The 144,179-nt window shown below is 43.8% G+C and overlaps 2 protein-coding genes and 1 long non-coding RNA gene across 9 annotated transcripts; all 3 read left to right on the forward strand.

Moving 5' to 3' along the window:
• Positions 1–23,548: 23,548 nt before the first annotated feature.
• Positions 23,549–83,109, forward strand: PSMD14 (proteasome 26S subunit, non-ATPase 14). Of its 6 annotated transcripts, none has more exons than XM_083714121.1 (13): positions 23,608–23,924; positions 24,147–24,258; positions 28,574–28,656; positions 31,118–31,171; positions 48,021–48,092; positions 48,722–48,841; positions 51,490–51,560; positions 52,468–52,618; positions 71,073–71,180; positions 73,979–74,053; positions 76,410–76,535; positions 77,301–77,363; positions 81,397–83,109. In XM_083714121.1, the coding sequence occupies exons 4-13, from the start codon at positions 31,124–31,126 to the stop codon at positions 81,493–81,495; spliced, it is 933 nt and encodes a 310-aa protein (XP_083570247.1). In that variant the 5' UTR covers positions 23,608–23,924; positions 24,147–24,258; positions 28,574–28,656; positions 31,118–31,123; the 3' UTR covers positions 81,496–83,109. The 6 variants fall into 6 exon arrangements, with proteins under 6 accessions (XP_083570249.1, XP_083570250.1, XP_083570248.1 ...); XM_083714120.1 differs by having other exon boundaries at positions 24,147–24,242; XM_083714123.1 differs by lacking the exon at positions 24,147–24,258 and having other exon boundaries at positions 23,549–23,924.
• A 7,346-nt stretch (positions 83,110–90,455) lies between these two features.
• Positions 90,456–108,063, forward strand: TBR1 (T-box brain transcription factor 1). 2 transcript variants are annotated; one of them, XM_083706840.1, is made up of 7 exons: positions 91,364–91,730; positions 93,004–93,158; positions 93,640–93,761; positions 94,437–94,595; positions 95,809–95,870; positions 98,993–99,073; positions 101,177–108,061. In XM_083706840.1, exons 1-7 carry the CDS (start codon positions 91,405–91,407, stop codon positions 102,141–102,143), a joined length of 1,872 nt encoding a protein of 623 aa, XP_083562966.1. In that variant the 5' UTR covers positions 91,364–91,404; the 3' UTR covers positions 102,144–108,061. The 2 variants fall into 2 exon arrangements, with proteins under 2 accessions (XP_083562965.1, XP_083562966.1); XM_083706839.1 differs by lacking the exon at positions 98,993–99,073 and having other exon boundaries at positions 90,456–91,730; positions 101,177–108,063.
• Positions 99,081–100,881, forward strand: LOC310833492. The gene is made up of 3 exons (XR_014558706.1): positions 99,081–99,389; positions 99,460–99,603; positions 99,649–100,881. It is a non-coding gene; the product is annotated as an uncharacterized lncRNA (long non-coding RNA).
• Positions 108,064–144,179: the final 36,116 nt, after the last annotated feature.

Raw genomic sequence — 144,179 nt, forward strand, 5'->3', positions numbered from 1 at the left:
GGTTATCTTTCCCAAAACCTGGGATCCTAGCCAAACTTTAATTTCTCAAAAATGAGAAAAGGCCATTGCATACTCCTAGGTGTGTAACCTGATATTGGTAGCGCCTGGGGAGGGGGGGGTGTCATCTTATTCAGCCTGCAATCACCATTTTGGAACTGAGTCCACAAGCTGACTCCATCATACAACTTCCTAATTAATGTGCCTTGGGGGGAAAACCAACCCCTTGTTTCCTTGCCCCCCCTTTTTTAACATCTTAGCTATTGAAGAGTTCTGGTGAACTCCAATGTTTTTGTGACATTGTTATTACTCCCAATGAAGGTACTTCCCAACAGTAGATTTTCGAGTGTTTCTTCCCTTTATAGAGCCCAGAAATAGCAGACTCATCAATATCCCTAGTGATCACATGCTTCTCGAGACTGTACCACAAAGCTACTGGCACACTAGAATGCAGCATGAAATGCTCAAGAGCTTCCTGATAAAGGGACACATCTTGAATGAAGCCATTAAGCCCTTTAGGGGCACACTGGACATAAAGACCGTGAACCATTTTCACAGCGGGCTTATTTTTTTTGTTGCCCTATTGCTCCAAAAAGGGTAAAAACATGGGCTTAGCCTAAATTACAGGAACTCTATGATACGATAATTATGTGATATAGAGGATGTTGATATATGCAAAGCTGTCTGCAGGCAGCTTGAAAATTGAATACTGCATCCTCAATAAAACGCCGTATTTCTGAATCATTTGCACTGGATTACTTACAGGCGAGTGCTTTCAAGATCTTGCCCTCTCAACACTCAGATTGTGTGTAACTTGCCTGTTTTCATTGCTTCCCCTCCCACCCTCTTTGCGGCATAACTTAGTATTATTATTTATGACATGTTCAATGGTTTCTGCAGACTGCACAAGTGTAACTGCCGTTATAAGGTAGAACATATTGCCTCTTCGTAATACATTATTCTATGTACAAACCCTTACAAAGACAGCTTGTGAGCGTTTCACAAATTATAATAATGGAACCACCTACATGTATAGCAGTGCTGACAGTTCTGGATCATCTTATTTTCACCTGCGGTAAGTTCACACTCAGCCGGAAAACTAAATTATACAATGAACAGCTCTGCTACAGGAATATGCATGGTTTTATCTTCCACTAACGTTCTGAGAATATATAGATACGCATGCAGCTTCGTACAAACATTGAATTGCAACGGTTTTGTCAGATGCCTTTAATCCAGATGAATTTCAAGGCTCATATAATAAATGCAACAGAAGCAAGCATGTTAGCATGAAGCAGCAAAGCAATCAAGAGGGCTTTGAACAACTTGAACGACTAACAAGCTTAGTGTGAACCTTTGTAGGCAATCACTTGTTTTCCATCACACACGAATGGCTCAGCCTAAATATGTTATTGTGTTGTTTAGTCGTTTAGTCGTGTCCGACTCTTCGTGACCCCATGGACCAGAGAACGCCAGGCACCTCTGTCCTCCACTGCCTCCCGCAGTTTGGTCAAACTCATGCTGGTAACCTCGAAAACACTATCCAACCATCTCGTCCTCTGCCGTCCCCTTCTCCTTGTGCCCTCCATCTTTCCCAACATCAGGGTCTTCTCCAGGGAGTCTTCTCTTCTCATGAGGTGGCCAAAGTACTGGAGCCTCAGCTTCACAATCTGTCCTTCCAGTGAGCACTCAGGGTTGATTTCCTTCAGTATGGAGAGGTTTGATCTTCTTGCAGTCCATGGGACTCTCAAGAGTCTCCTCCAGCACCATAATTCAAAAGCATCAATTCTTCGACGATCAGCCTTCTTTATGGTCCAGCTCTCACTTCCATACATCACTACTGGGAAAACCATAGCTTTAACTATATGAACCTTTGTTGGCAAGGTGATGTCTCTACTTCTCAAGATGCTGTCTAGGCCTGTCATTGCCCTTCTCCCAAGAAGCAGGCGTCTTTTAATTTCGTGGCTGCTGACACCATCTGCAGTGATCATTGAGCCCAAGAAAGTAAAATCTCTCACTACCTCCATTTCTTCCCCTTCTATTTGCCAGGAGGTGATGGGACCAGTGGCCATGATCTTCGTTTTTTTGATGTTGAGCTTCAGACCATGTTTTGCGCTCTCTTCTTTCACCCTCATTAAAAGGTTCTTTAATTCCTCCTCACTTTCTGCCATCAAGGTTGTGTCATCTGCATATCTGAGGTTGTTGATATTTCTTCCGGCAATCTTAATTCCGGCTAGGGATTCATCCAGCCCAGCCTTTCGCATGATGAATTCTGCATATAAGTTAAATAAGCAGGGAGACAAAATACAGCCTTGTCGTACTCCTTTCCCAATTTTGAACCAATCAATTGTTCCATATCCAGTTCTAACTGTAGCTTCTTGTCCCACATAGAGATTTCTCAGGAGACAGATGAGGTGATCTGGCACTCCCATTTCTTTAAGAACTTGCCATAGTTTGCCGTGGTCGACACAGTCAAAGGCTTTTGCATAGTCAATGAAGCAGAAGTAGATGTCTTTCTGGAACTCTCTAGCTTTCTCCATAATCCAGCGCATGTTTGCAATTTGGTCTCTGGTTCCTCTGCCTCTTCTAAATCCAGCTTGCACTTCTGTGAGTTCTCGGTCCATATACTGCTTGAGCCTTCCTTATAGAATTTTAAGCATAACCTTGCTAGCGTGTGAAATGAGTGCAATTGTGCGGTAGTTGGAGCATTCTTTGGCACTGCCCTTCTTAGGGATTGGGATGTAGACTGATCTTCTCCAATCTTCTGGCCACTGCTGAGTTTTCCAAACTTGCTGGCATATTGAGTGTAGCACCTTAACAGCATCATCTTTTAAAATTTTAAATAGTTCAGCTGGAATACCATCACTTCCACTGGCCTTGTTATTTGCGGTGCTTTCTAAGGCCCATTTGACTTCATTCTCCAGGATGTCTGGCTCAAGGTCAGCAACCACACTACCTGGGGTATACGAGACATCCATTTCTTTCTGGTATAATTCCTCTGTGTATTCTTGCCACCTCTTCTTGATGTCTTCTGCTTCTGTTAGGTCCTTTCCACTTTTGTCCTTTATTATGGAAATCTTTGTACGAAATGTTCCTTTCATATCTCCAATTTTCTTGAACAGATCTCTGGTTCTTCCCATTCTATTGCTTTCCTCTATTTCTTACATTGCTTGTTTAAGAAGGTCTTCTTGTCTCTCCTTGCTATTCTTTGGAAATCTGCATTCAATTTCCTGTATCTTTCACCATCTCCGTCGCATTTTGCTTGCCTTCTCTCCCCCGCTATTTGTAAGGCCTCATTGGACAGCCACTTTGCTTTCTTGCATTTCCTTTTCATTGGGATGGTTTTCGTTGCTGCCTCCTGTATAATATTACAAGCCTCCATCCATAGTTCTTCAGGCATTCTGTCCACCAAATCTAAATCCTTAAACCTGTTCCTCACTTCCACTGTGTATTCATAAGGGATTTGACTTAGATTGTATCTTACCGGCCCAGTGGTTTTTCCTACTTTCTTCAGTTTAAGCTTGAATTTTGCTATAAGAAGCTGATGATCTGAGCCACAGTCAGCTCCAGGTCTTGTTTTTGCTGACTGTATAGAGCTTCTCCATCTTTGGCTGTGGAGAATATAATCAATCTGATTTCGATGCTGCCCATCTGGTGATGTCCATGTGTAGAGTCGTCTCTTGTGTTGTTGGAAAAGCGTGTTTGTGATGACCAGCTTGTTCTCTTGACAGAACTCTATTAGCCTTTGCCCTGCTTCGTTTTGATCTCCAAGGCCAAACTTGCCAGTTGTTCCTTTTATCTCGTGACTCCCTACTTTAGCATTCCAATCCCCTATAATGAGAAGAACATCCTTCTTTGGTGTCACTTCTATAAGGTCTTGTAAGTCTTCATAGAATTGGTCAATTTCAGTTTCTTCAGCACAAGTAGTTGGTGCATAAACTTGGATTACTGTGATGTTAAAAGGTCTGCCTTGGATTCGTATCGAGATCATTCTATCATTTTTGAGATTGCATCCCAGTACAGCTTTCGCCACTCTTTTGTTGACTATGAGGGCCACTCCATTTCTTTTACGGGTTTCTTGCCCACAGTAGTAGATATGATGGTCATCCGAACTGAATTCACCCATTCCCGTCCATTTTAGTTCACTGATGCCCAGGATGTCAATATTTATTCTTGCCATCTCATTTTTGACCACCTCCAACTTACCCAGGTTCATGGTTTTTACATTCCAGGTTCCTATGCAATATTTTTCTTTACAGCATTGGACTTTCCTTTCGCTTCCAGGCATATCCGCAACTGAGCGTCCTTTCGGCTTTGGCCCAGCCGCTTCATCAGCTCTGGATCTACTTGTCATTGGTCAAGGGAGCAAGGAGACGGGTCCTGGAGAAGGCCTATCCTCCAACATTTCTCCGATGAAAATAAGGACATCCCATTCCATAATGATAATTTTACTATTTATACCCCACACATCTTACTGAGTTGCTCCAGCACTCTGGGCAGCTTCCAACATATATAAAAACATTCAACATTATAAAAATGTGCTGTTTGTAAGGAAGACATACTGGGTGGCTAAAAGAATGGTTTACATCTAGCGAAGATTTTAAGTGGATTTTAAGAAAAAACGAAGTGGGGACAACAGGAGGAAATGGACATATGTTTGCAACGGGAGCGAGAAACCTGTGGTTTTTTTTTAATGTATTAAATTCTAATAATTTGGTTTAATTTGTAACAATTCGGAAAATCAATAAAAAATAGCAACAACAACAAAAAACACATTAATTTTTTTTAAAAAAAACCCTTCCCTATACAGGATTGCCTTCAAGCAGCTCACATTTCTCCAATGAAAATAGGGACATCCTAAGGAAAAGCAGGACATTTCAGGATCACTGGGACGGCTTCTCTAAATCAAGGACATCTCTGGAAAATAGGGACACTTGGAGGGCCTGTGGGGGGGGTTGAGTGGGTTATCAGGGAAATATTGTATTCCTGTGTTACCAGATGCCAATAGAGAGGCCTCTCCAACTTTTAAACTGCCTCTGGTGCCTCCTCCTACCAGTGAGCCTTCTCCCTCAGAGGAGGTGCCTGATGCCAAGATGGATGCCAAGCAGCCATTGACTCCCCCAGAACCGGCATGAGCAGACTTCTCAGACCCAATCCACTCATAGAGGGCCAAATAGCTTGCCGAGTCCCAGGACTCCAAGTACCTTGTTTGTTTGTTTAGAGGCCCATAACTAAAGTGAGAGAGCCGCACTTGACCCTGATTAAAATAGGTTAGAAAATAAGAGAGAGTGTGGTATGGTTCCCCTTCCATCACATACAAAGCCCAACAAGACAACAACAAGAATCCACCAACAGCATATGAATCAATATGGCTAACCTGATTTGAAAACACCCACCCCACTCACACACGAAAACAAAGTTCAACACAGCCAATCACAAACAAGCAACCACACCCTAGGCCAACCACAAATTCTCTCACCACCAAAGGAACACAAGTGAATAACAAAGAGAACCTGCACAAACGATGCTGACACAAAAACCCATGCATATATTAAGCAAAATAGAAATATTGCCTCCTGACCCCACCCCCACCCACCATGGCCCCTCCCCCTCTTCCCCCCTGTTTTCTTCCTAATGTAACCCTAATGTCTCAGCAACTGGAAATGACCTATGGAAATGTAACTTGAAAAAAGAGACATTTTGCATACCTTTGTAAAACAAGAAAACTTTAATAAAATATTTTTAAAAATAAATAAGACAGAGTGGTAAATTGCATAAATATTGCCTTGCTGGATCAGATTTAGAATGTTTTTGTCTTCCTTTCAAGATCAATGAGCAAAACGCCTCACAGAAAAAGTGTCAAAGCCACAACCATTCCATTTGTCTCCAACATTGCAATAATATTCAGTGATGAATTAACTTAATCCTTTGTCGTGGCTAATATTTATTTAGCTGCTACTTTTTATCCCAGCTTTCCTCCACAGAGTTCAGGGCAGCATTCATGCCCCATCATCGTTTTGTCCTTGCAACAACCCTGTGCGGAAGGTTAGACGGAGAACTTTGAGGCTCTCAGCCCAAGGTCAGTCAGCAAGCTTCACAGCAGAGCAAGGGGGTTAATTCTGGCCTCTCTGGTCTGCAGCAGCAGCAGCAGAACTGTTACTCTTGATAAATCTGTCATCTGAGAGTTGGTAGCAACAGTGCTACCTGACAAAAGAAACTCTGGTGAAGCACTGAACAACTTGTGACCCACAAATCTGAACTCAGTCCAGCCTGGCCATGTACAGGGCTTGCCAAACACATGTTTATAGGCAGAGCAAGTGAGGAGAACTATATCAAGCCCCTGGTGGGCCACCCTACGTCTCTGGTGACCTGTTTTCAGCTTGGTGGAACACATATAGGAGTAGATAAATTCACGGGGGGAGAAGGCTGTCAGTGGCCAGCACCTAACAGTCACGACAGCTATGTAATCTGTAAGCCTCTGAATAACAGATTCTGGAGAACACAAGTGTGGAGTGTGCTGTTGTGCTCATGTTTTCTCACAGGCATCTGGTTGGCCACCGTAGGGATATAAAACTGGATGAGATGGGTATTTGTCCTGATCCAGCTGGGTTTTCCTTGGGTACATGTAATCTTACACAAGGTCTAACTATTTGTTCATCTAGCTCAGGGGTCAGCAAACTTTTTCAGCAGGGGGCTGGTCCACTGTCCCTCAGACCTTGTGGGGGGCTGGATTATATTTTTTGGGGGGAAATGAACGAATTCCTATGCCCCACGAATAACCCTGAGATGTATTTTAAATAAAAGCACACATTCTACTCATGTAAAAACACCAGGCAGGCCCCACAAATAACCCAGAGATGCATTTTAAATAAAAGGACACATTCTACTCATGTAAAAACATGCTGATTCCCAGGCCGTCTGCAGGCTGGATTTAGAAGGCAATTGGGCTGGATCCGGCCCCCGGGCCTTAGTTTGCCTACCCATGATCTAGCTGCCAGTTAATTTCTGTACCCAATTCAAGGTAGTATGTTGGTATTTGCAGCCCTGAACTACTTAGGCCCGAATATCTGAGAGACCACCTCCTTCCCTACAGACCCTCCCAGGTGTTAAGATCAGCAGAAGATGCCCTCTTGGTAGTTCCCTGACCTTTGGCACCTGAGATGTGTGTTTTCAGGACCTAATTTATTCTTGCGAAAGAAATATGTTTTCAGTTCTGAATTTAAAGTTGTTGCAAGCTGCCCTGAGACCTACTGGTGAAGAGGAGTAATAAATCTAACTGATGCTCAGGGTCTTGGGTAGAAAAGGGACTTTCTTTCCCATCTGACCCTTTTAACTTGAGAATCAGCAAAGACTGAATCTGAGGGAGCCTTCTGAATGCCAGTCATGGGCTCTCTCTCTCACCGTGCTCTTGTCCCTCTCCTATGGAAACACATCCCCTTAGAAGAACAAAAGCGTACAATTGCTATTATTCCAGCAAAACAAAACAAGCGGCGAGCCCTATTCCGTTTGCAAAAGTAATATCACTTGGGTCACTCAGATATGAGCAGTCTTATCTAATTTGAAAGTGGCGGTGGAAATATTCACGGTAGGCATACTCCTGAGTGGAACAAAGAAAGTGTGAAGCAAAATAAACAAAATATTCATAGGGAAAAAGGAAATCGTGGGGCAGAGTTGAAATAAGTGATAAATTCAAATGGAAAGGTCTAAACATTGTTTTGCACGGCGCCTAGGCAAAAAGTCTAGGCAAATATTGCCAGCAAACGGTACCCAAGATTTCCACAATAATGAAAGGAATGTGCCTATCAGAGAGAGAAGCACCCTTCCTTCTCACCTTCTCATCCTCCCACTGGCTTCTTTCCCAGACCTCAATATGGGGAGGCCTAATTCACAGATGCTACCACCACCCACCTGGGTGGCCCCCAGGAGGAAGTTGTGGCCCATGGTACGCCATTTGTGCGCAGTGGCTCCCCATGCAGTTTCAATGCAGTTTCATCGCACCACCATAAATCAGGGCATCGTGGAAAGTGCCGTGAACACATAGGGAGCCACTTCACACAAAACAGAGCAGGCTCGTTGTGCATGTGTGTGTTTTAGGTGGCCATGCCTATGGGTGGCTGGATGTGTGAATCGGTTTAGATATGTATGGCAGCAATGGGGAAAGGCAGCAGAAATACATATGGCATCTTTGAATCATAAGAACATTTGAACAGCTTGGTTGGATTAAACAAAGCCCCATTTCATCTGGAATCCTGTTCCCATAGTGGCCAACCAAACGCTATGGGGATGACCATCACTGCAGTCTATATAGAGAAAAATTAATAGTTCAGCTATGCACTATGTGCTGCGATGAAACCATTCTTTTTGTCTGTCCTGCATGTTCTAATGTTCAGGTTCGTCGAACAGCCTCAGACTATAGAAAAACTTCTCTTTAAATACTTTCTCCATACTATGCATCCCTCTCCAACTCGTCTTCACCTTTCTTCTAATATGAAGACATAATCTTTCTCCATGGAAATGTTGCTCCAACTTCAGGATCATTTTGATCACTCTTTTCTAACTCCACCCCCCCCCCCGAGTTTCATGACCAGTGGAGTAGAGTGGGAGGAGGGCCACAGGGGTGGTAGCCCCCTGCCACAAAATTGTTGGGGCACAAAATTTCAACACCTGGTGCTGTCTCAATACAGCTGCTGGCTTGAGTCGCTGGGCTCCATTGAAAATGGCTTCTCCATGCGAACTGCGAAGTGACCTCTCCAGACAATGGTGCAACTCTTCTCTTCTTATCTCTATGATCTCCTTGGTGCTGTAGACACTGTTAGGCAGTTGAATGCTCATGCCTACACCGTCCATTTCCCTATTGGGAACATCTACCCCTTCATTGGGCTGAGATGGAAGAAAGAGATAGAACTAGGGATCATCAAGATTATGGGGTGATAGATGTAACTCTCTCACCTGGCCTGGTGGCACAGCATATAAACTATCTTAGAGTCTTCTGCCAAGCTCACAATTTGAGAGGTCTGCCAATAGCAATTTACTAAACAACTTTTAAGACCAGCATCTTGAGCATCCATATGTACTTCAAGGAACAAGTTTCTGTCATAATTCAAGGTGCTGGTTTTAACCTCTAAAACTCTACCTGCTTTGAGGCCTGAGTAACCGAAGGGCCACTTCCTCCCATTCAAACCTGCACAGATACTATCACCCTAATAGACCCTTTCCCAAGTGTCCCATATCTCCACCTGTCTTCTGCTCCTATGTCTTTCACTGACTTGCCTTGTGACCAGCTCATCTTGCAAATGGATTCCCTTCCAGTTTATCAACAGCACCAAATTGTCTGGGATTATTTTGAAGGCTCTAGCTGTGATATTTATTCACAGGCTGCTTTTTGAGGGAAGCTTCATCTTAAAGCTTAGTACTGCATGAAGCATTAGTTTTCAGGCAATTAATGGTCTTGTATTAAAATGACACAGATGGTCTGCTTAACAATCATTTGCATACTGTTACTTATTTTATGCTCCAACCAATGAAAAAAAATTATTCTATCAATGACTGCAAAATCAGTATCTGAAGCTGATCATAGGACCTTTTACAATTACCCTTTAATTTTATCTAGTTTTGGAGTAACAGTAACTCTTTTAACCTATCTCAGAGAGGTAGCCCCATTTGCCTCTTCCAGTGTCTTTAAAGTCTAACAAATTTATTGTGGCATAAGAAAAATACTTAAGCTGCAATAAGTGCTAGATTTCCAAAATATTTCCTATTGGGTTTTTATGCTGTGGCATAATAGGTTTGCTGCAATGAAATTCCTAAGCTTTGTCTATGTGACACATGACAAATTTGAAATGCTATTCTTTACAGGCAGGCAAAAAGACTCATATGCTATGTCAAAAATAGGCAACCAAGCCTTGTAAAAAATGGGGAATGGTATCGTTAGGAATAGCTGTTATTGCATGAAGCAGTAATGTCAAGCTAGCATGTATGCAATGAACTTGCCAATGGGGTTCACATTCCTAATGTTCATCACTAGACAACAGCATCAAGAGATGACTTGTATGTGTGAAGCACAAACAGAACTTTAACTCAAAATCTCCGTACTTTCCAATGGTGACATCCACATGCTCAGGCAAGAGTCACCAAGTACCAAATAATCAACTGATGTCAAATCAAATAATGCCTATGTGAGCTGACTCTGAAAAATAACTAATACGTCATTCAATAATTGGCAAACATGTACAAGAATGCAGCATTCTTGAGTATAATAAGTGGTAGCTAGCATGTCAAAACTGTCTTCTATTCCATTGAGAAGATCACATGGTATAAGATCCCTGAAGACCCTCTGAAGATCTTATTAAATAATTTGCATAGAGCAGTTGAAGAGATTAATTTGAATATGGTAAGTAATTTACTATTTACAGCTTACTATAGTTTATTATGGGGGGTAGCCTTTTTCCTTTCACATAAGGTTAATAATAATAATAATAAATTATTTATACCCCACCCATCTGGCTGGGTTTCCCCAGCCACTCAGGGCAACTCCCAACAGAATATTAAAAACACAATAAAACATCAAACATTAAAAATTTCCCTAAACAGGGCTGCCTTCAGGTGTCTTCTGAAAGTCAGATAGTTGTTTATTTCCTTGACATCTGATGGGAGGGCATTCCACAGGGCATACTGAGAAGGCCCTCTGCCTGGTTCATAGAATTTAGGACACCCTAATATATAAACACATATATTATATACAAATATGGGGCTAATTTCAAATGAAACACATGCTTATTTATGGATGAACACAGTTTGTATTGTTTTGGAATGATAACTTCTCGGATGAGATCAAATTATATACATTCCGCATACCCAGCCAAACTGTTTAGGACTTTAAAAGTAATCACCAGCATTTTGAATTATAGTAGTAGTGCACATCTTCTCTGTACCATCTGGAAAACTTTGCAAAAGTTCAAAGTGCCATTTCCTCACCCTTGAGAATGGCAGATGGCATGTAACACCAGGATATAAACTTTTGGTGTGATCATCTGCATATCGTGGTTGTAAACAATAGAAAAATTATTCCCAGAGAAAGTTGTCTGCTGTTCTTAATAGAGACAAGACGTATTTTAAGATGAGTATTGGATTTATTGTGGGATGGGTACTACTCATGCGTGCCATTTCTGGCAGCATCCACATAATGCCATTGGCATGAAAAGGTCACCCCATATTTACCCCCATTTCGGCATTCTGTGGGGAAGTGGTGGCCACCCAAAAAAAGGTGTGGTGTTGAGGTTTTACAGTGCCCCACATGAACTTGGTGCAGACCTCAGAACATGCTCTTCCATGCACATTGCATAAGCACATGGCTGATGCGCAGGGGACCCCAACAGACAAATTAGTGTGGGAAGCAGGTAGAAACATACTAGCCAGCTTTTCAAGGCAATGTTCAACAATCAAATACTGAAGTAATGCATCATTGGGTTTCAAATATAGGCTGCAAACATTTGGAGAATATTACATATGCATTTGGGCCACATCTGGAAAATATTTGATCCCAAAAATTCACCCCCCCAAAAAAAAAGATTTATGGGGAGCAAATGTGATTCAGCCTGTGACACTTTGAAAATCCCAATTATTTTTGAAAAAATAAACCTCAGGATTGAAAACTACAGAGCATAGCCCATTCCTCTCAAGATAACTGAAGAGCACAGTTTTACTTCAGTCCCCAGTATATCCCAACTCAAAGAGCTGCAACTGGCTTCCTACCCTATTCTTGCTATGTTAGTCCATATGTACCCTAATAAGAGACTGGGAAAGATTCAAAGGTATACTGCCAGTGTGAAGTGTAAGTATGAAGAATCAACAATTGAATTTAGTTTTCACCAGTCTTGTGGGGAGAGCATGATATAAGAAGTCTGAATAGTACATGTTGTTGCTCACTGTTACTCTCTTCCTTCCAGTGCCATATGCAAGCATCGCTTTGATTTGATTGTCATTTATAACTTCCATCTAATTAGTCTATCTGCCTTCTCACAATTCAGACTCACGTCACCAAGCTTTATTTTGTAGCTGCAACATTTCTTGTGTTTCAGAAGTGTGTTTTGGAAACACGCACCAGTGACGCCCTTGCATGGACCAAATTGTTCTTAGAACATTTGAGCATCTCTTCCCAGTCATTCTCAGTTCTATATTAGTAGATAACAAACAATAAATGGAAGCATCCTTGCATATGACAGTGTGAAGGATTTCAACCTTCCCAATTCCAATTCCATTTTCTCCAGTGTTCTACAAACTTCGCCTTCAGTCAGATAGATGCAGAAGGCTTGATTTGATTCATCTTTACGAAGCTTGATTCACTTCTCACATCATATAAAATGTGATACACATGAATATTGTCCTGGTTTTCATTTCCTGTCACCAATGGGGAAGAGAGAGGGGAAATCAACTGCAGAGAGGTATTGTTGGTCTTGTAGGCCATACCTCTTCCTTCAGTCATGGTCATTTAGAAACAACCCCACCCCAAATTATGCCTTGCCCCTTCGCAATTTTCTTTAAAGAAAAATAAAAGTACTTCTGTGCATGTACGGATCACCTCTCTTACTACTGAACAAACTGAAGACTTTCCCCACGCACACACAATTAAGGTGAAATACAGTAGTACCTTGGGTTAAGAACTTAATTCTTTCTGGAGGTCTGTTCTTAATCTGAAACTATTCTTAACCTGAAGCACCACTTTAGCTAATGGGGCCTCCCGCTGCTGCTACGCCGCTGCTGTGTGATTTCTGTTCTCATCCTGAAGCAAAGTTCTTAACCTGAGGTACTATTTCTGGGTTAGCGGAGTCTGTAACCTGAAGCGTGTGTAACCTGAGGTACTACTGTAATTCTTTCAGGGGCACACAATGGGAACATAAAAGCAAAAGGAGATCCCTGTTGGATCAGCCCAATGGTCCATTCAGAAGTATATTGTATCCAGCAGTGGAGGTAGAACATAGCCATCGTGGTTAGAAGCCACTGATTCCTCGTTTTTGAAACACCATCCACACAACCCTGAGAACAGCCTGAAAAATCCTCTGGAACTTTCAGACCTTCTGGCATACGATGTTTCTCCCATACCACTTGCTGGGTCAATATGATGTAGTCATTAAAGTGTTGACACCTCAATGTTTTGTAACCAGTCTACTTGTGTGATTAACCAAGCATGTGGAAAGTGCTCAAGCCACATAGTTTCCCCACCCCCCACCCCCCAGCTTAACAAACTCTTGTTTGTAGAAATCCAATCAGGCAGGAAAAAACCAGGAGATTTTTCAAGCCCCTTCAGGACTCTGCCATATATGGCTTGTGACCTACCTTTGACTTGGTGAGTGACAAAGGGCTGTTCATACACTCCCTCCCAAAAGCATGGATGGGGAAGCAAGGCTGTACCTACTGCCCCCATCTCTGATGTGGCACACCATTGACCCCACTTCCAACCTCCATGCATTCTGTGCTATGTCAAAAAGCGATGGCTATGTACATATGGCTTAGTATGCGTATAGACTCTCCAGGTCAGTGGGAACCACAGTGGATTTGGGTTCCTACTTGTGTAGTCTATACACATATACAGCCCTAGGTTGTGCAAGCCTATTGTAATTAGTCTACTTCACTATATTGGAGTGCACATATATTATAACCACAGAATCGTGTTGGGATATTTTTTATAACCATCTGAATACATGGATGTCTATGTTTATGGATGTTACTACCATCCCTGTGTTTGATTTGTGAAGATTTATTATACAGGTGGCAACCATTTTGTGCGCTTCCAATTGATGCTGACACACAGGTCCTTTTGAACCCTGAAGAGGGCAGAATGGGGTGTAATGGGAGTGAGGTGTAATGGGGTGGAGCAGGGGGAGTGAGCTTATGCGCACTCTGCCAATGCACATGGGGGCCAGGGACAAAAACCCCATGCAAAATGGTTGCCACCTATAATCACATGACAAGGCTGAGAAGCTATTCAAAACCCCTTTTTTTTTAAATGACATTTTGTTTTTGACAAGAGTCACAAAGGGTGTTTTTAGCCACGAGACTTAGCGCATTTCCAGATGACCTGTTTATTGAGCATTGATCCTGATTTCCTTACGGGGGATTAGATGGCATTGGCTATTTAGTGAGCATTTACTCTGATTTGTTTGAGGACATTGCACCAAAGCAAGGGTTATCCCACATTTCCCAGTGCATTTCATCATTCACCTTCCTGACTGCAAAAAGTCCAGAGGTTTTGTTGTGCAACACTTCCCAGTCAGCTATAATTGCGCAAGCTGCCTTTGCCAGTGCATTATTGAACCCCACCCCAAAATAGTGACAGTCTGGAAGCACCCTCAAAGTGGGTTTTGCTTCCAATGTTCTGCCGCAATGGAATGTCACAAGTGTTGGAAGGACATTAGTCAGTATGCTGTTAAACTTGACAAACCTTTGTGCAGAGACAGAATCGCTGGGTGTTTGCAAACCTCAGGAAATAATGCATGTATCGCGTTCACCGTTATTATTGAGAAACCAACAAGTACCATGAGACTTCAGCCTAGAAGACATGCTTAGCCTCATCAGTGAAACTTCCCTTGGTCCTTCCCCCATTAACACTTCATGGGCCTTTCTGTTTTTAGAGACATAAGTCAGATACAAAAAATAATTATGTGGCACCTTTACAATGAAAACTAACCAAGAATTGCAGAAATGGGGTAGATGTATTTTAGACACTTCCAGATTGTAGCTTATTATGCGGAGCAATCAAGAACCTCACCTCCCCATGGTCTCATCCAGCATGTCAAATATGTGTCATGCCGGATGCGACCATAGTAGAATGAGGCCCCTCGTAATAAATGATGATTTGGAAGTGTTTAACAACATATGGTCTCTTTTCCTTGACATATATGATTAAGAATATATATATTTAACATCAAAATATAAAATACCATCTGTCAGAAGTAACAACTTGGATATTGGTTTTACATATGCAATTAATTCACTGTACATCCTAATGTAAATATTTCTCTTGTTTCCTCTCTTTTCTTGTTCTGAATAGATATTTATATTATGATATTACGATATTCGTATAGTTCATGAGAAAACAATACGATGACTTGATATATCATTAAGAATAACAGCGAAAGTCTGTTGTCACTTTATATTCTAAAATGCCAGTACGGTATCTACAGGTTTAGCAAAGCTAAATTCAAATCAGCATCAGGGGAGATGTAGCATTTTTGCTTCCAAGGACCCCACCACTGGTGCGTTTTTTTGAGGTGTATTCTGCAACATGTCACTGATGTGGTACTTGTGTATTAGTGGTGGTTTAGACTGAACCATCCACACACCATTCCCCTTTACTACTTATTCAGTGAAGCTCTCCCAATGTAATCCCATTATTGTCATTTGGAGAGGTGCTTGTGCCATAGTTGTCAACCTTCCCTTTTTTTGCGGGAAATTCCCTTATTCCAGTGCCGTTTCCTGCTGCTTCCAGTTACTATCCCGGATTGTTAGATATCCCATAGACTGTCCCCGGGACAGGTGAGGCTGCTGATCCCTTATTTTCGAGGCTGCTGATCCCTTATTTTCGAGGCTGCTGATCCCTTATTTTCAATTCTGAAAGTTGACAGCTGTGGCTTGTGCACCACAGCACAGGAAAAGTGTGACAACACACCCACCCTCCCCAAAACATTTGTGGCATAAAAAGTAACAGAATTTCAGCAAGAGGTTACAGAGCATACACGGACTGGAAATGAAGCAGGGGCTGTCAATCCTGAAAATTCTGCAGGCATAAACGGTATTGAAAGTTGAATTATGAATCACTGCCATGGCACCATAATCAATGGCATGGGAGAGGGGCCACACAGGTGGTTGCACCCTGCGGACAAAATTGTAAGGGGTGCAAAATTTCAACACCTGGTGCTGCCTCAATACAGGTGCGTGCTTCCATCACTGGGCTGTGTTGAAAATGGTTTCTCCATGTGAACCAGGAAGTGACCTCTCCAGACAGTGGAGCAACTCTTCTTTTCTTATCTCTGTGGCTGCAATGTTCTGGGTCACATGGATGTCGTTAGGCCGTTGAATGTGCATGCATACTCTATCTGTTTCCCTCCCTCCCACCAGCTCCCTATGTGCAGCCCGGGGCACTGACAACCCATGCTACACCACTGAACACACGGAACACAAACTGTAATGAATGCCCAGTAGAAAGAGATTTTGGAGAGGCCCATGTTGGGTTTGATTACTCATAAAAGCAGCAGTAGACGTGTGCTCATGGACTGCAGCTGCCTGTGACTCCAAAAGGCTATTTCAGAGGGTAAGGTGCTTGCTGTAGTGTAGGGTTGAAGATGATAAAGATTTATTTGGCATCATGCTCTTGTTTGCTGTTTACCTGTGACTGCAAAAACTGAGGCTTTCAAGCATGTTGCAGGTCACAGCACACATGGCTTTGTAAGTCATAGTTAAATCTGATTTAGGTTATGCCAAATTTTCTAATGTTCTCCTCCCTCTCGTGGCAAGCATGCAGCAATCCTGTTTTGTAGAGATGAGTGATCACCGAATCACAGCGCATTCACTATGCCGTTCAGTTAAAGTCTGGGTGCCACAGTTAAATATATCTCCAGAATGTACACGTTATGAGATACAGCGGAGTCTGTTAATATGTGTTAAAATTTCATGCAAGTTCTGTAAAATCCTGCAGGGCAGAGACAGTGCATTTTAATGGTTATTTCTTCAGGAATGTAATACTCATTTGAGACTCAAAGGTACCTCTGCCATGTGCATACCTGCTGTTAACTCTTTGTTTATGAGAGCAAATTGACATCAGAAAATACCGAATGCCAAAACAGAGGCTGAAAAACACCCTGAATACGTATTTGATTTATCCGCACAGCTTCTTTTAGTTCTGGATTAATCTGTGCAACTTCTCTTTGTGTTGGATTCTTATACCTCTGAAAAGCCCTAGAAAACAGAAACCAAGCATCTTGGATGTGCAAAATTCTGGTCAGAACCCCGTCATATTATGAGCTTTTATCTTAATTCCTGCCACTGTTTTCACAATGTGATTATCTTTATTTTATTAACCTGTTCATGTAAAAAGAACTGAGTGATATATACTACCTTTCTAAGCATCTGTGCACTACTAAGGGTGGCTCACAACATTTTAAAATCATAGTATTGTATAAAACAAGGCACTCAATAAAAAGACCAAAAAAATACAATAGAGGAATTGCATTTTTAATTGAATTTATTGTTTTGATTGCAAAGTGTTTGTAAACTGCCCTGAATAGTGTACATAGAAACAATATGAAATACCAGAGGTCCTTAATTCATTCTTTTTTATCTGGGAGAAGCAAACCCTTTTTGCGTAACGAGTAAATCCCAAGCAGATTTGCTGTTTTCAGGTGATTTGGGGGATACTGCATACTACAGAGGATTCTTAATTCCACTTCCACTGTTCCAATTGAAGTCACAACTGTGTTATTGTTTATATGGATACTTACACTGAAATGAAATGGAGATGAGTTGAGAAGACCTAATTATCTAGGGCTTCCCCCTCACTTCCAGCTCACTTTGGCCTCTGATTAAATCTGTGAACATGTAAACAAATTAGAGATGGAAGCTAGTTAAGGTGTTGATAACTTGGGAAAATGGATCGCATAAACAAATTCTATATTTTGGGCTCAGCTCTGAAGATGGTGGTGGGGAGGAAGATGCCTACTGACTACATAAAATCCCTGAAGCGATATTGTAAAGTAAGCATCATGGAAAAATATTCAGATAGTACTGTATATTGAGTTCTCTGTAAAAATTGATTCAAGATAGAAATAAGGTAAATTTCTAAAGGCATATTGAATAATGGTTGATAAAAAGATTTTTAATATTATGTCATACTGGGTTATAAATCTAAAAAAATATATGTCAAAGGGCTGGTTATGATACAGTTGCATTAAAAGGGCAGTAGCTTTAAGAATTAAAGATGAGACAGTCAAAATGCAAACTTAAAATGTGAAATTATTTTATTTACTCAGAAATTATTTGTCATGAGGAAGAAGAAAAAATACTGTAGTGTGAAACAAGCACAAAATGAGGTGTGGAGGTAGAATAGAATTTTGCAAAGTCCAAGGACATTGGTTTTATTTTGACTGTTGGGCATCCATAGATGCTTATCAGACCCAACTCTAAGCCCTTTAAAGTCCAGTCCAGTTTATAGTACACTAATCCTGATTTTGGATAGTGCTGTCACCACCTAGAGGCTGCGGTATAGTGTGGTGACATCTCTACCACCTGCCAAAACCTGGAGGTCTGAAATCCAGGTACATGAGGTACACTAGTCATGCAAAGCATTCAAGGATTGCTGAAGTTTCACCAGTCCATCCCTTTTCCCTGCTGGCAAAAGGAAGTAAAATCAAGTACTAAGGAAAAAAAACCAGGAGTGGAGTACATGGTAATATGTTAATTTGTTTTGTGTGGTTTTTTTAAAGGATTTTTTGTCCTTCCTTCATTGAAATAGCCCCCACTACCTTACCATCCCTAAGCAAAGACGGACATTTCCAGCCTTAGAGGCACTGCTTTGTCTCTTAATTTCTCAAATGCTTTCTTTATCTGGGCACATCCACAGCATATTTAAAACACATGGCTCCCCCCCCCCCCAAAAAATCTGGAAATTGTGCAAATTCTGGAAACCCCTTACAGATGTTGATTTTCTCCCCTGATATTTATTCCTATTTTGTATTTAGTATATCTTGTGTAAACTGCTTAGAGATTGTATAGTATTAAGCAGCATATAAATTGTATGTTTTCATAAACAAACCAACACATAAATAGGGACCTCAACAGGGTCTCTGTCCTACTATGTCCTGATAAATATTATCAGCTCACATTAAAGCTTAAAGGATTAGTTTGAACCTAATCTAGACCTGGGGTTCACCTTCCACATTATCTTGGAATTTGTTTATTTCATTTTCCCTCCATTTCATTTTGCTGTGACAGTTGTTAATGTAGTTATTTGAACACTGCAACGTAAAGTATGAACTTTTGCCAGGATGAAATAATTCTATTGCCCTAGTCTTACCTGAGACTTAGTCCCATTCTACACATACGGGATTGCTCTGTAGATTTGGTTGCCTGAAGGGGGAAGGGATGCAGTGTTTTCCTAAAAGCTTGTTTTACTTCATGTTGTGAGAAATGCGTTCTTGACGGTGCAAGCAAAGAAGCAGGAAAGATGGCCTGAACATTCATGTCCAGGGAAGCACACAAACCCATTTATGTGCTTAGAACTGCTTGGGCAGTTGAATTGAATAAGAAATCTCTTGTTTGAGTCCAGATTATTGCACCTGCAAGGAACTGTTGCATCAAAATGATTACCTCGTGAAACGCTGGAATCCTGTAATAGCATTGCGTGAGTTACAAATTGTCTCTTCAATAAAGGGAAATATTGGCTCGGTTCCCAGTCAATCCAATCCATATATAATGGACACAAAGCAGGCTATTTTGTAATGAAAGGCAAGCAACTCAATCCACCTTGTTATGAGTGGCATAAACTGAGGTCACACATTCAAGATTATTTAATTCTGTTCCTCCCATCCGCCACATGCTTAATAAACTTTCTGCACATTTCGCAGTTACATAAGAAATGAAAAATGCTATAAAAGGCTTGGGGGATCAGTTCTGGAAAGAGGGAAAAGGAAGGTTCTACTTGTTGATAGGCAAAAATATTTAAATCATTAATACTATGATGGTAGGCAGTTCCATTTCATTAAGTCTGAAAAGTCCTTATGACACTAGCAAAACTTGGGTACAAACTTGCTTTTTCCGACACTAAGACTTTCTTGTTTGCATCACAGCTGCTTTTATATTTCCTAAATTAAGTTCTTGAATGATCACATTCACCAAAATGTGTTCCTTGTGAAGCAACCTCCATCCAAAGACACCTTCACTGACAGTATGTTGATTTCCGTACAGTAACACTTTCCTTACAAGTGCCGCATTTCTGGGTAGGAAATGCATTAAACCCAGGTTTAAATCACTACATGTGACCAATGCATATGTGTTGCAGATGCATATGCATATGCCTGGAAAATGCAAGTGGCTTTGATGTTTGGACAAGCTTCACTTTTTTTTTTAACCCTACAAAGTTTATTATGTGGAGTAAAAGGTCACATGAAATGACCTGAGTAATGCTGTATCCTTAAGAGACCACTGTGTTTCTGCTGACCTTTGTGGAGTTTGCTGTTGTAAACATATGCATCCTGTCTGTATGTGTGATTTCAGCAGGATTTGCTCCTGGATAAATTGTTTTTAGGATACCGTCCATAACCTGCAGTGCAGGGATGGGGAACCTGCGGCCCTCCAGATGTTGTTGGACTCCAACTTCCAACAGTCCCAGCCAGTATGGTCAGATCAGGTGTGATGGGAGAGCTAGAAGTTTGCCATCCCTACTGTAAATAGATCAAAACTGTGCTGTAGTAGTTAAGCATATCAGACTTGGGAAGCTTATTTTGGACTTGATACTGCTCCGATTTGTGCAGGGTCCACACAATGCTCTCATCAAAATGCTGGTATATATCCCCTCCCTCCAACCTATTAAAGAAAAAGCATATCTGATTTTCTGTTGAAAAGGAGAATATGGCCCAGCTTTTCGGTGATGGTATCGTGTGGCACAAAACTTGCATGCATGAGCAACACCCAGCCAGTGCTGGATTTGCGGTATGTATAGGCTAAGTAGGCTGAAGCCTAAGGCCTCTAAATATAGGGGGCCTTGCCAGCCCGCCCTCTCCCCAGTGCTGCAGTCTCCCCTCTCCCCAAATTGCAAACCCATGCAAGGGCAGGGCAACTCAGGCCCAGCAACTATGAGACTAAGGGCTAGCCAGTGGGGCCCAATTTGAAGCAGTGGGGCGCAGCTTGGTTTTTTTCACAGCCAATTCACAGTTCACAGCCAAAGTCTGCAAACTCTTATAGATATAAATAAAATCCATATAGATTGCCCTGGTGCAGGGGCCCCCTTAGGAGCTCAGCCTTTGCACTGTTGTCCGAATAGCCCCTGCTGTGCAGATAATGGAGAAAGCTCATAAACTGTATCCCTTCTGGCATCCTGGCCAACTCTATTATGCTGGTGTAAACCCTGGTGAAGCAGAAGCACAGAATAGCAGGAAATAAAATTTGCTCATACATCAGCGACTGATAAAGACTTGTCAACCAGTTCTTCCAAAGTCTTTCTAAATTATAAAGCTCCAAAATACAGGCCAAAAGAGAGCAGGTCTAGGGAGAGCGAGGCATACAATGGGCACCACCAGTGAAAAGGCCCTGCTCCATGTAACTCCTACTCTGTCATTTGATAGAGTGCCCACTTGTCCTCCTTCTTGACATGGAATGCTCTCTATTGGAGTCTCCAGGTCCAGTACAAAGATCATAAGAAGGAAGAGCAGGGACCTTGAAGTTCCCAACAGGTGGCAAGCAAGCAAGCAAGCTCACAGGTCACCTTTGTCACAGTCAAGATGCCTATGTCCTGGCCAGGCCTGCACCCAATCTTGTTTTTGTACAATCTTGTTTGTCCTCAGTAACCAAAATTATATTATCAACTGTCAGAGCCACCCGTGGTCCCAGCTCACAAGAGACCAAAGTCCAGTCCAAGTTATATACAAAAGGTTTTATTGAAGAACATTGTTGGCATTACATCCAAGCTCCGTGGCTCCGGATCTGTTACTCTTAGATCGTAGAAGTCCCCTCTGAATCCGTCCCGCCTCTGCACCAGTTTAAGAGGCTTGTACTGCTCCACCTTTTCCTCTCCTTCCTTTTCCGCAGGGTCTTCCTGCCCCCCTGTGTTCCCTCCCTCCGGGACTCCCCAGAGGCTGAGTCCTCTGACGCCTGCTCCCCCCTCCTTCACGCTTTGGGACCAGGCTCCTCCCCAGGACTCTCCTCACTTCCGCGCGCCTCCACATTTGAACTTGGCGCGCGTACGTTGCCTCTGACCTTCCTTTCGACAGTTACGCTGCTCTCGGTGCTACTCTCCACCCCTCCCGGCAGGACGTCTTGCTCTGAACTCTTTCCCCCCTTTGTTTCCTGTTCTGCTCTTTCTGACACACTGGTAACTCCACCCCTTTCACTCCGTTCCGACAGAGGAGCCGGTCCCGATCTCCAACTCCCACTGGGGGTTCCCCCTCCGCTCTCCTGCTTCTGACTGCTTCCCCCTCTATCGCCCCTCGGCCTGGCCAGGGGGGCTCCCTTTTGGGAATCCTCCGAATCGCTTGACGGACTCTGAGACAACCTCGGGTCGTTGTCGTCCTCCTCCTCATCACCCTGGGACCCTTCCCCCTCGCTCTCTGTCTCTGAAACCCTGACATCAACATATACAAGCAGAAAAGTTGTTTTCCTTCATTTGCAAGGAAGTGTACAAAACAAAGTAGCACTAATAAAGAAAAGTTCCAGGGTGGCAACAGAAAGCAAACTAAAAATGCTTTTGCAGTTCATCAAAACTACCCAGCAATATCAAGTTATAAGAAAACTGGTGCTATTAACAGTAATCCTTCTAGTTGGTTAATTGGTTCGGCAACTTCCATACACATGACGTGTGATGTTAATTATTTCCCCCAAGAGTTAATGATAACTAATCACAGGCAGCTACAGGAGAGCTATGAGATTCAGGTGAGGGTCAGATACCTTGTTAATCCCAGCAGGTATATAAGAGGACGACCCGGCCTGCCCAGGCCTATTTGCTCTCTCTCAGCCTAAGACACTGCCATGACAATAAAATTGGGTGTGGTGGTGAGAGGGGCCATAGACAAGCGGTGAAGCTTATACTTTTATGCAGAAGATCCCAGGTTCAATCTAATGGAAGAACTGCGAGACATCTCTGGAAAACTGCTGCCAGTTGGTGTTGACAATACTAATGGTCTGACAATTGAAGCACATTGCTTTCCCCCAAGGAATCCTGGGAACTGTAGTTTCCTTTAGGCACCAGGCAAAAACATTCCTCTTTAAGGAAGCCTTTGATTGACAGAAATCCGATGCCCTATTAAAATGTGTTGGGGGCATTATTGGGTTTCTTTTATGGTATGTATTTTGTGTTTTTATATTATTTTATCTTGTGAACTGCCCTGTGACCTGCGGGTATAGGGAAGTATGCAAATTAAATAAATGAATGAATGCAGTGCTTTTTTTCTAAAAAAATGTTTAGGGGTACTCTCATTTTGACTCAAGAAAATCAGCATTTTATTGTTCAAATCAGCAAAAATAAATAAAGTAAATGGACAGAAGTACAAAGATTCACAAAATGTTTAGGGGTATGCATCCCCCCAGAAAAAAGCACTGAGATGAATGAATGAATGATTAAATAAATAAATAAATAAATAAAACCCCTCACAGAGCTTAAGAAACTACAGTTGCCAGGATTATCTGGAGAGAAGAGCCATGTGCGCTGAATGTGCGGATAGATGGATAAAGGCGGGAGTGAGTCTCAAAACAACAGCAACCATGAAACAGGCACGCGCTTGGTATCGTGGCCAATCAGGATCCCGCGCGTACCAACACACGGTCAAACGCGTTTACGTCGTACGCCGTAGGCGGGTTTTTTGGGGGGCACGTAGGAAACAACATTGCTGAGGCCACGAAGCTCCGGGCAACCCGGGAGGCGGGGCGTAGCCGGAGAAGCAGCAGAAGCGGCGAAAGGGAGTCAGCGTAGGCGGGACGTCCCGTCGCCATGGCTCCGAGTTCGGTCGTGCTATTGGTCGCCGCCGTGGAACGGAAGCCGAAGACGGGCGTCGCCCTTTGGCCTCCGGAAGTGTTCGGGGGAAGGCTGTCTGAGAGTGCAAGGCGTGAGGGGGAAGGCCTGGGATGGTGCGCCGGCTTTGAATGAATCGGGCTGATTCATCGCGGCCCGGCTGAGCGGAAGGCGGCGACGAGCGCGGCTGTCGGCGAGACGGAAGGGCTCGAGCGGCCAGGTAGGCCTCAGGCCCGCGCGTGTGAGGGCGGCCTGTGACGCGGGAGTAGCCGGCGTGGTTGCCCTCCGGGCTTCGTTGGGTTCGCGAACCCCCCTGCCAGGATGACCCGATAGCTGAGGGTGATAGGTGAGGGGCGGCGCCATGGGAGTTGTAGGCAAGCCAAGAGGCAAGGGGCGCTGGCTACTTCGTCAAGTTTACTTCGCTTTTTATCTTGATCTCCAGGATCTAAAACAACCAGAGGCGGCTGCGAAAGACGCAGTTCAGAAACAAGGAGCGGTGTGCTTCTCTGACCCATCGGGACTCGGGTTTCTAATTTCGGTGGGGGAGATATACTGTATGTTGTTGTTAATGATTGTTTAAAAACTGAGTCATGAGCCTTTTGCTGGCCTTATGCAGGCCTCCTCGAATACACACACAGACAGACGTTGTTATTATTATTGTTTAAAAGCTGGTTCAGGAGCCTTTGCTGGTCTGATGCAGGCCTCTCCAAATATATACAGTGGTACCTCGGGTTACATACGCTTCAGGTTACAGATTCCGCCAACCCAGAAATAGTACCTCGGGTTAAGAACTTTGCTTCAGGATGAGAACAGAAATCATGTGGTGGCGGCGCAGTGGCAGCAGGAGGCCCCATTAGCTAAAGTGGTGCTTCAGGTTAAGAACAGTTTCAGGTTAAGAATGGACCTCCGGAACGGATTAAGTACGTAACCAGAGGTACCACTGTATGTGTGTGTATAATTAATATTTATTGATTGTGGCCTGCATTAGAAAATATATATTTGGGATGGCCTACACACACACACACATATATACATATGCATATACATATGTATATATGTATACACGCACATGAATACATACACACACACCCCTCCTGCCCACCGTTGGTTTAGCAGCATCATGAGGGTCATGTTTTCCCGAGCCCTGCTTATACAAATCCTCCATCGCTGACTTACTCTGTTTGAAAGTGTAGGGCTTCGTTATACCATCATAATCTCTGACTACCGTCTTTTTCTTTCTTTATCTTGATCTATAAGCTGTTGCCAAGTGAAGGACGGAAGGAAAGGTCATCAAACTTTTGATTTTTCTCTGCCACGGATAGTATTAGGAAAAAAGGGGTTAAAACCTTGAGGTGAGGTGAAAAAGTTCAGTCTGCAATTTTGTACTCAGTTAAACTGTTAACTTAGAGGGCTGTCGGTCTCCCGAGTTCAAAATGCTGCTTTGAACTTTTGGAGTGTTTCCATAATTTCAGGTCCTTTTCAAAAACATGTGCGATGTGTGAAATTGTAGAAACAGGTGAAGTTTTACTGAGGGTGCTGTTAAAAAGCACCTGAACTGAGGATGCAGTCCAGTGATCTCTTGCTGCCTCTGATAAGAACTCTGAACCCAATAACTGCCTGTGGTGGTAGTAGTCCCATGTTTTAAAAGAAAAAACTAGCTATTTTTAACTGCTCCACCACTGTAGCTGTGAAGTTGTGTACCAAAGCTTTTGGTTGCTAGATCTTACTGTCTGTTTTTTATTGACAAGAAAGCATAGTAGTTTATACATTTTGTAAGGGCTTTATAATATGTGTAATCTCTCTTGATTCTCCTGTTTAGATATGTTTGTGTGAGACCCTATGTCTTTTTAATGCAAGTTATTCCTTTACACTAGAGGCCTATACAGTTGTTCACACTTCAAGATGAGCCAGTCATTGCAATAATTTTGTATTGTCCTTATGATATGTTTTATTGTGGTTTCCCATCTGCAGAGTAATAAAATTCATGTAGTAGCTTAGTGATTGTTAGCCAGTGTTACATTCTTTGACTTTACTATAGTATACTATAGTATATTAACTACAACAAACTACTTTTTTGTTTTTGTTTGCATTTTTAATTATAAAATGTTCATGCTTAGCATCTTCTGTGAAAAAATAAGGGACATACAGAAGAAATAAGATGGAAAAAGCAAGACAAAAATTTAACAACAAAATTAGCCCAAACTAGCTAATTGCCTTATGTGCAGCATTGGATCTTGTAATCAACAATTTTGTTTTTACAAGTAACTCAGTTATGCTGCATATTTATCAAGGAGCTAGTCCTTTCATATGATCCAGAATTGATACAGATGAATTCTAATCTGAGTTGGTTTCATGCTGCAGTATTTGGAAATGTCTTGGCAGTTCATGTCAGGAAAAAGCTCAAGATGCCTTTTCTTGTCTAGCAATTGAGTTCAAATCAAGAGAAATCTGAGTACCAGGTGGGAGGCCCCCTGTCTCTTTCTGTTGTACATAATTGATAGCTTTCTCTTGTCATCCCAGAATGTCTGGGTAGAGAATGCTCATATACACATGTGGTAGGTGTTGAAGTTAATTGAAAAATGGGTTTGTGGCTCTTGTCCTATTAAAGAATGTATAACTAGCTATTAATAGTATGTTTGACAAAACCAATAGTAGAATGTTTACATTGTTTTCTTGGCAACGCTTCCCCCAAGCTTAAAATTCTAAGTAGCATTTTTGCATTGGAATAGTTATTAAAACAATACTGCATTATGCATAAATACTTGCAAATACAAATATTTATGATAATTGGAGATCCTGTTGCATTTGTGCAGAACTCCTGGTGTACTTGTTCATTAACTATTATTTTTTGGCACCTCAACAGCATCCATCTGCAAAAAACTTGCCCATATGAAAATGTGAAAAATGCTTTTTCAGCTTTCATGAAATGTTTAACTACTGTAAATGGCTAATAAAGGCTTGCATCCAACATTTTCTTGGGACTGGTGCAGACTTACAATTAACTTGGATTTAGGGATTGATCTGAAAAGCCTGCAAATCTTCCCCTCTACCTTTCACCTTACATCTGGTAAACACCGCTTGGAAATGTTACCATTTTATTCAAGTTATTTATATACCACTTAATCGTTAATAAAATAAAATGGGTTCTGCATTGTGTGACTGTCGCCAACCAAGATTAAAATGAGCTATGGGGTGCTCCTAAACATGCTTTGAGGACAATAATGAAACTAGTTTTTTGAAGTGGATTTAGGAGCTTCCTTAAGGGTTGGCAGCACTTGTATGTAACACTGGATCTGTGTGGAGGGCAGAAGGAGAAAGTTTACTATTCCTTCAATCAGCTCAATTTTCACCTCTGGAGCCTCAATTTTAAAATAGTAATGTGGCAATCTCAAAGTCCATTATATAATTGTTGATATGTTTTAACAATGGCTACTCTGTGTTGCTAAATAGGCAGTTTTAATTTGCTGGGTTGAATCAAATTGGTATTTAGCACCTATAAATGTGATAATAAGAGATAAGGTTACATGATTCAAGTGGACAATAGGAAGAGTTTTCATGGATAATAGAGCAGTTAGCTTGTGCTTGGAGAGTTACTCCTGGATGTATTAGCTAATTCTGGTGTTTTTTTTTATTAGCTTAAAAATATTTTCGCACACAGCTCCTCATTAAACTGATGTGCATATCAAGAAATCTTGAAAAAAAGAGACATTACACATACTTTTGTAAACCAAGAAATCTTTAATAAAAATATGTTTAAAAAAATTAAAAATAAAGCTGAGTATATTGGAACATCATTTGTTGTTCTAAATACAATATGCATCTTTCTCTTAGCATTGCAAAATTACAATTTCAAAGGTAGTTCTTTAATCATAAAACCCCTTCGTACTGAATGCCCACAAAATTGTCACCACCCGTGCTTTAAAAATAAACACTACAGTTGCCCGGGGTTTGAAATTAGCCAAGTGCCAGGTGCATTTTGCGACCAGGGATTAGCAGATTGTGAGCACTTTTAAGAAGCCTTGGTGCTGTGTGTGGCGACTGAGACACAGGAAAATTGCTGCCAGCGACCACTGAGGGTGCAGGAGAAATGCCTCCCCACCCTGCACACAAGTTAGATCGCTGCTGCTTGTGCAGCGAAGTGTCGGTCACCTCACCCGGTTGGCGCTGACAGCTGCTGCCATTGTGCTGCTATTGTGCTGCTTTACCTCTTCCTGCCCCCCAAGTGAGATCACTGGCTGACCTTCCCTTTGCCTCTCCCGTGTGTGTGTGTGTGTGTGTGAAAAATATGCCAGTATTTGTAAATATTAATTAATTCAAATAACATGGTTTTGGCCACACTTGCAGGGGCTGAGCCCCATTTATGTTTGTGTTGTCCAATTAAGGATTGCTTTTTAAAATATGAATAAGAATGTGTCACTGATGTGAACTGTGTATTAGTTTATGTGTTTCAAACAAATAAATAGAAAGTGTAACTGAATTGAAAAAAAATGTGGCTAGACATTCTGGTGTGGGGCCCATAACCTAGGTTTCAGGAGCCATGTGGCAAATGGCTTTTCTGTCCTAGTTTCTGACACTACAGTGGTACCTCTGGTTACGTACTTAATTAGTTCCGGAGGTCCGTTCTTAACCTGAAACTGCTCTTAACCTGAAGCACCATTTTAGCTAATGGGGCCTCCCGCACCACCGCCACACGATTTCTGTTCTCATCCTGAAGCAAAGTTCTTAACCCGAGGTACTATTTCTGGGTTAGCGACGTATGTAACCTGAAGCGTATGTAACCCAAGGTACCACTGTATATTTATGAGCACTGAATACTTAAAGCAGTGCAAATGCTCCTTACTCTAAATAATTGTTGTTCCTTCTGTTTAGGTTGGAATAAAGCTTTACCTACACTAGAATTTGGACAGCCAACTGAGATCAGGAAGAGAGCTGTTTAAAGGAACAGAAAACCGGTGAGTACAAGGTAAACATAGAATAGATCCAGTTATTCCTTTAGATCAGGCATGGCCAAACTTGGCCCTCTAAATGTTTTGGGACTACAGCTCCCATCATCCCTAGCTAACAGGACCAGTGGTCAGGGATGGTGGGAATTGTAGTCCCGAAACATCTGGAGGGCCCAGTTTGGCCATGCCTGCTTTAGATGTTTGGCTGTGTGTTATTTAAATTGTTTAAGAACATAATTCTGTTATCTAGAGCAGCAGTGAGATACTTCTGGCCCACGGGTATAATTAAGCCATTTTAGCGAAGCCATACCCACCTGTCTACACCTAATCTAGGAAAGGTATGGAGTGGGTAAACTTGCATCAGGGCCAAAAGAGGGTTTGCGGTCACCATCAATCACCTGCGCCCACCACTTTGCAAGTATCAATATCAATATTTCAGAGAACATTTGTCTTCATTAGAAAGCTAGTTCCATGCTGCACCTATGGTTTATGAGACTTTGAAAACCAGGGGTCTTTTATTGCTAGTTCTTTTCTCACTAAGACTTTTGAACAAAATTATTAAATCTTAGAAACTTTTCTCGTCATAAAAGTTTAGTTAAATGAGTTAAATGTTGGATGTAATATTGAAGTTTGTTGGCTTGCTCCAAAGCTTCCATCGTGGAGCTTTTGTGTCAGTATAGTCAATCTGGAGCTACAGTGGTGGTGGTGGAGAGCTTCATTCATGTGCAGATGGTGATGTTTAGAGCTGCCCTGATACTGAAGTTTTTGAAAGGCCACATTTGCATATGTGGGAGCTTTATCTACATGTTGGAGCTCACATGTGCATAAAGAACCCCTTGACTGTAATTATCTACTCATTCAGAAATTAATAGGAACTAGACTGAAAAGTAGCTTAACACTTTGGGCAAATTGCATATTACATTCTTACCAACTATATAGACACCTGAATAAGAGAAAAAGAGACGTAGCAATCAGTAGATGAAGTATTGAAGGATCCCTTTCTCTTAAATCCCATCACAGTCTTAGGTCAGATCTAGAGATGTTCTTAGTGCAGCCTCCCTTTCTCCCCCACCCCACCCCACCCCACCCCACCCCACCCCACCCCATGCTGTTAGCTAGGCCTGCTTGAAGTTATATGCCAAGGTAGGGAACTAGATTGGAGCAAGACCGTCCACCTGTCAAACTTGAAAGAAGTTGCTGTACTCCTCAGTCAGCTGATTATTAGTTAGAGCAAACCTCCTTTGAATGTGTGCTCCTAGTGCACCTTCTAAGAGGCTCCCTTTAACTTGTCACCAGCTGATTGTCAGTTAGAGGGAGCCCCTTTGACACCTTTCTTTCCAAATCTCTAACCTCAGCTCACTGAAGCACTAACATTCATCAATTTAAGTGCTGGACAAAGCAATTTGCAAAATCTCTTATTCAAGCGGCTGTTCAGCAGACATCATATATGATGTCAGGTGTAGGGCAGGTGGGTGTGGGTTGACTTGAGCTGTCTCGCGGACCAAATAGGGAAGCCTAGTGGGCCAAATTAGGCCTGCACGCCAGAGGTTACCAACCCCTGTTGCGTGCCTTCTGCCCTGGAAGCCTTTACCACTCATCTTAGGAATGTGGACTCTGTTGATAGTGGTGAGAGAGAAACGTTCTGGCTCTAGAGCCTGTTGAGCCTTGGCTCAGGAAGTTTAGCTATTCTGAGCACTTTAATGCATGTTTGCTTGTGTTTTAAGATACTCAAGATTTCAGAACCTGGTAATGACATGTTGTACCTGGAGGTGTGTTAGGACTAGATAAATATAAGAAATAGTAGAATGCTGATGGTTTAATCTCTTTCCGCGTTTAACAAGATTGGAAATGTACAGAACTATAGCCCTTAGTATTTTAACTAAAGGCATTTAATGTTTACAGCATTCTTTTGGTGTAATGAGTTCATTAAGAAAAGCTTTTGATGCTAATTCAGAAATCTATAATTTGTTCAGCGTCTTTCACATGTAGTTTTGATGCTAACTGACAAGCTGCAAGTTAATTAGCACAGAACTTACTAATGAGGATGTTAAAAAATTTCACTTTTGAATTATTTTTATATTGATGCGTTCTGGACAAATTGAAGGGAATTCTATTATACTGGGGATGAGTTTTGTTTACTTTGCTATGCAGATGCTTTTTCAGGTAAGTGGGGTGAGGAGAGTGTCAGTGATTTTTGCAAATGCTATATATATAAAAAAACAAGAAATGCTTGTCTTTTTCAAATCCAGGGATAACCCAAAACCAATGCAGTTAAAGTAAGGTTGTTAATTAGCATGGAAGACAGCTTCTTGAATTAATATGTGGTGTTAATTAACAGGAAGTCTGATGTTGTGTTGTAATTACTACCAATATTTTTGACATACTGAGTGACTGAAGGTGAATTATATGGAGAACAATTTAGTAAACAGATCAGAATCTAGGTATGCTTTCTTTTTGTTTCTTTTCTTTAGAAAACATGGATAGACTTCTACGTCTTGGAGGAGGTATGCCTGGTCTGGGACAGGTTAGTATACAGTATGTTAATTACTTAAAAAAAAGTTTTAATTACAGTTCCTAAAGTCTTACTTTTAATCATCAAAACAAAAAGCCCAATATGATCAAACTTCCACAGACAGTTGAAATACGGTAAGTGCAAAGAAGGTGCAATGTTGCATGATTTTGAGTGAACATTGCTGTATATGAATTATTGAAGGGTGTGTATGTTTCTTGCAGCAAAAGCAGCAACAGTGTGTCAACATGAAAGCATGTTTATTGTGGCTTGAACTTTCTTACACAAAAGCCTGCTTTGTCTGATACATCAGTGTAAATTATTGCACTGTCTTAACTTTCCAAACATAATTTGTCTGTGTTCAATGTGTGAATTTGTAGGATATTTTTGTTAGTCATGTGGGATCATATGTTCAGAGATGATGAATTGGCAAAATCTGATCCAGCAGGCAGTGGAAAACACAAACAAGTTGCAAATAAAACCTTCCTGGCTTAGTGATGATAGTTCAGTTTTCATTCATATGATGCAATGTAAACGTGAACAGACCTAGTTTACACAGACCTCATGGTTATCACCATAGCCATAGTACAAATTAAAAACATTGAAAACTAACTGCTGTGTGTAAGGAAATAGATCTGTAATACTGCAACTTCATGCTTGTTTTTGGATATAGGAAGATGATTATTTTAAAGAACAGCTCCTCCAAGAAAGCCTCCAACACCTTCCACCCAATGTAATCTTTATTCTCTTTCACAACAAAATGCCATACCTTAAAATGTCCTGAGGTGTTTTTTGGCAATGATTTCCATGTTTGTTTCTTTCACTGCTGCCTACTGGCACATTGATGACCTAGTCTGTAGCAGTTTATTTTCAAGCCTATCTTAATTTAAAGTAAGCTTGAAAGTCCATCACTTTAGAATTCCCAACAGATGTGCATTTAGGCATAATCTATAATAATTTCTCCTTGGAGAGAAACGGAGAAGGTTAGAGGCTTTGTAATTATTGTAATGGTCCTTCTCTCATCAAATCGGGGAAAAGAACACGTTTAAACTTAATTCCTGTGGCTCAGTTTATTATAAAATTGCACTTCCATTTTTAGTTCTGTTTTGTAATGCAATTTCATGATGAAAAAGGCAAATAAGCAAAACTGTTGTTAGCATTAGTTCTCCATTAGAGGGAGAGATAATGATAGCAGAATACCTCTGTTTGCAAAACTATGCATGATATTTTCATGTGATGCTTGAGAGTGGGGTGTCTTGGCTTGAGGTCAGTCTGAACTCTCCAGGTAGGCATGTAAATGGAGAGGAGTGATAAATGAGAATGCATTCAAGGTAGGAAAATAACTGTGGTATAGGACCTCCACAGGTTTAAAAGCCCTTCTAACCACTGTGGCCCTTTGACTTGCGGAAGGGCTTTGAAACCTGTGGAGGTCCTCACTAACAAAAGCGTAAAGGTAAAGTTACCCCTGACCATTAGGTCCAGTCGCAGATGACTCTGGGGTTGCGCGCTCATCTCGCATTGGGAATATTATTTCTGTTAATTGCATTGTAAGTGTGTAGCAGATATAAAAAGGGCAAGTTCATTAGGAAATGAATGGAAAATAAAATTGCTGATACCATAATGGTGTTGTACAAATCTATGGTGAGACCACATTTTGAATGCTGTCTACAGTTCTGGTTACATCAGCTCACAAAGGACATTGTGGAGTTGGTGAAAGGTTACAACATTTGGTACTGTTCAGTTTTGAGAAAAGTTGGAATAAGAGGTAACATGATTGACGTTTATAAGATTATGAATGGCATGGATAAAGCTGATATAGAAAAGTTATTCTCTTTGGACAGCTGTTCTGTTCCATATGATTCCTCAATTCTCTGGAGCATTTTTTTTTTGGGGTGGGGTGTTCACATTGAAATGGGAGCTGTGTTCGGTGTCTGATGTTGGCTATCAATACTATAGCAATGATTCTTCTGACAAGTTGAGAGACAAATGTTGCAATTAGTGATTACTTCATAAAACTGAGAGCAGTGGTTCCCAACTGGTGGTGCATGGACCCCAGGCAGTCCATGTAACCCACACAGGCGGTCCGTGGCACCATTCACACAACAAAAACTACCTTAGAGATATCAAAATTTCCAAAGGTAGGGACTCCATGCCTTGGCTATTGAAAAACTGAGTCCGCCATAGATAGCTAATTGGGAATCAGTGGCTTAGAGCAGAACTTTCCAAACTCTTGATGTCAGTGGCACTTTTTAGGCATGCATCATTTAGCGACACAGTAATTCAGTTTTACTAGTAAACAAGGTTTAACCCCTTTCCAAACCTGGGAGGAGTGAGGTGAGTGTTCGCGCAACACATCTACATACTGCAACAGACACACTAATGCAGTGCTTTTCAACCAGTGTACTGTGGCACCCTGGGGTGCCTTGAATGATGGTCGGGGTGCTGCAGGCAACACTGGCCTCTGTCACTCTTCCATCCCACCTCTGATGCCCTCTTGCCTCTCTGCCTCCTAAAAGCTTGCCCAGCTATTTGTTGCAGCAGCCCTGGCTACAAGCTTTTGGGGCTGGCCAGGGGCTGCTTCCCAGGCCTCTGTGAGGAAATGTAAGGAGGCACCTCTCTTTGGGGCGGGGGGAGCCCAGACCAGTTGCGACTGTTAAGAGGACTCCCAAGGAGAGGGGAGAAGAGGGGAGCTGAGGAACACTCCACAGGGGTGTGTTCAAAAAGGCCTGAAGGGCTGCTGGCTCTGCAGGCAAGGGGTGGCATAACTGGGCTCCACGCGGGTGCCGCAGAACAAGCTGTGGACTCAAACATTGAAAACCTCTGCACTAAAGTGTTGCAACGCACAGTTTGGAAAGCTTGGCTTAGAGGATTGGATGTAAGTAGAGATAAACCTTGGACTTGCATACTCTCCTCAAATCATAGCTTCTTTTCAAACTAAGATCACCAACAACTGGTCTTTGGGTAGTAGTCTGAATGTGGCCATTATCTGTCTCCTTAGGGAAAGAAGGGCCTTTTCACCTCTGAAAGCAGGAGGGGGGACAACCTTTTTCAGGCAAGGGCCTCATTCTCTTTTGGCAAATGCTCCAGTGATCACACACCAGGGGAGGGTGGGGCCAGAAGCAACAGTGGATGGGGCAATTACTGTAAATTTTACATTAAGGCCCTAAGCTAGTTTCTGCACTCATCCTCGGTCCAGGGAAGCAACAAACACCAGAGTTCAATAGCACAGTCCAGCCAGGCAAAAGCACGAAGCTGCAAAATAGAGCGTGTAGGTAATGTGGCTGAGGGGAGTCGGGAGGCTTGGAGAGCCACATTCCATCCCCAGTCCTGATATTGCCTATTTTTACTTTAAAGTAATTCAGACTGCCTCTGATGAACCTATTAAGGAGATACCTTGAGTGTATAGGGGAGGTACAATAGAATAAATAAGCGTTGGAGCAGATCTCCCCTTAAATAGCTTCTTCCTTTGAAAGTGTAATAAATGCAACATTTTCTGCCTTGGATATTTTTCTTTTAACAGTCGCATGCAGAAGATCATCATCATTTTGTTTGGCCAGGCCTTTGGCAGGGAATTGGTGCATTTAGGCGCTGTCATTGTTATAATGGTCATTTTAATTATTGGGTGTTTACTTATCAGTTTCATAAAATTTATATACTGCTTGATTGTAAAAACCAAAAAACCTCATGCAGTATCACTGGATCTTACATTAGCTGCTCTGAGCACTATTTGGTAGGAAGAGTAGGATATAAATTTAATGAATAAAATTTTCCCTGCTTTACAAAAGGTGGAATTGTGGCTGAGAACCTGGGCCTGGCTCATAGCCATTCTTTCCAGTGAGCAGTATGGGGACTGCTCAAATAAGACTGATGGCTTTTATAATGAAAGATTTGTGTTGTCAACAGCCATGTTTGCTCATGTCTTTTGTGTACAGGGCAGATAAGGAGGGATTTCCCCACTGGGTTGCAGCAGGAGTGGGCATGATTTAGGCTTGGCCAGCCTACTTTGTTTTTTTCTAGAACCCCAAGATCTACTAACAGGAGCCATGCACAATAGACGCACAATGAGGATTTAAAAAATGATTCTGCTTCTGAGTGCATTCAGAGCCTAGTAATGTGTTTTCAGTACCTGTAGTGAATTGAGCTGAATTCCTGTCACACCAAAATGCACCCCTGATCTGCTTTCTTAATATCAGCAACCTAATTTAGATGGAAAAAGACTTTTTTGTTTTGTTTTTGCTGCTGTTCCAACAATTTGGAGCCAGAGCCCCTTGCTGTTCTATTGCTAACCACCTAGACATCTACCAGTAAATGCCTATATTCCTTTTGCCTACACCTGGGCTATAGGGGGTAACTGTACAATTACCTTGTGTTGACTAAGGATTTGGAATTTACTGATATAATTTATTAATGTAAATTAAACATTTCTTCTCACTGCATTTCCTTTTCTGAATTCTGAAATGTCATTTCTAGTGCACAATAGCACTGACAGCTGGTGACATGATGATGCGGGTGGGTGGGTAAATAACCCAGAGTAACACTGTATACAGCCCTCAAAAAGAGTAACTGCAACGCCAGCTAAGTCTGTCCTTGAATGCAGAACATAGCATCTTGCCATATTTGCTTATTGCAATTTTGGCTAGATGCTTTTAAGTGGTGTCTTCTGGGAATACATGTAAAGGTGGACCACTTCTTTTAGAATGGAGGGGGGGAGGGGTGACCTGTCTCTTAGCCGCGTTAGCACTTCAACTGGAAATAAAGAAGCAAGAATTGCAAATAGCTATTTTGTTTGAATAATGGGCTTGCCAATTAGGCATCAAGTGCTTCCATCTGTGAAATTGTTGATCAGATGGGTTAGCTGGGACACTTCCAGATTAGGGCATTGTACATGGCACTTGAAAACTGTCACTTTGAAAGAGGTTTCAAGTGCTGCACTGCTTGATTCTGTAGAAACTCTTTCCTTTTTTTTTTTAAAAAAAGAACTCATTGATAAAACCTGTAGCACCTAAGAGACCTGCCACTGATCTAAAAATCCTTTTGTACATGCTGATCTAATGTATGGAGAAGTTGAACTCACAGGCACTGTTTCCTTTTGTGTGTTTTACAATGACAGATGAACGATCTGTTGAAAAATCTGAAGGCAAGCATTCTTCTAACTTGTCTTGAACCATAAATGCGTTAGGTCTTTCTTACACTTCAGGAACTTGCATCCTGGCATTGTGGTTACCAGGCATATATTGTTAAAAGTTTCTTTTTAATGTTCTATTGTTTGATTTTAAAAAAAAAATGGGTTTCAGGAGTGTTGTTAATTTCCTGTTAAGCTCTGCTGCTAGTGTAGCAGAAGAGTACGGCAGAAGTGATGTTAATAATCTGAATGGGTATGGACGTTTTCGGTCATCCATACCCATTCAGATATGGCTTGCAATCCTATGCTAATTCTAATTTAATTTAATGTGGCATATTCCTCAGTCAGTGGGACTGACTCTTGAGTCAATGTGTGCATGGTCAGGTTCTAAAGCATTAATGAAAAGCCCAGAGGAGAGGTGTGCAGAAGTATGTTGGCCCACCTCTTTCCTCAAGTAACCTCTTAAAAAAGCCAAGATATATGAGGAAGGACATAAAGAAAAACTTTAAGCAGTATCTGTTCTCATGCTGGGAACTCTGCATTCCTGAACTGGACTCGGGAAACCTTGGGATCAGGAGATTACTATTGTCTCCTTTTCTAACAGGCTATCATCAAGAACACTGGGTACCTTACCTCAATCATTGAATCAGTTCAGGATTCTGAAAAAATAAATGCCTGTAAGCAGCCTATTGTATTGATACCCCTTTAGTGGGAAAGGGCAGGAAATCAAGTTGTTTACATTTCCTAAACCCCAAAAATTTGCAGAGGATTTCAACCTTTTGGAAGATTGAGGAAGGCACGAAAGTGTGTTCTTGGCTCCTAACCTGCCTGCTTCTTGCTATGTTTTGAGCTAAGCCAGCAGATCCTATGCATGCAAAGCCTTCCTCACACAGAGGGAGGAAGGGGTGAATATGCATCTCCCCTTCAGCTTGAGACACAGCAGGATGTGGAATGAGTCCCTCCCACCCACTCCTATGGTAAAATGGCTTCTGTGTGTTCTCGGTGAAATAGCTGAGCTCAATGTCATGGTAGGTCGGGGGCAGCACTGGCTTTGTCCCCTGCAGTGGAAATCACAAAGCTTCCATAAATATTGAAAATATCCAAGCAAGGAAAGTATACAAGTATCGGGTTAAGACAAGGATTCAGATACACATGACCTCCAGTAGACTTTTGAAAGCACAGGCAGCATTTTTCATACATTTTGTTGAGTTCCCCGTATCAAGCTGTATGCATTCTCCCATTCGTAAAGTTTTACTTTTTTGCAGGTTTATATTAATTGTCCATTCTCATGGGATATTTTAACTAAGATTTTAAGCTTTATAACATCCAGTTTTGTAGAATGTACACATGAACAGCATTCCAGGATCTCTTGACTTAATCATATGTTTTTTAGAGTAACAGAGAATCTCATATATACGTGTATACGTAATTTTGACAAAATTGCTTCTAATGGACTGGAGAAGATTTTTTTTTTTTTAGAACATTCTAGTATTTCTAGAATAACACATTGATTCTATATACTCTTCTTTGTTTCCTTTTCCTGTAAATTTTAATAGTGCTTACTGAGCATATGTTTTCAGTCAGCTTCAGTGCTCCTTACGGTCTCCTTATAAATGTTTCAGAAAGTAAATTCCCTTCATATGACTGTCCACCAGTAATCTCTACAGATGGCATCTAAACATTTTTCTCATGAAAAAGCAAATGGACTTAAGTTCTTTCCTCTGAGCCAAATAGTGGGACTAGTCATTTTAAGTGTGTTGCATAGTGTGGAATGGCATTTTGATGCTTGAAAACTCTTGGAGAATTGCCCTTTTTAGATTTCTTTGGTACATTGTCTGCTGCTTATCACTGGGGTGTGTTGGCTTCCTCTAGTTCGCTAATGTATATATCCTTAGCTCTGAAGGACAACAAAAGTGGACATTTCTAGCAAGATGCTGTTCATCTCATTTCAGAAAACATTTTTGTAAAGCATTAATTGAAAAGAGTGTCTGAGCACATCTTACTGCTATGTTCTGTGTGTAGGTAATAATTACAGGATTTTTTTGGACAATACTATTTTTTTGTGGTAGGTAGAGGTTCTTTGTCCTTTAGCTCACCCTTCCACCAAGAAGTTAGTGTGATGTGCACTCCATCGTCTCCTTGCAACAATGCAGTCAAGAGAGTTTGGGCACCAAGATAGCAACTGGCCCAACCTCATCCACTAAGCCTCATGTCTGAGCAGGAATCTGAACTAAACCTAGTCTCACACACTGGCTGCATATGGTATTGCTTAGATGTGTGTACTGTACTTTGAACACCTCCTATTCCAATCCAGCATGGTCTTTAAGATCAACCATTGAAGCCCATCTGATGGTCCCTGTCCAGCACAGGGTCAGCAGTGCAAGGACCCATAGTAGGGCTTTATCAGTGGTGGCGCCAAAAGATTGGAATGTTCTTCCCACTGAGATGTGTTTCACCTCACCATTACACTCTTTTAGGAGGAATGTAAAGATATACCTTTTTGCCAGGCTTTTGGAGGTGAAGTGTAACTTGTTTGAGGGTAGTTTGGTATTGCACCCGTTGCTGTTTCATGATTTTCTCATTTTAGTTTATGCTGTGTCTACTTTGTATTGATGTTTTAATTGGCTTTAGAAATATGTAGAGGTGTGTTTTAATATGCTGCACGTTGCCCTGTGACCATATGGTGATGGTGGTATAGAAATATCTAAATACGTGAACACCCAAATTTTCCCTGCCTTGCAAATATAAAACATGAGCAGAGATAAAACCATAGGAGTGTACAGATGATTTTAACAACTATTGATGGGATTAAACACAAATTTTACCTTGGGATTTTAGCATTATTAATGCTTTAAAAACCCTTTAAACTTATTTATATTTTTTTAATGAATAAGTTCCATGAATAATAAAATATAAATTATACACAATATAGAGGGGTTGTTCTTTAGAGGCGAGTGGTTTAACACACACTCTCAATTGTCTGTAGGTGTAACAGCTGAAAATCTGCACTCCAAGAGTTAAGTCAGCATGAAAGAATTCATTTCCACTTTAATGACCTAGCCTTGCTGGGTTAGGACGATGGGGAACATGCTTCTGACTTGCACTCCTATTGCCAATTAACACCTCCTATAACAGGTTGTCTCAGCTAGTCATTGAAGCAGAGGCAGTAGAAATAGTTTACATGCATCTTGTTTTTCACACTAGTTGTTTAATACTCACAAAATTAAGTATTAAAAGGTTCCCTTTTTTACTTTGCTGGGTAAGAATAAACATGACAGTGTTGGATAGTTGTACATTTGCTTGTGTCTGTTTTGTTGTGTTTATTTTTAAGGGGTTTTAATTGTGAAAATAAAGGTTGGAGTTGGTTCCGATCTCACCCTCTCTCATATAAGAATTTAGTTTAGCTGCGGAGAGCTCATTTGTACTGATTTCAGCATCAATTGGATTTTTTATTATTCTCCCATTTTTAAAAATGTTTATGGGCTTTTAAAAAAAGAATTTTTAAAAGTACTCTGGAGTAAGACAATACTCAGAGTGAAGTATCAATTTTTTCTCTCCAGGTTGATGGTGTTCATTTTTGTAGCTTTGTCAGTTGTTTAATCTTGCATCTCTTGTATTTAAGAGAAGAAATGCATGATGCAAGTGAAGGGCAGTGTTCTAAAGTGACTCATGATTAATCAGCAGGTATTCTAATAACATAATAAAACTGGCTAAATAATTGATACCAGTTCACACTAAGAGAAAGGTGGAGTAATATACCTAAAAGTGTTAACAAATTTGCTAAAAGGCCTGAGTAGGTAACACTCTGAGGCGTTAGTTTTATGCTGTTATAATGGCAAATGCCTTTTTTTAACACTTAGTCAACAAGGGCTGCCCAAGGAAAAGTCACAGTTTTTATAACTGGATCATATCTGAATGCTCCTGAAGAAAAGTAGTGTCTCATGTTAACCCCATTTGATTGATTTGTGAGCTGATTATGTTATCTTTGCTCGTTTGGGCTTTTGGAGGCATTTTATGTTGCTAAATGTTGATAAAAGAAATGAATTTTAATAGTGTGAGTCTACCTTAAATCCTCCATTCTCTAATAAGCGAGGGCTTAAAAGAAATGATTGATACGGCTTACGACTGATATGATTGCCCTGCAGGCAGGTCAGTTCACTGACTAACACTTGGTAGACAGTTTAGTCAGGAAGAAGCATCTGTTTCTCCTCTTAAAAGTATAATCGGGATTGATTTTCCCCTTTTGCTTTGTATGCATTGGGTACAAAAGAACTTTAATGTTGGGTTTTTTTAAAAAAAATAAAGTTCTTTTTTTAATGGCTTATTTTAGTTAAAAGTAAAGGACCAAATTAAAGGCTTGCTTCAGTTTCAGTCCTTGGTGGTGGTGTTAGCACATTGAATCTCAGGGGAATTTGATGCATCTGGTATATCGGAGAAAAGTATATTTACTTTTTGTCACCTTTGTAGATTACTGGTTGGAATGGGAAATGACTGGCAGATGAGGGTTGATGTGTAATCTAACAATTCAGTGTTCAGGCTGCATGCACCTTCATTAACATTGCTGGAAGGTAAAAAGGGGGGCAGCATGAGTCCCCCTGACAGTTTGGGGTTTATAGATATCTTTTGTTAACATATTAACAAGCTTACAGATATGCACAGTAGCGTGCAAAGGAATTGGTTATGGTATGGATTTAAGAAGGTTCAGTGTTCCTTGCAACTTTCAGAGGGCATTCTGTAGACACCATTCTTCAGTATAAATTAAATAATCAGCTTCTATGTTTAGCTTCTTCCCCCTTTTTTGAAGGAAGTTTGCTGCGTTACTGCTTTTCTTCATGAGGCTGAACATTTTAAGACTAGCTGTCATTGGGAGAAGTTTTTCTTTAAATTCATCTGATTTTAAAATACTGGTTTAAATACTTGTCCAGATTTCTGGCATTTTGTATCAGAACAAAACCACAACCAACTATGTCTTTGCTATAGGTTTTCAGGCTACAGTGGTACCTTGGTTTGCATATGTCTTGGTTTGCATAAGTTTTGGAATTACAAACACGTCAAACCTGGAAGTGTGTCCTGGTTTGCAACCTTTTCTTGGACTACAACCCTTTTTTATTATTATGAACTAATTTTTTTTGGAGGCCCCACTAGCGCGCCTTGGGTTACAACCTGTTTTGGTTTACAAACAGACCTCCGGAACAGATTATGGTTGTAAACCAAGGTACCACTGTCTTTAGTACAGGCATGTCCAAAGTCTGTTTTGGGGGCCTAATCTGGCCCGCCACTTGGTTTAATCTGGCCCCTGTGGCAATTTATTTTCTGGGTTAAAATCATAAATAAACCTTGACAATTGCAATCCTAAAAAAAGGTCAACAACTGGTCGGTATTGGGCAGCCTTTTAAAGAAGTCTGCAGCAGCTACAGTGGTACCTTGGTTTAAGAACAGTTTAGTTTCTGAACAACCTGGATTAAGAATGCTACAAACCCGGAAGTAGGGGTTTTGGTTTGTGAACTTTGCCTTGGAAGCAGAACATGTTGAGTGTGTTCCATTTGTAAATTGAGCCCCCCCCCACTGCTATGGGAAAGCACGCCTTGGTTTAAGGACGCTTTGGTTTAAGAACAGACTTCCGGAACGGATTAAGTTCGTAAACCAAGGTACCACTGTACTAGCCTGCAGTGTCCTGTCAGAAGAGGACCAGAAACTTTGTCTCTTCTGCAGCCACCCACTGCACTTCCCTGCTCAGCAATTCCTTGCATCTCTGGCTATAAAGCTTGTCCTTAAATACAAGACTGCACTTGGGATTGCAATCATATAGTGGTACCTTGGGTTACAGACGCTTAGGGTTACAAACTCCACTAACCAGGAAGTGGTTGCTCCAGAACTTTGCCCCAGGATAAGAACAGAAATTGCATTCCAGCGGCAGCGGGAGGCCCCATTAGCGAAAGGTTAAGAACCGTTTCAGGTTAAGAGCATACCTCTGGAACGAATTAAGTTCTTAACCCGAGGTACCACTGTACAGTTGAATGTGTTTTGTTTTGTTTTTAAAGTAAATGTGAAAATGTATCCACATTGGCAACATTTAAGGGTAGCCACACTAAGCAAACTTAAGAAGTATAATTGATATATAATAGTTCTCTATCACTTAGAATATTTGAGAGTAGGGTGTATTGAGTCTGTATTTTGACTGAGTACATTGCACTTTTGCTATGTAAAGTACCTTAGGGATATTATCTTTAGCAGTTCTAACACAGTAGAGGCGGGGTAGTGTGTTCATGCATAGTGACAACTTGTGGCTAAATTAAGGGACGTTGTGAACACCACTGAGGGCAAAGCAGCAATGTGTGAAGGCCTAGAGTGTAGAAAGTGTCGTTCCACTTCAGGTAAAAATATGAAATACTTGAACAACTCACATTCTAGTATTAGCTGACTGCAGCAATAGTGTTGGGCATAAACAAGCATTATAGTTGAATTTTTTAAAAGTAGCACTCTTAACTGAGTTGCTATAAACGTTAATAGTAATATGTAGTATAAGTATCAATTGAGAGATTGATTAAATCAGAATATTTAGCAGATATTCTGAGCTTTTTCAAGAGGCTATAGAAATAGCTATTGCAGTTTTACCCCAGAAAGGTTTGGGATTATCTAATAGACATTGGTGGCTCAAAGTCATGGACAATGGTATGGGGTGATAGAGGTCTCTGTAGGCCAGGGGCGCACATCCTGCTGCCCTGCAGGTGTTTCTGGACTACAACTCCCATCAACAGTCCAACAACATCTGGAGGGCCGCAGGTTGTGCACCCCTGCTATAGGCCATTGGCAAGAAGTTACAATTCCCTTTCCTTGCTTCTGTGCTACTGCCCCCTAGATCTCATACTACAAATAGTTTCTGTCCTTGCGGAAAATGTTCTACCAAATCCTGTTATACTCCTTTGCCCCTTTTTCAGTTTCCAGACACATACATCTTTTGCTCAAGTTACTTAATCCAAATTATCTTCAGCATGTTGGTTTTCCACACTATTCCAGCTGATGATAACAGGTTGTATGTATCTAGTTAAGTCATCTGGTTAGTGCCATGACTTCTGCCTAGGGACTTGGCCTTCCTCTTTCTGTACCCCACCCCAATCTGTTGTGGAGCAGATTTGGAGGGGCACAAGGCCAGTTGTGACACAAAGACACAAAGACTTTGTTGGATGCAACCCAGTGGTGGTAAGCACTAGTCATAAATTAAAAGTTGCCAATCCTTGCCTTCAAGTTCCCAGTCTAATAGATATGATAACAAAAGGAACAAATTCTCTCAATCCCCCTTGGACTGCAGAGCTAAAGGGCAGTGTATGCTGGCCTCTGCTATAGGTTGGGGACCAAAGGTCTCTGGGAGGCTGCACTCCCATCCCATCAGCCAGAGGAGGAGGAGCTTTGCTTCCCAGGACACTGCTGGAAAGAATACTGAGCTCCAGGTGCTGTGGGGCTGCAGAAGCATGGGGGAAAGGTCCCATTCATTAGCCAAAGAGCCGCCAATTGCTGTTCAAGCAAGAACACCATCAAGGTCTGGCCAGAAATGGATAACAATGCTTTCTCACAGTTGCTGATTCATGCTGGCCTTAAAGAACTGGTGACCTCCTCTACCTTTTCACTCCATTCCCCTTTCCATGTGTGACTTTGTCTTTTTAGCTAATAAGGATTTTTTGCTGCACATTTTGGTTATGAAATTTATTATATCTTTCATTGTTACCTGATAATTTAAAGCCAGTCCGAAACAATATATACAGGAAATTAAAATACAGTGGTGCCTCGCAAGACGAAATTAATTCGTTCCGCAAGTTTTTTCGTCTTGCGAGTTTTTCGTCTTGCGAAGCACGGTTTCCCATAGGAATGCATTAAAAATCAATTAATGCGTTCCTATGGAAACCGCCTTCAGACCAGGTCCGGGACAGTCTGTCCCCCGATCTCTTCTGAAGGCTGGGGGGGGGGACAAGGGCTTTTCTTCCCACCCCCAGCATTTTAAAAAACCCCGGGACAGCATTTTAAAATGCTGGCGGGCGGCAGCGAAGGCTTCGCTGCCGCCCGCCAGCATTTAAAAATCGCCCCGGGACAGCGGAGGACTTCTCCGCTGTCCCGGGGCGATTTAAAAGCCCCCGGGAAGGCAGGCAGGGGGGACAGACTTTTGCCCCCCGCCAGCCTTCAGAAGAGGTCCTGGACCTCTTCTGAAGGCGGGCGGGGGGCGAAAGTCTTTGCTCCCCTCCGCCTGCCTTCAAAAGCCGTCCGCTCTTAAAAGCCCCCGGGAAGGCAGGCAGGGGGGACAAAGACCTTTGTCCAGGACCTCTTCTGAAGGCTGGCGGGGGGCAAAAGTCTTTGCTTCCCCGTGCCTGCCTTCCCGGGAGAGCGGACAGCTTTTGAAGGCAGGCGGAGGGGAGCAAAGACTTTCCGCTCTCCCGGGAAGGCAGGCACGGGGGGGAGCAAAGACTTTTGCCCCCCGCCCACCTTCAGAAGAGGTCCTGGACCTCTTCTGAAGGCGGTCGGGGGGCGAAAGTCTTTGCTCCCCCCCGCCTGCCTTCAAAAGCCGTCCAGGTCAGCGGAGAAACACGCTGCTTTTCTCCGCTCTCCCGGGAAGGCAGGCAGGGGGGAGCAAAGACTTTCACTCCCCGCCCGCCTTCAGAAGAGGTCCTGGACCTCTTCTGAAGGCCGGCGGGGGAGCAAAAGTCTTTGCTCCCCCCGCCTGCCTTCAAAAGCTGTCCAGGATAGCGGGAAGCGCTTCCCTGCTATCCCGGACTGCTTTTAAAATGCTGGCGGTGGGGAGCAAAGCCTTTCGGCCCCCGCCGGCCTTCCTGGACCTCTTCTGAAGGCCGGAGGGGGGGGGAAAGGCTTTGCTCCCCACCGCCAGCATTTAAAAGAGGTCCCCGGAGATTTCCCTATGGGCTTTCTTCTTGCGAAGCAAGCCCATAGGGAAATTCGTCTTGCGAAGTGCCTCAAAAAACGGAAAAGCCTTTCGTCTTGCGGGTTTTTCGTCTTGCGAGGCATTCGTCTTGCGGGGCACCACTGTAAAATAAAATTGCATAAATCTCTGTTACCTTATAGGGGAAACGAAAAGCAAGTGAACCATTAACCTATAGACATTTTAGTAACGCAAAAAGAGAGAGAGTGAAAAACCACGACCTTTTTGATACACACCCTATGAAATAAATTTTCTCCATTTTTTCTCCCTACTTATTCCTTAAATAATAAGTCAGTTTTGCCATTGACTGCATATGTGGAAAACCTTTTCATAGCCATTTGGTTGCAGATGGAATGGATGGCTGCCTTCACGTTGGCATATATATAATCATAGTGGCAGTTTATCATATATGATATTAATTCTTTGTTGCAGTCTTACTGGACCCTTCACATAGTTTAGCAAGAACAAAAGTGGTTGGCAAGGAACTTTGTACCCAAAGATTTTGATTATTTGAATACTTACCTTTTCCCAAACTTTTTTTTGCCAGTTCCCACTTCCACCACACATGATAAAAAAGTCTCCCAATTATATTCCACATTTCAGACATTTCAGTGAATAGTTTGTATTGATTTTTTAAAATTCTGACAGGTGTTGTATGCCACCTATGGTACCCATCCATTTCCCCCGCAATTTTCTCTTACCTTCATATTCAGTGGAAATTTATGTCCAGCTTGTAAGCTTGACAGCCGCCCTCGATTGATGTGAGCTGCTATGGAAGAAAATACTGTCTGAAGTGGGATTGAAATGTAGCAAATAAGTAGGAATGGGAAGGGAGAGGAAAGCAAGCATTGGAGCAGCTTCTCATTCACTGCTGGATGGGTGGGACCAAGTTGCCAGGATGCTATTCCTGGGAGGCAGGGGTTGCAGTCTTCTAGTGGCTGTTGGTTCCCTGGTCAGTGGTGGAGTTCAGGATATGCCTCCCCTAAGTCTCTGCAGTCCCAAAGAATTCTGATGATTATTTTCATAGTGCCTTTCAGGAAGCATCTATTAATGCAGAGTTGCGCAGCCCATTGACATCAGCTCAGAGTTACTGTTGTAAGTTGCAGCTCATACCGTGATGTTATTTGCAGGGACTTCGGGCTGGTCCTTGTCCATTAAGGCCCCACTTCATTGGAATTCCCTTCCCAAAGAAGTAAATACTCATTTTTGCTGTCATTGGAAGGCATGTAAAAAGCCTTTTCCTGTTTACACCAACTTCTCCCCCTGCCCCACCAAAAAATTCCCCATTAATGTACAGTACTGCTACACTTTTTGTTTTATTTCCTCTTTTTATGGATTTTTTGCTGCTTCAAATATAATTAAAAGAAGCGAGACAGCACTATAAAATAAAAATATAACTGATTTTCTTCATCATCCTTGATAATCAATATGTACAAGCTATTCTCTGTGGAGTTTATTCTAGGCTTACCAGTCACGTTTAGAAAAAGATTTGGTACCACTGTCATCATTCACAGGAAACACCTTGCTTCCCAGGAAGGGCATTTTTTCCCCTCTCAGATGCTAGTTGGCATTCTCCACTTGAGCAATACACAGCACTGGCCTCGGCCATCATTCACACCTTGGACAATTGTGCTAATTTTTTATTAGCTACTCATGAAGCAAAGAGCACAGTATTTTGTTCACAGCTTTTCCACCTAGGGATTGGAGGTCCATTTTTCTCTCACTGCACCAGTGGATCTGCAAAGTGCTCCCATAGCCTTTTTCTTCAGGTCCTCTTTAGCTGAAAACTGACAAAGCAAAGGGAAAGCAAAGGAAATTGTGTTTGTGTTGGTGCCAGTTAATCATGCTAGCCCAGCAGCATTTATATTCACACCACTGTAAGAAAGATGCAGCTAATTGGTGAATTGGAGATATATATATATATATATATCTGAGGAGACTTCCTGCAAGATTTAATTCACTAATAGAACTTCATTGGAGTCCAAGCCTGTATCATTGATAAGATTTTCACTAAGCACACTATTTTTTATTTTTAAATGCTGAGTAGATAGATGATCAAAGAAACACAATTGCCTTTCCTTAGACTAAATCACTAGTTTATATAGGGAAGTGCTCTTTATCAACTTTGGCCAGGATCCAGAAACGTGTGTGTGTGTGTGTGTGTGTGTGTGTACATGCTAATCCAGTAAGAATACTTAGCATTTGTATGATGCTTTAAAGCAGCCTTCAACCTTGGGTCCCCAAATGTTTGTGGACTGCAACTCCCATCATCCCTGGCGATTGTCTAAGCTGTCTTGGGGAGGTTGTACTCCCAACAGCATATGGGAACCAAAGTTTCCAAAGGCTACTTTAACGTGTTGAGAACATTTCACAATATTGTGCTGTATTCCATTCAACAACCCCGTAAGATTGGTCAGTTTTATCCTCATAGCTCAGATGCTGGGCTGAGACCAAGAGAGTGGCATGCCAAGGGCTACATACTGAGTTTGCGACAGTGGCAAGGTGGGAAGTATAGACTTCTGATTCATAGCTCGATGCATTAACAACAAAGGAGGGTGGTTTGTTAGGTTTTCTTCCTCCATCTTGTAGCCTGTGGCCCTTCAGGTGCTTCCCCTGCTATTCAGCTGAATCTTTTAGGGAGACCAGTTGGAGACTGATGGGCAGAAGAGGGAGATGGAAGATACTATAGAATCGGGCTCTAGATTCCTTTTGTCTTGTACGTCAAATGCTGTAATGGATAGAACAGAATGTGTGCATGCGTTGCCTTTCTAGAATCGAACCTTTTATACCTTTTGGTGATGTGTTTCTTCTTTACCTAGGGACCTCCTACTGACGCTCCTGCAGTTGACACTGCTGAACAGGTTTACATCTCTTCCCTTGCGCTTTTGAAGGTAAGTATTTGTGTTTTGTTGGATGATATTTCACAAAGCCCTGCATATATCTGTCTCCACTATGAACAAGTGAGACACTTCTGTAATCCTTGAATGTCAACAAAATAATAATAATAATAATGATGATGATGATGATGATGATGTTGTTGTTGTTGTTTTCTATTCTTGGGCAATATTTATTTATTTATTATTATTATTTAGTCAATCTATATCCTGCCTGCCCTTCATCTGAACATCGTAGCATAAGTTGTAATGTTACTATTTTTTAACATTTTCATACCTTGACTTCTCAAATCCAAACAAGGTGTCTTACTGTCCCATTGTCTTTTGAATTCAAACTATTGAATTTCTGTCTGTTATTGTGGCATGTGCCCTTGGGGAAGGGGGTATTTTAAGTGGTTTGCATAGCATGGAGATGTTTCAGCGGTTTCAAGAAAATAAGACCTTATAATTAAATAAAGCCAATTATAGTACTAAAGGAGTGGATATGAATATGTAATAACTTCATACCTTTGGTGTTACATGGATATTTCAAGTGCATTTTATTACATTACAGAGCAGGGGCTGGGGAATAAGAGTCAAATGTATCCCTTGAATAGACTTTCAGTAGAATTTGTTCTTCTTTCCAGATGCTGAAGCATGGTCGAGCTGGTGTTCCCATGGAAGTTATGGGGCTGATGCTTGGAGAATTTGTTGATGACTATACTGTCAGAGTGATTGATGTGTTTGCTATGCCACAGTCAGGAACGGTAAGTGCCCTTCAGTGAGTGAATGTGTTATGTCCAGTTGTACCCCAAGATCCTTTCCTTACCTACATGTATGATGGTTGTGAAAAGAATACTGATGGTTGTAGTATGTCTATCTGGGCTGCAAGAAATATAGTGGTCTGTAAGGACTGGACAATGTCAGTTATTAGCTTTACATACCTGGGTTCCTCAGTGGTATAGTGCTCACAGTTTCATAGCTCGATCTGTTCAATTGCAGAAAGTATCAAGCTTTATTGTTTACAGCACAGAAAGTGGGATTTAAAATATATTGTGCTTTAATCATAGTAGTACTTCTGAACCTATTTATCAGATTCATTTTGAGTGTGGCTCAGCTTATGTTTCAGATATTTCTATTACATTTAGGGGTTGCTCTGTAACTTGGTACTAATGGAACTTGAGTCTGTAGCTCATAGTTGTTCGAAGGCACAGACTACTGTGTGCTGGTTTACAAGTTACAAGGATGTGCTCCCAAATTCTATGGGATGCTGCTCCCATCTTACCTGTATATATGGCTTGTGAATTTATAAGCTACCCTTGAGCATTAAGGTTTCCAGGATTTTCAAGAAATAATAATAAACTATATAAACTTGGAGATAGTAGAATCACAAAAGCAGCAGGAAAAAGCCAAATGAGAAACCACATAAGAAGAGGCATCAACATAAAATCATGTTGTCAATATTTTTAAATTCCTGGAATTTTAAAAAAAGATTTTAACACAGAAATTACAACACCATTAGTATCTTGTGAGCTTCTCTGGGAAGAGCATACCAAACATAACTTCTCCAGTCATTTTTATGGGGCCACAGTTCACATGGGGGGCTCTCATGATAACTACAAGGTTCAGGAAGGTTCATATGGTAGAAGGTGGCCAGGTTCATAGCCATTTAGGGCTTTATAGGTTATGAATCGTGTCCAGAAACAGTGTGGCTGTTTTTAAGTACTACCCAAAACAACCCTAATTGGTAACCTGGTAGATGTGTTTTGTACTAAAATATGTTTCTGATAAGTCTTCAAAGGCAGTACATTGCACTAGTAGAATGTTAGCAAGGCATGGATAACTATGGCTAAACAATCTATTCAGGATTGCATCTGCTGCCACCAGCATCTCCAGTGCCTTACCTGTATCCAGTGAAAAGGAGACCTATAGCTGGGTGGCAGATGCTCAGAAGTACAAGGGATCCTACTGAGCAGTAGTCTCCCATCCAAGGAATTGTCCATCCAGGGAGGAGTGGAACTGCTGAAGTACACTGCTCCAATTCCCAAATCATTCAGCATATCTAGTACAATTCCATGCTTAATGTTACTGAAAGCTGCTACTGTTGAGATGTTCAAGTAACCAAGGCAGTTTCTGTGCCTTAAATCAGCTGTCATGGATCTGGATAATTTTCACCTAAGAGTCACTGAAGTTCTACAAGAACCACCCATTCAAACACTTTGCCCAGGAATCGGATATTGGTGAGCAGCCACTAGTTATAGTTCTTGGTATCTGAGGACGTTTTCTGTTGTGGCTGCCTCTCAAGTACTGTGTCTCCTTCAAGGTGGCCAGGACTACTACTTATTGCGAAGACGTATGATTATGAGAGAGCATAATCGAGCAACCAGGTGGTCAACCACACGCCCCCACCAAACAACTTCTTGTGGCCCAAAGGTGGAACCAACTAAAACGTGTCCCACAGAATCAATAGAACAATTTGTACACCTCTGTTGTCCAAGTCAAAGTGGATGTGAGCAGCTATGTCCTCTTAAGTGCTTCGCTAATAAGTCACCATGGGCTACTGAGGGTTCCCTCAGATTGCCCTTATTTCATAAATCATTTGGGGAAAGTTCCATTGAATGAAACTGCAAGATGGTGAAGAATCATAGTGTTGGAAGGGACCCCAAGAGTCATCTGGCCAACCCCCTGCAGTGATGGAATCTTCTTGCCCAATGGACTTGGACCCACAACCCTGAAATTGAGAGTCTCATGCTCTACCAACTGAGCTATTTTTTCCTACTGATGTATGCACTACTGGCTGATGGAGGATGTTTTGTCACCAGCAGTAAATCTGAAACCAAGCAGCAGACATGAATACTCAGGAGGACAAAGAAAATGAGTATTGACTTCTGAATATTGACAGTGGGCTTGCCCAGAAGCCTTTTGTAAACAGAGACTACAAAATGAACACTAAGAGATGTACAAATTGTTCTTGGGTTTAATAAAAATATGCAAATAGTTAACGTTTTATACATTTGAACAACTAAATCATCACATTAAAATTAGGTTTGCTAGCAAGTACAATGCAGAAGCTGTTCATTTTGGATATAGGAGGACTAAAGTTAAATTTCTGCTTGTATATGAAGTTCACAGGGTGGCCTTGTACAAATTGTTCATAGTTTACATTCAGTTCACAGGGATGTTATGAGGTTGACACTGCTCTGAGCTCCTAGAGAAGAACGGGGAGATTAGCTATGATATGTCCTATAAAATTCTTAGAATTCTTCAAAGGTGACTTCTAAAATACCATGTAACCTTTATATACAGGAGCAGATTGTTACTATCCTAAACCATTTGTGTGTGTGCAAGAAAAGTCTTTTCATAAATATCTGTAAACTAGATTATTTTTATGCTGTTAATCTTTCTCCAAATCCAGGGGGTCAGCGTAGAGGCGGTTGATCCTGTGTTTCAAGCCAAAATGTTGGATATGCTAAAGCAGACTGGAAGGTAAAGAATTTCTCGATTTGTTTTAAAAAAAGGAATAAATCATGCATGTCCTCGTTTCCTCTTGGCTCATTTACTAGTACTGCAGCAGAAGCAATTGGTTTAGTCTTGTACAACTAATACAACATGTTACGAAAGCCTAATCATGGGCTTGCTATCTTGTGAGAATACACACAGTAAGATTGCACCCAACTCTGCTTTTGGTTGGAACTATTGCATACATTGAATTAATATTCAGCTGACAGCTTCCACTCATACAAAATACACTGTTACCACCCCAACTCTGATTTTTCAGCTATGGTGGTCTGTACACCACAGTAAAGGTTACCTGATAAAAAGGCATCCAAATATTTAAACAAATTTTGTTACTTCACTTGGGGTCTCTCAACAGTTGTCATCTGCTTGCTCAAATTCTTATACTGCAGCAGAAACTTCAAAATTACTGTTAACAAAAGATTCAACAGCTGAGCAGAACAGTGCAAATTGCTTTTTGACTGAGTTCCTAGTTCTACTGCTGGTTTAATTGATATTTAATCTTTTCCCACCGCTTTTTCCTGTCGTCCATGTCTGAAATGGACATTCTGCTGTGAAAAGCCAACTTTTGGTGGCAGTGAGTTCGCAAAGGTATTTGCTGAAGTGCTGAAAGGGTAAAAACTGCATTGGGAGATGTGGTAGGAGGGTGAAAAAGTGAGAGCCTGATGCTACCAATGCTAATATACAATCCCTTAATTGATTGCACTTCTTTGTCACATTTTAACGTTTTCACCACAATCTAGTGAGCAGTGATTTAAATGTTTCTAATGGTACCTTTTCACATCTCAGGGTTTCATTTCCTACTGAAAACATCCATATTTTATTGCAGCTTTTCATATTTTGTGATGATAATCTCCAAATGCCTTCTTTGTTACAGACCTGAAATGGTTGTTGGCTGGTATCACAGTCACCCTGGCTTTGGCTGCTGGTTGTCTGGTGTAGATATCAATACTCAGCAGAGTTTTGAAGCCCTGTCCGAAAGAGCTGTAGCTGTAGTGGTGGATCCCATTCAAAGTGTGAAAGGAAAGGTATGTAATAGTTTCTGCTGCATACAGAAGTATGGATGCGACAATGTTAATAATATCTCATTAATGAGAATCCAGAATGCCTCTATGGGATTTTAAGTTTAAAATCCCATAGAGGCATTCTGGATTCGCATTAATGAGATATTATTAACATTGTCACATCCATACTTCTGTAGATGGAAATAGCTCAACTTGGTCCTGTAATTGCTGTCTCTTTTTTTCTTTCCCTCTTTGCTCTTGAAGAACGCTTCTGTGCTTACTTACGTCGTTTATGAATCGCTTCCCATAAAAGATTTGACAATAAAGACATACATAAATACAATTTCAATCCAACACAGATGAAAAACTGGGATAAAAAATATCCACTTAAAAGCATTTTGGAATAGAAGTTTTCAGAAGGGAAGGTAGAGACAATGCGTTTCTGATATGTAAGGAGAGGGCATTCTAAAGGGTAGGTAAAGGTAAAGGGACCCCTGACCATTAGGTCCAGTCGTGACCAACTCTGGGGTTGCGGCGTTCATCTCGCTCTGTAGGCTGAGGGAGACGGCATTTGTCTGCAGACAGCTTCCGGGTCATGTGGCCAGCATGACTAAGCCGCTTTTGGCGAACTAGAGCAGCACATGGAAATGCCGTTTACCTTCCCACCGGAGTGGTACCTATTTATCTACTTGCACTTTGACATGCTTTCAAACTGCTAGGTTGGCAGGAGCAGGGACCAAAACAACGGGAGTTCACCCCGTCACGGGGATTCGAGCCGCCTACCTTCTGACCAGCAAGTCCTAGGCTCTGGTACCATCACACTGAATTGTCCAATTCCTACATTGTGCAGAGCAGACCTTCTGATAAGATGGCATCTGAAGGAGGCCCTTTCCTGCAGAGTACAGTGATCAGTTTGGTATATAAGGGGTGAGGCAATCTTCTAGGTATCCTATCTTGAGCTGAATAAGGCTTTCAGCACCAGTGCCAGCACCTTGAACCTATCCCGGTAGCTAATTGACAGCCAGCGCAAGCTTTTTAGCAGCTGCGGAACATGGTGGTTAGATTCTGAACCCAGTGAGCAGTCGAGTTGCTGCATTTTGTTGATAGGTAACATCTCTTTTTTAAAAACGACACCCTAAGGCTATAATCTTAAATTAGAAATTTATATGAAATATATGAAGTGAAATCAGAAAGCGGGTCCCATTGAAACTGCACAGTTTTTCTGAGTAAATGTGTTTAGAGTCAGATTAGCAGCTTGCCTGTGATGTAAGCATTTGCGGTTTGCTATTATAGCTCGGACTTTATTTAAGGGTTTTTCTGAGTAACAATTGCTTACGTACATTTGTAAGCAGCCTTGCTCTTTTAAATTGAGGCAGAGCTTAATTTTAAAAAAGAAATAAATGAGTTCAAAGCCTGGCGACATAAATAATCTGCCCTATTAGATTGAGCTGGATTCGATCTTTCATGGATAGAAATAACACTCTTGCTTTATAGAGCAGGAACACAACACTTTGTGTGTTCCAAACGTTTCGGAATAAAAACTTTCCCCAAAGACTTTGCAGCCATTCACGTTTTAGGGTAAGTTTGCAGATGAATGATTATGTGAAATCATTATGAAAAGAGATTAACTTGCAAAGCATATTGGGTTATAGTTTGTCCTTTGTTGAAATCTCTTTTGTTCTTGTTTGGTTCTTTCTTTTTTTATTTCTTTCTAGCCCCATATGCCATTTTCCTATTTCCTGCCTCATGACAGCAGGGAGCAGCTCTATTATCACCTTCACAGAGCTGTCTGCAAATGTGAGAGGCAATTCGATTTTGCTCAGCCACAGGGAGAGTGGATTAGAAAAACTTCAGAACATACAGAAATTGGCTAGTTGGTTACTGCTTTAAAATACTGCTGAGGTGTTTTGTTTGAGCATGCTTTTCTATTGTATTGCAGAATAGTCATTAAATTAATAGTATGTATGGCATTTATACAGTTTTATAAATATTTTAAGTATTTAAGTCTTGTGTTAATGGTTTGGGGATGGTAATGCAGGTGAGCAGCTAATATTGCTGCTGTAGTTGTGATGAGATGTCAACTTGCATGCGTATTATAACAACATAATAATTGTTGTTTGTTGTTAACTTTCATTTTGAAAAGCCAAGAATGTTGGTACAAGTGTGTTGATTTAACAAAACAAAAAGGAATTAAAAAAAAAAATAAGACTCAAGCAAGTATCTGAAATGCAGGATATTGTTCAGGCATATCTAGAGCTGAAATACTTTCAGAGATTCTGAGAAGGAGCACTTTGTGCATTGTTTTTGGTGCTAGTCTTCAGTTTGCCTTCAAGATCTCTCATTTGATACAAAGTATTGTACCATTGTTTTGCATTGTTTCAGAATATCTCTAGCTTCCGTTATTATTTTTGCCCATTTAGTATCGCTTTCTGTAGTAAGCATTGATAACATGTATAAAAAGTTACTTAGTCTGGTTCACCACATGTTTAATCGGCAACTTTGGAATGAATAGAAGAGGAAGTAGAGTTTCTTAATTCTAATAAATACCTACATAGCCCTTGGACATGATAGGTCTGTTAATGAAACTTTCCAGTTCTGAAGCTTTCCTGGCTGCTGCTAGGCATTATGAAGCCTCTAAACTGTATCCACAGCCATTTCCTTTCTTCCGCTAAATATTTCACTTGTATCTATCTCTGCTTAGACCTGTAAGCCGCATCTCATCTTGCATTTGTTGTGGGATGGGATTGAGATATAGGGGCCTGCAATGAATCAAGCACAGAGCATGATGTTGGAATAAGCTCTTGTACTCCTCCATACCACTTACTGGAAATTTTGGGAGGGTAGAATGGTGTTGCCTGACAGGGCTTCCTCAACCCTTCAAGAGGCCTGGATTCTTTGGAAGATGGGGGAATTGATTCACAGGTATTCTCACTGCCAAATCTCATAGGGAATTGCCTTAATATATTGCAGCAATTAGGAGAGAGGACTATCTCAAGTCTTCCTAGTTGCTAAGGCATGCATGAAAAAAAGAAAGTGGGATTAGTGCTCTACTCTTCCCGCACTCTGCTCCCCTTATTTTGATGAGCTAAACTTGTAACTGATCAAACGTGTGTCCAGATAAATGACCTGCTGTGCACTAGTAGATCATTTAAAAATAGGAAGAACCAGATCTGGCCATGAAATGAGACTTGTTAAAACCTCCAACATAACAGGCCAAAATCAGTTAGGGAAAATTAACTTAGTTGATTTCACCACATAAAATGGTTATCTGAGGTGGAATTAATATGTTTGTGAAGGGGCCATAGCTCGGTGGTAGAACATCTGCTTTGCATGTAGAAGGTGCCAGATTCAATCCCTGACATCTCCAGGTGGGGCTGGGAAAGATTCTATCTGAAACCTTGGAGAGCCACTGCTGGTCAAGGTAGACAGTGCTGAGTGACCTGGACCAGTGGCCTGACTCTGTTTAAGGCAGCTACTTCTTATCTGCTTATCCACTCTGATGTAAGGAAGAGATTGATGGAGATGAAGCTTCATTTTATCTCTCTGTAGAAACTATTGTATTCATCCCAGGCCATAGCGAATCCACCTCCTAAGCAGTAGCTAATAGATGTAATTTGTTGGAAGCAAGCAATCTGCCAAAGAATAACTGCACCTACCTATGATGTAACACGGTGACAAAATGACACAATGAGTGTAAAACCCCATACGGGGGTGCTTGCCACAAGTTCAGGTGCCCCATTAACCTCAGTCTGCCATATCATTTTCTGTATGTTCTCTTTTCCACCCCAGCAGCTACTCTCACTTTAGAATCTGTGGTTCCTTTGTTCTTGGTTTGTTGTGAATTATTATAAAGAGAGAAAATTGGATACATTTGAAAGTGCTTGTGCATGGCGAGGTATAGTAAGTAAAATTGCAACATTCCTTTTGCAAATTGATGCTGGCTCCCCTCCCCTTGTTTTTCGTAGGGTACTTTGGAGAGGTGAGCACCATGAGGCCAGTTTCCCCCCCTGAGCATCTTATTTGCTTAAACCTCACATATATTTTTCCACACAATATGAGGCATCACATCTTTACTGTTCTTTTATTTTAATGTTGGTTTCTTCCTGCAGTTTTTATCTTCAGCTTGCTTTGTTCATTTGTGAGACTTTTTTATTTAAAAAAAGATACTGTATTAGGTGTCCTATTTCATCAAAGAACCCAAAGCGATCAATTTTTAAATCATTTTTTTAATGTGCACATTAAACAACAACAACAAAAACTGAAACCCCAATGAAATATTGAGATTGAACATCCCCACTCTTCCTTTCAATCACCAAACGTACACTAGTAGTAAAAACCCCAGCTTGAGCATGTTAGCTCACTGATAGAAAGTGCAGTGCTTTCATTCAGGACCGGTGGCACATGGTCTCATCAGGCTGCCCCACTTACCCAACCTAGCAGGTGCATTCTGCGCTAGCTGCTGTCTCCAGACCATCCACAAGTGCATTACAGTAGTCCAAGCAGAAGGTCACCAGAATGTGGACAGTTGAGTCCAGACTATTCTAGTCCAGGAACTGCTGTAGCTGGCGAACCAGCCTAAGCTAGGCATAAGCACTCCTAGCCCCAGAAGCCGCTTGAGACTCAAGTGATAGATTAGAATTTAGGAGTACTCCTAGGCTTTGGATATGTTTTTTTCAGGGGGAGTGAAACCCCACCCCAGAAGAGATCATCCACCTAATTCCCCGGCACAGGAACCTCCCACCCACACTGACCCTGCCTTACTAGGATTCAGCTTTAGGTTTACTCACCCCCATCCAGCTTTCAGACACCGGTCCAACACTTGCATAGCCATTCCTGATTCAGATGCAGTGGAGAGAGAGAGAGCTGTATGCCATCATCATTACTGAATAGCAAGAGAAGGAATAGACCCTCGCAAAAGACCACAGCTCAGAAGCCACAGAGCCAAGCAACAGTCTGCCAGTACTACTTTCTAATAAGGGCCCTACGAATAGGAGCAGAACCATCCTAATACAGCATCTCCAGTACCCCCCCAAGTAATACTAGAAGGTCAGTGGTGTCAAAAGCTGCTGAGAAGTCAAGGAGAATTAACAGTTGCCCTGCCCTGCCTCTCTCTATAGAGATGAGTCAGGTCAACCAAGGCTGCTTTGGTTATAAAACTTGGCCTGAAACATGCAGTGGCATTGTGATCACCTGGATGGTAGATTTCTGCCTCACACAGGGACTTGTAACTGCCCAAGTCATCCTTGCAGGTTCCCTTGGCCAGAGTGTGTGCTTACAAGTGACCATGTAAATAGTGGTTATCTGTTGTGCTCAGAGTGCAACCACCTGTATGCAAAGGGGTTGGATCACTTGTAGACAGCAAATAATAATAATAATAATAATAATAATAATAATAATAATAATAATAATAATAATAATACCCCGCCCAACTGGCTGGGTTTCCCCACCCACTGGGCAGCTCCCAACAGAATATTAAACAGAATAAAACATCAAACATTAAAAACTTCCCTAAACAGGGCTGCCTTCAGATGTCTTCTAAAAGTCAGATAGTTGTTTATTTACTTGACATCTGATGGGAGAGCGTTCCACAGGGTGGACGCCGCCACCGAGAAGGCCCTCTGCCTGGTTCCCTGTAACTTTGCTTCTCGCAGTGAGGGAACCACCAGAAGGCCCTCGGGGATGGACCTCAGTGTCTGGGCTGAACGATGGGGGTGGGAGGCGCTCCTTAGGTATACTGGACGGAGGCCGTTTACGATTTACAATTACAATATCTTTATTGTCATTGTCCCTTGCGGAACAAAGGGTTTTAAGGTCAGCACCAACACTTTGAATTGTGGTTAAAAGCATACTGGGAGCCGATGTAGGTCTTTCAGGACCAGTGTTATATGGTCTCGGTGGCCACTCCCCGTCACCAGTCTAGCTGCTGCATTCTGCATTGGTTGCAGTTTCCGGGTCACCTTCAAAGGTAGCCCCACGTAGAGTGCATTGCAGTAGTCCAAGCGAGAGATAACTAGAGCATGCACCACTCTGGCAAGACAGTCTGCGGGCAGGTAGGGTCTCAGCCTGCGTACCAGATGGAGCTGGTAGACAGCTGCCCTGGACACAGAAGGGATTGATCCACTTGTAGATAGCTTCAACCTTCACTCCGAAACACCTCACCATCTATTACTCAGTGAACCTTTCTATCCACAACTGGCTCATCCCATTCATAACCCAAATGCAATCCAGACTCACCCTGGTCTACCTTTACCTTCTATTGTTAAGGGGGTCTTTATCACATGGCAGGGGTCCAGACTCCCCTGTAACACCCCCAAGTGCCTCCCCTTCAGAATTACCCCACTAGACTGGCCCATTCCTTCCTTTATTTGTCCCAACCCAGATAGCAGTTGCTGGGAACTAGGATCAGGTGGTTCCCCCCCGACAGACTTTTCTTTTTATTTCAAGCAGTCCAGGCAGCAATGGCTGCTTTGGGGGAGCAGAGATGGGTGTCGCTTGCAGCTGCCTCTCATTTGATCCCCACATGCTCCCTGCTGTCCCCTCCTCCTGCATCTTCAGAAAGTTGGCCCCATATACATGATGCTGATACTGCACTTTGGGCCTTGATCCACTTAGCTATAGAGGTAATTGTACAAGACATAGAGAGGGGTAAGGGAAAGACTTAATAGGTTGGCAACATACAGAGAAACATTCTTGCGCTGTCGTAGGAAATGACACCTCCTTTTTTTCATCCAAGTGCCGACTCATGGGCGAACCATGATTGAAAGCTGAATATGGGTGAGCCCTCCGAATCAAAATCCTGAGCTGAAGAACTAACAATGGCTGGCAAATCTTGTACTCTGTGGGAGGTTTGGACTCCCACCATAAATAGTTCCCTCCTCCGGTTGGTTGTCATGGAGTGATTTTGGTTCTGCATCTACTGCGAGCGCTGGCCAGGTATTCTTACAATGAGTTCCATCTGTTGAAAGGGCTGTGTCCTTGTGAGCTAGATAGGACCCGGCCACTGCAATCCATTCTGCCTTCAGTTTGTACAGATGGGGCAGCCCACCTCTTGCTTGGCAAGGCGACTAGTTGCAATTTATGTCACTGCTACAAACTTTGCATTGGTTCCCTAAATGTTGCCATAGCAAAAGTCAGAGGGCAGATTCTAGTTTCAGAAAGCCATGAGCAATGTGCTGTAGAAGCAAGAGCCCTTCCCCACAATTCCCGCCCTCCTCCCTGGCATCAACCTTAGAGTGCCTTCAAAATTCTGCCATCTTTGTGCCAAGTTCCAGTTGCAAAGGATGCGCAGGTAAATGATCTTGTTTGCTGTTCCCTGGTTATGGAACTGACTGTCCCCTGGAGACTTCCTGTAATCCAGTGGCTGAGGATCTTCCAGAAGTAGCTAAGGTTGTCTTTTGATGGCTACAGTTCAGTCAGAGGGGTAAGCATTATCAGCTTCACTGTTATTTCTTGTAGCAGAACATAATTTATAGCAGTGTTTGCCACAGTGCAGTAAGTTGTTCCTGTCTGGAGGCAGGGAAGAAGCAATAGTGGGTTTAGGAAAGTAGCCTTTCCAGGGGGCCTGTGCCAAGGCTTGAAGCACAGAGCTATGGTGCTGCAGACAGTTTTGCCTGAAAGCAGCCATCGTGGGTTGCCACTGTGCACTCTGAACCATTCAACTAGTGCTGCCCCCTCTTTTATTTTTGCGTTTTGTGCTCCCCCCCCCCCGCTTCCTCTTTCCCACTGTTCCCTGCTAGTGGTTTCTGATCTTTTCAGTGCACTGTACCTGACCCTATAGTTCTTTCCTTTTGCTCTCAAATGATGCCGCAGGGCTATCTTTCCCCTATCTCACAGTACATTTGCTAATACTTTTAAATCCTGCTTTCCTGTCATATTTTGTGCTTTTTCAGGTTCTAGTTTTTAAAAGAGTGTTTGTTTGTTTGTTTGTTTGTTTGTTTGTTTAAAATTGTGTCTGCTATATTGTAGCATGCAATAAGTTTCTTCATGATGTAATTTGTTTTGGTGAGATTGTAGATTCATCCACAGTGCTTTCCTGTATGTAAATTGCTTCACAGCTTAGGAGTGTTTACATGCAGAGTGTTAATCTATACACTGAATAGTGCCCTTTCTTAAGCATTTTATTCTTACCTGTCTTCTGTCTAACTGGCTTATTTGGACAAATACGGAGAGCTTAGTGAATTGGTTGAGAGAAATGCCAACAAAATCAAGAAAACTTAATGTTGATTTCTCTGGCCTTTCTGCATTACTGTGGGCTGTGTGACTGACACATTCAGATCTTCTGTAATGCAAGAAGATGACTTTGGCACAGATCTTTGGCTGCTTCTAAATGCAACTTCAGTTCTGTCAAGTTGACAACTTGGATCTGAAGCCTAACTCATAAGCTCTCTTTTCAGTCATATCACAAATCCTCAACTCTAGTACTGACTCCAGTGTCTCGCTTTTCCCCACCTTCCATTATATTTCAGAGTGTTTTTAAGGAAGGAGTACAAAGCTTGCCAAAGACATTAGTCTTTGTAATATCAGCATGCTAGACTACCATCTTTGAGCAGTTATATAGATTGTATGCTTAAGGCACATTTCTGACATACATTAAAGCTAATTTCAGTAATTTCTGACATACATTAAAGCTAATTTCAGTAATACGTCTGAACATTTTTTTCTCTTAACCTCACAAATCTTAAACACATGAGTAGGTAAAGGTAAAATTAGCCCTTGGAAACACTTCCAGAAATGAGCAGTTGCTCTCACCAGATTGAGTGGTTTTAATGCCACTCTATTCTGCCATGGTCAGTCCACACTTGGAGAACTGTGTCCAGTTCTGGGTGCCAGAGTTTAAGAAGGATGTTGACAAACTGGGACATGTGCTGCAGAGGAGGGCAACAAAGATGATCAAGGGATTGGAAGCAAAGCCTTATGAGGAATGGTTGAAGGATCTGGGTATGTTGAGCCTGGAAGAGAGGAGACAGGAGATATGATAGCCATCTTCAAATATCATAAGGGCTGCCACATGGAAGATGGAACAAGCTTATTTTCTCTGGCTTAGGAGAGTAGGACCCAAACCAATGGATTCTGACTAAACATCAGGAAGAACTTTCTGACAGTAAGATCTGTTTGGCAGTGGAATGGACTCCCTTGGGAGGTTGTGGACTGTCCTTCCTTGGAGGTTTTTAAGCAGAGGTTGGATGCCCATCTGTCATGGATGCTTTAGTTGAGATTCCTGTATTGCAGGGATTTGGACTGGATGACCCTCTAGGTCCCTTTCAGCTCTACAATTCTATGATTCTATGGCATAGAAGCTGATACAGGTTGTGATGCTAGTTCACCTTGCACATGAAACAATGTATATTTTTTTGTGTGTGTGTGTGTGTATTGTGAAATACACATGCACAAGTGACGTAACCTAAATGTTAGCTTTGACGAGATATTCTCAGCTAGATTACTGTTTCTCCCAGAACTCCATTCAGGTGATCCATGGAAAGGTTTTGGAGCCGTCAAGAATTTCTGACTCCAGCTCTGAACTTGATAGATTCTCTCCCCTGCCCCACAGATGATGGATAATCAAGACTGTTTTGATTAGGGCTAGATTATCGAACAGGCTAACAAGGCCCTAGCGTGGACCTAAGATTTTCATAATATGGTGTTGGTGCAGCCTATTAATTTTTCCCTTTGAAAAATCAGTTAAAGTGGCCTTTCTCAGCATCCTGGCTTAGGGCCTGTGGTTTTCATAATATGGCATTGGTATTGATACTGATACTGACACTGAAGAGATAAGCTCATTTTATTAAGTGGTCAGCAGAGACCCTAGCAATTTTAAAGTCGTCCATAGAGGGGGGAAATTAGAACTGCTGGCTTACGCCTTGTTAGAAAGTGCCAACTTCACAAACCTTGTTTATGATAATAAACCTCAGACATGTACCAATTTGCACAATTTACAGAACTACATCTAACAAGTGGCTTAATTCAAGTGATCAAACCATAGTTTGGAGGATCACGAATAAGCCATGGATTCACACATAGGCTCCTCACCCCATCCCATATGACGTGTGGCTTTTCCCCCCTGCTTAGTACAGTCCATATTTCTCCATGTTCTGAATAAGCAAAGTTTGGGAATCAGTTTCAGAAATCTCTTGGCGTGTTTCTGATTCTCCTTTTGGAAGGCAAGCACTTATCAGTTAGCTAATTCAGACATTGTGACAAACTTTGGTTGGTGCTAAGTAGGTAATGGGGGAAACCATATGTGAGTAGACTGGGAAAAGGGGAAGGGAAGTCTTGTGTGATTAGGAGGGGAATGAGGAAGTGCATGCAACTGGGGCTCATTTATGTTCCTCCAAACAGTGATTCCATGGTTTGGTCGATCATCTTTGTAGTCTCAATGTGGGTTTCCTAAACTGACCATTAGTAGCAAATTGCATTCCAGTACCAGTTTTATCTTCTGTCCTGTTAACTTTTAACGTATGTATAATGCACATCTAAGAATTTTTAAAGGTTTTTTTATTTCATCTTTTAGTATGTGAAGATGAGATGTGTGTTTGTCTTCTAGGAGCTGAAAAAGAAATATCTTACTTAACAAATGCAATTTTTGTATGCTGAATAGTTTTCTTTAATGCAGTGGTACTCAATTAGTGCTGTGCTTTAGATAAGACGGTAGTGCTAGCTTGCTTAAATTCGAAGGGTTATTTCAGTTTATTTCCCTGCCCTAAACCAAAAAGTTCCAAGTAGACTTTTTGTTTAAAAGTATTAATTTTTAAATGCCTTTTACCATGGTGGATGTAGAATAATCCATCTATCTTCATTAAGGCAAATAGCCTAGAAACTTGCGGTTTTTCTGTTTGTGGCTTAGAGATGCATGCCTTTGCTTGTCAAGATAAATGTATTATTCTGTAGCTGTCTCCCCTCCCAGTATGGGTATTCAGGTTGCATAGTAGACCTGACCCAAAGCAAACAAATTCTCCAAGGATAAAGAAATAAAATGTGCATACTCCTAGGAATCTCTTTTCCAGAGCTAAAATTGACATTTTTATAAATAATTTCCATGTAGCAGACCTCAAACTCACAATCACAGCAATTCAGTGATATGCATTTGGCATGAGTCAGTTTCTGTTCTTAGTGCTTTTCATTGGAAATGGCATAAAAAGTAAGATTTCTCTGAATTTTTTATGCTGTGGGCTTACAGGGGACCAAAGATGTTCTTCAGTTGTGGTTGTCTGAGTGTGCATGGCAGCATAAATAACGAAGTGGTCATAAACCTCAGCTGCGCTTCAAGGGTCATGTGTTCCATTTAATTTTTAAAGAATTTAGAAACCAACTAAGCAGTTGATAACAGGTCAGTTGCAGGTGATAAAAGAGATTTTAGATGGGACATTACTTCTTCTGCACCTAGCATAGCTACATTATATCCTTTGCAAAGAATTTCTTATGCATTATTATGTTTCTTCATAAAACTATGGCATGAACAATAGCTAGATGACTGAATTGCAACACAATACATTTTTGAAAGAGCTTTTGTATGTCGTGGGGTTTAGTGGGGGCTTGTTTGGTTTTTTGCTGGAAATATATGCCAGAAATAGCTTCTTTTCTGAATAACTGAACTGAATTAACTGATTTTAATCACCTTAGATGTTAAATCTGTATTTGTAGCATGCCCTCCCCCTGAAATGTTGTTACCTCTGATTGTGTATAGACATTTTTAAAAGTTTTTTTTATTTTTTAAAAAATACCTTCAAGTATATAAACACTTGTAAAAGCTATAATTCCACTGGAAGGTCTTGGATTCTTAAAAACACAACAATATATTAGAAAATAGATTTTAAAAAGTAGTAAAAATATTCCCTTTACTGGTCTATAATTAATCATATTGAAAGAACTTATTAGGATAATAGCTTGTTAAATGGATTATTTCATGATTTGGATAAAATGTGTATAGATGGAAATTCAGTTGAATGCTAGATTTTGACAAAACAAGCAGTATCATGGACCTTTGATGAGAGGACAGCCGTTGATACAAATATGGAATGTAGCTGTTTTTCATACAATTTTAAAACCAACACAGATGTATACATAGGTACAGTTTTTAATTTGTATTGGCAGCTTCAAAATATTTAGTATCTATTTCTAAACATTGCAATTACTAAACATGGTACTGAATTCCATGCATCCCACAAACTAATTATATTTGCAAGGTCAGAATGAATACACATATTCAGAAAAAATATAAGGTTATATAAATGTGTCTTCTACTTGGCTGTTATATCACAGTTTGTTGATCTGGAGTATAATGTGTACAATTCACAAATTTGTCTGATAACAGAAAGTGGTGTGTGATTGTGTTTATTTTACTAACCAGTATATTCACAGCAATCACTTCCAAATATCTCTCCAGTAAAGATGTGTTAATTACAAAACAGACAAGGTCTTCTATTATATTAAAGCTACTAACAAGAAGACAGCAGGAATCACACATGTAAATAGCATCATCAACCCCTATTTTAGTCCTCTGTTTTGATCTGTGAGTTGCGCATAGACCAAAGGTGCTATTAAAGACTCACTGTATGAAATAGGCAGCATTATATGAACAAAATTTATTCAACAAGAAAACAGACCTTTAACATGAATTTAACAAGCCTGAGAAATTATAAACTATCATATGCTGCAGATTCATGCAGTGATAATAAACAAAAAAAAGGAAAGGAAGAGGTTTCCTTAAGCTAGCCAAACCGCTAATGGTTTTGTTATAAGCTGTCTACTGTTGAAGTGACCTCTGCAAAGTCTCAAGGCACTTGCACTAGGCAGGATTAAATCGTCCAGTTGGTGAAAAGAATTGCTATATAGGACAACATGTAATAACAAAAAGCCACCTTGATCTGTATACTTTTTTTTTCCACTTTGCTGTTACACAGAGCTCTTTATTCCCCCTTCTTAGGGAGAGGTAATTGTCATGTAAGCCTTTAGGCTGCATTTTAATGCAATTATGCATTGTCACGGTCAGAAGAAATTTAGAGGTCTAAAGAACTCTCAAGTCCTTGCAAAAACGGAAGCGATATATCAATTTATTTCCTCTTGAATTGACCCTTGTGATATTGGCGTTCCAACTACTGTGTCCACAAAGTTTCCGCTGCTAAATTTAAGGTGACTGCACTGCTGTCACCGCATCACAATGAAATTCAAAGTACACAAACCTAAAGAAGGCTTGAGCTACTGCATATATCGCAAGTGCTCACCAGGGCTTTATCCCTGAATCTTACTGTAGCATAATTAACACCTCCTTCATCCACTGCTCATTAGTGCACTGGACATTAATGAGCCTATTTATTTTGATACGATTATCTAAAGAAGGGACTCGTTTGTTCTTGCTGCGCAAAAAAGCAATTATAAGATTGCATAGAAATCAAAATGTAGGGTATGTTGCTGCATTTATGCTTTTTTATTGCATCCCAGATCTAATTTTAGGTTGCAGGTTGTTGAGCATGTTAGTTTTCCTTAAGACAGTTGCTATAGTGATCACAGTGAATTCCTTTAATCTTGGTGTAGTTAAAATATTCTTTTTCTCATTGGTTGTAATGATGCTGTTAAGTAGAAGCAAAATGTCACTCAAGTCATATTTTTGTCCAGTAGTTTATTAGAAATGACTTTCTTAATTCCAAATCAGATGCCCTTATGCAATTGCTGTGCCTAGGCATAAAAGCCAGTACAGTGGTACCTCAGGTTAAGAACTTAATTCGTTCCGGAGGTCCTTTCTTAACCTGAAACTGTTCATAACCTGAGGCATGCTTTCGCTAATGGGGCCTCCTGCTGCCGCTGCGCCGCTGGCGTGCGATTTCTGTTCTTATCCTGGGGAAAGTTCTTAACCTGGAGCAACTGCTTCCTGCTTAGCAGAGTTTGTAACCCGAAGCATCTGTAACCCAGGGTACCACTGTATAATTTTCTCCAGGGACATATATCTGAGCACTGATCAACAGCACAGTCAAATAGGCAGACCACTGGTGATTATCAGAGACATAGAATTGCCTCTGTTCGAGGAGCAGCATGGAAATTGATTTGAAACAAAGCTATTGGATGAATGTCTAGGGTTCCCAAAGCGTTTGTGCTTGTATAGTTCCACCACAAACCAGTAGATGGCTAAAGGCATTTCCATAAACGTTGCCCAAATATGACCTTGTAAAACTGGGCCGCTGTAATTATAACACAGTTGTAAAACCTGATGCTTGGCCATTGATTCAGCATCGTTTGCAGCAAGCGATTTTGAAAAGTGCATATGGAGCTCAAATACAAGTAGAAGCAATTTTGTTAGAAAACGCCATTGCAGTCTTGGATGGCTTCCATGTTTTCTAGTGGAGCAGTCAGAATCCATTCTAGGAGTGTGTTAGTACTCTAAAATATGAAGCACCTTTTGAATCTGATACACTGCCAAGTAATTGTATCTTTATCCTCAGTGTAAATTCTTTATTTGTGTTGTTTCCTATCAAGTAAGCCTCTAGAGGACTGCAGTGTAGAATATTTAGTTATGTTTTTACTTACTTTTTATTTATACTCCCTTTTTTGCTGTGGTTGGGCATTTGCAGGTGTTCATAAATTAAAACATCTGGTTCAAATGCTGCTTCAAGAGTTTGGAAAACTGATAAGAAACCAACGTTACATAAAAAATACGAGATTTATAACTGAAATTTAAAAGCTGGCGCCGATCTCTAAAATACTAAGCTTTTGTAGTTGCTGTAACGGTGTCATACAGTTGCCTCAATTTAGGAAGGGAAATCTAGGCATGGGAATGACTTTTCACAGGGCGATCATCTTTCCATCATTTTTCTACTGCATGCATAACAGGGACAGGGGTACTAGCAACTGCTACACACACACACACACAAACACAATTTATCAGAGCGGTACATGGCCAGTGTCTCCACAGTGTCAGCTGTGACTTTATTTCCTTCCTTGTCAGTTGATCAGCTCTGATAGTACAGGAGATAAGAGCTGGAAAAGGAATAGTGTCGTGAGAAGCAACAGCCACAAGGCTGTTGCGGTGGTGGTTTGTTTAATTTATGACCCATCCTTCACCATAAGACACAAGTGGCTTACAACCATTTAAAATACAGTGTTAAAAACAGTTTTAAACCAGTAGTCACAAGGATAGACTGGGTCCTAAATATACAGTGGTACGTCGCGTTACATACGCTTCAGGTTACATACGCTTCAGGTTACAGACTCCGCTAACCCAGAAATAGTACCTCGGGTTAAGAACTTTGCCTCAGAATGAGAACAGAAATTGCGCGGCGCCTGCACGCCAGCAGTGGGAGGCCCCCATTAGCTAAAGTAGTCTTCAGGTTAAGAACAGTTTCAGGTTAAGAACGGACCTCCGGAACGAATTAAGTACTTAACTTAATCTTGGGTGTCAAAGGCCAGGATAAGAGGTACATTTTTTGCATACATTGGAAATTGTATAGTGAAATTGCCAGACGTACCTCTGTGGGGAGGAAATTCCACAACTTAGGGGCTAATTCTGAAAATGCCCCCTCCTGGGCTGTTAAGCACCCCACCCCACCCCACCCTGGGTCCCAACCTCTTGGTACATATGCGCTTGGGGTTTTCTTATCAGGATTATACAAAGCATCAAGCCACCTCTTACATACTCTCATTTGTTTCTTCTCTTTTTAGTTGCTTCTGTTAGGAAGCACACAGTATATGCATATATTTGGATCTCACTGTCTGGAAATCTAAAGTAACTTTTTAAACCGGGTGGGGAACCCATCAAGTAAACGACAATGTTAGGTTAAAATTATGTATTTAATTAGGCCAGATAATCATAAGGATAGAAGGAATGTGCAGGTATCTCTGCCCCCCCCCCCATAAACCCTACCAAATATTTTTGCCTTCAGTTACATCTTACATTGGACAACTTCAGTTACTCTGTGGTACTAATGTGCAAATAATAGTTCTTTTTTGCAGACTACCCAAAAGAAATGTGCTAAGCTATTGGGCTTGGGGTGCAGGATAGTGCTAACCCCTTTCAAGAAGCAGTAGGGGGCTGAGCATGGTGTAAATCTACCTACTAACTCCTGAGTTTTCATTCATTTAATGCAAGTTCTAAAAAAAATGTAAGACACCTTTGTCCCATACTGTTTGGGGACTTTTTCTTATAGAACTAATTCCCCAAACTTTATACTTTTGATGGTTTGCTGTTTGTATAAGGACACAGGTAGTTGCCTAAATCTGAGTCACATCAAAGATCCATCTAATTTAATATTGTCTACACAGACCTGCAGTGGCCCAGGGTTTCAGGCAGTTTTTTGTAGTCTTACCTAGAGATGCCAAGGATTGAATCTGGGACCCTTTGCCTACAAACTGGTGTTCTGCCAGTGAGCTACAGATGTCCCCTTTTGAGTTAATATCAGCCAACAGGGTTGCCACCCTTTGTAAGTCTTCCAGCAACCACATTAAGCTATGCAGGTTGCGAGCTGAAATGTGGGAGAAGGGTTCTTCAGCGTCTCTTTTTCTCTAACTTCATGATAATGAGAGCTTTGTTAATTAGACAGGACTTAAACATTTGATGTGTCATTCATTAGCAAGTGCTTAAAAAAACTTTGGTTCAGGAGTACAATTTATGCTTTTAATTTTCTGAACAATAGAATCTATAGTTGATGCTTACAGTGCCGTAGGAAAATTCCTATTTGTAGCTGTGTTTGTTACTCATTGGCCTTATGGCAGTGCTTACAATGAAGAATGACTTGCATCACATAATATTCCAACAATATACTCTTGCATTTGTTATTTCTCTCTTCTGCCATGTAGGCATAAAGGATATGTAATCACCCATAAGTTGTTTGTTCCACCCTCTGATCCAAACAGTTTAAACTCTTGTTTGCTGCCCTTTGGTACCCAGCTGAAGAGCAGAACCGAACAGCTTCTGTAGCTTGTGGATTGAAAGAAGATAACCTCTGGATTTGTTTTGCTGACCTCTGGATTTCTTTTTAGCTCTGCTTATTTCAGTTCTGTGGGGTCTCATTGGTAATTCTAACCTTTGAATCATTGATTCTCCTTAGTCCATGCAGCTTTCCTACATTTTGGGAGGCCTCTTAGGAATGAATCCTGGCTGCCTCTCTCCTGTGCTCTTAATGTTTGCTTGGAGTCATAGGCTGATTCAAGCGCTGCTTCCACACAGAAAACATTTGCATTAGGAAGAAGCCTAAAAACTTGAGTGGTTCCTCATCCTGTGATCTCATGCACATCCTATTTAACTTGCCACTGGCATTCCCCTAGTGGAGATGTGTGGTTGTGTGTTGATGCAATTGTCTGTTGGTATCATTTCCTAAGGCTCAGTGTGGGTTTTTGCCATGCTATTCCTACAAAATTGTAAAGCTGCAATATGCTCCTTTCCTTCAACAAGCTTTGCACATTCCTAGTAAATAATCCTGCAAAATAGGCTACTGTTATTATCCTCTTACTACGGATGGAGAGCTGAGAATGTAGCTGGTAGTTGAGGCGAGATAAACTGGGGGTTTTAGACTCTCAGCTCACACTACACTACACCACACCGATTCTCTTTGCTTTGAGAAAAAGGAAAGTTGGATCACTGCTAAGCAAATCAGCTTGAAGGACTGAGGGCTAAATTGAAAAACAACTTGTCTCTAGCATTGTAGTCCTTTGTGTTGGTTGCCCCACATCAGAATTTGCAGTGTCTGTTTTCGACCCACCGGGTCCTTTCTGAAGACTCCATAGGCAAAATCAAGAGTCGCCTTTAAGGCTATGGTTTGAGAGCTCTTCAGGATTAAACAAAAATAAGTAAATAACAAAACAAAAACACCTCCCCGAAAGTTGCCCACTGTATATTTACAGTTGTAAGTGACCTTGATTTTTGTTCCCTTCCCTTTTTTGGTTTTGCTTGGTTTTGCTCCTGGCCATGACACTGACAAGGTCGTCATAATCCATCCGACAGTTTATAGCCTCTTTCCTACTTGCAGGGAGTAAAAAGCATCTGACTAGAAGGGAATACATGGGGAAAGTTCCTTGCTGACTATAATTTTGTTGTCATTTCAAGTATTCCAGTGGTATAATTGATGTGACAGGACTGGGCTTTAAACATGGTCCCTTAGCTTGTGCTCACTTTCAGATTTAGTTTCCCTGTCATTCAATTTGACTAGGTAAGATGTAGGTGACAAACATGTTTTTAAAGTTACTCTGTGTGTGTGTGTGTGTGTGTGTGTGTGTGTGTAAACTTAAGCCATCAAAATAAGAGTGTATAAAACTTAATTTATTTTTTCTCAACTGCCCCAAAAATGTAGTAATTGGTGTCACTTTACAATACTCAACCTAGTTGTTGTGCTGGTGGCAGAGACAGCAGGTGGTTCTTTTTTATTAATATTATAATTAAATAATTTTCTGGAGAAAGGCCAAAAAACAGATGTGAGTTGATCGTGACTTCTCCACTGTTACTTGGTGCAATCGCTTGTATTTTCTACAAAGAATTGACTTTGGCGTCTTGTTTTTACAGGTTGTTATTGATGCTTTTAGATTGATCAATGCTAATATGATGGTCTTGGGACATGAACCAAGACAAACAACTTCAAATCTGGGTCACTTAAACAAGCCATCTATCCAGGTAAATTCAGTATTTGGTATATATGTGTCTATATATATATATTTATAATACATATTATTAATATTTGCATACACACACACTTTTTTTTTGGTAAATGTAATCTTCCTCCATAACTCTATCTGATCACTGAGGTCATTAGACAAGGCCCACATGTTTCTCATATTTGTCCTATCATTACTTGGAGCAGGGTATTTAACAATAAAACTCCATCTTTATGGAACATTCTTCCTCCTGAAATTAGATAGGTACCAACTGCAGTTTGTTTTTGTTTATCCAGGCATTCCTAGGTTGTTAATATCAGCTTTGTAGGCCACCAGCCTTTGTGTAAGTTGTTGAACTGTATTTTAAACATTTGTTAATTTTATATTTCATTTTATAATACACTGATTAGAGCATTTTGAATATGAAATGGCTTATAAATAGAATAAATTACATTTATAAAATACTAACTCTTACTATAGAGATGCAATATTACAGCCAAAGTTAAGAGATTTCATTTTGCATAAAGATCTATAGTGACTCATTTTTATGGCTGCCATGCCCCTTGTTTTTCCAGAGATCACATGCAGATTTATCAGATTTTTATAGGTGTGTGTTAGAATAAATTATATCCACATTGTTTTGTTTTAAACACTGATGCTTCTTCTGTTCTCTCTTTCTGTTGGTCCTAGTTTTTCATTTAAGTGCTGGGTTCATAAGGGCAGTTCCATTGAATCATCAAATTAATTGCATGGAATATCTCTGCTGACTTCAGTAGCTCTGCTAAACAAATCTGTACTTATGGGGTTATAGCTTGCCTCCATTAAAACTTCAATCTTAGCTCCTCAGAAAATAGGCCTTTTTGGATATTTCCTCATAACCTGAGATTTTATTTGCAGTGTGATCCAAAATACAAGTCGTGGGTTTGCACGCATCCTCCCATGTTCTCTTTAACCACGGGTTGAAGATAAAGGGGATAATTCATTCTATCCAAAGTTGTGCATGTAAAAAGCTTAATAGTCAAGTTACATGCAATTTTTATGTATCTTGGGGTTTTTTAATGATTTTTTTTTTTTTTACTGTCTACAGTAAACCACTTAGAGAACTTTTGTAGTCATAAGGCATATAATTTTTAGAAATAAAAACAAACACCCTATGTTATTTTATCTTGTAAGAATAATCTGGCATTTAAGACTACAGTTCTTGGAGTTGGATATAAACAGAGCTCCATACAGGAAGCTTCTTGTTTCTTAAACAAGCATTCCCTCATGAATGATTAATGCTTTGTCGCTATCATTCTCATGCTCTAATGACGATAATTTCAAAAATATATATATATTATTTTTTCTTTCAAAATGAATTTTAAAAGGCCCAGATAGTTGCCACAAAGAACCTTAATTATTTCTCCAAAGATTAATTACGGGAGCACCAATAGCAACATATGCTGTAAACACTGAACTTGCCTTGAAAACAGCATAGTACCACTGTTGAGTTGGAATCATAGGCTCCAGCATTTTCTCTCACCCTGGAGACTTCCTATCTAGTCATAGCCATAAACTCCTCAGACTTCAAAATGTATATTGGTAGCATGAATGCAGTAGCTTAACAAAATATTGAGTAAACCAAAGAATGCTTGTTTAATAAGGTGGAAGTATATTACTCAATTTGAATCTGTGCAAACTGCAGATCATAATGAGTATAGAAGAACCCACTAATGTTTTTGATTGGGTGCGGGCAAGCCTGTGCTTGTCTGTTTCTAGAGAATATATTACTGGGCTTTTCAAGGCAGCATGTAATGACCTCTCTGGCAAACCCCAAAGTGTCATGCTTCATTATTATTTTGTTTTAGAGAGTTCATTAATACCTTGGTCTCAGATCAGCTGTTAAAAGCATTGCCAACCTTTGCAGGTTCTTTATTCCAAGCCCAAACCTAACAATTTGTATATTCCAACATTCCTTCTAAATTACCATCCACTAATATGTGTCATTCCTTAGAAACAAGAAACAAGAATTCAAATAGTTATGTGTCTGCATGTGGAATAACAGCTCTTGTCGTATAGGATTTTGTTGTAGCAGCTCCTACTGTCAAAGAGACAAGCTGCTGTTTGGCTTCTAAAAGCGATTCTATCTTTTTAGTGATAGAAACTGTGGCACCAGAACAGGCAGAAAACCCTCTGTCCTTCAAAAAACAGCAAAACTCAGTTGAGGCTGTGGCTCTCCCTTGTGCAGATCTGATATTACTTTGGATCCTGGCCAGAAACAGTTACATGCATTTATTTAACTTCCATTTGAGACAAATACTCATGTTAAAAGTTTAACTATTGTCGTGTGAAAATTGTCTGCTTTGCTTAAGGCCATTTTAAGATTGTATTTTACATAACTGCACCAAAATTAAAATTTTGGGTGACAGAATAGGGGTTGTATCCAATGTTGGTCCTACTCAGGGTTGTCTCATTGAAAATAATGAACATGTCTACTTTGGGTCTATTAATTTCAGTAGGTCTGATCTGAGTATAACTTAGATACATCCTTACTAAAAGCATTAATCATCTTCTATACCTAGTTATAGTCCCCTACTTGTACCCTTTGGAAATGTGTGCTTCATTTTGGATGCGTTTCTAGCAAAATATAAAGTACAGCAAAATATGTAATTGATGGCTATATATTTGGGCAGCTTTGGATATGGAAACCTAAACAACTTTCAGGAAAGTTTTTCAAATTACAGCTCAAGTCCATGTTTCTAGACTTTAATCAGATTCTTGCATGTATTTAGTAGAAATTATCAGATATATTTTATTTATTGCTTTTAAATGTTCTAGGCGTTAATTCATGGATTAAATAGACATTACTACTCCATTACCATCAACTACAGGAAGAATGAACTAGAACAGAAGGTAAGTTTTGTTCCTAGCGTATTTTCAATTGTTTGGGGTATTATTTAAAAACTTGCTTGCAAATGGCTTAAATTGACTTACAGCATGTTGCAGTGTTGTGATAAGAATTTTAATTTCTAATATCTTTTGTTGTCATTTATGTCATTCTCCCCCCCCCCCTTTATGTCATATGGTGAATGCATTACCTTGCCCAAATGAACCTCAGCCTGAACTTCATTGTGGAATTCTACATTTCTTCCAGAAGGCACCTGCATGCCTAACTAGTGAATGCTAAATAAGTTTTTGGTGAAAATCAGTCTGTCTTAAGTCAATAATTTAGGAACATCTTTGTTTAAATGATGAAGGAAATGTGGCTATTTTTAAACCCACATATTTCTAAATGCTATTTTCCATTTCTTTGGTCCTGCATGTAGAGAATGAGGTATTCCCTAAGGTGTAGAACTTTTATAGATTACCACCAGTATCTTGAATTGTCTTTGAAAACAAGCAGATTGTGTAGTTGCTACAGTACAGAATGAATATATTTATGCCTTCCACTACCTGTGAGTGGCATGGTATAACATTCTGCAGTGGCTGAATATTCCAAAGAAATTTTCAAGACAGTCATATGTAAACTCTATTCCAAAATCAGTCCTCAGGTTTAAAAAATCATGAATGGTGATGTCAAGGTCCTTGTTTCATGGAAACTTAAGTTTTGTATGATCCAATTAGAATTTTTCCTTAAACTTGCTGAGGTAATATTGAGAGGCACACTTAAGTCGTTCAAAGCTGAACATAAGAATAACTGCTGGCAAGTTAATAATTCCTTGTTGTACACCATACTCTTTTGTTGTTGTTGTTTCATTACAACCAAAATCTTTTCTGTGCTTCAAATGATACAATAAAAAAGTTGTTCTAGAATTCTATATACTGGTTTCTAGATACTGCTAGTTTCCTTTCTGCCTTACAAAGTCTACTAATTTCCCCCAAATGCAGAATGTTATTGTATGGTATGACAGCAATAATAGATTCCACTTGGCTTGTTCATCACTGTCGGTAAATGTTTCTTAGTAGAATCTAGTTGGTGCCCTTGCAGTCACAGAAGAGCTTTGATCCAATTGATGCTTTCACAAACAGAAGAGACTGGGATTTTTGCTGATTTGCCCTTCCACCAAGTTCTAAAGAGTCCCTCAGCTCTCTGGAGCCAATTTTCAGTGTAAGGGGGTGCTGAGGACTGCAGGAGGGAATGGTTTGTTCTGTTATTAGAAGCATCTACTGGATCAAAAGCACCAGGGTGCCAACTAGATTCTGCCCTTTAAGACAGCCTCTTTCTATGTCAAGTAACTCCCATGCTAGTTATCGGAGGGTATAGAAATTAAATAAAGGCTGTATTCAAACATTACAGTTGCATAGTTTTATTGACAAACAGAATCTATCCTTTGTCTTGCTTGGAACCACCTCATTAAAATGTGCAAGAACCAGATGACAAACTCTTTGCCAATTCAAAAAATTTAAAAAAGGAGAAATGAAATACTTTTGTGTTAGTGTTGGACCTTCTGTAATAGACCTGTGCTTTCAAGACATTAAGAAACGTACAAATGAATGGTTCGTTTAGATCTTAGTTCCTGCAGAAAAACCTTTTTTCTCTCTCTGCTCTACATTTTGGAGTCTAGGCCTTAGAACTAACCTGAGGAGATTGTATTTTTGTTCATTACACTGCGAGCACTTTTGTAAAGGCGAGAACAGTAATTGCCAAGTGTGACAAAGAAGAGATTTTAGGATTCAGGGCTATTTCCATTAACATGTGAAGTCTTCACCTAGTGTGCAGGCATCCATTTCAGTCCAGTGTCCTTCTCTGCACATTCATGACTTCATTCTCATGACTGGGAATCGGACCTCTGCAATTCTGACACCAATTATGTATTGGAAGCTGATAGTCTGGCAGAATGCCTGAAACCACATGATCACAAACCATTTTTAGCACTCAATTGGGTCTTTATAAATCCCCCTGTGAGGGTGGGTTCAAGTTTTACAATTATCTTTTAGAGCAAACAATTTCTCTCTCATCAGATGATCTCCAATGGATACTCAACTCTGGGGTGAGGAGTCAACTTACAAAACAGAAAAATGATCTGTGATAGCCCCAGTTAATTCAGACTTGGCAGCAGTGATCTAAGCACTTTCCGTCACCAAAAACTTTCCTGTCTCTTGCCATGTGTTGCTTCAGATCCTGATAGACATAGAAAATCTGCATGATTCTTCACAGTTCAAAGTTTATTGCATAACTGAGGCCACAATTACTAATACCCAAACTCCTGCTCTCACCTAGAGCAAGCACTTCCACAATCAGTAATACTTTGTTGACTTTCCTCACCAGATGTTGCTCAATTTACATAAGAAGAGTTGGATGGAAGGTTTAACCCTTCAAGACTACAGTGAGCACTGCAAACTCAACGAGACAGTAGTGAAGGAAATGCTGGAATTAGCAAAGAACTACAACAAGGTACCACAGTATGCCATTGCTTGAGCTGATGATATTCTGTGGGTGCCCCAGACTTGTTTTTGCCTTTGGAATTCCAGATTCAGATATCCAGTCTACATGTACTGGTGGGATAGCTGTTCATCCTTTAAAAAACAAAGAATAAAAATCAGGGCACTTAGTACTGGAATTGGGGGCCAAAAACCCCAAACTGAAATGGCATTGTTGAACATTAAAAGTGTCGAAGAAGTGAGCATGAAATTGCCAGCCCTGCTGGCATCTGCTTTCTTTTTAAAAAAGGTAGAAAAGTGCACAACATAGACAGGCTTAGCCTTTATAATATATATAAACATGTTGCAAACCTAGCGAGAGAGAAGGGCTTATCCCATCAGAAGCAAGATCCAATGATACTTGCGTGTTCCTTGCTAGTTGTGCCACTTCCTTCCATCCTCCGGTTGTCTCCCCCTCTATCAGAAGTTAGGCCCCTGCCCTGAAGAGTGTTTCCTTTTTCATGTCAGTCTGTGAAGGGTGGTGTACATTGTTAGCACCACAGATATAAATGCTACACAGACCACTTACAGTGGCAATGAAAGCACTGTTATATGGGGTGGGGGGTGGAGATGTGGGCCTTGACTGTTTCCCTAGCACAGCTTCCTTTTTCATTGGGTATGTAGTGATTAAAATGATGCTGTCACTTCAGCTTCAGCCTTATAAAAGAACATTTAATTTTGGGGGGCTCCTGATTTAATAAGATCTCAAATGCTAACCTTTTCTGCATATCCTTCACAGGCTGTGGAGGAAGAAGATAAGATGACACCTGAACAGCTGGCAATAAAAAATGTTGGCAAGCAGGTGAGGTGTAATGAATTATACTGACGTGAAATAACATGTTTTGTGTATTTTTGTTTAGTCACATGCTGATGATTTTTCCTTTCTCCTTAACTCCTTACAAATGGTGCACTTATTTCCACTGAAACAAATTATTTGAAGTCTTTGACTTGAGATAGTCTCAACAGTGGGGCATAAAATTGTCATTTGGCATCTGCCACTGTTTCATTTGGTATTTTTCTACCTAAATAAACCATCTGGCATCCTATCCTTAAAAACAGTGGGTTTTCCCTAGTATTCCTGCACTTGGGCACCAAAGCCAAGAGAACAAGAATATCCATATAAAATTCTGTCATCAGCACAAAAATTCAGCCATTACCAATGCTCAAAGCCCATCTCCTTTGGATTTTAGGACGGTAAATTTGGATTGTTACTATGAAACCTAATCCTTGAATCGCAGAGTACTACTTGTCTTGTTCCTTGTGCCATAGAGAGCTGGGAACGCCTTCTTTTTCAAATGACAATCCCCTGTGCCAAAGGGCATTCCAAGGAGGGGGGGGGGGTATTCATAATCTCTTTCCATTTACTTGGAAGTAAAGTTGCCAGGTTGCCTGCCAAATAACCCCCCAGGGACCTTAAAATCCATGATGAGGGAGTGAGTTATCCTGCAGGCCTTCTTCCATTGTACACCCCACCCACCTGCATCATGTGGCAAGCTAAAGGTATAATAACATGGTAACTAATATGGGGATGATTTAATATTGTCCTACCTTACAAGGTAGTGGATGTAAGGGCAGCACTATTTGAATATTACCAGGTGCTATGCAAATACCCAATATTGAGTCTCATGGCAAGGACTTGGACATGAGTTTCAGTGAACAGGGTGCATATCCAGGCGTTTCTAGAAATGGCTGTGTAGGAAAGTCAGGCAGGGCTTTTTTTCAGCTGGAAGTCACTGGAACTGAGTTCCGGCACCTCTTTGTTGCATTTCAGCACCTCATTGGTGCATTCCAGCAGCTGTGTAGTTTTGCAGTGCCATCCCCCTGCATGGTGCTCCGGGCTGCAGGCAGCAGGGTGATTTTGGCGGTGAAGGTTTTTATGTTATCCCTGTGGCATTGGGTCAAGCGGGCAAACAAGGGGGGGACACACTCAACAACTCACCCCACTTAAAAAGGGGGAGTTCCAGCACCTCTTTCTAGAAGAAAATCTTCATTAATCCAAAAGGGCATTTTTGTTGAAGGGAGGAAACTAACTATTCTGATACTCCAGAATGTGGGGGGTTGAAGCTTTTTACAAACCAACCAACAAACCCCTTTTGTTTGAAGAAAGGGACAGTACTGAGGTTTACTATGGGTTGTACCCAGCACCGATCAAGCAGATTTCTGCTCAGAACGTCCCTTTCTTTTCCTCCACCCTGTACCCTCCCAACAAACCTGATTTGGAGGGTCAAACCCTCTGGAGCGGATTTTGAAAAGACTACTAAGGGTGGAGCTACAGGCAGAGGAAAGGAAAGTTCTGCTGCACATGCAGAAATCTGTGAAAATGGAACTGCAGCATTGCATGCAGCTATTTACTTATAAATGGTTATAGCCGTGGAACAGAATATGTTCCCTTATCATGTCATTTAAAAATTGTGCTGCCTGAGCAAGTACATCTACATCTATAGAATTGCCTTCTCCCATCCACACTTCCATTGATCTTGTTTGGAGGCCTTCAGATTCCCTCTTCTAATGTAGAGAGGCAGGCTAAAGAAGGTCTTTTTGCAGTGGTGATGCAGTGGAAGACTTGACAGGTGCCCATCCTGAGGTCTTTATAGCCTTGGGAGAAGGGGGCCTCTTAATTACAATCTAATAGGTGCTTCAGATATTAAATGCAGTTTCCTCTTGCTGGGTTTTAAATCCTGTTTTAAATTGTTTTGGCTGCTTTTTATGCCAATTTCAAGTTGGGGGGTGGGGTTGCTAGGCTTTTTGCCTTTGTGATTTATTGTGTTTGGATTTAATGGTTTTAATTGCAAATTGTAATTTGTGTTGTTGTTTTTAAATTAAACTACCCAGGGGACTTAGTTGGATGGGCAGAATACAAATGTACTAAACCTAAGTTGCAGCTTTGGACAACAGGAGAGGCTGAGAAGACAAAGTCTTGTTCTGGCTGTGTCATTGGGTTTGCTTATTAAGCAGGTTCATCTTGGAAAGCATAACTAATCTTGGCAAAAGATAATCCTCCTTTGTCCAACTGTGCAGTTTCTTAACGGAGGCACATGAAACAGTCAAAGAGTGGACAAAAATAATGTTTAATTCAGTAGCAAACTATGGATACGCTACTTGTTTGCAAATCAAAATTTTCTAAAAAGAGCATTTTAGCATCAGGGTTCCCCCCCCCCCCAACTTCACTATCCCCCACCCCCAATCTGTATTTTATGGTTTGTTTTCATTTATTTAATTGGAAAGCACTTTTGTTTTGAGTGAGGATATCTTAAAATAACATGGGATGGAGTCCCAGTTCCATTGGAAGCAAATGGCAAAGCTCCCATTGATGTCAATGGAGCCCAGAATTCATTAATGAACTTGATAAATGAATAAGAACAAGACAGTGTTATAATGGATTGTTGAAATTCACTATTAATTTTCAATGCAATGCATACCCAGATATTTAGATAAGTATCTTTTTCAACAGGGTGACATGATTATGGTTTAATAACAACATTGCATTTTGCAGTGTGGTACTGTACATGCCTACTCAGGAGTAAGTCCCATTGAGTTCAGTGGGGCTTACTCCTAGGTAAAGGGCTATGCGATTGTGATTGTGATCTGATGCAGCCTGCTAGTGTTGCAGTTGGATTAAGGGTCAGACTACCTTTGACACGGCTCATCAGTTCTTTCCCCCAACAAATTGCGCTTTCAGTCTCAGTAACTACAAGGAGATGGGGTGGAGCGTATGTGGGGCGTCTTTATTCTCTCGCTACAGATGAGAAAGCACCTTGCTAGTGTGGCTTTCAACAGACAAATTGTAGGAATTGTGTTGAGCAACCCATTATCCTCTAACCACTCTTCCCGCTCTTAATTGCAGCCTCTGAGGCTGTTTTGCACTTTAAAAAACAAAACAAAAACCTTGCTTATTTGGCTATGGCTATTTTCATGCTGATCTGTTGCAACTATTATTACTATGATTTATTTATTTATTAAAATTATATACTGCCCTATATCCGCAGGTCAACGAGCACAGTCAACATGGGGGAGCATAGTCTTGAATAGCAAATGTTGTCCTAGTAGGTCCCTATATAGTAACTCCCTGCCACTACCTCTTATTTAACTGCCCTAAAGCAACCACAAGGGGAAACTGCTGTGTTGGAACAGGTTTTGAATGGGGTGCCCTTTAATATGAAAAAGCAGCACCATACAAGGCCACAGTCCTGTGTTTATGGGCAGTGTGGGTCTGATTCAAAACAGTTGCAGACAATTAATGTTCACGCTTCTGGAGATCTCCCCTGGCACTTCATGGTGGTAGGCAGGTCTGAAATTTAATAACTGAAGAAGAAGAAGAAGATGATGATGATGATAATCCCCAGTCAAGAATCCTCTGCACATTCCAGTGTCGTCACAGAGCTTTCTGTGCAATGTAGTCCCGTCCCCCACATTCACCTGGATTGCACACAAGGAGCTGCCCAAGCCAGTACAAGGAGTGGGAAAGCTATTGCACGTGTGGAGGGCTTCATTTATCCATCATTGTCCTCCACTCCTTTAGCCACAAGAATTGCCCATCAATGTCAGGATATTAAGGGGGAAAGAAGTATGTCTCTTATTATTAGGTCCTCATTTGTTCAAAATGCCACTTTCAGGACAATAACATGCTTAGTTTGTATGAACACTGTGCAGCCTCAATCTAACGCTTAAAGTTTTTAAATTACAAACTACATCAAATAGCTTGCATAAGAGAACCCTGAGTTTTAATTGCTTATTGATGCCATCAGTTCTGCCATGGAATAGAAACACAGAACAAATAATTGCAAATGTGATGTTCCGATAAGCTCTACGAATAATATTTTCTACTTGTATTTTAGGACCCCAAACGTCACTTAGAAGAACATGTGGATGTGCTGATGACTTGCAACATTGTCCAGTGTTTAGCAGCTATGTTGGATACTGTTGTATTTAAATAATGACTTGCTTGTAAATGCTGTTCCCAGTCTCTGATCATCCATTGTTTCAAGCACTGAGACTAAGATATGTTTGGATGTCAAAGACATCATTTGTAATCTAAGAGCATCTCTCTAACACCTTTTCATCTCAGTTTATGCAATTACTTTGGATATGTTTTTATGTCAGGGTCTTTGCAAATTCCAGAGCAATTCTGGAACTGAGTTAAAAATGTGGTTGGGGTTTGGTGTGGTTTTTCATTTAATATTTGGAAGAAAATCAGCAGTATATATATTTTGATTATTGCCATATAGGTGTTTTTTTTTAATAACCGTAGTGTTCTGCTTGTGTTGTTCATAAATTGGGGAGGGTATATTGTTGACAATATTGTACAAAGTTCAACAAGCAAAGAAATATATTTCAGTAAGCTGATGGGACATGGAGACCTGGGGCATGTGGTCATTTGTTGTTGCGGCACATATCTCTTCTATGTATAGGCAGCACTAATGTGGTCTTATTGCTTTTGGTGTGAGGGAGGACTGAACCGCAGAAACTTTACAAGAGCTTGTCAGTCTTGAAATATATACCCAAAGCAATACTAGGGCACTTCTAAGCTCTTATCAGCACTGAGTTTGCTTTTGTCCTTTCCCACTCCCGTCTGAAATTATAACTTTTCAGGTCAGAGGAGTGTGGCTTCCAAGCAGACGTGAGCCTGTGTATGTGGCCTTTGACCAACAGGCAGGGCAGTTCACCTTATTAGAGAATGACTTCTTAAATTTGTGCAAAAGGTGGAAACAAGATACAATGGTATTGAAGAGAATTTGGATTGCCTAGCTTGACAAATGGCCCCTGCAATGTGCTGATTAAAAACCTTGAAATTGGAGGCAGGTTTTTTTCAGAATGTATACGGTGGCCCAGTTAATTTGAGCTATCATTTTGAGCAAACAGGAGAGGGGCAATTTTACAGCAGCTAACCCGGACACCCTTATGGGATGTGTGCTGGAAAGGGGCAGTGGGAAAGCAAGATTTTGAAAGAAGCATGCTAAACCCATCAAATGCTGCACAAAACAACTAATCTTATAAAATCCTTGTGAGCTAATCATGAAACTGGCTCAAGCTTCCTGTTATAGCTGCTGTAAGCGATGGTGAGCATCTATTTCACTACAGCTCTGTAAAGTACAGAATTCAGTATCTCAAAAACTTTCATTTTCAGTCGCTTTCCCCCCTCCCAACTTTTTGTTCTTGCTCTTGGGACTGCAAAGAGCCTTGAAAGTGTATGTGAATTCAGAAAAAAGGGTAGTGTACGCAATGCCAGAGTAACAAACCTATTAAAAACAAACTTGCCATAAAATACAATGATTCTTTGTCAACAAATTCTGTGAAACACCAAATCAAAAACATGCCTTCACAAATTCTTTTTGGGTTAAATCTTTTATTGTTATTATTTGTAAAAAAAAGAAACTGAAAAATACACATTTAATCAAACAAGGATTTGCACGTTAAAAACCATCAGAAAAGATGGAACCATCAAGACTCGTTCAAGAGAGATTTTTAACCTCTGAAAATAGTTTTGTAAACAATCTCTTGCTGATAGATTCGAAGGTGAATAAAGGAAGAGAAATTTACCAGTAAAACAACCCCGATTTGTCTGTTTTCTTTCACTCTTAGATAATTTTTAACTTCAGCCACTACAGGAGAAGTCCACATCTTTGCTGCCCACTTTTTAAAAATGTGCTTTCTTCCAGTATCCGGTGCATAAAGTTCTGGTAACTACTGTCATTCATGCTGTCTTTGTATTCGCTCTTGAATATGCATTGGCAAAAGACAGCTTAACATATAAACTGTAATAGAATAACAGTAACTTCCCTGTCCCCTAGAATTGTTAGCTTTCTGTTTGAATTAAAAAAATCTTTTATTTTGTAGTCAGAATGCAAGCCGTTGGAGCACTACAGTTTTTACACCTCACCTAAAGTAGTAGAATCAGAATCAGAATCAATGAATGTGAAACAAGCAATATTCAAACTTGATGCATATTGCAAAACTTTGGCTATCTAGGCATAAGATGTGGGGTTTTTTTGTTTTTTGTTTTAAAAGCAATACACACAGCCTTGAAGATGTAAAGGATTTTTAATTAAATGAAAGACTGCAGCTGAAGAGGACTGTTTTAATTGATCGGGAGATAAAAAAATATATACTGTACAAGCATTAAAAGGAACAGCTGAGGGAGTTGGGTATGTTTAGCCAGGAAAAGAGGAGATGCGGCAGTCATCTTCAAATATCATCTAAAGGGCTATCACATGGAAGATGCAGCAAGCTTGTTCTCTCCTGCTCTGAAGGGTAGGACCCAAACCAATGGATTCAAGTTGCAAGAAAGGAGATTCCGACTAAACATCAGAAGAACTTTCTGACAGTAAGAGCTGTTTGACAGCGGAACAGACTCCCTTGGCAGGTTGTGGACTCTCCGTCCTTGGAGGTTTTTAAGCAGAGGTTGGATGACCATCTGTCATTGATGCTTTGGTCAGGATTCCTGCATTGCAGGGGTTGGACTAGATCACCCTAGGGGTCTCTTCCAGCGCTACAGTTCTAGGATTCTAATACTTGGGAGATGAATGCACCTGATGCATGGCTTCAACATCCCTCTCTCAAATCACTGTGATTTACCTTGGAAAATAATTCACTGTGAAGCTAAAATTGTCCATCAAAACAAAAGAACTACTACTTCCCTCTTCAGCTCTGGCCGTTTTCTCCCATCAGCTTAGTTTCATTTCTCAGAAAAGGTAGGGGGAAAGCTTGCGCATTTAACTTGAAGGTGGGGAACATCAGGTGCAGGAGGCAAATGCAGTCCTCCAGCTCTCTTCATCTGATGTTGGGACATTCCCAGGCTGCAGTCTTCAGTGCTGCCCTGTGGCTTCCTCAAGTGCCTGGCTGGAATGTTCCCTGGAACTGTCACAATGCCTTTGCTTGCCAGGATGGAGAGCCCCATCTACCACTGGCATATGCAGGGATGCCAACAGGATTTCCTGCACCCAGTACACTGCATGTGTATTGTTCCCCCTGCTAGTCTGCTATACCTTACAAGTTGGGTAGAGCTGCTTTTTAAGTACACATGGTTACTCGGTCTAGCTCACCACACGAGGTTGCCGCTAAAATGTTATTCACAGATCACACAAAAATAAGCATGCCTAAGGTCAGAAGAAGAGCCTCCTTGCTTTAACTGCAAAATTTCCAGAGTCGTGATATTTACAGCAAAATACAAAAACAAAATCAAAGTTTGCCAACCCTGATGAAGAACAACGAGCAAGAATAAGAATCTATAAGTATGCAGAGTCTTACAAGTTTTAAGTGTCTGAACTACCAACTCTCGGCCTAGCCTATCACACTGGAGTGTTGTGAAGATAAAAATAGGGAGTGGGAGAAGAAAACAGCGTACACAGCCCTGACCTCCTGGAAGGAAAAGCAAGGTACATATATGCAATGGCAAGCAACTAATACTGTAAGCAGGTGACATTTCACAACTCAGCTTGGAAAACTTCCTAAACTTGATAGTTACCCTGCCCCTTCTAAAGTATAGCCTGTTAGAATTTCGATTGTGGCTGCTGCAAGGTATTAGATGATCTTAGGTTCTATTTTCTGGTTAAGTTTGTATTTTCTATTATAATTACTATATATTAATAAACAACAATGATGACATGCAGACCAGTGATGACACGGGTGGGGGGTAGAGCGAGACATGGAATATTGAAGGAGAGGGGTCAATTTCAAGGAAGTAGCTTCCAAATCATGCCAAAAACAGCCAGTTGTGTTTTATAGTATAAAGACAGCTCACAAGGAGCGAATGAAATAATGTGGACACAGAGGAAAGTGCTTAAACAAACATATCCCAGTACACATACAATCTTCCATCTGGCTAGCAGCAACAATAATGAGCTGCTCCTGTTTCTTCTGCTGTTCTTGGAGGCCTCCCTCCCTACTCCCAGGTGAGGGTGGTGAGCTATCCTTCCTCTGTTTGCTTAGCAACAGCAATTAAGTTGTGTAAGCAAGCTTAGCAACAGCAGCTTCTTTGTATCTGGCTGATGGAACCTTTGAAATTTGCCTCCACCCTTTGCTTTCTAACTTTCTTCATAGCTATCTGCTTGACTGCTCTTTATTTCTAAATGAAAGTGAAGTGGTTCCCCCACTCCCAATAGCTTGCATCCTTGTGCATGTGTGCCCCCTGTATGCCCATGTGAGCAGCCCTGAACATACAGTCCCAGGTTTCTTATCAGGGAATGTGGCCCCAAAAGTCCCCCACTCCTGTTTAAATGTTTGGAAAGACCAAGGCCTCAGAACAGCTTGGAAGCTTAAGAGTGTCCCTGATCATCTTTGAGACACTGATGCATAAATGTGAGATCATGACCCAAATCACGTGTTTCATTTAGTTATTTCGGATATGCACAGACCAGATATACACCACATCCACACACAAATGCAGACATTGCAAAGCCTAGCAATTTGTTCTCAGACAGCTGGGGGCAAGGTGAATCTTCTTTCCTCCAAACTCAGGATAGCCACATGTGCCCGCCAGATCTTGGTGGACTACACCTTCCACCATCTCTTACCACTGGGGATAGCGCAAGTTGCAGTCAGTTCCCACATCCCACTGCAATCAATGGGCCAAGGTTGCATTACTTTAGTAAGGATGTAAGGCTGCAAACCTACAACCCATTTCCTGGAACTAAGGCCCACTGAACCCAGCAGGAGTTACTTTTAAGTAGACAACTGTAGGGTATAACTCATAGTGTCTCCAGCTACAAGAATTGGGCAGCAGGAGGAGAAAATTAGAATTTGTCGCCTCTAGCTCCTCGTACTATTGGTTTCCTTGCCAATAGGCACCAGCCTCAACTTCTAGTGTTAAACTTGTCAAAACTACTTTTACTTCTCTTATAAGCATACAGGTTTGTATTTAGATCTTGCCTTCTTTCTTCTTCTACACCGCTCTAAAGGATCATTCTGGCACTCAGCTTAGATCCTAGCCCCACTTAGCTGGGAACAAGTCTCACTGAATTCAATAGGACTTATTTTTGAGTAGACATGGCCAGGATTACACTGTAAACCCAGTGTAAGTCATAACTCATCAGTCAGCTAAGAATGTGCTGTTTAAGCTCATCCAATTTTGCTACGATCATTCAAGCCACTGACCCTCAGCATATGAATTGCTTCCTGAATGCAACTCCTTGCAATGCAGGAATCCCAACTATATCATACATGACAGATAGCCCTCCAATCTCTACTTAAAAACCTCCAGGGAAGGAGTCCACCACCTCTGGTGGGACTCTGTCTCACTGTCAAACAGGTCCCACCATCAGAAAGCTCTTGATGTTTAGTCAGAATGCCCTTCTTGTAACTTGAACCCATTGGTTCAGGTCCTAGCCTCCAGAGCAGGAGAAAGCAAGCTTGTTCCATCCTCCGTGTCACATGCCTTTAGATATTTGTAGATGGCTATCATATCTCCACTCAGTCTCCTCTTTATCAGGCTCTACCAGGATACTCCCTCAACTGTTCCTCATAAGACTTGGGTTCCTAACCCTTTATAATCTTGGTTACATACCTCTACACACATTCCAGCTTGTCAATATCCTTTTTTTAATTGTGGTGCCCAGAAATGGACACAGCTCTCTAGGTGTGGTTTGACCAAGGCAGAATAGAGTAGGACTATTGCTTCTCTTCATCACATGAGCATAGTCAGGATTTTTGTTGGAGGGGGGCAGAACCTCAGCTATGGATTTTTATTGATTTGGGGGGCAGCTGCCTCTCCCTGCCCTCCCCCACCCCCCCTTGGCTACGCCTAGGCTTGACCAGGACAGTATATTTCTATTACTGCAGCCTAGAATAGCATTTGCAGACATAGGGTCTGGTAAGTTGCCCAGGAGTTTCTTCCCCTTTGCCCTTTGATTCTCAGTATTATTGGACAATGGATGTGGCCATTTGCTGCTTGACTGTTGTCCCAAGAGAATCTTCATGATGGCCTCTCAAGCAAGACTCTCCATATGTCTCAAGCTTGCATTTTCCTTAGTGGAAATGATAAAATGCAGGTAAAGGTCTTAGCTGGAAAATATACAGCATGAGCAGCAGAGATCTTTGTTAAGGTATGTCTAGCTCTGTCCTGTGCAGTGTGAGAGAGTTTTTCCCTTATACCTTAAATGGTTTTCTGTACTGAGATAACCAGCTAGGCCCTGTAGTGTTGGAAGTTCCACACAATAAATTTCTGCTATGCAGTAAGAGACTTGCACCACCTTAAAGGCTAACACAACTCTATTGGGGCATCAGCTTTTGCTGAAACAAACTAACAGGACTGCCCCTCAGGGAATGTACTAATGAATGGCAACTTAGCAGCATCATGCTGGAATTTCCCATTGAAACTTGTTGTGTGTTTTTTTTAAATTGCATTAAAGGGCCACAACAGAAGGTTGCATTAAGTGATAATCATAGAGTGGTGCCACTCACACCATCAGACATGACTTAGGGCCATTGATTTCAAGGAGAACTTAATGGGATACAGCTCAGGATGTTTTGGGAAACTGAAATTACCACCTTTCTCGCCTGGTTTGTACCCTTTGGATACTAGTCTCTGTAAAGGGCAGATAAGCCCATAGATACTCTTTTCTTAAGGCATGCATTGCAAGAGGATGGATGCCTCAAGTTTATGTGTACTGGGATTTCTATGTTTCAGTTAATGGAATTGACTGGACAACCAGTTTTTAAAAGCCTTCTGCCTAACCTAAGGACTCCATTGTACTCTATAAAGTTTTAAGGTTCTCTCTTCCCCGCCCACCTCCCACCTGCCCCACTTTTAGTCCAGCATTGCAGAATATAAACAAGTTATGGTGATGTGGAATTAAATTGCATATAGCGTAAGATCAGCTAGGACGTTTAAAGGATGCGCACACACAACTTTGAACCTCAACATTTCTATTACAGCAGGACTGGTCTCTTTCAATGACTGCCCTCCCACATTTTTCTCTGCAGATTTTTCTCTGCGTTGGAACCTGCTGAGCAGAACTTCCAGATTTTGGGAGAGGGGCTAAAAATAAAACTTGAACCCTGTCGAAATTCAGAGGGACGATATAGTTAAATAATACAGATGTGGTTGGAATGAATGTCAGGTCACCATGTGGAATGCCAGCTTCCCAGTTACACCAAAGTCTTATTCGGACTTGGATGCTTGAAAAAAGGAAGAGAAAAAGATGTTTATGGGAGGGGGCAAGGCGCTGAGCTTTTCCTGCAGTGGATTTCAGCTTTTAAAATGGGAATACAGGAAGATGATCGCTTATAAAATATGGTCCGGTCTTCATTCCTCCCAGACTGCTGTCCTGCGATTGGTGGGATGGCGAGCCAATCGGGGACTGTCCAAAGCATAACACTGTAGATATGCTGTGCTATTGAAGAAAGTTATTTCTTCGCACCCTGTCTAAGGGTGTTACTCCCTTTAGAATTAAAGAATTGTAAGGTTGGATGGGACCACGACTATCATCTAGCCCAGCCCCTGCTAGGCAGCTCTTACTTTGCCTCAGTGGCATATTATCCCCTTAAATCTATATTAAAAAAAAAAATCGCTGTGTTTTCCATTTAATTAGTGACAGCCATTTTCAAGCTGGTATCCTAACCATATTCTGGTCTAGGGATTTACCCTCGAGCCTCACGGAGCAGGATCGCGCTGCATTGATTGAAAGGCAAAGCTCTCCTGATGAAACCAATGGCCTTCAAAGTGTTTAACTAAGCCTGGATTTTTAAAATCCGTCTCTCTCTCGCTCTCTTTTCAAATAAAAAAAAAGTGTGTTTTAGAACATCTTTCCTCTGATTCTAGCAGCATGTTAATTTATTCCTACGAAATCCAGGTAATTACTTGTGACAACCGTCTTATTATCACAGGAGAGAGCTCCGTGTGAAAGAAAAATATTCAAAAATACCGAAGGAACACAAGCCTGAAGAAAGCGACGGTGCAGGGAGGAGAGAGGTTGAGGTGGGGGCTTTGGAGAATGTCGCTCTGACTGGAGATGGATGCCTCGTGCGCGGCTTGTCTCTGATAATCTCCCCCGCATGCACTTGCGTGCAGATAAAATATTTATTTACCAAAGAGCCCGTAAACATCAAGGCAAATACATTAAGGCACTTCAAGCTTATGATTATTTCAAAACTGAAAGGAAATAATACTTTGGATGAATATGGATGGAGTAAAAGAGAAGGGGTGTTGTTTTCCCCCGTTCCCTTTCTACCACCCAGGGTTGTAGTTACTTTTCTATGCTGGGAGCTGGTGTTTGTTTTGGACACGGGAGGGGCAGGGACGGAATTAGAGGGAAATAATAATAACTATTATTATTATTATTATTTCCATGAGGGCAGTCCGGGATGAAGCTGACCCTGGCGCGTCCTGATATCATCGCGTACTATATTTTAGTGGCGCTTTTCTCGCGTGGTCAATTCGTGTTAATAGTTGAGAGTGAAGGAGGGTGGCCTGTCCAATCGCTGCACCTGAAGAGGTGGGGCCTCTGTCCAGTCTCATCCTGGGCTGGCTCTGGGCTCTGGGTCGCCTGCTTCGGATGCCAAAAAAGGGAGCCAAAACTTGCGGTGGAAACACATTGTTAGGAGTCAGGACATCGCGGGTGGGCGCTTGGACCCCTGGCCTGTATGGCGTCAGGTGGGGACTGATCCTAAAGCCCAAATTCTCTCCCTCTCTCTCTCTCCTCCTTAAGGTGCTCTTGAGTTTCTTTTCCCTCCTCCTCCCCCAACAAAAAAGGTCACACAGTTATGACAAACACAACCTCTCACCACAGCCTTCCTATCCCCTTCCCACCCCCACAATCATATTAATAATATTTATTTTATTTTATTTTTAAAAGTCTCTCTCCATCCATTTGCCTTGCTCGTCGCGACCGGGAGCCAGGTGATTATCCTAATTAATGTCTATCTAATTAAATTACAGTCAGCGGTGAACCAATGGCAGGAGCCGTTTCATGCGCTCCGCAAGCAGGGAGATCAAAAGTGTGGCTTGGCTGATTGCTGCGCGGTGTCAATTGGCCAATCTCTCCTCCCGGGGAGAAATCCGGGAGAAGGAGAAGAAGAAGGAGAAGAGGAAGAAGGAGGGAGCGTGTGGTGGTGGGGGCCCCGAGAAAAGAGACTGCAATCGTGGCTTCAGTTTGGGACCAGCCTTGGGTGGTGGGAGAAGCGTCTCTGGATACCTCGCCGAGGAGGGGCCCCAGGATGAGGGCCCGGCGGTGGTGGCCTTAAGAAAGCAAAGAAAAAACCCAAGCACCACCGCCAGGGCTTGCTTTTTTGGGGGGGGGGGGAGGCGGGCAGGCAAATCGAGAGCGCGGGCTGGGTCTGGAGCGATGCAGCTGGAGCATTGTCTGTCGCCTCCGTCGATGATGCTCTCCAAGAAATTTCTCCATGTGAGCGGCGGCGGCGGCGCTTACGCGTCGGGCGGATCCGAGCTTGCCTTGCACGAGCATCCTCACCATCACCATCCGCACCACCACCATCCCGCCGCCGCCGCCATCCTGTCGTCGAGCGCTGACAACCTGGAGAGGAGTTCACCTCTGAAAAAACTCGCCAGGGGGGGGATGACGAATCAGGCCGAGGCAGACAATTTCTCTGACTCCAAAGACCCGCCAGGGGACGCGCAACAGCAGCCACCGCCACAGCAGCCTCAGCCTCCGCAGCAGCAGCAACAGCGCGCCAAACTCTCGCCCGTCGTCTTGGACGGCGGCGGCGGTGGCGCCGCGGAGCAGTTGCGCCCCTCCTTCGATGGAGCGGCCGCGGCTGCGGCAGCGGCAGCAGCAGCAGCAGCAGCGGCGGCGGCGGCCGCGGCCGATCGCTACCTGCTCTCGTCGCCCGCGGCCGCAGCCGCGTCCAGCGCGCCTCCGGCCGCCGCGTCGGCTCCCCCGACGGCCGCCAGCATGTTCCCCTACCCGGGCCAGCACAACCCGCACGCGGCCGCCTTCTCCATCGCCAGCCCCAGCCGATACATGGCGCACCACCCGGTCATCGCCAACGGAGCCTACAACAGCCTGCTGTCCAACTCGGCCCCGCAGGGCTACCCGGCCGCCGGCTACCCTTACCCTCAGCAGTACGGCCCCTCGTACCAGGGCTCTCCCTTCTATCAGTTCCCCTCGGCGCAAGCCGGGCTTGTCCCGGGAAAGGCGCAGGTCTACCTATGCAACAGGCCGCTCTGGCTGAAGTTCCACCGGCACCAGACCGAGATGATCATAACCAAGCAAGGCAGGTAAGCGGCGGCGGCGCCCGGAGGAGAGCGGGAGCGGCGGGATGGGGTGGCGAGGGTGGGAAAGAAATACCAGCGAGGCGCACGCCAAAGGCGGCGGGGAGGGTGGAAGGTGGAATAAAAGACGCAAAGGCAAAAACCAAAACAACCCCTTCGAACTCCAAGAACCTTTCCGCTGGAAGAGCTTCCTTCGCTCCAACCGACTTTCCTTCCTTCTTTGGGGTTTGCTCAAAACTTTTCTTGTTCTTCTTTACGCACACGCCTTCTCCGTTTTTCTTTCCTTTTGGACAACGCACCGAATACCAGGAATTCGTCGAGGAGTTCACACCGGCAGCTTTTCCTTTTTTTCTTTTTAAGGCAGAAAACAAAAAAGAAGTGACCTCCTTCTTACTTTCTTTTTTTTTATACCTTCGGGGCGCTTCTTATTTTAGTACGCACCTTTTATCGTGCAGACCTCAATTGGTTTCTCCATCGCTACAAAAATCTATTATTATTATTATTATTATTATTATTATTATTATTATTATTATTATTAGTAGTCTTCATTCTACTTCATTTTTTAGCGGGCGCTGCGCTCCGCTGCCGCTCCTTTCCTCGCTTTTCTCTGGCGACCTGAGAAGCGGCTTGTGCCAAAGAGCGGCTTCTGCCTTAGGGAGCCCCGGAGCCCGGTGGCCAGCAGTTTAAGACAGGAGCAGGACATTTTGCAACCGGGATCGCGCTCGACCGGTTGCATATTTTCCCCGCGCTCCGTCCAGATCAGAAACAGCACGGCCTGAAAGTAAGCTTCACTGAAATCACCGGGATTTGTTTCCGAGGAAATCTATTTCGAAACAAGGGTAGCTACTATTTATTCAAGCCATCGCGGTTCGGACCAGAGTCTGACTGCCTGGTGGCAACCCTGTTTCCTCGGAAGGAGGTCTCGTCCATTTCAGCCGGGTTTACTTGGAAGCGTGCGCTTTAGCCTTGTGGCTTAGGAAGAAATATGCAGGAAGCTGTTATTGCCTTGGGCGCACGATCCGAGAGAGGGAGAGAGAAAAGATGGCAAATGTGCTCATTCAAAACTGAGGTTCCGTCCCGGTCCGATTAGGTCCGTTTAGCTACCATGAGGAAACTACAGTCTGCAACTCCCTAAAGCGGAGAGCAAGATCGACGCTGGCTTGGAAGAAGTCTAGTGGGAGGTGTGCGTGCTAGGGCATCCAAATGTATTTTTAAAATATGGTTACTGTGATTATTTTTCCTCCATGTAAAATCTCTTTCCTCCCCCTCTTCCAAACAGGCGAATGTTCCCTTTCTTAAGTTTTAACATATCTGGTCTGGATCCCACGGCTCACTACAATATTTTTGTGGATGTCATCCTGGCCGACCCAAACCACTGGAGATTTCAAGGCGGCAAATGGGTGCCTTGCGGCAAAGCGGACACCAATGTACAAGGCGAGTCCTTCCCCAATTAACACGTTCGCTCCCCCCGTCTCTCTCTTCTCCCTCTCCGCATCCACACGCGCGCACGTCGCTTAGGTGAGAAGGCTTAATTGGAGCCTGGCTGGACTGCCTTAGACCGAGGAAGCGACGCCAAGGAGGGCGGGTGGGGTGGGGGACCTGGAAAGCCTGGTGAGGAAAGACAGAGTGGATTTATTCTCGTGTTTGTGTGTGTGTGTGTGTGTGTGTGTGTGTGTAGAATGGCTATTTTAATCCTTCCCCGCGTTGAGATTTATAAAATCAAATAAAGATGAAACGAAGGGGAGTCGCCGCGGCTCCTGAGCGCTGTCAATTTCCACTGGGGAATTGAATGGAGCCATCTGTGAAGGGCTTGGGGAGGGGGCGCAGGAAAGAGGCGCACCTCGTGTCTTGCTTTCCAAAGTGGTCTCTCTCTTGTTGTTTTGTTTTCAAACGTGTCCCTTCTGCCTGCCTTCAGGAAATCGAGTTTATATGCACCCAGACTCCCCCAACACAGGAGCCCACTGGATGCGCCAGGAAATCTCCTTCGGGAAGCTGAAATTGACTAACAATAAAGGCGCCTCGAACAACAACGGGCAGGTCAGTTGTTGCGCCCGAGAGCCAGAGAAAAGGAGGAGGAGGAGGAAAGAGGGACTTTGATTTCTTTTATCCCTTTGCAACCTCGCCCCATGCCGATCTGCAGCTCTGACTTGGGACTGCCTTAGAACCCGATCGACTTCTAGCTTGTGGATCCTAAGGGATCTCCACCAACACCTTCATTCGCTTTCCAATTGAGCCACCTCACCCACACCTTAAGGGCGGAGGATCATAGCATCCCCGCACCTTCGCCCAATTTCCCCGCTTTTGTAACGGAAGCCGAGTAAGAGCTGATCTGGTTTCAGTTTCAAAAGAACTGAGCGGATCCACCGAGCCACCGCGAGGGAAAGGAAAAGGCAAATAGGCGGGATCAGGGAGAACAAAGAGGGGTATTGGGAAAGGCGAAGGAATCCGCGGTGGATCTCCGAAGGTGAGCTGGGTAGGTGCGCGAAATTACTAGTGCGATTGGGTGGGGGGGGGGTGAGCGGGAAAGAAAGATTTCGGATCAAAGCTTGCTCCTACACTGCTGGCTCCCAGACGCTGCAAGAAGGCTATCGATCCTGGTGGATCTTGCTTCCTTTTTCTGGTTCCTCTTATTTCCCTTAAAAACAACCGCGGTCAAGCCTGGGCTCTTCTCTCCCGCACCCACCCGCTCCAACCCTTTCTCTCTGCCCGCAGATGGTGGTCTTGCAATCCCTCCACAAGTACCAGCCCCGCTTGCACGTGGTGGAGGTGAACGAGGACGGCACGGAGGACACCAGCCAGCCCGGCAGGGTGCAAACCTTCACCTTCCCGGAGACGCAGTTTATCGCCGTCACCGCCTACCAGAACACCGATGTAAAGGGCTTTTTGTCTGTTCGCTCCGAATCCCGCTCTGAATTCGGGACAGAGGCCCGCGGCGGAGGGAGGGGTTGGCAGGAAGACAGGGATCTCGGAGGGCGAAGTGGTGGCGTGGGTTCTCCATAGCTGAGCTCAGATATTGTGTCCCTAACTCTGAAGAGCATCTTCAGAGATTGCAGGGCAGCCAGTTCCGCGATTTTCAAATATATATATTATTTTAAAACGCTAAAAATCTTCCCTCGTCCCAAAGTAGGGAGAATAATTAGATGTTCCAAGGAAGTAAAACATACAAACAAACAAACATCAGCTTCAAGAGACTAAAAACAGATTTCAGCGTTTGTCTCCCTGCATTGGCCACTTGATAAGTATTATGGCAATTCTTGTATGTACAGTTTTAAGACAGAAACACACATTTGAACTGGCTTTGCCCGTGTCTGTATGCGTAAGAGAAAGCGGTAGGTGTCATGTTGCTGGGGCGCTTTAGTAAACAGCTTTCATTAGGCTGCAGTCCAACCCCCACTTCCTTGCGATGAAGCCCCATTGTACTCAATGGAACTTGCTTCTGAGTAGACGCGGCTAGGAGGCCGCTGTTCGCGCGTCCACCAGCTCTGCTTGAATGGCTCGGGTTTTTGTTTTCATCTACATCTCGTGCCAGTCTGTTGGGTCCTGGCGCTGTAAATAAAGCACGTGGCTCGAAGTGAGCTGCCTTTGCAGCCCGATCCTGAGCCGAGTTTACTGGGAAGTCGGTCCCCCTGAGTTCAGCGGGGCCCTTCTTGAAGTGAGGGAGCCCCCATCCGCGCGCGAAGATAAGTTATTTGAACTGCTGGATCACACCGGTTGAAAAAAAAAGGAAGTGTAGCGTTTCTAAACTGAGTTGCAAAAATAACTGCATTTGAAAGTTGATTTAGAACATTTTAGCCCCTCAGGGTAATGAAATTCATCGGTGGGAGGATATGTACGTGGGTTGGCGTGTTCTGTAGTGCTGCTGATACTATATTATTGCTATGACTATTATTCCCGTTCCTGTTAGGGTGGCAATCCCAAAATGAAACAACAGAATCCCCGCTTTAAATGATGGTGATGTTGGGTGGGTTTTATTTTATTGGATGGTGATGTTGGGTGGGTATATATTTTATGGTAATGTTGGGTGGGTTTTAGTTTAACTATCCAAGAAAGCACCTCTGACTCTTGCTTTCTCTCCCCTCCACAGATCACACAGCTGAAAATAGATCACAACCCTTTTGCAAAAGGCTTCCGAGATAACTATGACACGTAAGTCAACTGTGGACTTGAGTCTTTTTATTCTCTGCTGGCTAGTAGTAGGAAAATGTTTAGATCGGGGTAGCCTTCTTCACCTCCCTTGAAAAGAACGGCTCCGTTAAATGTTCGTTGCCTTTTTCCGGCTTCCCCAAAGAGGAACTAACCCTGGGCTCCTGGAATCCACTCTGTTTCTCTCCCCCACCCCCTTTGGCGAGGCTGCTATATAACTAGGACTTTGGGAGTCTTCCGCACCCCTAGCAGGCGCTGGCAGAGTAGGTCGTGCGAATGATGCTCCCAGAAGTGCGCGCAGGTGGGCACACGCAGTTTGGTCGTCCAGCTCATATTTTGGTGCAAGACGAAGGGGGGGGGGGAGGAGAGGAGTAGGGAGTGCAGGCTCATCTCCTTTGCTTACCCGATTCCCAATTGTAACAGTTGCACTTTGGGAGGCGTGACTTCAGTTCTGTGGGTTTACTCGCAGGAGGGTGCGCTGTGCCTATTGACACAAGACTTGTGAAAGAAGGGACAGGTTACTTGTGCGAAGAAATGGCCCTTTAAACGACCCCGAATGCTTTGTGTTAGAAATAAATATTGACCTAACTACCTTCGTATCCCGCTCTTCCTCCAATCGCATAACAACCTTGTGAAGCAGGTTAGGCAAAGGAGATCACGAGAGGGGGCCCGGAGATCTTAGGGAATTCACCGGCTCTGCGTGATCCTAAAGTCTGACTTCAGCCAAATGCAGTGATCGCAAGCTTCCTTTCTAGAGAATAAGTCAATCAAATGGGACTTACTTAGAATCGAAGTAAACGCGCTTGCAGGCGCGCTTTTAAAACCCGAAAAGTTATCACCTGTCTTTAAAACAACACCCCCATCCTCTGACACTCCTTGGATTTTGCTGTCTAAAACAGCTGACTGTAGTCATTGCTTTGAGATTTGGCTGATAGCGGAGTGCCCCTTGTACAGACAAATCGATCAGGTGTGCGACGTATTCATTTCCAAACAAAAGGAGAGGATAAGGAAAGTTCGGCAGACCCAGTACTAGAATTTTATCTAATAAGAAGTTTGCCAAGCAAGACGGTCCCTACTTCCCCCACCCCCACCTAACTATAAGTAAAAAGAAAAGGAGTGTTAACAAAAGCGATAGAAGAAATGGCTACAAAATAGGTGATGCGCTTAGCCAGGTTTCGAGTTACCCAGAATTTCTCAGCCGGCGGCCCTGAAGAATAGCTTTAGAGTTCGCCTGTTCCCATAGGGACAAAGGCTGCCCCCGGGAGAAGACCTTCGGCTGATGTTTGCTTGTCTCTGTTCCTAGAGCCACCAATTATCCCCAGTTTTGCCTCAAATTGTGAGATGTGCTTTTTTAGACTTTTCGCAAAACTGTTGGTGACTTCCCAGGCGCCCTGATTTCACCTCTAGGCTTCGCATCAGCGAAATCGATTTTAGAAACAACCTGACTCTTTGCTGCTTCCTGTGACCCCCTCCTCCCCTCTCCAAAAACAGCACCCCCCTTCCTCAAGATCCTGACTCATCCTTGACCTTCCTCCTCTGTCGGGAAAACACCAACCACACGCAGATCTGTGGACTGGTGTTGGTAAAGGGGGCAATGTTGCGAGAGGGGCTGCCATTGCCATTAGACCTTTGGGAAAGGAAAAGCACCATCTGTGCTGGGAGAAGGCCGTCTGGGGCTGATGCTGGGGACCCAAGAAGACCCCGTAAGACCAGCAGCGCAGCCCCATGTGTGCGCGCGTGCGTGTTACTCGGAAGTAATTCCCGCTGTGCGCAGTGGGGTTTCTCCCAGGTAAACATGCAGAAGATGGCAGGCTGATGGAGGCTAGTCACCAGGTGGCCCCGAGGTCCTCAGGGCTGTAGAGGAAAAAGTATGCTGACCCTGCCTGTGCTCCTTGGGCCTGGCTTTTGGAAAGGTTTATCTAGCCTTCCAGACATGTGTTGGAGAAATGTGCCTTGCCTGGGGCCTGAAGGGACCCTTTCCTCGGCTTCTTCGTCCTGCTTCAGTGGCGATTTAGAAGCAACCTTTTTAGCTCGCAATCCACAAACAGCTTCCAAGAGGGAGTGCAAATCCGGAAGCGTAAAGTCAATGGGGGAGCTAGCACAGGGCAAGCAACACTGAAGTCACTCTCCAAGGTACTGAAATTTGTTGGAAACAGATGCGGCACCGCTCCTTTCTGAGCGGAGCAGGAAGTTTCCTAAAGCCCAAATCTGACCTAGAATGTACAAACAGTTCCCTACATATGGTGAAGGGTATTTGCCACTAAAGGCTTTATTTCCCCTTTCTCCAGGCGCGCAATAGCAATTTCCCGCAGCGGCAGAGGACAACTATTCCTTAACACGCTCCAGCCACCCCGCTCTCTCCTCTCCTCCAGCTTACAATGCAGGATTTATTTCGAAAGTTCCTAGAGATTTAAATCTATGCGTAATGTAAACAGCCTCGACCGCAAGGTCATCCAAAGAAACAGGTGGCAAGTTAGCAAGAGTTAATCAGTGCGGGCCCTTCCTTCAATTACGGCGACAGAGTCGTGCACAAAGCCATCATACAGGCGCAACAGCAGCGCGCGGAACTCGGTTCTTGCTGGCTTCCCGCGCTATAGATCTCCTCGTTTTCCATTGCGCGGCGATCCACCGTTTCTTATTAGCAACCTCGGGAAGAAAATAAAAGGGTGTGATCGTGTGCCTGCCCCCTCAGATGATCGGAGCGGTTGCAATTGAACGCCGCCTGGCTGGTCTCTGCTCGCACAGCCGCTGGCGCTTAGCTCGTTAAGCAGCCTATTCAGGGAACCGCTCAGAGGCTGCCTCGCCTGCTGTTTGCTACAAATGGCCCCGGAGTACCTGTTGCGTGTATTTGGGCCTGCGTCGATTTACCCCACTGGCAGGCTTATTCTTGCAGGACGGGTGGGGTGCCTTGTTTAAAATAAAATGAAAAACCAGTCTTAACCTTTTGCACGCTGTTGGTTTCCTTTTTATGGTAATAAATAAATCTGGCCAGGGGAAAAAAAAAAGCCCAGTCTAGTTCTCCCCACCCCACCCGCCCTCTTTAAAAAAGGACGCCTTTTAAATCAAAAGTCGTACGTGTACTTTAGTGAATCTGACGTAATCCAATGTTTCCTTGTCTGGGTTAGTTATCAAGCAGACGAGGACTCAGTTGATTGGATTCTGGGCTCCAAGCCAGGCAGCGATCCTCTTCCTCTCTGGATCTCCAGGTGCGCTGCCTTGTCTGAAGCTCTAGGCTTCTCCTTATCCACGGGGCTCCGTTGATTTAAGGGGTTAGGAATGCTGCCTTTTCGTGGGGTGGTTCCAGGTTATTTTAAGGGTTCTGGGCCCCTTGGGTTTTGTTTAGTTTCTTGGATCCAAGGGGCAGAAATGTAGCCTTCCCTTGTGCTATTTTCTCTCCGCGAAATAACCCCACTGGATCCCCTCTCCCATACATTTGACTGTCTAGTGAAGTTGCAGGGACGTCCTGAAATACCGTTTTCTGGAAAGGGAGATTCCTTGCACTGTATAAAATTGTGTTTTGCAGTTAAAAAAAAATTCCCATCGTGATTTGAAGCTTGTAGCTCTTTCGAATGAGAATTGTGATTATCTAGAGTAAACAGCCCACCCCCCTTAAGAGTAATCTGGTCACGTCATTTATCTAGTCCCTTCTGACCCTGCAGTTTTCAGCACTGACTCTTCCTGGGCTCCTCTGTCCAGCTGTTGCTTACTGCAATCCTCAGAACTAAATCCCGTTGAGGTCAATGGGGACTTGTTTCTCTACTACCCGTGTTTAGGATTGCAGCTTCAGGTTCTCGAATCAAAGGTTTTTGGATTGTTCATTTCATGGATCCTCTGTATTATGACTATAATAGAATAGAAAACTAGGTGCTTTCTTAGAGTTCGTGTAGTCGATGCCTCCTTACTATAATCTCCTGGACCTCGCAAGAATATTGCTCTACCCCAAGCCAATGGTTATAGAACTACTGCTCCTGGATACCTCCTGAGATTTAATCTCTGGTCTCCTTGATTCCCAAGGACACATATTTTGTTCTGCCGATACCTCGCTCAGAGCCTTAGACTTGTCAAGAGTCTAGAGACAAGAGGCCCTAGAGAGGCCCTTATCCAAGGTCCTGAAGATATTGCAGTCTTATTCTCCCTTATTTGTGGTCCTTATCTGCGTAGGACAGCCACTTCCAGATGCTTTGGACTACAACTCTCATCAGCCCTAGGCTGAGGAAGACTGCCCTAGGAATTATAGCGGTGAACTCCCCCGTCCTTCCCAAGACCCTCCTATTATCTCCAGCCCAACAATCATTTACAGGAAATTTGGGGAGTGGCGACCCAATCATTCCAAGATCTGTCCATTGTATTTATTTCTTTTTGGAACCCAACGGTTCTTAACTGGTCCGAATTCTTCATTTTAGAGCAGAATCTGGTGTTTGACTTTTTATAACTTAAGAAAGCTCCTGAGCTGCAGTCCCACATATTTTCTTTTTCTTTTTAAGCCAGATGAGATGAGAAGAAATGAGCGTTACCCCCCCCCCCATTTACTGCTGTGGGACAGAGGTTGATTGTCCTCCCCTTGTTAAAAGGGAGGAGTGTGGCAACCCTAGCACAAAGCCCGCCTGGGAAGTCAGGTTGTCACCTAGCTGCTCTTCTCCTTTATGTGCGTGGTGGGGGTGCGGCTGCAGAGAAACTTGACGCATGCTCAGATGCCTTGACGACTTGATTTACGAGATTAACTTAATCCAGGGATTGGAAACCTGTGAAACCCCCCCCCCCCCCAATTTTCATCAGTGCTGACCAATGGCCATGCTGGCTGGGACTGATAGGAATTGGGAGTCTTGGAGCACCTGAAGGGCTGCTACCTCCCTAACTACAGGAGGGACACTAGAATCCCATAGGTTGAACACTAGTCATGCATACGATGCTGATCATTAAGACTTCAGAGAGGCCTGCAAACGCCCCCCCCCTTTAACCACCACAACCCCGTGAGGTAGGCCAGAGGTGCCACGACAGGCATAGGAGCCAAATCCTAGGAGCTGAGGGGTCTTCACCCCCCAAAAAATTTATTTGCGGGGGCATGCACCATGTTCACATGATCGATTATGCAGGGCCCTCAATATTTTATTCAAGTTGGTACCCCTGACGACAGTGACGCCCAGGGAGTTGAGCAAGGATTTGAGCCCCGAAGCGGCTCTCTTGACGTTGTTTTTTGGGGGAGGGCGGCGGTTAAAGGGCGGCCACGTTGCTCTGCGTCCTCTCTCCCGCCGACTGACCAGTCACCCACATGTCTCCCTTCCTCCTTCCCGCTCTCCCCTTCCCCTCAGGATCTATACGGGCTGCGACATGGACCGCCTGACCCCGTCGCCCAACGACTCCCCTCGCTCGCAGATCGTGCCGGGCGCCCGCTACGCCATGGCGGCCGCGGCGGCCGGCTCTTTCCTGCAGGACCAGTTTGTCAGCAACTACGCCAAGTCCCGCGGCTTCCACCACCACCACCATCACCACCCGGGGGCCGGCGCGGGAGCCGGCGTGGGCCCCGGAGGGCCGGTTCCGGAGCGGGGGGTGCCTCACCCCAACGGGCTGCTGTCCCCTCAGCAAGCCGAGGAGCCCGGCGCTCCCTCCCCTCAGCGTTGGTTCGTCACGCCCGCCAACAACAGGCTGGACTTCGCCGCCGCAGCGGCAGCCTCGGCCTACGACCCGGCGGGCGATTTGGCGGGAAACGCCGCCACCCTGTTGTCCTACGCGGCGGCCGGAGTCAAGGCGCTCCCGCTGCAGGCCGCCGGCTGCACTGCGCGGCCCCTCAGCTACTACCCGGACCCGTCGGGCTGGGGAGCGCGCAGCCCGCCTCAGTATTGCGCCAAGGCCTTGTCGTGCTGGCCCAACGGCGGCGGCGGCGGAGGAAGCAGCTCCCGCGCGGGGGGCAACCCCTATTTGCCCACAGGGGCCGGCGGCGGCGGCGAGGAGCCTGACAGCCTGGCTCCCCCCGAGCGCTCCCCCTTGGTTGCGCCTCCGCCGCCTCCCCCCTCGACCGGGCAGCCCCCCGAGGACTCGAAGCCCCCGAAGGACTTGTCCGACTCGAGCTGGATCGAGACGCCGTCGTCCATCAAGTCCATCGACTCGACCGACTCTGGGATTTACGAGCAGGCCAAACGCCGGCGGCTCTCCCCGGCGGGTACGCCGGCCTCCGAGAGCTCCTCGCCGCTCAAGAGCGAGCCCGCCCTGGCGCCCAGGGACTGCGACAAGACCTGCGCCAAGGACATCGGCTACTACGGCTTCTACTCGCACAGCTAGAGAGGCGGCTCTCTACCCCCTCAACCCCTCACCACACATACATACCCCTCCCCCTCCCCTCAACGGTTCTCCTTTCCCGCCAATTCCTTCCCGCCAAGCTTCGGCGCCTGCGCGAGAGGCTGAGCCCTTAGTTAGGCGCGTCACTCGAGCGCCTCTCTTTCTCCGGGAACCTGCGCACGCGCAGTCAAAGCACCCTCTCTTTCGCTCCCCTTCCGCTTTTTCTCACTCACGCACGCGCGTTAGGGCGCGAGCGGCACGTCGGCGCGCGGAACCCACTTTAGCTTCGCAGTCGGGGGGGGGGGGGGCAGGATCGGCACCCGCGACGAGAAATCGTTGTTTCTCTCTCTCCATCTCTCTTTCCCATCAGAAGTGCTGATTTTAATCGCTTCGCCCCTGGAAAAAGCAAAGGGAACATAGGGAACGCTCCCCATTTCTCCCCCCCCACGTTGTTTGTACCCAGGTCCCCAAACTCCTGCAGGAAGAAGTCAGACGTTTCCTTGACCCGTATTAAGTCACTCCTATTAAGGGGTAACCCATTCGGATCAAGGCAACGAGAATCGTGACCCCGTTTATCCATCTCAACTGGTCCTTGCAGTGAAGATGGTTAAAGGCTGAGAGTGCGGATCCTAACCTTCATCCTAAAACTGCAGTCCTATGCATACAGCTTTGTTTGGGAGGAAACCCCTTCCTCGCCGCTCAGCCTAGGACTATTTTGTTCGGAAGTCAGTACACTGTTCTCATTTGGCTTACTCCCAAGTGACTGCGAACTGGTCTGCATCCTGAGTTAGGATCGCCCTGGCAGTGGTTTGGATACCAACCCGCCCAGGTAACAGTTATTCTGCGGAGCACAATGGGACCTTTTTAGCGCCATGAAAGCTAATTTCTGTTATGGTTCGCACAGCGCCCTCCAGTTGCTTATCCAAATTTAATACTTTTAAGGCTGCAATCCTAAGCGTCCTTACTAAGGGTCCTGGTACTTTACTCGGCAAACGCGGCTGAAAAGACAGACTTGCCGATGGTTTTGAGTCTGCAGACTAAGCCCACCACTTTAGCCTATTTCGTAACGTTATTTCGCGCTCTCTCACTGTGAAAGAAAAAGAAAAGGGACTCAAAACTTTCTAGAAGGATGTTAGTGGATTTAGTGGGAAACTTCTTGTCCTTAGTTGAGACATAAATAGGCGCATACTTGCCTGTATTTAATATCCTGACAGATTGATTTTTAAATATTAAAAAGGCATCTTCCTCTTTTCTAATGTGAGCTGGAAGCGGATTCCCAAAACAGTGTTAAGGGAATTAAACTACAACAATGAAATGAACACAACTAGGCAGTAATTAAAGTTAATATGAATGGATCCAGAAATTCAGTTAACACTTCTGTGGAAGTAAGTTTCGCAGAAAAGGAAAGGACTCGCCGCCTATTACACTTGCATAAGAATGGTGTGTGAATTCCACTTACCTCCGTCTTTCTGGATTCTGGATTGGTGGTTTAATTGGCACCTTAGTCTCAAAGGGGTTAAGAAATTGAGTCCTTTGCGCATGATCCATACTAAACTTAAACACTTTTAACGCCCCGTATGAGATCGTTAAGCGAATATTTCGCACATTCTCAGGGAGATGAAGGGGGGAGTGTAGTGTGTAATTTTGCATGCACTACCATTTTAGGGGAATTTGAATTCAAGTATACGTGGCTAATTGCTACAATTTCGCAGCTGAGAAGTTATGTGACGATCGACCGTATGCTTATCTAGAAGCAGAGCCTACTGTGAATTTGCAGTGGGACCCAATCGAATTTATAGGACTGCAATATTGGTGGGAGATGCATAATAACTTCTTTGGGAGCGATCTAGTCACGTTTACAGCGCAATCCTAGTTATACTTACTCGGGTGTAAATTTCACTCCTCCCCTCCTTTATGGAGGTGCATAGGCTGCAAAGAATAATTCGCTTAAATCCCTCTAATTGAAATCAATGGGACTCTTTAGTTCACGATCCTATGTGCACTTACTTGGAAGTAAGACCCATTGAATTTAGCGATATTTCCTTTCGTGTAAATACGCATAGGATGTGGATGGATGGATCTAAAGTGTGCCTACAACCCATCTATTCTCTGTTGCAGAAGTTGCACTCGGATCATGAACAGGTTGACTAGTAAATCCCACCGATTTCCAGAGTTTTCTCCGATTCTGTATCACTAGGACCGCAGTTTGCAAAGCGTTATGTGCACAGGTGGCCAAATCACAACAATGCCAACCACCACCACCAAATGTATAATACTAATTATAAAAAGTATAAATGGGGCTTCCTTTCACATAGTGAGTGCAGTCTCGAAACAATTGTTAGGTGCTTTCAAGCCTCGTTTAATAAATCAATAGGTCTAACAACAGCCAGAGCCTATACTCTATTCCTTAGAAAGCAACAGTACAGTCTTATACGGTGCCTATTCAGAAATAAGTCCCAAGGAGGTCAATGAAACCTACTTTCGGGCAAGTGTGTATGTATAGGATTATAGCCGGCAAATTCCTCTTCAGTGCAAAGCATTCTAACTCCGTAATAAGCATGTTTAGGATTGCAGCATTTATAAACAGCCCCGGATTTCAATCTTGAGCGCGCTTCTCCCCGAATTTCTTTTGCTGGGCATGTTTAGGACTAGGGTACTGGAAATAAAGATTAAGAACACGATTCAGCTCAAGGCTATTGTTTTGCACACCCTTACACGGGAGCAAATGTTTATTTGAAATCGGTGGGATTTCTGTCTTGTAGCGATGGATATGAGTGTGCTGTAAATTAAATCAACTGTTTAACATCCAGTTGATTCTAATGCTCGGGGAGGGGCGAGTTAAGCATGTGATTACTGGCTAAGAATGTGCTTAACTCTGTCAGTGAAATCTTTGGGATCTACGGCGTAATCCAACGCCTGGACATAAATCCTATTAAGATTTTAGTTTGTTTAGGCAGCGCTTTATAAGTGTGAGCACTCCTTCAAGAAAAGTTAGCTCAGATTAAGACCGATCTAAATGCCCACTTTTCAAGCAGATGATCAGTGAATAAATGGGGGGATTCGTTGCAAACTTATCCCACTGATCCTCTTGATTTTAATCCATATTTATATGCACCACTATTCTTTTCTCCGTCTGCTTCCTCTGCCTGCTCTCCCTCCCGAGTCCATTGCTGGTTCGCCTAGAGAGGCCATTCAATTTCTCTCTCTCCCTCTCTCTCTCCATTCTCGTCGTCCCCTCACCCCGCTCCAGTTGATTTCTATTGCTGTAAATCTTTGTAATGAACAAGCTACAACCGATAATAGACGACTGACTTGTTGGTACCCATAGTGTAGTCCAGTGAAGATGACTTCGTGAGCTGTACATTTTAAAATTGCATTTAGTTTGGATTTTTTTAAATTTTTTAATTTAATTTATATTTTTAATGGAAAAGTAAGTACCTGAAAACAGCCTTCCTGGGGAATAATAGACTAGGTGGTGCCAGTTAAGAGTGGTTTTCTTTTATTTTAAAAGAAAAAATCCTGTTAATTCGAGCATTTAATACCTGACCGAGTCCCACCCACCCACCTAAGACCCTTGTTGATGTAGAGTAGCCAGTCTTCGAATTTTTGTGTAGGAAATCTATACCTTTTTTAAAAAATATGGGGGTGGGAAGGGAAAGAACCTTGAAATATGCATCAGGCAAAATTATGTACTTTAGATTTCAATGGACAGAGGGGGGGAAAGTTCCCAAATAGAAATTCAGGGTTTTAACCGTGTGTATATTTTTTTGCTCTTCTGTAAATGATTGTTGTGATTTTTTTTTTTAAAAAACAAGCAAACAAAAAAGGAAAGAAAACAAAAACAATATTTGTTCCTGTTATGTCTGTGCACTTGAATACTTATTTCTACAAGTTGCGAACTCCACTGGAAAAAAATGTTTTGGTTTTTCGCCCGTTTGTATTGTCTGTGTATACAACAAGCATAATAAAACCTGGCAAAACGTTAAGAAGGTCTTTGAACACAACACGCTGCCCTTTTAGGAAATTTCGGCAAGTCGAGCAAGGAAAGGTGTAGTAGAGGCGCCCGATCTCTGCTCCCCTCAAGTTGTTTCCTATCCCACCTCCGGCCTCTTTTTCGACATCGAAAATTAACTTGTTTTTGTCCTTCTCACTTCTACAGTCTCAGTTTTACGTGCTGCTTCTTGGGCAAATAGCTTGGTTTCCTGCCCCGCCGCGCAAGTAATTTTTCCTGCAGTTAGGAAAAGAGTGGTGGGGTTTGATATGAATCAGGAAGTCAGTGACTTTTAGGGGAAAGTATGATTCTGATGTTGCTGCCGGATGTTTTGTTTTCTTGTCTTTAAATAGAACGCCAGGAGCCATTGAACTCAGTTGCCATTGGCTCCATCCAGCAGGATGCAGATTTTGTTGGTGGGGTAACGCTGCTTGGATAAGAGAGCGTGGTGCAAAGGTTGTTAGTGAGCAATCTGTCTCGGTTTTCCCTTCTATATCCCACTGGTTGGAAGCAGTTTCGTTCTTTTAGACTAGACTCGTCTTCTTCCACCCTTTTCCTATGCTAGAGACACGGCCGACTCCTCTGGCTCAAAAGTCTCTCCGCCCAAGGCGCTAAGAAGGCAAAAGGTGTGTCTATTTATTTCTATGCAGATTTTTGAACCACACTCAGAAAGCATCTGAAAAGGCCCGGACCCGTCTCCTTCCTTCCATTGCGCATCCCCTTCCGAGAGTTATAAATATCCTCAACTTGAGGCTATCATGCTGCTTCACCGATTAGCAAACCTACCTGGTTTCCTAGATTTCAGGCCACCTGAATACTCCCAGGAACTATTCGTCTTATATAAACCAGAAAACTCTAACATTTGTGGAAATATATATAATCAAAGATGTAAACAGAACCTCGAGCGAGTCAGACTCCGGCTGCTGGGTAGTTTCCAGCGATGCTACGACTGGCCACTAGGCGGCTCTGCATGGTTAATATAGCTAGTTTGTCACGAAGCGCAGGATGTTATTACTGTTAATGAAAGGCCATATTTAAATAGAGGAACAGTGGAACACTCTCTCCACACCCTGCTTAAAAATGTGTTGTATTATTTACCAGAGGCCAGGTATTCTAAACCGCCACAGATATTTCAGGAAAGTATTTTCTGCAGTCCAGAAGCGACAGCAAACAGGGAGCGCCACAGCTGTTTAGAATTATACCGTTGCAGTTGTTACATTATTAACAATGAATTATATTCAGCAATTCGCTTAACTGCTATTGTTGATACATATTTTGTGGTCGTCTAGCCATCTCTCAAGGGCAAAGCACAATTTGTGATAGGATCTCTCTCACACAGCATTCTTAAATTGCACATCGCTTGAACTTAATAAATCCTATTGCAGCAGGTGACTCATGGTGCGCAAAAGCACTACGAGGCTTTATCTTGTATGCCCTTACGAGGAAGTAAGTGACCTTTGTTCCACTTTGTCAATAAGCACAGAGGAAGTGGCTTTTATAAAATGCGCCTCGTTCTTCCTGGTCTGAAGCGCTTGTCGGAATCCAGGCTCACTCTCGTTCAAACACTCCGGCTCTCCAAATTGCAGGCCACACGCTGGAAGAGGTGGTAGCGGTGGTGGTGAGGTGGCTGCCTGCTTTGTTAGTGACGCTGGCATTGCGGGCAGCCTTAAGGAGGAAAAGCAGGAGCCTTTGGGGTTCTGATTTGTTGTTGTTAACAAATCCAAACTAACAAGATGCACTTATTTAGTGCAACAGATGTTCTGATTCAAATCAGACGTGTTTGTGGTAGTATATGGTAGCCTGTTGCAGCAAATGTGCCTAGTGTTGCCATTTGCTGTTTGGAGAGTAATGCCCAAATGAAATTCATACCTTGAGGGAGGCACACAAGAGAGAATAGTTCTAGTTACAGGTAGGTAGCTGTGTTGGTCTGCCCTAATCGAAACAAAATAAAAAACAAAAAAAATTCCTTCCAGTAGCACCTTAGAGACCAACTAAGTTTGTTATTGGTATGAGCTTTTGTGTACATGTATATGAAGAAGTGTGCATGCACACAAAAGCTCATACTAATAACAAACTTAGTTGGTCTCTAAGGTGCTACTGAATTTTTTTTATTTTTTATTTTGTTTCAAGAGAGAATAGGTCCACCTTTAAGAATGAGTACATGATTGTTATATAACAAATGTTTATCTTTGTTAATGAGTAAAATAACTGCTACAATGAATGGTTGCACAGCATCTTGAAATCCATTTTTGTCTGAGACTTGGTGTTTTTCGTTGTTTTCTTGTTACTGTTTTTAAAATGAAAGGAGTGCGGCTTCAAAGGCCGGCGCAGTCAGTTCTCCTGCTCCTCCTTTTTCTTAGCTATAGACCTGAATCCAAAGCAAATTGCCCTTAACTGGCTTTTCTCCGAATAAGAGCTCTGTGCTCTGGGCAGAGAAGAGTGCTTAAAAATAAATAAACGGGGCGGTGGGGGGCGGTGGCGGCCGTTTATTTCAAGGAGTTGGGCGGATTCAGATCAGGAAGGACCAGCGAATAAGAACGGGGAGAGGAGGGCAAAGAAAGAGAGTTGCCCACTTTTTGCGAGTGCTCCAAAATGTCTGGCTAGGAGGAATCTTCCCAAGGCAAATAATATGGGGCTGAGGGAGATGTCTTTTCGCTGCGGCAAGATAAAGAGACGCAGACCTGATATTTCCCTCGTCTTGAAATGTTGCTCTCCTAAACTTCCGGGGGAGGATGGCAGCTGTCTTGCGAAATATGCATCACAGTGCAAGCTGTAGGGCAACAATTGGAAAGGGTCCTTGGCCTCCTGCTACACACAGGCCTAGAGGGTGTTGTGCTGATCCACCTGGCTTGTCCTTTTCCCCGGGCAAATGTCCTTTCCTCACCCCAGTTCAGCTGGAGGTAGTTGGATTTTTGTTGTTGTTGTTGCTCAGCTGGGTTGTATATCACAGGAACCTTTGAATTAGAAGGTACCCCAGATTCCCTATACACCTAACATCGGTTAAACCAGTGCTTCTCGAACTATCTGACGTGGTGGCAATTTCCCACACCCCTGTGTGCCAGGGCCGCTACTGTATTTGGTCCCTGGAGCGTCCCAGCCAACCCGAGCTGTGGTGGAATCGCCAAGGACAGCGGGGGAAAGTTCATAAACCGGTACTGATCCGCAGACCAGCATTTCGAGTAAGCATTGCGTCAAACTATATATTAACCTTAGACAACCAGCTGCTCTCTCAAGGACAGAATTTGTGCCCTTGTGCATTGCCGACTTTGCACCGGCCAGAAAGGGTCTATTCTTTGCCTAAAGAAGAATTTCAGGACCCGGGACAGCGCAGTGCCACACGCAATGGGTGTTAAAACAGCTAGGCGAAATTAGTGCACCGCTCCGCCAGTCTCTTTAGACCAGTAACCCGTTTCACTGTGTTTTAGAAGCAATTCCACCCCTTCCTTTTAATTTCGAAGCCAGAGAAGTATCCTGCCAAGTTCCCGCAGATCCTGGAGGCTTCACGGCAATTTCTATCTGGGAAGGGACGATTCTTAACTTTCTGGTCTGTTACTAGGCGGATAGAAAGCCTAGAAAGGGCTGAAGTGTTGGGTCACGGGATAGAATTAAACAACATAAACGCAGGGGGGTGGCGATCTTGCCAGCAATAAAGGTCCTACCAACTTTTTTTATACAGTATATAAAAAAATCCAATGGTTACAATAATAAGCTTTGTAAATCTGTGGAACATCCCTATGTCAGAAAAGAATTATTTTGAGTATGTAATCAGTCCACTGGCGTATAGCCCTCTCATATCCAATCTCTTGTTAAACAGAACCTAAATCGGGGTTTCTGCCTTTTCAAAACAAAAACTCACCCCGAGTTCAAGCAGCGTTTCCGCTTTCAGCAGAAGAGCAAGACTGTTTACGGGGAATGGCTGAAAGAGACACCAGCATACTAGAAAGAATTGCTGGGTAAGTAAATTACGCCTAATGAGTTGGCAGCAGCTGCTGGGCTAGGAGAGTTTATAGACTTCTGTTTAGATTGTCGATTTGTGTGTGACCTTAATTGTACAGGTGTACAAAACGTTACATTGGCAATTGTCAAGTGCTTGTATTATTTTTATTTTCCACTACTTTTTATGCACATCTGTTATTTCCTGATAACAACTGCCTATACACACCTCGGAATGAGTCCAAATGAACTCAGTCGGACTTATTTCTCTGTAGTGGCTTAGAGGATTGTAGTGCAGGGCGGCGATCCTATGCACATTAACCTGAAAGCCTCCACCCCCCAAATAGATTTTAATGGCACTTCCTCCCTAGTAAATGTGCAGGGGCTTGCAACTCGAGTATGAGCAGTTTTCAAATTTACTTATTCCTGCACTTAGTCCATTCATATCCCGAATGCCCAGCCCCAATGAGTATTAAAATATATAGACGTGGCTATGCCTGCTTGGTGAATGCAAAGCCGGAGATGTGTCCGGAATTTCCGAGGCAAGAAACAGATCCCTTGGATTTTGCCTAAAACTGCCTGAACAGAACTCAGTCCGGGCTCAGTTTGATTTATTGTCCAACTGTTCCGGGGTAGGGGGTGCGTGGGTGGGGTGATGTTCAACCCCCCCCCCCACAGGACTAAAATAAACTAAAGCAGAGACACCGCCTGAAACTGACAAGGCCCCCTCGCAAAACAAACAGCTGCAAGTAGTGACGGGCTTTCTGGATCTCATTTCACGTGAATAATGCTCTTACACGTCTAAGGCTCTCTCACACACATCGGCCCTTGTGCGTCTTGGAGAAGAACCCGCATATTTTTGGAAGGCTTTTTGAATCACCGATGAAAGAGGCGAAGTGATGCTCTTGAATGTCGGCGTCTTGGGTGGGAGAGAAGGAGGGGCAGGAGGCTACGTTTGACAGACCATTGACATCTACCGGTGAAAGGGCGGTGACTGCTGGTAGCAAGGAGAGAGTGGGGGAGAGAGTGGGGGGGGGGAAGAGAAAGATATATTTGGCACTGTTTAAAGCAGCCCTTTTTGTCCCCTGCCCCCGCCGCCCCTTCCGTCAGCCTTACCACGGATTATGCGCTTCCTACCCAGCCCTGTTCTCTCGATCCTTCTGATGCGATTCCTCACAGAATCTGTAAATCAGATGCGAAGTTACCTAGGGAAGAAGAACGAGGGTGACCTTTGAGTCGTGCTCCTGTTATCGATACGGGCCTCTTTCCTTGCACTTAAAATGGGAGCCCCGAGTGGCTCATTTCCTGCGCCTTTAACAGCAAAGCATATAGACAAAAGACATTGGCCGTGTTTTGGGGGGTGTCTGGGGGGAGAGTGATGTAGTTAAGAGAGAGAAAGAAGGAAGGAAGGAAGGAAGGAAGGAAGGAAGAGAGAGTTGAAGGTATACCGTTTGGCATTACTCTGTTGGCTTGTGGTCTACTGGACTACTCAAATGACACAGCCTGAGCTGCAGCGAGCAGGGTCCGTACCACAGGCAAGGATGGCTAGTATGTTTGCTTATACACTTACTTAAAGAATTTGCTTCTCATCCCTTACCCAAGAAGGCTCTCAGAGATTTACAGACCTTAAGGCCCACAATCTAAAACAACATGACACAGAAGGGAAAAGGTTCGGGAGGGAGGAGGAGGAGGCAAGAAAGCTCAAGCCCCAGTTAAGTTAGAAGATATTCAGATATTATCATGACACCTCCAGCTCTCTGAAATTAGGAGAGTCTTAGCTCTGGAGGAAGTTGAATAGATGCTTTTCTAGCTTGGCGTCGGAAATAGGTCTCTCGTTCCTAATAATTCTCATTTCTATTAATTAATTATTAATAATTAATTAATTAACAATTACCTGCACCCCAGTCCTATGGACATTTGCTCGGGAGTAGGCCCCGCGGTGTAAGGCCTTTGAACACCCCTATCCACCCTTTTTCAGGGTCCTCCTTATCACATCTCCACTCAACTCCTGGTGCAGGATTAGTGACATGAAGGAGATTTATAGCTCAAGCCGAGGTAGGTTTCCTCGAAAGTAAGGCCAGTTGCATTTCGTAGGGCCTACCCGCAAGTGATTGCGGCTATGCTTGCAGCCTTAATTTCCAGGAAAAGGGGATTTAGAGGAGCCCATTGTGGGATCACCGGGGTATTCACCGGGATATTCCCACCTCTCAGGGTAAAATTGTCACGGAATAATTCGCACCCTCAAAATAGGGCTAGTGGGGCAATGCTATGCTTAGGAATAAGTCCCATTAAACTTAGGGGGGGTGGACTCCGTAAATAGGCTCAGGAGCTGGCCACAGCTACAGCAGCACATGGCCTGGATTAAAGAAGAACGTAAAGTACGCGGTAGGAATCGTTGAGCAAAGGGACAGGACTTCTGCCAGTCGCCTCTTCCGCATAATCAGCCTAACGAAATGTTAGGCTTGTCTGTCTGGCGAGTCTGTCCCGCGAGTCGCTGATTGGCATTTCTGAAAGCATACGCCACGCTTCGTCGTTTCACGCTGTGCAAAATTTTAGGCCGATCGCAGAACGAGCATTTCTCGGATCAGCAAAACTCTTCAATGCCTGGAGGAGTCTAAGAGCAGGTTCGCACGTGCGTCGCTCCGAGACGGGAGCATCAAATTACGACTTGCACGTGTGAACGCGCCATCACTGATTAAACTGCTGCAAATTCAATTTTTATATTTCCTCACTCCTAACACAATCCTAGTAAAGGCAGGTCTCAATTCCGCTGTCCACCGATCAAGTGCTGAATAGCCTGGTTCTCATAATTAGCATGCTATAAAATGCAATTATATACGTACTTACTCAGAAGCAAGTCCACTGAGTTCTAGGGCCTTTACTCCCAGGTAAACGAGTACAGTATTGCAGCCACAGACCCCATTCTCCAGTGACCCATATACACACTACTTCAGTTATAGGAAGTGGTTAAATATATATATATTCTTAGTGTATGTTTTTCAATCTCTTAACCAGGAAAGTTTAAAATATGAATAACAAAGATATTAGAGACTAACTTGAACTCCATCTCCTGGGAGCCCAAGCCAGCCCAGGAGATTGGTTCGGTAGCACTCAACTGATGACTGCCTCCTTTTGTTTGTTGACCTACAAACGTGGCAGGGACAGAAATGGCTCTGACCATCACTCCACAGGCTGCCATGAAGAAATATACTTCAGATTCTGCAATGACCAAGTCAACTTGGCTGTGGGGCCCCTCACTGTTTGATAAGGAGAAAGAAAGAGATACCATTACAGAAGGGGAGGAGAAGCTCTTCCAACTAGAGGCCCACATTCCCTTCTGGGGGGCTACCTGTCAGTGGTGGGCGGTCCCAGAGGCAAAAATGGGTGGAGCAACAAAGGTAGAATTTTGCCTTTGTTCAGTAGGCTAGTTTCTGCACCGACTCACACACTCTCTATCCTCGCATCAGTCAAGCAAGAGGCATAATCAGACTTCAAGGACACATTCCAGCCAGGCAAAAGCATTTCTGGTGTGAAACAGAATCAGTAAGCAGTGTGGTCTGGGGAGAATCCCAAGGGCCAGATAGAGATCACTAAGTAGAGAGGCTCCCAGGTGTAGTTCTCCACCTCTAGGTTACAGGATACGAGCTAACATAGGAGACAACTCTTAGGAGCTGATGTCCCTTTGCACCCCCAATAAAATATTTGAGGGCCCCCCCCAGTTGACAGGCATTGTCATTCAAATGGTGTGTGTGCGTGCCACATTTTGTGATTGATTATGTGGGGCAGGGCTTACCTGCTCCCCCCAATATTTTATTCAAGCTGGTACCCCTGGGGGCTAAAGCGAAATGTACGTATGTATTTGGGGTGAGAAACAGGGTTCAAACTTTGCTGAATATCCAGCATAGTCAAAAGGTTAATTTCAGATACAGTGATATCTCGGGTTACATATGCTTCAGGTTACATACGCTTCAGGTTACACACTCCGCTAACCTAGAAATAGTGCTTCAGGTTAAGAACTTTGCTTCAGGAGAAGAACAGAAATCAGGCTCCGGCGGCGTGGCAGCAGCAGGAGGCCCTATTAGCTAAAGTGGTGCTTCAGGTTAAGAACAGTTTCAGGTTAAGTACAGATCTCCGGAACGAATTAAGTACTTAACCCGAGGTACCACTGTACTCTAGATGAAGGCAACCCCCATATTAGCAAAACACACAGGATGTGGGAGACAGGCCTATTTTAGTGTGTGTGATGCATTTCCAGAAATCTTTGAGAAAACTGACAGGAGGAGTGCTTTCTATCAAAGTCAGGTGGATCCCAGCCCTGTGGAAAATACTGTATGGGTGTGCTGAATTTACATAGTTTTGCATCCAAGTAATTACACCACACTGGGACGCAGGTGGCGCTGTGGGTTAAAGCCTCAGCGCCTAGGGCTTGCCGATCGAAAGGTCGGCGGTTCGAATCCCTGCGGCGGGGTGCGCTCCCGCTGCTCGGTCCCAGCGCCTGCCAACCTAGCAGTTCGAAAGCACCTCCGGGTGCAAGTAGATAAATAGGGACCGCTTACCAGCGGGAAGGTAAACGGCGTTTCCGTGTGCGGCTCTGGCTCGCCAGAACAGCGATGTCACGCTGGCCACGTGACCCAGAAGTGTCTCCGGACAGCGCTGGCCCCTGGCCTCTTAAGTGAGATGGGCGCACAACCCCAGAGTCTGTCAAGACTGGCCCGTACGGGCACGGGTACCTTTACCTTTACCTAATTACACCACACACACACACACACACACACACACACAATGTCCAATACATTGCAGACATATTATCCAATGGTTATGTAATCTGGACCTATATTGTTATTATACCCATTTTGCAGATGGGTAGGCTGAGCCCAAGAGAATTTGGGCTTGCCTAAGGCCATCTAATGAGTTCATGGCTGAGGTGAGATTTGAACTGTTATATTCCATCTCATAGCTTATATTAACAAATACACTTCACCAACTTTGGGCTTCAGTTTTCTCTTCTCATTAACACTCATGGCGGAAGGTGCTGTGTTCTTCATGTTAATGTTTTAATTTAATTTCTTGGGAGCAATTTGCTATTAATTACATGTGTGTAAGTAACATTGAATTCACTTGGATTTATGCATGAGTAACTGCAATCTGTATTTCAGCCTTAAATGGTTCTTGCCATTTACAGTACTTTCGATGCAGTGATGATAAGGAGGCTGTATGGTAACAATTAAAGCAGATCTTAGCTATCCTTTTTCATGTTAATGACATGAGATTTCAATGCATTTTTCTTTTTTCTTTTAAAAAGCTCATTAATAAAGACAAATAGCTGTTTTGTCAGGTCTTCCTCTGTCCCGTGTCTTGTGGTACTCTGCATCTGAAGAATAAGGTGGAACAGACATTAAAGTAAGTCACACATCTTTAAGGTCTGTGATCAGCAGTGTGAGCTATGGGGCAGGAAATCCCTGAATTCTGCCATAGATTCTTCAACCGAGACCTCACTAGGACTAAGAGATCTTAAGCAGGTACAGTCCCAATACAACCCTTACTGGCACTTCTGGTATTTGCTTGAAATCCTATGAAATCGAACTATTTGCTACTCTAATAACACATGCATATAGTCAAAACAAAAAAAAATTCCTTCCAGTAGCACCTTAAAGACCAACTAAGTCAGTTCTTGGTATGAGCTTTCGTGTGCATGCACACTTCTTCAGATACACTGTGTGTGTATCTGAAGTGTGTGTATCTGAAGAAGTGTGCATGCACACGAAAGCTCATACCAAGAACTGATTTAGTTGGTCTTTAAGGTGCTACTGGAAGGATTTTTTCTTCAGATACACTGAAACAGAAGTTTCCAGACCCTTCTATATAGTGAGAAGGTGGGGAGGGGTATTACTCAGAAGGGTGGTGGGAATGGGTGATTGGCAGATAGCTGTGATGAGCCTGTTGACGACTCTTAACGACTGCAATAGGTCTTACAGGAAGAAGCAAGGGGTGAAAAGGTGAAAAATGGCTTTGTCATGTATAATGAGATAAGAATCCAAGGTCTTTGTTCAGGCCAGGTTTCTCCATGGTTTTAAGTTTGGTGATAAGTTGTAATTCAGCAGCTTCTCTTTCCAGTCTATTTCTGAAATTCCTTTGTAGTAAAACAGCTACTTTGAGATCTTGTATAGAATGTCCTGGGAGATTGAAGTGTTCTCCTACTGGTTTCTCTGTCTTGTGATTCCTGATGTCCGATTTATGTCCGTTTATTCTTTGGCGTAAGTTCTGGCCTGTTTGTCCAATATAGAGAGCTGAAGGACACTGTTGGCATTTGATGGCATACACAATGTTAGACGATGAGCAATTAAATAGTCCCGAGATGGTATGTGTGATGTTGTTGGGGCCAGTAATGGTGTTGTCCGGGTGTATGTGGCAGCAAAGTTGGCATCTGGGTTTATTGCAGGCTCTGGTGCCAGTGTCTGTGTTAGGTCTGGCTATCTGTAACATAAAATTAGTTTACTTACAATCATCACAATAAGATCCCTGAAGGCAGGCCTAAGTTACATAACTATATATCTACATGAACTGTCCCATAAGGGAATTAGTCACAAGTGACTGAGACTGAGCAGTCATGTCTCCTAACACACAGGAACACAAAATGGAGAACAAGAAGAGCAGAACATGGAGGCCAGGTGCTCCTCTGTCCAAGAACTGGCCACACCCACATTAAGTCACATGCAAAGGAAGTTTGTACCAGCTCAGGAGGAACTATCAAGTTTTATCCTGAGTGATACAAAGCATTCCCCAGCGTGTGCATTGTAGGAATGTTGTATTTGACTGCAATCCCACAGGTGTAACTTCATTTGCCCAGCAGCAGGACAGCCTCTCTTCAGCTAGCTCTCCTCCTCCACTAACACCCAGATCACGAAGAGCCTTGCACGTCAGAATTCACGGCTTCTTGGGAGGAATCCAGAGAGTGAGGGCCAGAGGGGGAAGGAGGGGCCAGATGTTAGTCCCAGCAACGTCTTCAACTAGGGCAGATTAGCCTAGATGAACTGTGTTGTGTTTTATTTACTATTGTGAATAAAGCTGATTGTACTTCATGTCTTGAGTCCTCTTACTGACCTGAGGATGAATCTGTATTCCTGACAGCCCCTTGAAACTTGGTTAGGCTTTTCCTTCCAGTGGGGCACACAGCCTGACCCAGAAGTGTGGAAAACTGTCTGGGGCTCTAGACAAGGAGGCACCTTGTGAAAAAGTGAGAACACAGCTGAAGGTCCCCTTGTGATACACATGCCATTTAAAAGTGCCCTGGTCCACCAAGGTCTGACGTGGGAAGGACTTCACCTGGCATCATTATCATCACTTTGCTGTATCTTTGCCATCATGACTACAAGAGGTTGGGCGAAGTTGTGATGAGTGACCACCCTAACCCTCTATGAAGCAAGCAGACAATCCTGTTGCTTAGAATTCAGTGATTTCTATGCACACAGTGACCAGAATAGTGGTGTGGATGGCTACACATATGCCCGGGTAATTTTAATAGAAAGTTTCAGAGCCTCAAATCCAGTGACTCAGTGCGCAGGAGGAAGCTGCCTAAGACAGCTCAGCATCAGTGGTGGGAGTCTTTGTGCCAAAAGGCTAAGGGCACCACATGCTTGGGAAGGTCTCCTAAGAAAGCCTACTTCCCACAGCTGTCTCTCTCAGGCTTGCAGAACCCAAGGCTCTGGAGAGGACTCCCGCTTCCATCAGACCCAGCCAGTCAAGGATGATAGGAGTTGTTGTCCAGTAACACCTGCAGGGTCAAGATTCCCCATCCTTGGTCTGCCTTACCTGGATGCTTCTTGGTTTGTCTCTGCTCTGATTTTGATGATATATCCCATGCCTCATCTAGCACAGTCCTAGGAAGCCTTCTGCTGCCATAACAGCTGCGTCGTCCCAAGGCTCAAGGAGAAATACAACTGGCATTTATGGTGCTACTCATGACGACAGTCATTAAGCTTGTTTACACATTACACCGAAGGTTGACATCAGCTGTCTCTGCACAGGTACAAGTATCTGCATGGAAGATTCTACATGTGTCAGAATTTTCAGGCTGTACACTCTTTGCATCTTACATGTGAGTAACTGTGTGAAGGTGCATCCCAGTGGTTTGTGTACACAGATCAATAGACTGTACACTCTTTGGAACAACAACAACCACCATTTATATCCTGAACATAATGTGTGAACATCCCTATCATCATGGCTGCACCAGTGAGGGATGACTGTTGTGGTCCTCATGTTACATTACACAGTTAAGGAAGGGGACAGGGCAATTGGCAGCTTTGTTACAATCAAATGAGGCATGATTTTGTGTTGTTTTCCCCTTATGGAGGGAAGGGCAAGCAAAGACCTCAAAGCCTGCTCCAGCTGGACTAACCACCCAACTTCCTGGCTCTGGGGATTGTGGGAAGGAAGCTTGTGACTTTTTATAGTTTTATATTATATATTGTAGTGTTTATTTGTTTGTTTGAAGTCAGTTTATTGCCTCTTCTTAGTTACCTTGAAAATCTTGAAAGGTGAGATATAAATAAGTGTAATAAACACATAAAGTAAGAGTGTAAAGGTTGAAGAGCAAAGGTTTTGATTTGCTGAATGAACAGAGAGCTATTATTACTACTGATTAAATTTATTAGTTATTTGTTACCAGGCTCTCTAGGTGACTTACATTTAAATACATAAACATACTGTAAATACAACTGCATCTGAATTTCTCATTCTTAGGTACTAAAGCATTTTGGGCTAATATTGTCCATCTACCTTTCTGAACTGGCAAATGATACACAAGCCATCTCATGTGCGTTATCACAGTCTGAACATGTGGTCCTTATTCCACAAAACGGATTCCTTGCTGAACATAATGGAAGCTCCTGCTTTCATAACCCAACAGCCCCGATAATATCGATCCAATCCACAAATCTAGTTGCGTCCCTTAGTTTTTACACGGTGAGGTTTGGAACTGCAATATAAGCAGAAAAGTGTTAAGTTGCTAAGAATTATTTTTAAAGCTTCAACTCCCCCCTTTTTTTAAATTAAGGAAATCATTCTTCATATTTACTTTAAAATGCTAATAAACTATTAAATGAACAAGTAACACAATATGCAACAATTTTTGCACCATCCCTCTAGTGCCTAAAAATTGCAGGATAAAGTTGGTGTATACTTGATAACAATTTACATGTTTATTTTACCATCTGGTAAATGTGTAAATGATATTTTGGGAAGCACATTTCAAATTCACTTTAACAACTTCTCCTCGACAATATGTATCCTATCTTATGTATCGACTGGTAGATTATTATTTTTTTTAGGGGGGTTATACATAAGGGAAAAAAATATCTATCTAGAAACATGAACTCAGTAGGAGATGGGGGTGTGCAGGGAAGACTGATATGGAAAGATTAATTTGTCTGTTGTTGTTTTTTTAGTGTGTGGTTAAACCTCATTCAAAATGGATGGATTTTCTGTGGTGTTGCAAGTATTCTAACCATTCAATTAGTTTGCCTGTCTTAGAGCATTTCTGTGTATCATGGTTCAGAGATGATCATATCAAGTTTTCTATGGACACCAAGGGGGACTTCTAGGTACCAACAAAGCGCCAGGCAGCGTCATGTGTGATGTTCTGCAGCTCTATCACATTCTTTCCGAGGGGTTTGAATTTGCCGTCCAATGTGTCTAAATATGGGAGGCTCATTATCGGATGTGTTACAGCAAACCTCAAGCGGATTTGCTTGCATTATGTACTTCAACAGCATTTTGACCCTTTATCTGTCTGACTCCCTTCCACCCCCACACCCTGCTTCCATTCCAGATTACTGGTCTCACGAGAGTAGATCACAAGCAGTTTTCATGATTGTTACAAAGGAGGGGTCTGACTTAAAAAAACCACCCCAAACCCAAATCTTATTTACCCTTTCCTAACTGGCAACAATCTCCTTTGGTAAAATGCAACCTGTCCTCTAAGGAAAGCTGTGCAGAGTACACCTCCACAGTAATTGCCATCTGGCTGATTTGCAAATTAAGTTTGGGAACACATTTCCAATGTAGGCTTTAAACTAATGCAGCTTTACATTCTACCAGCCCTTCCTAACCTGCTGTATCCAGGCAGCCATGATGCTTTTCTTCCAAGCCTGGAAGTCCTGGTTAACAAAGGACATCCCATTTGCATGGTGATGGTGTAGTGTAGCATCTCAAGGAGCTTCCAGACTGCCACTCTTTTTGGATGTGATTCAATCACACGCTAGAAAATCCAGGTTGTGCAATTACTGTTCATTGAGGGGGTCTTGCACAGCAAACCGGCTCTGCCAAAATATTAAACTGTTTGCAGTAATGAAAGTGATGGGGAAAATGCACTAGAAAGTGTGAGCTGCTTGCACTAGAAATTATGGGAGAGCTAGGGTGGGGTAGTGGTTAAGAGTGCTGGACTAGCACCGGGGAGACTAGGGTTCAAATCCCCACTGAGCCATGAAGCCTACTGGGTGATTTTGAGCCTGTTACTGTATCTCAGCCTAACCTACCCCACAGGGTTGCTGTGAGGAAAAAAGGAGAGGGGGAAAGCATGTACACTGCCTTGAATTCCTTTGAGAAAAGTATAATCATCATCATAATGATGATAACGACACACTTGCTCAATGCAACATCATGTAATCTCCCACCAACAAATCAGGATGAATGAACAATAAGCAGGTTGTCTCAAAGTATCCTCAGTGAATCTAGAGTTAACCCATCAAATTTTGTTCCTATCACTTTCATCCAGCACTTCATGTGCACCACAAAGCATGCATGGATGTGATGGCCTGGGAGTCTGATTCAGAGGCTGAACCAGAGGAATCTCAGCCTGCACAGGAGTCCCCGTCTCCAGGGCCGGCTGAGCTGGGGCAGGGCCTTGAATCTGAAGATGAATCCACTCTGGCTCCGGAGGTGATTGAAGACCCATTGCCTACAGATGCGCCTCTCCCAGCCCTGTCAGGGGAAGGTGAGCCTCCCCCTGGGTCTAGTAACCCTCCAGCCTCTCCTGAGCTGCAGAGGCTCAGGGCAGAGAGGCGGAGGGAACTGGTTTCTCCCAGGAGGAGTGCTCGCCTTAAGGCCAGGAGAGGTGGGTCACCTGTGGGCCGGAACCGCCCCTGGCCTCAGAGAAGATAAAGGCCAGTCAGCCCGGTCCCAGGTTGTGGGAGCAACAACGTTGGAAACCTGTTTCTGCCAGCACCCAGACCTGTCTTTCCGGAGTTCCCGTCCCCGCCCGGTTTTTTGCTTTGAACCCAGCTTCCCCCTTGGTGGACAGTCTCCAGACCCTCGGCCCAGGACCGGACTTTGACCACGCCTCACAGTAACCCCCCCGGGACCAGCACAATGGATCTCTTCTCTGCTTAGGCTTTCCAAGTCACTTAAGATGGACAGGAAGAGCATCACTTTCTAGATAAATAATAGCTTAAACTTTTATCCCCAAACAGTATAAAACTAAGCATACATACCTCTGATCCACCCACTTGTATAAAAGTTATTATGGAGAGATGGTGATATACCTTTTATGTCAGAGGAGTATGCCTAGGTTTCCATTTTTGCTGTTGTGATTAATTCTACTATCCCATAAGGGGGCTATTCCAATTAATGGAGAACACCCCATTAGCAAGATTCACCTCTCAAATAATTAGTATCCGATGTTTCCTGATCAATTGCTTTCCTATTTGAATTAATGGGAGGCCACCCCTCTAAACATGTTCCATGTGCTGGTTCAGGTTTCGCTGAAATGACCCTTTCCTTCCTCATGTGATCACCCACTGGAGTGCATGTAGACTTGCAACCTGATCAAAATTTCATGAAGTTGTACCTCTCCATCCTTATGCTGGTCTACGACCATAATATAGTGTTGATTGATTGATTTTATGAAGATGACTGTATCAACTGATCATCTTCCATAGCTTTTGGGCTTCACATATCAATGGTGGTCATTACCACAAATCATAGTGGTCATGAGTATATGTTCCTCCCTCTGGAGGTGTAACTTCAAAGAACAATTGAAAATCTGAATTGAGACTCATAAGGAGAATGAAGAAAAATCTCAAGTGAACCAATAATTACTTGGATGAAGCAATAGTTTATCAAAAGCAGTCTGCAAGCTGCTTGATAATCAGATAATTCAACAACATAATCAATGGATTATGCTTCAAACTTACAACTCATTATTTGTAAAATAACTAACAGAATTTAAGCCCAATAAGTTTCAGAGCAGTGAAGCTCATACCATAATTTTCAGATCACTATAACCCTTCTAGAATTTAATCTATTTGTGTTCAACATTATATAATACAGTGGTACCTTGGGTTAAGTACTTATTTCGTTTCGGAGGTCCGTTCTTAACCTGAAACAGTTTCAGGTTAAGAATGGACCTCTGGAACGAATTAAGTTCTTAACCCAAGTTACCCCTGTACTTCATTTGCACCACAGTTTTATACACTAGATAGATAGATGATAGATAGAAGATAGATGATAGATAGATAGATAGATAGATAGATAGATAGATAGATAGAGATAGATAGTGTCGATAGGTGGATAGACAGACAGATGATACACACACACACACACACACTTGCCAGTTCAAAATGAATGGATCCTTTGGTGCTGATTCCTGGCAGGAGGCTAGTTTGGTCTCTAATTGCTTTGTTTTTTTCTTCAGCCATGGTACTGCATTCGGATCTACTTCTCAAATTAAGGGTGTTGAGACAGGAGACAGCCAAGTAAATATTTCTACGTATGCAGCTGATGTTATGTTACTCTTCGAACCAACTTGAGAAATCTGTTTGTTTCAGTTATGCTTGGAGGCAGCAATTCTTCTGAACGCCAGTTGCTGGAGGCCACAGGAGGGGAGAGTGCTCTTGTGCTCTGGTCCTGCATGGGAGTTCCTCCCATGCGTCTGTTTAGCCACTGTGAGAATGGGAAGTTTGATGGGATAGGTTATTGGCCTGATCCAGCAGGCTCTTCGTAGTGAGTTCTTAATAGAAGAATTTCACCTTGTTTCTGGATACAAAGGTAAATACGAATTACTTGATTTGTATATATACTAATTGCACAGATCATTTAACAATTCAGTCTTACAAGTTCTAGAAAACTAATCAGATATCTTGGAATTAGTCTGGTTTGGGCCCAGTGTTTCATACATTTTGCATCTTAAAAATCACCACTTGATATAATCACTGAGTTGCTGGTAGACAAACCAGTGCCACCTCTTGGATCTATTTCCACCACCCATTCTTTCTTGAATCATACATTCACTGTAAATCTAATAAGTAGCAATAGAAGTAACACCATCTCTTTCACCCCTCTCTCACACACACATGCATAAACACACACACACACACACACACACACACACACACACACAGGGCCGTCTTAAGCATATCTGGCGCCATGGTGCAAAGATCCCTTCAGTGTCCCCCGCCTGTTTCCCAGAGTTGTCCACCTTTTTTAAAGGAGGGAAAACCAGCAGAGGTGGAGGAAGCCTCTTGGGATGAGACGGTGCTGCCAGTGATGCACCCACCTTTGCGGGGCTGGAGGAGGTGGGCATCGGCTGGAGGGCGGCTCCTCTGGTGGGAAAGAGGTGGAGGCTGGACACGGCTGCTCCCGGCTCAGCTGGCCGCTTCGTACCACGGTGGCCATGGCAGGCAGAGGCTCCGGACGCGACGCTGCTTCGGTGTGGCATGGCGGAGGTGGGCGAGGGCAGCAAGTGGGCCGGGGGAGCCAGTCCCATGGAGATCCACAGCTCCTGGTGCCGGGTTCGAAGACAAAAATGGCTAGCAGGAGGAGTGCTGCGTACGCCTGCGCCTCAACCCGTTGGGCGAGCGAGCACACCGAGCAAGCAGGCCTGCGCCGAGTGAGCGAGGGCATGTGTGCAACTCTCGCCAGGGGTTGGCTCGGTTTTTCCCCTTTTAGCCTTCTGGCACCCTGCAGAATTCGGTGCCTGCAGGCTAAGAGGCAAAAAACCGAGCTAACGCATGGCGGGAGTGGCTCACGAACCCTCACTCACTCAGCGCGCTTGTTCGGTTTTCCCTGAACTCTAGCCTGGTGCCCTCCAGAACTTGGTGCCCCGGCACCCCGCACCACTAGCATCTATGGGTAAGACGGCCCTACACACACACACGCACACACACTCATGAGAGAACAGGCCCTTCCATTTAGCTATCCATCTTCCAGTTATGTGCCACTTCCCCCGTTCATTCTGAGCTCTTAGACATTTTAATTAAAGCATTTCCATTCCCCGCCCCCCTCATTCCTTTTCATTCAGTTTGTTCGGTTGTAATTTTTGTTGGCAACACTCAGCAATTCTTCTTGCCTATCTTCTCTGGTCTAATCAGGAAGCCTTTTAACTTTGCTTTTGAGCTACTTGTGGGATGAGATGCAGTGACCACTCAGGTCCTTCCATTAACCTTTCAGTAGATCATCAGATTATTTCTTTGAGGAAATACTGATATTATATTCCATGCAGTATGCCTGTGCATGCAGCATTTTTGTTTTTATTTTTTAGATACAAGTTTTCTGATATACCAGACTTGCCCAAACAGCAGGTTATAAAAGAATATATATATATATGTGCGTGTGTTACACCCAGCTCCACCAGCATTCCGCCAACTGAAGTAAGGTATGTGCAGATAGATGGCACCCAGAAAAAAAAAATCATTAATACATTGGAGGAAAATCCCCCATCTCACACAATGCACTTCAGTATGTTCACGGATTGGTAACATATGCTCAGGGGTATAGCATGGGGAGGGTGGAGGAGGGCTACAGCCTCATGTGCATCAGGGATCTCTGCCCTGCCTGCTGCTAGGGGTCTCTGGGCCCCAAAGCCCAGCCCGGCCTGGCCTTGCCACCATGCCCCTGGCCCCCTCACTGAATGACCTCCTGGACAGTGTTGGGGGGATACGCCTGCTAAGGGACATGTCAGTCAGATGGGCCCCCAACTGCATGGGTGGGGTGGGTAGGCAGCGAACCACAGCATGGCTGCATGAATCCTCCATGCCCCATGTCTGTCTGGCGGTGGTGAGGGTTGGGTTTTCAGGGCAGGTTTTGTTTACCCTTCACACCCAGCCCCTGGTCCAGACTGGTGTGCACATGTAACACCCCGGGCACTGTCAAAGGACGCAACACTGCTGCATGTGTTTTTAAGATGGATTTTCTACCCCTTATAGTATTATCCATGGATCAGGAAAATCCTATCACATCATGTGGATCAGGCAAATCCACAGCATCATGTGGACAACACGAAAAAACATGCATACTTGGGGTGTCTGCACGTTTGTAAACAATCCTTAATCTGTATGCAATAAGAAAACAATCCATATTCTATATATAATGAGCAAACAATCAAACATTGCATAGCAACCTTCAACTGGCAGCAGCTCATGCAGGCCAAGAAACCATTTTTTTACTTCCTGTCTTAAGAACCATCTAATCTAGAAATGATAAGCTTTGGTGGGTGTGATTCTGTATTAATAAACTTTGAACTTTCACTTGGTATGGTGGGTACGGTGGATGGTCTGGGACTTGAAAGACATTGTTTTATGCCAAAATTATATAGAACTTCATTTGATTCACATTTCATAAAAGGTAAACGGCAACACAGGTTCCTGCTTAAGTAGCTTATGGACTAGATGAGGGGCTGCCAATGTGGTACCCTCAGGCACTGCCAGAGGAAGGGGAGTGCGGGAGGTGCGGTCCACCCCGGGTGTCATCCGGGTTGTTGGGTTTTTTTTGAAACCTTTGCACTGCCCCCCCCGGGACGCTTGCCGTGGGCGGCACCCCCCTGGAACGCTATCCCTACCCCCGGGTGCACAGCATTTGTTAGGTCCGCCTCCACCTTCAGGATGTTGTTGGCTGGAGCTGATGGGAGTCAGTGTCCAACAACATCTGGATGGCCATGACTTCTCCTGTTTTAAACAGTCTAGGATCAGGGTTTTTAGAAGTTCACATGTTCTCACATGAATCTGATTACTGAGGCTACCATCTTAGGCTCTGCTGTGTGTTCTGCCTTCTTTAGAGGGTAGGTGAATGGCCTGGAAGAACAGATCTTTTTCTGTGGTGGCCCATGACTCTGCCAGACCCTCTTCCAGGACCCACTATCAGGCACCCACTCTCCACTCCTTCAAGAACCAATTTAAAAAAAAATTGTTTTCCACGGTTCTTTCGAAGGGGATAGGATTTGCAAATTGTTGTGCTGTTGTGGGGTACGTGTCTTTATTTATTTACTTAATGTCATGCAGTTTTTCCCTAGAACTCAAAGCAGTTTAAGTAGGGTTCCTAGGCAACCTCCCAACTGAGCACTGGCAAGACTCAGAACTGCCTAGCTTCAGCAAGGTGGCTGAATCTTGGCAAGATCTTGGCACCATGCCTTTCTTGGTGATGTGTTTGGGCTCATCCACAGTGCCATTTAATGTGGATGGGAAGCTTCCTTTACCTCCATTCATTCTCTGTTGTCATTCTGGTGCTTTCTTCCACATCACTGTCTTCCCACAAATTTCCCTCCCTCAAACCAGATTTTCTCATACCAGAGATACTTCAAAAAGGGGAGAGTATGAGAAAATCAGGACTGAGGGAGGAAAAAGTGTGGGAAGGCAATGATGTGGAGGAGAATGTCATATGAATGGAGATACAGGAAGCTTGCAATCCATATTAAGTAACAGTACGGGTGAGTCCTGTGTCTCTTATGGTGATGATGAGTGTGTGTGTGTGTGTGTGTGTGTGTCCATCCATAAAATTTATATCACACGTTCTTACTAAGTGGATCAAGAAGCCATACAGGGGGTTGGAAGTGGGTTTGCATGGAACTCCATGAACCAGATGCTCCTACAGGTGGCAGGATGAGGCAAGTTTTGTAGATTCCTCTCCCCTCTGCAGCCCTACCTGCAGTGGCAGATTTAGGACAGCATGACTGGTTCCGCCACACTGGACATTAAGCCTAGGGGGTGCTGCAAGGCATCACAACTATGGTGTAGGGAATTGAGCAGAACGGAAGGAAGGAGGCTGGGGTTGGACGCTAAATTTTGGCCTTGCACAGGGCACCACTGAAATTTGAAAGACCAAAATCTGACCTGCCACCAGGCCTTGAAGGTCTGGCTCAGAGACATGTGGGACCTTCTAGAATAGCATGAGAGGTGGTGCTGAAGGGAAACTTGGAGAAAATGACCTAATCCCCTTTCACCCCCAGGAGGTCCTCCTCGTGGAGTGAGAGTCTCCACTTGATCTGACTCACTTCTGCTAATGGAAGGAGCTCTTATGTTTATTGGAACAGCAGATCCAATGCAGGGTTCTTCTCCTTTACCCTTTCTTTCACAATCTTTGGATTTGTTTCACAATCTTTCACAATCTTTGGATTTGTTTCTGTATCTTTATGTGTTTATGGATTGTTAGCCATCTCAAATGCTTCTTCATGTCTTCCAAAGACTGAATGGTGTAGTATCAATGTTTTCAATGATTAAAATCCAAATAAACAAGGCACAACCAAAAAATACAGTGCAGCAGCATGCAAGAGGAGAATTCCAAATGCATGCAGCAGGTACCAAAGAGTATCGAGTGGAAAGCTAGAAGATGGAACCTGAGGCCTCATGACAAGAAGGGAATCTGCACAGAGTGATGCTGAATAGATGGAAAGATCCCTTGCTGCATGCGAGCTGAAAGGGAGGCAGCCCCATGCAATGGCAGGAGCCCAGGCAAAACTGCAAGTGCACAGTCTCTGGGGATGGAAGTAGGCTAATTAGTGTAGGAGGCATAAGGGTTACAGAGAGCACTAGGTGTAAGAATGACACGGCAGAGTGGGAAGCTAGCAGCTGAGGGCAGATGGTAAAGTGATGTGACCTTCTGGAAAAGAGGCTCTTAAAATAAACGAGAACAAATTCATTTCCTGAAGACGGGAAAAAAAGCAACAGCGATGGCTGATTTCCTCCTTAATTATGCATTTTCAAACATTAAGATGAGCATTGTTTCACTGCAGGAGTAGAATTTTGTTTGGGGAAATGGGTCACCACAAAACAGCATTAAAGAATTCTCTCCCCGTGCCCCATGTTCTTCCACTCCTTGTAGCTATGGGATGTACCAGAGGATGGGCAACTCAAGTTGTGCTGGATCAGGCTGCAATGGCTGAATTCCTAAGAAGCATCCTAACCCCATTTGTTAACTTTTGTGACCCACAGCTGTAGTTCCCAACGTGGCTCAGGGACCCCTGACCATTAGGTCCAGTCGTGACCGACTGTGGGGTTGCGGCGCTCCTCTCGCTTTATTGGCCGAGGGAGCCGGCGTACAGCTTCTGGGTCATGTGGCCAGCATGACTAAGCCGCTTCTGGCGAACCAGAGCAGCGCACAGAAACGCCGTTTACCTTCTCGCCGGAGCGGTACCTATTTATCTACTTGCACTTTGACATGCTTTTGAACTGCTAGGTTGGCAGGAGCAGGGACTGAGCAACGGGAGCTCACCCCGTCGCAGGGATTCAAACCGCCGACCTTCTGATTGGCAAGTCCTAGGCTCTGTGATTTAACCCACAGCGCCACCCACGTCAAATAGGAGTACATTCCAACAAAGGCTACTGCATCTGAGCAACGTCATGCTGGTGCAACAGAGTAGGTCTGCTCTGTGCAAGAGCTTTAGGCACTAACACCACTAGATGAGGCAGAAAGGTGTGTGGGGCACCTATGATGCAGTCTAAAGGCATTTTGGAAACCACAGTGGGAGTTGCATCAAGCCTGTTCACCTGATCCATAGTTCAACAGGGGTTCTGCTCTGAAAGAATGGATTTGCTTCACTGCCTTTACACAGCTTGCCAACACAGCGGCTGAGGCCTTCCTTGGCACCATTGTGACACACCCCTGTTAGGATCAGTGTGTGACAGAATGGTCATCTTGGGATAACTGACCCACAGCTAAATAATAATAATGTTAAAGCTGAGTCAGTGTCTGTTCCTCCCCCAAATCCTACTGAGAATCTATGGGAGTTGGGTGCTGTTTATCGGGTTTCTTTGAAAACATGGCAGCATCGGGGCCAGACCTGTTGAGACAGGGGAGATCTGTGATTGTGTATCCCGAAGTCTTTTTATATGTTTAAAATCACCTCTTTTTAACAAGTGGGGAAGATTGGTCAGGGTCACAGTCCTGTGGGAGGGGGACTGTAACTATTTCCTGTGCGCAGTGTCCCCAATTAGGCACTCATCTTGCTTTACTGGCTGAGGGAGCCGGCTTACAGCTTCCAGGTCATGTGGCCAGCATGACTAAGCCGCTTCTGGCGAACCAGAGCAGCGCACGGAAACGGTGTTTACCTTCCTGCCGGAGCGGTACCTATTTATCTACGTGCAATTTGATGTGCTTTTGAACTGCTAGGTTGGCAGGAGCAGGGACTGAGCAACGGGAGCTCACCCCGTCGTGGTGATTCGAATTGCCGCTAAGCAGAGAGTTACATGGGCCTAACTTGATGCAGCTCTTAGCATCATTCAGCATTCTGGATTCTGGCAGACCCACCTTGGCCCTACTGTTCCTCTTGGAATCATATCCTCTTGGGGTGAGGGTTCTGCATCACACCATTATGGGGGCCACTGTAGCAACGGGGAGCCTTGCAACCAAGGGTGCTATGCAGAAAAGGAGCTATTTGGAAACTTTTTCTGTACGTAATCTATCCCAGCTCATGAGCATGTAAGACAATGACTGCCAATCTTGTTGTTTCCTAATTAGGAATTCAGTTTTCGCTCCCATATTAGGGCAGATAAAATATTCCTACTGGGGTGTGTGTGAGTCACCAGCAATCTTCCTCCCCACTCTCTCTGTGATGTCAAAGTAGAGAACCAGGAATTGTGGAGGCCTCAGCATCCATGGCCAGTGTCAACCTATGAAGAATAAATCACTGCTTTTTTCTTATCATATTACCGTACTGTGTTCCCTGTTATTATTCCATGCAAATCTCTCATGTAGCACAGCAGCCTGCCCTCTGGTGGACCAAGTTATCTTTAATATTTTTTTTATTTCGGGATCAAGGCAATCTAACAGAAGCTTTATAAAACAAAAGTTGACAGTTTAGCATGTTTTAATGTTTATCAAAGGTTCCCTAGTATATACTGAATCCTGCAAATGTATGCATCAGTCTTTCAATCCATGGGTGGAATGTTTCCTCAGACTTGTGGTACATTCCCGCCCCCTGCCCCCCGACACCAGATATTATGACTGCATCAAGCAAGTCCGTTCTAGGAAGTACATAAGTACATAAGTAGAGGTAGCCAAATTGACCCATAAGAAAGATACCAAAATCCATATTGGAGCAATACCTTTATTTGGATTCCCAAAACTCTCTCTTACACACACCTCTCTCTAATCTGCATCCAGGCAAGAGGCATTATCAAAGATTAAGGACACCACAATGCAGCTCCTTCCAATGCCAGTGCTGCTCTGGCTTCTGGGAGAAGCAACCCCTGAATGGGATCAACCTGCACCCCTGGTTCCCTGCAGGTGATATTGTACTCCAGATATTATCAAAACTGGGCAGGGAACACAATCCCATGCCACCAAAGCAGTACCAGTCCAAGACATCTAGATGCTTGAAGGGGAAGCCTAAACAGCACCTTCAACTCTGCTAAAAGTCACATTGTACCATTCAGACCCCCCTTTTTTGCCTTCATCTATCCCCCAGTGATGAGCACGCCTCCATGCTGTGTAGCAGCGTCACCCAGAGTGTTGCAATGGTTAGGCTAGGCTCTGGAAGACTATGATTCAGATCCCCACTGGTTCATGAAGCTCACTCTGTGACCTTGGGCCAATAACCTTCTCTCAGACCAATTGGGAAAACTTGGGAGTAGGATAACCATGTAGACAACCCTGAGTTCTATGGAGGGACGGTGGGAATCATCTTAAAATAAGTATCATCTCAGAAGGGGTTCAAGATATGCACATCTATAGAGAGACGTATCTGAAACTCTTTCTCCACTGAGAATTGAATGATGCGAGTGCATTGCAAGGAAACTCCAATGCCTGAAAATGATTATCAATGAAGCGATTCTCGTACTCTATGCCAATGTAGCGGCCTGCAGATGTTGCTGGACTACTGTTCCTGTGGTCCCTGGCCATCAGCCATCTTGGCAGGGACTGATGGGACTTGCAGTACAACAATTTGGGAAGGCTACCACATTGACCAGCTCTGTAGTCTTGAGTCTAAAACCAGAGTTGAAAGGACAGGCAAAAAAAGAAAGAAAATAAAAGGTGTGTATGACGCATAAAAACTGAAGCAACTCATCTGCTGTGTCCTTTTTCTTGGGAAGGTTTCAAGAAGTTCCTTCTAGACCCTTGGCCCTTCTTCTCCGTCACTTGGAGGCCTAGGAAAGAACCCATGGTGGCAGTGGATCCCCATTGGGAACCCAGCTGGCTCCATTTTTTGCTTTCCTGCTACCTCCGCCTCTCCACCCAAAAGCGACTTCTTCTGTCAACCCTTTCCAACTGGATACAGATTTCTCTTTGTTTGAGTGCACGCCGACCCTCGGTGACCTGAGTGAGCTGAAACAGTTGCCAGTGCATATTAATAGCAGTCAAATTCATTCAGTGCTAGTAAAAGAACCTCATGCGTGAATTTTAAGTCCAGTTGGCAAGGTAAGCTAGGATCTGAAATGTTGTTGGCTCTGCCGCAGCTGTCATTCTGTGCCAATCCGCTCCATCCGATACGAAGCAGGTGGCTCACACATATTGTTTTTACTACATAGCATTTAAATTTTGCGAAATCTCACTGAAATAAATAGGACATTTGTGCTATTTATTGGGAGGCATTTTCCTTTCCTTTCCTTTCTTCCCCCCTTTTTTTAATGCAAGAATTTTGCATTTGAGTGTGCAGAAATATGACTTCCTATGTGGAATATAGCAGCTGGTGAACCTGTTTATTCCCTTTGGCTGCAGTTGCATACTACCCTAAAATATAACTAATTAACTCGTATTAATTAGGAAGGGGGGTTTACACAAATGTGCTCAAGGAGAAATACAAGTTGAAGCCCGTCTTTGCTTAAGCAAGCTACTCTAATTGCCTATTGGAGGGTTTTCATTTCTTTCATGTCAGAAAGTATTCCAAGGCTATATGCCCCCTTGGTTTTCTAAAATCTGGTGTCATAGGTGTATTGGAAGAAACAAATCTGTTGTAAATAGAACAACAGTATGTGAGACAAGTATATTCCCATCCAAAACTGCAGTGTGCATTATAATAAAGTTGTATCATGTGAAAACAGACAGCCACATATCATAGGAACAACACAGAAACATAGGATTCTGCCTTGTACTGAGTCAGATCATCGGTCCATCCAGCTCAATAATGTCTGCAGTCTTTGGCAGTGGCTCTCCAGGGGTTCAGGCAGGGGTGTCTCCCAGCCCTACCTAAAGATGTGAAGGATGCAAACTGGGACCTTCTACACACAAGGCTCTATTACTGAACTATGGCTCTTTCCTACCATGGGGTTGTTGGGTTCTAATGTGACATCAGGGACTCTTCTCCAGCAACAGCTGTCACCAGCTTTTGAAATTTGCACTTCTCTGGATTTTACAGTGCTGTTCTCCAGCCACGTCATGTGTACAAAAATGAATTTACAAGGGTAAAATGTGTATTAAAATGCACATATTGCTGCAAATAACATACAAGAATATTTACCCTAGCTTTGAATACTTGAGGTGTGTATTTTTAGACCTACCTTATATTTGTAATTAAAGGTAAAGGGACCCCTGACCATTAGGTCCAGTCATGGTCGACTCTGGGGTGCGGCGCTCATCTCGCTTTACTGGCTGAGAGAGCCAGTGTACAGCTTCCGGGTCATGTGGCCAGCATGACTAAGCCACTTCTGGCGACCCAGAGCAGCGCACGGAAACGCCGTTTACCTTCCCGCCAGAGCAGTACCTAATTATCTACTTGCACTTTCATGTCCTTTCAAACTGCTAGGTTGGCAGGAGCTGGGACTGAGGAACGGGAGCTCACCCCGTAGTGGGGATTTGAACCACCGACCTTCTGATCGGCAAGCCCTAGGATCTGTGATTTAACTCACAGCGCCACCCGTGTCCCTTCCCATATTTGTGATTGCAAGTGGTTTAAAACTGTTTTTAAGATTGTGTTTTAATGTTGTAACCCGATATACAAATATATGACTTTTAGAAGACATCTGAAGGAAGCCCTGTTTAGGGAAGTTTTTAATGTTTGATGTTTTATCACTTTTTATTTTTATTATTAATATTCTGTTGGGAGCCACCCAGAGCGGCTGGGGAAACCCAGCCACATGGGTGGGGAATGAGCGAATGAATATGTGTGTGTATGTGTGCAAAATATATACATTATGCAAAATCACATGCAAATGTTTATATTAAAGATAAATTCTCACTGAAATGCTGGTAAATTTTTGTGTGCAAAATTTAAAAAATTACATGCTGATGTGGAAATGTGAGGAACCTAGCTTATGACTGGAAAAATGAGACATAGAGGAAACAAAATAGACAGATTCACCCCTCCCTGCTCCTACGTCAAGTCTGCACAGGTTCTTCCATCAAGCACCTCTTCCCTGTGGCATCCCCTTTCTTTTCTCATTGGGACTAATGTTGCCACAGGCTTAAATCCAGTATAGGTGGGTCCATTAGGACAAATGCAGCTCTGCCCTACCAACCTCAGCTTGCCTCATCCAGCCCCCACCTGCTTGGCGTCTTACAACCAGCCCGGGATGGTGGCACTACTTGCCAGTTTCCTCTTTCTTCATCTCAATGTTAGCCTTGTAGAATTCAGCAGGGAGGAGGATGGGGATAAAACTAGAATGAGTTGGTGCCACCTGTCATTGGATCTGGCTCCACCTGTTCTTGGCCCCACAGAGCCTGGGGATAGCTGGTGGGAGGACAATGAGTGGAAAGAGGGAGCAGACTGGGAGGAGGAGGTGTTGGAAGCTGAAGCGCTAACAGGGTTTAGTGAGCGGGAAGAGGTGGTGGCAGAGAGCAGTCCAGAATCAGAGGCAGAATCAGAGGCTGGAGAGGAGAGGGGCCAAGAGGTAGCAAGGTGTAAGGCTGGTGAGGAAGCCAAGGTGTCTCCCCCTTCTGTGGGCAGCTCCCCTTTCCTCTGGTCTCCCAGAACCCAAAGAGGTATGAAGAGGGCAAAGACAGGCAAGACAACAAAGCCTCAGATTGTAGGAAGGGATTGGGGAAGAGGAGACTTAGGGAGCTGTGGGAAGGCAAGTCCTTGCAACTGTCTCATTGGGGTAAGACCTGCTGGGAAGAGTTGCTGTGTTCCCTAGGTGTGAGCTGTTTTTGTTTGTTGAACAAATAGTTAACTTCACTGATACCTTGTGAGTTATTGCTGGCCTGCTCCTGACTCCCACCTTGACAGCTGACTCTGGGCTTAATAGCCACTCTTTTCTCCACAGCCTTTCTCAACCTGTGGGTCCCCAGATGTTGTTGAACTAGAACTCCCATCACCCCTAGCTAGCAAGGCCAGAGCTCAGGTATGATGGGAGTTGTAGTCCAACAACAGCTGGGGACCCACAGGTTGAGAACCGCTGCAAGGGAATTTTGGAGTCCTTCATTCTATCAGGGGAGAGAAAACTGGGGGGGGGGAGCACAAAGAACTATGACACAGAAGAGGGCAAAGACTTATTCTCTGCTGCCCCAGAGTGCAGGAATTGATCTAATGGAATTGAATACCAGGAGGGTATACTTCGGTTGAGGAATTTTGGACATTAAGAGCAGCTTGAGTGGTGGTTGGCTCCCACTAGAGGTCTTCAAGTCAAGGCTAGGAAGCAATCTGTGTAGGATGCTCTTATTAATCAGTTAATTCATAGACTAGTAGATAGCCCTTCACGAAGAATTCCTGGTTAAGATTTCCTGTGCTAGTTCACAAGAGCCAGTGTGGTGTAGTGGTTTAGAGCGATAGACTCATAATCTGGGGAACCGGGTTCGCGTCTCCGCTCCTCCCCATGCAGCTGCTGGGTGACCTTGGGCCAGTCACACTTCTTTGAAGTCTCTCAGCCCCACTCACCTCACAGAGTGTTTGTTGTGGGGGAGGAAGAGAAAGGAGAATGTTAGCCGCTTTGAGACTCCTTACAGTAGTGATAAAGCGGGATATCAAATCCAAACTCTTCTTCACCTACACACCCTACTCCAACACTATGTGTTATGTACTGAGTCGAATAGGATCCAAACTGCAGCAGTCTGAGTGGTCCTAGAACAATAGGATCCAAAAGGCAGCAGTCTGATTGGTCCTAGAACAATAGGATTCAGAATGCAGCAGTCGGATTGGTCCTAGAACAATGCAGCAGTATGATTGGTTGGCAGGAACCACCCAATCATGCTCCAGATTTAAGTGAATCCACAACCTGATTGGCTTACAGTAGAATTCCGGAATTAGCCAATCATGTGCAGCCCATTGTGTAAATAATGTATATAAAGCAGATACCTTGAGGGGACTTTCATTCATTCCTCCTCACCACTATGAGCTGAATAAAGAGCATGAAATCACTTTGCGACTCTGAGTATATTTCACTGGCGACGAGGATGGGATCCCGCTGAGCTGACTACCACACACAGCACCGCAGCACCGCCACCTGCCGCACCGCTGCCTCGCACCGTGTATCCAGGCTTCAGCTCCGGGACACAAGGAACTCAGAATGGCAACCGACAGCAGCTTCTCGCCGTTCAACCCAGCAACGGGAGACTGGGAAGCGTACGCCTCCCATTTCACTTTCCTCCTAGAAGCCAAAGGGGTCACCGATGAAGAAGACGCCAAGAAGAGGGCGATATTCTTCAGCGTCTGCGGAGAGGAGACGTTTGAAATCGCCCGGGCTCTCCTTGCGCCTGAAGACGTCGCTACTGTTCCATACAAAACAATAATGGAACAGCTGAAGGGGCACTTTTTGCCGCAACCCTCAGTGGTGGCTCGTCGAAATGCCTTCTATGCAAAGCGGCAAGCCCCTGGGGAAACCATAACTGGGTTTGTGACCTCTCTCCGCCAAGCCGCCCGGTTCTGCAACTTCTCAGAGCTGGAGAACATGCTTCGTGACCGCCTCGTCGGTGGCCTGAGGGATGAGAAACTGCAACAACGACTCTACGCTAAGAAGGACCTAACGTTCCAGGTCGCTCTGGAGGAGGCCCTGGCAACGGAAGCTGCCAAGAGGTCGATGCAAGAGGCACGGCCGAGCCTGCCATCCCAACCGAGGGTCCACCACGAAGACCTCACTGACGACTCAGGATCTGACAGGGAGGAGGTGCACCGAGTACAGCAGCGCACTCAAGCAGCCCACATACCACAGCTGCCTCGACGAGAAGGAGGGAACTGCGCAAGCTGCGGGGAAACTCACGAGAGGAGGACCTGCCGTTTCCGCAATGCAGAGTGCAGGCAGTGCAGAAAATTGGGACACATCGCCCGGGTGTGTCGGGCTCGGCCCACCCGACGCCAGGCATCAGATGACCAATCCAAGAGCCCCAGGTCCCGGGGCCCAACGCACCAAGGCAACTCGACGGAGCTCACGGACTTCCAGGTATACCAGTTGCCCTACCCCAACATAGAGAAAATTTATGTAGAGGTACGGATAGAGGGGGCCCCATGCCGCATGGAGCTTGACACGGGTTCAAATCTATCCATAATCTCGGCAAGGACCTTAAGGAAACTGTGTCCTACTGGGGGTCCCAAACTCAGGCCGGCCCCATTCACCCTCCGGGACTTCCAGAAACGTAAGGTCCCCACAATGGGGGTGGGGACCTTCAGGGTGCAATACCGAGGGCGGACGCGGCAACTGGACTTGCTTGTGGTCAAGGGCCCCTACATTAGCTTACTGGGATTGGCATGGTTTGGACCACTGGGACTAGCCATCACCGGAGTGAACCACACTACCTTACAAGTGGATGTGGACGCTATATGCAAGGAATTTCCAGGGGTTTTCGATGGGAAATTGGGACAGTATACGGGCCCCCCCATTGCTCTACAGCTTGACCCCGCAGTACGACCAGTCAGGCTCAAGGCCCGCCGGGTCCCGTTCGCCCTGAAACCACGTATAGACGAGGAATTGGACCGGCTAGTGGAGCAAGGAGTGCTGGAGCCGGTGCCTAATGCCCCCTGGGAAACCCCAATCGTCACACCCGTCAAGCCTAATGGTTCGGTCCGCATCTGTGCAGACTACAAATGTACTATAAACAAGGCCCTCACGGCCCATGCATACCCAGTGCCAGTGGTCAGCCATGTCCTTGCTACCCTGGCTGGGTCGAAAATTTTTGGCAAGCTGGACTTGGCCCAAGCATATCAACAGCTGCCAGTAGATGAGGCCACAGCAGAGGCACAGACGATTGTGACGCACAGAGGAGCGTTCAGGGTAAAGCGGCTGCAATTCGGTGTCAGCGTGGCACCAGGCATATTCCAGAATCTAATGGACTCGCTCCTTAAAGGGATTCCTGGCGTCACCCCCTTCTTCGATGATGTGTTGATTGCCGGGCCCACACCAGAGGAGTTTGAGGACCGCCTCCGCACCGTTCTGCACCGTTTCCAGACAGCGGGTCTCAAGGTGAAGCGGGAAAAATGTCTACTAGGAGTGCCTCAGGTGGACTTTCTGGGATTTATGGTGGACGCAGAAGGGGTCCACCCGACTGGGGACAAGGTACGGGCCATTTGTGATGCCCCAGCGCCCAAGAGCAAGACTGAACTTCAGGCCTTCTTGGGACTATTGAACTTTTACCATTCCTTCCTTCCCCACAAGGCGGCGGTAGCGGAGCCCCTACACAGACTCCTGGACAAGCGGGCCCCTTGGGTGTGGGGCCAGCGCCAGGAGGCCGCATTCCAGGCAGTCAAGGACTTGCTTGTCTCAAACTCGGTCTTGGCACACTTTGACGAGAGGCTGCCGGTGGTGCTAGCATGCGACGCCTCGCCCTATGGCATTGGCGCTGTCCTGGGACACCAACTCCCGGATGGGAGAGAGGTACCGGTGGCATACTTTTCCCAGACACTCAACGCAACCGAGCGGAACTACTCACAAATCGACAAGGAGGGTCTGGCAATTGTGAAGGGAGTAAAAAAATTCCATGATTTCTTGTACGGGCGGCCCTTCACCGTGGTGACTGACCACAAACCGTTGCTTGGCTTGTTTGCCCCCGAAAAGCAGACCCCCCAAGTGCTGTCTCCTCGTGTCCTCAGGTGGTCAATTTTCCTTGCCAGCTACCAGTATGCGCTGATTCACCGCCCGGGGAAGGCGATGGGCCATGCGGACGCCCTCAGCAGGCTACCACTACCGGAAACAGGCCCCGACCCAGCACCTGCACAAGAGGTTATGAGCCTGGAGCTGCTTCCCGACCGCCCCATTCAGGCACAAGAAGTTGCACACCACTCCAAGAAAGATAGGGTCATCTCCCGGGTCCTGGACTGGGTGTGGAGGGGATGGCCCAGCAGCAGGCCTGGGCCAGAATTCGCTGGCTACACAACCCGCAAACATGAACTGTCGGCCCACAAGGGGTGCCTTTTATGGGGAAGCAGGGTCGTTGTTCCCCAGCCCCTCCGCAAAAGGGTCCTCACAGCCCTACATGAGACACACCCAGGGGTAGTAAGAATGAAGGCCCTTGCCAGGAGTTATGTGTGGTGGCCGGGGATCGACGGAGAGATAGAGGCCTGGGTCAAACACTGCCAGGCCTGCCAAGAATCCCGCCCAGATCCCCCAAGGGCCCCAGTCCAGTCCTGGGAGTCCGCCCGAGCACCATGGTCACGCCTGCATGTGGACTTCGCTGGCCCCTTTCAGGGGAAAACATTCTTCATAGTGGTGGACTCCTACACCAAATGGCTGGAAGTCGCACTGGTACCGTCCACTTCTACGTCCGCAGCCATCCGGGTACTACGCAGGCTGTTTGCAACCCACGGGCTCCCTGACACTCTCGTCTCAGACAACGGGACTGCATTTACGTCAGGAGAATTCCAAACCTTCACAGCGCAGAACGCCATCCGCCACATCCGTTCGGCGCCATTCCACCCTGCCACCAATGGCCAAGCAGAACGCATGGTGCGGACCACCAAGGACACCCTTCGCCGCATGACGCAAGGGGATTGGGAGTACCGCCTTGCCACATTCCTCCTAGCACAGCACAGCACCCCCAGCTCAACGACTGGCCGGAGCCCCGCTGAACTACTAATGGGTCGGCGCCTTGCAATCAGATTGGACCGCCTTCACCCCGATAGAGCTCAGGATGAGGTAGTGGTGGGGGAAGGCAGGAACCCCCGGACCTTCGAGGCCCAGGACCCAGTGTACGCAAAGAATTTTGGGGCAGGCCCAGCATGGGTACCCGCCACAGTCACCAGGGTCACTGGCCCTGTGTCGTACGAGGTGCTAACGGATGGAGGGCAATGCTGGCGCCGCCACTGCGACCAGATACGGCGACGATTCCCGGGAGAAACCCAGGAGGAGGAAAGGGCAGAGGAGTCTCAAGGGAACAGTGGGGCAGTGAGGCCCATAGAGCAGCAGGGGCCAGCAGGAGAGGCAGAATCAGTAAATACAGAGAGGACCCGTGAGGCCGAAAGGACACCGGAACCAGAACCACGACTGAGTGAGCCGGTTGCGCCAGACCAAACAGCCCCATCACAGCCAGCATCCTTGGAACACGAGCCAGAACCTGAACACCGGACCAGGGAACACCACAGGCCGCAACGGACACGTAGGCCGCCAGCGTACCTTGAGGACTATGAATGCGACCTCCCGGGCAGGACTGGAACTTAGAGGGGAGGGGTGTTATGTACTGAGTCGAATAGGATCCAAACTGCAGCAGTCTGAGTGGTCCTAGAACAATAGGATCCAAAAGGCAGCAGTCTGATTGGTCCTAGAACAATAGGATTCAGAATGCAGCAGTCGGATTGGTCCTAGAACAATGCAGCAGTATGATTGGTTGGCAGGAACCACCCAATCATGCTCCAGATTTAAGTGAATCCACAACCTGATTGGCTTACAGTAGAATTCCGGAATTAGCCAATCATGTGCAGCCCATTGTGTAAATAATGTATATAAAGCAGATACCTTGAGGGGACTTTCATTCATTCCTCCTCACCACTATGAGCTGAATAAAGAGCATGAAATCACTTTGCGACTCTGAGTATATTTCACTATGATTCTTTGAATCTAAAGCCATGCTATACCTTTAAATCACACGGCCTCTCCCAAATAATCATGGGAACTATAGTTTAACACCCCCCATGGAACTGCATTTCCTAGCAGCTCTAACACCTTACAGTTCCCAGGATTTTTGGGTGAGGGGGAAGCTGTGTGATTTAAATGGGCTTTAAATGGATGGGGTGGCTATGGCTATGGATCACTTAAGAGGCCAACAATGCAATCCTGTGCATGTCAACTCAGAAATAAGTACCATTGTTTTTAGCAGCCTGGCAGGAGGAGAGACACTTGTCAAATAGGAAGCAGGAAGGCGGTTGTTCCAGGCCCAGGAAGTAGCACAGCTGAAGACAGAGAGAGGGGACAGCAGAATTTGGTTGTGAACTAGGCAGTGGTGAGAGCTTCGTTCATTTGGGGGTGGGGAAAACAGATGATTGGTATTATGACTATTTCCCAATTAAAATATCTTTACTGAGAATGGTGCATGCAAAGTTTGGGGGCGGGGTAACTAGAAGAGGCATTTATTTATTTGTTAAAACAAAGAACCAACTATGTAATCCACAAAACATCATAGCCTGGAAGGAAAAAAGTACAAAAATACAGTGTAGCTTCCAAAAGGACAATAAAGTAATAACTCATGCAAAGGTCCCGCTTACCAATAAGAAAGTATATAAAAATAAAAGTATTCTCCACCTGTGAGTTCAATCATTAATAGTCTTAAATGAGCCAGACATTTGCATATACTGGTGGCACACAGTGACCATGCGCCTCAATATTGATACAAGAAATAAAATCACGCCATATGCCCCCCAAAGTGGCCCTTTCATGCTCTGCCCTTTGTGATACACCTTCTCAACCAGGTGCTGCACCCAGTATTAGGGCGTGCTCCCAAACCCTGTCACTCATGTAAATTAAACACAAAAATACTCTGCATGAGGAGAGGATCACAAGTCCTAGCAGCGAACACAGTTATTTGAGTGCCAGTCTTCATGCAGCCAAAATAGCACCATCCGCAGACAAGAGAGAGCCATCAACAGGCTTGGGAGAATGCCAAGGTTTGCAGAAGTAGGAAAATAAAAATAGGGAGGAAACCAAGGAGGTGGGGGAATCTCCCAAAGCAGTCTGGATGAAGATGGAGAATGCTCAGCAACCATAGACTGTTGAGCTGGGGGTGGGGAGGCGATGGAATGCAAGATCCTGAAAAATGGCAAAGCAGATTGGCTGGAACTCTGAACAAGTCCCACTTGTGCAATCTTAGCATAACTCATTACCTTGCAGTTGTGCCTAGTGCCCACCAAGTGGCACTGCAGCCCTGGCAACCAAAACGTTAAGACTTGTTCTAAAGTAGGATGAAGTTTTCTGAAGGCGTCTCTTTGATAGCGTTAAGTAGTGGGTCAAGAAACAAATATTATCTGAGGCAGAGAATGCAGCCTGATAAAAATGCTGCTTCCATATCCCTTTCATGTAGGCTCAGCTGTATGAGCAATGAGATAACACAATAACAGTACTTAGCTTTTATATACAGCTGTGCTTCACATACACGAAACATAGTCTTACTTACAATAGCAGGACAGTACTATGACTTGCATTTTGCAGATAGGCAGCTGATACCAGGAGGTTGCCGAAGGCCACACCCTGAATGTAATGTAATAAATGATCAGTGATAAATAAGCAATAAAACAAATTGAGGGAGAAGATCTCTTTGGGTGCTTCCTGATGGTTGCTGTTTTGTGGGTGGGATTCACGGTGGCACACTTAAAAAGGTAAAGGGTAAAGGGACCCCTGGCCATTAGGTCCAGTCGTGGTCGACTCTGGGGTTGCAGCGCTCATCTCACTTTACTGGCTGAGAGAGCCATTGTACAGCTTCCGGGTCATGTGGCCAGCATGACTAAGCTGCTTCTGGTGAACCAGAGCAGCACACAGAAATGCCATTTACCATCCCGCTGGAGTGGTACCTATTTATCTACTTGCACTTTGACATGCTTTCGAACTGCTAGGATGGCAGGAGCGGGGACCGAGCAATGGGAGCACCTTTGCATTGGAAAGTGGTGGAATAATGACTGCTTGATACAACTGTCATATAATCTGTCAAATCAGAAGTAATGCTCGGCAGCAGATGGTGTAATGAGGTGGTGACACTCACCTGACCTCTAGTCAGTTGCATCAGGGGGGCAGTGAAGTTAGTGTGGTGGAACTGCACTGGCAGGAGCACCGGATTGGTTCCACTGCTGCTTTAGCACTGCACCAACACTTGCTGCCACCTCACCCTTCACCTTCTCCCTCCCAGTGAGCAGAAGCACCATGATCAACCAGAGGTTGGGTGAGCACAGGGGTCCTCCTATGCTTGTGATGGTGACATCTCGGGCACAAGCAAGCTTGTGAACGTTGAACCAAGCCAGTTGTGATGAAAAGCAGACTGAATGAATTCCTCCTCCATCTCTAGGCTCCACTGCCGGGAGGTGCGTAGAGCCCTTCTCCAGTTTAAAGATACCACACCTCCCTGACTTGGGCTGTCACAGGAAACTGTGGTTAGATAAACCCCAGAAACTTCCAATCTCTCCCTCACAATCACATGAGGGGAGCATGGGAGCCTGAAGCTCATGCAGTCTCATGCAAGTGGTGCAAAATTGCTTTCCTGTTGTGCTTGAACCAGCCCATACCTTGCTCTTCCGAAAGCAGGGTAACAAAACAAGAAGCATCTGTGGCCGGATTTCTCCTATGGGATATTATTTCTTTCATTTCTAATGAAAACTTTGTTCCTGTAGCAGGCCAAAAGATATTAATAGCCTGGCCAATTACCATACCCAAGCACATCCTGAGTGTCCTAGATTCAGACCAGTCTGAATTTGTCACAAAGCTGGTATTTTCATTGTTATTGGTTATTAATTTCCTATAAAGGGACAGAACCAGAGTGTCCATGCTGTGCTTGTTAGATTACTCTTCTTCCTTCTAAGCCACCGGCCGAGAGAAGTCATTAAGTGGCTTGACACACAGTACAGTGGCGGCTGGAAGCATTTGGGACTGATTCCGTCCTCTCATGGAAATCAAAGGAAATGTTTGCTCCTGAGTGCAGAATCTGACCGTCAAATAAGGTATGCAGGCCTGAAGAGACACCATACAGATGCTGCTCAAATATAAGCTGCTTTCTGTGGTCTCCATGCTGGGTTTATAAAGATTAAAATGCAGCACTTTAAAGGAATGCTTACAGCATAATAATGACATGCTTCCATTTAGAACACATTAAGGCATTAGGATTTGGCCCCAGCACTTTGGACAGCTTTACCTGTGCTGATTCCTTATCAGCTGCATCCGAAAAACAACAGCAGCCACAACCATCAGTGGTGAAACCTGGGATCTGGAGCCACTCAGCTCCCACTCAGAGAAGGGCCAGAGCTCAGTGGTACAGTCCCAGGTCCAATTCCTGGCATCTCCAGGTAGGGCTGAAAGAGGACCCTGCATGAAACCACGGAGACCTGCTGCTAGTCATTGTAGACATCACTTAGCTAAATGGACCAATGGTCTGGCTTGGTGCTATGCTGCCTAGAGGAGATGGCAGGCAAGTGGAATTGTGGAGGTTGTGGCTGCTCCTAGCCAATGTATTTTGCTGCCTTGGGTGGGCTATGAAGGAAGTAACAGAAGGAAAAAGAAGGAAAAAGAAGAAGAACAGGGGTCACCAAGGGCATGTTTCAGATCCTTCACATTGGGCATGCATTGAGGGAATGTTTTCAAGAGCAGGTAATGGAAGAGGCAGGTCCTGTATCTATATCCATCCTTCCAACTGCCTGTCTCTGTAGTTGTCCCAACAGAACTCCTAGTTAGTTTCTCCTGTGCCAGGGCAGGCTTGTCTATATGACATTGGAATCTTTTTTAAAATATATATATAATTTTTATATATATAATTTTTATATATATTTTACGAAAGCAAATAATTTTTATTAATTTCAACATACCAATTATTATACATTCCACAGAGCTTCACATCTTATACAATCTTTTTGGACTTCCATCAGCACC

The sequence above is a fragment of the Podarcis gaigeae genome (genome assembly GCF_964106915.1).
Source record: "Podarcis gaigeae genome assembly, chromosome: 1".
Lineage (NCBI taxonomy): Eukaryota > Metazoa > Chordata > Lepidosauria > Squamata > Lacertidae > Podarcis > Podarcis gaigeae.

Excerpts from the sequence above, each read along its gene's own strand:
- PSMD14 (XM_083714124.1), top strand. The coding sequence starts at position 31,091 with ATGCTTTCTTTTTGTTTCTTTTCTTTAGAAAACATGGATAGACTTCTA. Across the intron at positions 76,536-77,300 it reads TAGCAAAGAACTACAACAAG|GCTGTGGAGGAAGAAGATAA; the intron begins GTACCACAGTAT and ends TATCCTTCACAG. Across the intron at positions 77,364-81,396 it reads TAAAAAATGTTGGCAAGCAG|GACCCCAAACGTCACTTAGA; the intron begins GTGAGGTGTAAT and ends CTTGTATTTTAG.
- TBR1 (XM_083706839.1), top strand. The coding sequence starts at position 90,463 with ATGCGCTCCGCAAGCAGGGAGATCAAAAGTGTGGCTTGGCTGATTGCT. Across the intron at positions 91,731-93,003 it reads ATCATAACCAAGCAAGGCAG|GCGAATGTTCCCTTTCTTAA; the intron begins GTAAGCGGCGGC and ends TCTTCCAAACAG. Across the intron at positions 93,762-94,436 it reads CCTCGAACAACAACGGGCAG|ATGGTGGTCTTGCAATCCCT; the intron begins GTCAGTTGTTGC and ends CTCTGCCCGCAG.